Source organism: Bemisia tabaci, chromosome 2 (genome assembly GCF_918797505.1).
Source record: "Bemisia tabaci chromosome 2, PGI_BMITA_v3".
Classification (NCBI taxonomy): Eukaryota; Metazoa; Arthropoda; class Insecta; order Hemiptera; family Aleyrodidae; genus Bemisia; species Bemisia tabaci.
The window spans coordinates 57,387,646-57,531,824 of NC_092794.1; the positions used below are offsets into that span (position 1 = coordinate 57,387,646).

The 144,179-nt window shown below is 42.3% G+C and overlaps 2 protein-coding genes across 2 annotated transcripts in view; one reads left to right on the forward strand and one right to left on the reverse strand.

Moving 5' to 3' along the window:
• The first annotated feature begins 567 nt into the window (after positions 1-567).
• Positions 568-86,170, forward strand: LOC140223920 (uncharacterized). Its single transcript, XM_072296430.1, has 6 exons — positions 568-603; positions 3,801-3,980; positions 10,035-10,125; positions 32,317-32,368; positions 55,730-55,783; positions 84,267-86,170. Exons 1-5 carry the CDS (start codon positions 568-570, stop codon positions 55,734-55,736), a joined length of 366 nt encoding a protein of 121 aa, XP_072152531.1. The 3' UTR covers positions 55,737-55,783; positions 84,267-86,170.
• A 53,179-nt stretch (positions 86,171-139,349) lies between these two features.
• Drep4 (DNA fragmentation factor-related protein 4) overlaps positions 139,350-144,179 on the reverse strand; it is a 10,715-nt gene continuing 5,885 nt past the window's right edge. Inside the window, exon 6 of the mRNA XM_019040986.2 lies at positions 139,350-144,179. This exon is cut by the window's right edge and continues 85 nt beyond it. Coding sequence (XP_018896531.2) covers positions 144,036-144,179 — 144 coding nt within the window. The 3' untranslated portion in view covers positions 139,350-144,035.

Genomic DNA, 144,179 nt, shown 5'->3' on the forward strand with positions numbered 1-144,179 from the left:
GCAGAGATTTGTTGGTGTCAGGGAGTACGTGGAATAACGTCATGGAATTCGCGAAAAATGTATTGATCTTTCATTTTTCTGTTCAATTATCAAGTTTACATTTTGGATGACGTGGAAATTTTTTACTTTTGATTCCGGAAATCACGGTTGTCCCATGCACATTAAAAATTGAACTTTTGCATGTGTGGGGGATTTGCGATTGAAGTACTACTTCGTACGTAAAATTTCGCTAGAACACGATGGTGCCACTGGTTTTCTCTGAAATGAACTCTACAGCTCAAAAAAGCTCTCAAATTTGAGGCCGTAATGGAGGAGATATCCCATACCCTACCCTGAGAGTCCACAGTGTACATAAGTCAAAATCTCCATGCAAAGATACGGAGCAAATACATCAGCAGGATTGCCGTGTTTTCAGTTTGGAGTCCCCAAACAAAGTGGCAGCCTGTCAATGTATTTGCTCCTCTTCTTTGCATGGGAAGTTTTACTTGATAAATAGAGGGGGACTCTCAGAATAGCGTGAAATATCCCCTCCATTACAACCTCAACTTTGAAAGCTTTTTTGGGGTGATGGGGTTTGTTTCAGAGAAGACTAGTGGCACCATCGTACCTCTCGCGAAATTCGACACTGGAACTAGTATGTACTTAAATCCCAAATTCCTGACACATGCAAGAGCTCCATTGCCGATAATCAGGAATTTTCTTTTCTATTTTTGCGTTGTGGAAAGCATGGAATTATTATAAGAGATTATTTTTTCCTGAAAAGTGATGAATACCTTGGTATGCGGAGAAAATAAGTCCAGTTCGCATTGAACACCAAAGTTTCTCTGCTCAGCTACAGAAAGGTTCCGGTCGCCGAAACGAAACTTTACTTCCGCTAACCGAAATTCGGTTCCTACGATCGAAAACTATAAATATCTGAACTAAAAAACGTTGATGTTCTCTATGAAACAAAGTCCAATCCATCCAATTAAAGTTTTTCCCTTAGTGCAGGGCCGGATTAAGGGGGTAGCCACATGGGCCGCGGCCCATGGCGGCAAATCTAAGGGGCGGCAAAAATTTGCAATTTTTTAAAGTGTAGGTATAAAAAAAATCGGATTTATAAAAACAAAATTACAAACGAGAGAAGGCGACAAAATCTCTCATTTCCTGAGAGTATAGTAATTTCTAATTTTGTCGTCTCTTAGTGATACAAGAGACAGCACCTTCAATAAGTCGAGTTAAGAGAGGGACCAAACACGCAATTTGCCCTGGAACGGCGCGACTTAGAGGGAAATGATAACGAGGACTTGAGATGAAAAGGAGAAGCCCTCGACGCGGCGATCGCCATGTAACACATATTAGCGCCTTCATGACTGCACGAATACTTCAGGCATTACATCTAACACAGTGCGGTCATTCATTGCGGTCAGCGTAAAACGGATAGCGCCTACAAGACTGCGTGAGTACTTCACGCGTTGCGTCCAACACAGTGCGTTCAGCAGTGGTCGACGTGAACGTATAGCGCCTACACGACTGTTGGAATACTTCACGCATTGCGCCAAACACGGTGCGGTTTGCGCGACGCGGCGGCGGAAGTTAAAATCATCGAATCACATTTATGTTTGTTGTTTCATAAGTTTTTCGTTCATTTCTTATGAATGCAAGGCCTTGTCCACACAGAGATAGGTTTACGGAACTTAACTTTTGCGCAATGTTTCGTGAACTTTTGCGAGTAGTACTGACAGAGCTTTCCCAAAAAATGTGTTCAACACGCGTAAATGCGTCTTATGCACCCCTCCCCCGCTGACACGTTCATTTGATGGTTTTTATCGAGTTTCAAAACGAATATGTGAAGGGGGCGGTAAAATATAAGCGGCCCATGGGCGGCAAGTAGGTAAATCCGACCCTGCCTTAGTGTATTTTAGCCAAGAATTTGGAATAAAGAATCTGACCCGACTGAAGTCAGCAAAACGAAACCCGATTTTTTGGCACGGAATAGCGAAATCTCTCGGCGAAGAATGATCAGAGAAATGTCATATCAATCTAACATTGACTTTATTTTGCAATGAAGGAACCTCTGGTCATGGCTTATTTCAGAACATAAAATGTGTGCCCTTGGTATTCGTACGTGCGTTAGGTGATTTTATGGATAGGGCAGAAATTGCGGTTTAAAATCTCCGTTCTTTATTGCAAAATGAAGTCTAAATAATGTAACCTCTGATAATTTTCTTAAGAAGCATGTAGCTGAAGTCACGGGTCTACATGTTTCAACAAAAATGATGTGCCTAATTTAAATAAATAATTTCTTCACTAACTGACCAAATTTACCTTTTATAACCTAAATTAACCGACCAAGAGGCATACCCTATAAAAATTCAAATAAATTGACGCAACGATTCTAACAACATTTCTTGTGTCTGCAAAAAAATCCGGGTTAGAGACCGCGTGACTATTTCAAGGGGCATGATACGAATATTCGACCGCGTGGGAACTGATATTGCCTACTCTGCGTATTGAAGGCGAACTACAACGACGTCAAAATAACCTCTTCCGGTTTTGATAAAAAAAAAAAACCTATTTTTCAGTGTCTTCAGAGTGAGCGCACCACCCCACGACATATCACTATTTGACCACGTTGGAGCTCGTGTTGCATACGCTAAAATTGAAGGCGAACTGACATGGCATTAATGTAATCTTTTCTGGGTTTGTCAAGAGATGTTTTCTATCCGTGTTCCGTAGTCGTGCATTTTCGCGATGATACCACTTCTGGTTTTCTTTTTCCTCTTTCGTATCTCTTTCCTCTCTCCGAACTTAGGCTTTCTCTTTTCTTCTTTTTCTTTCCCTCATCTTATTCCTCCTCTGCAACTCAATTTAATCGTTTTAATCCTTTCTCTCAAGGAGAAATTACAATTAATACATTTTTTCAGAACCAGTGGAGTGATACTTAATTTGAATAGGCTTCAGTGCGGCATTGCATGTAAAACCTTAAAGAGAATCATAACAAACCGCGAGGAGAACGAGAAACTTCGTGACCTTATTTCTTTAATTTTCCCTGCTTATACATCATAAACAAGGGGATAGGAAATGCTGGATGTATCAAAAATGTCTTGGGAGAGAATTTAAATTCTGAAAACTTTTCGGGGGCCTTCTCCTAAACCTTCCCGCAGCCGAAAGCTATCCTTTCTGACGGGGCGCCTAAATTCATTAGACATCATTAAAAAGAAAGAAAAATAAATCATACATCGTATTTAAAAGGCCCAAATATGGATATGACTGGTTCGCGAACCGCACAACCAATTGACAATCCCAGGCACCTGTCCAAGTCCTTTTCTTTGATCGTCGCTATATTGCCGTGCTAAGGAAGAACGCCGTATGAACATTCAAGAGTTGCCAAATTTCCCCTGATAAAACATGTACTTTTGACAACATTCATGCATATTTTTCCTTGACATTTTCAGATATTTTAGATTAAATTTTTCACAAAACTTTCTGAAAATTTGAGAAAATAACATTCACAATTTTCCCAGTAATTTCGGTTTTTATCGGAGGAAACTTGGCAACGTCTGAAGGCTCATACGGCGTTCTTCCTTATCACGGCAGAATACCCAAGGGGTAGCAAGCCGCATTTTTAAATTTCCCGCCGAAATCACCGGCGCTATCTGGGTGAGTGGGCTCGGGGGTGACTCCACAACTACTGCGGTAGGGGGGTGGGGGGCTACGGCAGCGACGGTGTCGGCGGCTCGGCTGGGAGCGAAACGTCGACTGATCACGTGACTCGGAGCCGAGGCTGTGACGTCACTCATGGTTAATAATTTCAGTAGCCTGGCACCGAGGGCGTGTGGAGGGGGGGCCGGGGGGCCGGGGGAGGGTGGCCAGGTGAGGCACCCGGACGCCCCGCCACTCCGCCAGTCGACAGCCACCTGACGTGTTCGCCCGAAACGTGGAACCGTGCACACGCCGCCGGGAGACCTCGCCGTTTGGACTCGTCCATCTTCGAGCAGGTAAGCTCCACGCTTTTCTATTTTCCGCACCCGAAAGTACGCAGCTTTGTCGCGAATCCCGGGTCCCGAGCCCGGGTTTCAACGGTGTTCGCATGAGAACTGATTTCGGTCCGACGGCCGGGACACGCCGGGAGCCTGGCCTCGGCGAGGCCCCCCTCCAGCCCCCCCCCCCCCACTCGCGGCCCCCCCCGTTTAGGACCCACCTACACATAACCTGACAGGTTGTCGTCGCCCCGCTGACCCCTTCCACCGATGCTGGTCCTTGTCCAACACGCGGTCACTCGCACTCGCGTTGTAGGCCCGCATGACTTCTAGACTCCCGTGCTAAGGAAAAACGCCGTATGAACATTCCAGAGTTGCCGAATTTCCATCGATAAAATGTTTACTTTTGAGGGAAGCTATGAATATTTTTCCTTGAAATTTTTAGAAACTTTAGGTGAAATTTTGAACACAATTGGAAGCACAATATTGACAAATTCTCCTGAGAATTTCGTGATTTACCAAAGGAAATTTGGCAACGCCTGAAGGTTCATACGACATTCTTCCTTAGCACGGCAGCACCTCGTGTCGTTTTGAATTAGAAGTTAGGCAGTGCTAAACCACCTTTCCAGAAAGAAAAGAACTGAATCAAATAGGAAGCCACTCAAATTTGGGGGGAGGGGGTCTAGCCTAAAGCAGTTTTGAGTTTAACCGATCACACATTTTCTCCTGTCAAACATTTTTATTTGCGAATAAATGTATTTCGAAAGTGAAGATATGCGTCGATAACTTTATCTCTAAACCCCCCAAACGAAGGGCAAAACTTCGATGCCATGCTTCTTACTTTCTTGATGCCATCTTAATGTGACTTGATTCCTCTCCGTTTACCCGTGCAAGTAGAAGTGATCGCGATAAATAGCGATTCTATCGGTTGGCTATCGCGATTCTGTCGGTGGCAATATATTGAAATATCATCGCATTAAAAATTGCGATATATGGCGATTAAATCGCTACAAATCGCAATTTTTGATTCGATAAAATCGCAATCAATTTTCGTCGATAAAATCGAGATTAAATCGCCATTTATCACGATTTTTATTTCGAAAATATCGCGATAAATTGACGGGCGATTAAATCGCGCTTTTATCCCAATACGGTCGATGATAATCGCTTAGATGTTGATGATCCTAGCGATTTTATCGCCGATAAAATTGTAACATATAGCGATTTTTTCGTTGAGAAATGCTACTTGGGTACCTCTGCCCAAAAGAATACAATACCGACGCCAAAATTTCAATCTTATAGGAGTCGCTGATAGCGTATTCGCGTTTGCTAGAATTGTTGTTTCGGCGCTCAGGTGTGTCACATACGTTTATGAATACATTGATCAATAGAACTTAACGAAAAACATATTTTTGACTAAAAAAATTGGCGCTTGTGGTAGATACGCATGCGTTCCGTGGAGATTCTATGAGCACAGTGGTGAATGTAATAATTAGTATGCATTTTCCATGACTTTGATACTAGCGTTTGTCTCTGATAAATTCCTATTTAAATTTGAACATGACGAAAAAAGCAAAAACGCTTCTCACCATTGCCAGTCTTTGTGCTTGTGATTGACTTTCCCTCAAATACAACGTTTGCCATACGCAAACTCCTAGACTTTGGTAATTTTTTAAGGCATTTAATGATTCCAATTTCATTTCCGTATATGTAATGGTATCCGAGACTACTCATAACAAACTCAATTTATGTTAAAATGACCCTCGTGATACTTTACCTAGAGGGGGACGAAATTCGCTCGATGAAAGTGGTTAATGGAGGAATTCCAAATTCATTTGTAAAAAAGACACTTTTAAGTATAATGCCAGTGACTAGTTCGAAAGGTTCGATTTGGTAAATCAATAATTGTTTGAGTTTTGACTTGAGATTTGGTGAAGGTTGCTCCCTTATCTCCAGCGCCTCCTTGTTCTAGGAGAGGACCAATCTTCCAGGGGATGAAAATCGGTCTTTAGCACAATAGTAATTTATACCCTTTTTTTATCTTTCCGCATTATTCGTTGGTTGCGAGAATTTAGGTCTTTAGCAATAGTAATGGACCACTAGACAAGGTACGAATTTCAGCATTCTGATACATGTTTCTCAACCAAAATTTCACGTAGAACACGATACGCACAACGAAAATTACCAAAATCAACTCCTGACGAAGATATTTAATGATTCTTGATGCGTGAATTCAAACCACCCGCTCATGAAAACTCAATGCTCTACGTGATTCACATCGCGCGCTAAATGTTTATCATGACAGTCTCTGCGATGTAAAAATCTTCAACTTCAATCTTGACACTTTGGCTCAGCTATAGCAAATTACCAATAGTTTGAACAGCACATGGTGGAAAATGAACATTGCTCGATTGAGAGGCTTGCGTGGTAGTGCGCGATTTGACTCACGTAGAGCTTTGAGTTTCTTGTGAGCGGGCAGTTCAAATTCCTCGTAATCAGTGCGAAATAAAAACGTTAAAATCTTCGTTAGAAGTTGATTTCGGTAATTTTCGTAGTGTGAATCGTGTTCTACGTGAAATTCTGGCTAAGAAACATGTATCAGATTGCTTAAATTCGTACCTTGTCTAGTGGTCCATTTGTACCTTTTTTTTTATCTTGCCGCATCATTCGTTTGTTGCGAGGATTTTGTAGTTGATGAAACTATTCGTGTTTTGTTAGTTGGCTCCTTCCTATTTGCTGGAAAACGAACTTAATTAAATCTCAAATTAGCGGCTAATTGGTTCCATCGAGATCGCCCCAAAGTGAAACGTATTTCGTGTAAAGGAACCAAGAGCACTTGATTAATACAGTTTCTTATTGAGAGTTATGCCACGCAACTTACTAGCGGACTCCTTGTTTCCCAAAAACTCTTGGTTCTCGATTTCTGAACACCTCCCAGGTGATTCTGTTTTAATGATGAAAAATACTGCTATAGTATTCTTTTCAGGAATTGAAAATTTGATTAAATACATATATTTTGGTGTTCATCACCGCCCCTCAATTAACCTCTATTTAGAACTGTCAGAATTTGCGTTTTTAATCAATGACACCTCACTGCGAATTTCTCGCGGTGATTTGAAACTTTAGACCATTTTTTGCGGCGTAGGGGGAGGGGAGGGGGCGAGGAGAGCATTTTGTAATTTTGTTTTTAAAGGGTGCTGAAAGGATCAGGGGATCCTGTCACAAAAACGTTAAGAATGGGAGGAACGATGAAAAATCCAAAATGTAGATTTTCTTATTTTAAGAACGGTCCCTTAGGCGCATTTCACCACCAGGCGTGAATACGATTTGCTTATGTGCCTATTCACAATGGGTCCTTCGAATTGCGATGTAAGTACATTGAATGACGTAGCCACTAAATCCGGCTATCAGTGGTTCTAGGGTTGCACGGAGAGAACTGATAAACAGGAGCTCAAAAAAACAACCTTGCTTTTGTATTATTCAAAATAGCCATGCGCGCAACCGTGGCTCGGCCACGTGAGATGTGAATCCCGAAAAATTCCTATGGTTCCGTTCGGGAGGATGCGGAACGTGTCAGATGAGCTCAGCGTGTTTCCCTTTGTCAGTGTATTGTTTATGCTCGCACCTTTGTTCCCCTCGATCCAATACCTGTGGCATGACTTTTTCGACCCTCGCAAAAATCAGGAAAAAAGAAAAAAAGCGGCGTGAGAGGAGTCATTTCAATGGATTAGCTCGATTCCTACATCCACTGGTATTCGGTTTCGCACTGGAACCTAACCTATGAAGTCATCCTTCCAACGAGAGATAAATCGTCGCTCTCCGGACGAAAGAGCGTAACTCTATTCCATGGTTGCAAAATTAACTCAAACAATTCGATTTTTTACAAGAATATTACTAAGCAATTTTCGTCCAAAATTTGTCCAATTCTCGCATGAGATCGGATGAAAAATCAATGAAATTTTCAGTTTGAAATTCCTAAGAATCTACGGTTAAAATTGCTATTTGTATGGAGAAATTTGGCAACATTGAAATGTAGTTACGTTCTTTCGTGGGGGAACGACGAAATGGATCGACTTCGGTAGAAAAGGACCTAGTCTCAGGAGTCCAAAACACGCGAGATCTCACGTATTGTGGGGCAATTTTTGATTTTTGTTTTCAACGTGGCTCGACACCTCAAAAAAGAGAGGCAAATTGCACATGATTGGACATTTTCCCGTTAAGTCGGAGATTCTCAGTGAGGAAAAGCGGAAATTTAGCCGCGAGGAAGAAACACCGGATATCTGCATCAGGTTGTCGTTTTGGAACTTCATGCACCCCCCGTTTCAAAAATATAATTTGAATACTCCGTAGGAGTTTTGTTTGTTTGTTTTTTCTTTTATTTTTTGAGTTTTTTTTTTAGTTTTTTACCAAAAAAGTTTTATTTGCTGCAAAAATTATCATCATGCATATTTCTCTGCTTCTTTTTTATTTTTTATTTTGTTTGCATGAATATTTAAAAATAATTGATTCCTTTCTCACGAATTAAAAAAAAATAAATGAAACTAGAGAAAAGAAAGTTGGCAATTAGAAAATCCACGGGCGCTTGAAAGCCATTGATTAATCAAAGATCGGCTTCTTTTCTAGAAAAAAGACGACAACTCTCATAAACCTCTGAAGAGGTGGATAAAAGCGGGAGTGCCTTCAATTATTGAACAAACAACACGCGCATCCGAGGAAAACGAATAGTTGCATCAGGACGCAACAAGGATCTCAGTGAAGTATTCGTGCGTAGGTCGAGATACTAACCGCATTCTTAGCCTTAGATACCTACTCTAGCTCTGGCCTCGTGTCACTAACTAGTAATACTGTTCCTGCATAGGTACTCTCTAATTCGGGCGTTACAAGTTGTAACGTATTGCAACCGACAAGTCCCGTGCATTTCTTAAGAAGTCAAAAAAGTAGGAGCGCCTTCAATTTTTAAATAGGCACCACGCACATTCGTGGAACACGAATAGTTGCTTCACGACGCCGCAATCAACTCAGACTAGCTTTTATAAGGGACATTCATCGGTTGGTGTATAGATTGCATTTGACACTGACGACCCCTGGTGTCCTGGTGTACTTTTCAGACATTTAATCAGGCTGCCCATTTCACGTTTTGGGCTAGAATATCGGCCAGTTCGCGGACTGGCCGATTTTGCGAATGTGTGTAACTGTAACACTCACACTGAAATAAACCTGGCAATTTGTAGACATTTTTCTTAACAGAATTCTCGCTGATCGCCGTGTTTTACACAAATTTTACCGTTTTTACCGCAAGATTTTTTTCCATCTGAGATATTTGCTACTCATTTTATGCAGAGAGAAAACTTACTAAAACCACATTGGATCTTGAGTCCAGACTCTTGAAAACATTGACAAGAAAAAGTACTCTTCATTCGATCAGATTATTTGCTTACATCAAAACAAAATCCGCTTAAATTAAGATGCTTGGTTCTTGATTTAAGCTAGATTCTGATTGAATCAAGAGTACTTTTTGTTGTCGATGTTTTTAAGAGTCTGGACTCTAGATCCAATGTGTTCTTTTTTCCAGTGCACAATGCTGCTTACAAAGACGAATTCGCAAGGGACAACCCCTTTTTGCGCTAAATCGCTGACGGGACGAAGCCTCGAAGACGAATTTCCTCGTCTTGGAGCCAGAACCCCGCCGCCACCCCCATTCTTCGGCGCCCCCGGGGCAGAAGAAGGGGGGCGGGGGCGGCCATTTTGTATTCGGAGCGAGGGCGGTTGTGGGGGAGGCTATTCATTGGGATGGGACGCGTAAGTAAATGGAAATTTTAAAGGGAGTCTCGAATGAAAATCGGGGTCGCCTAGCGACAGGCCCAAACACCGGGGTAATCGGGCTGTGCAACCGCCGGGCGCCCTCCGCGGTATTGATTGGCGTCGCGACGCCGACACGGGCGCCGCGACGCCACGCTCAGTCCCTCGGCGAACCCGCCGACAACCCGACTCCGTCCCTGCAGTCTACGCCCTCCCCGGACTCCCCGCCCACTCCCAGGTCCCTGCTAATGCAGCGCGTTTTTCGATTTTCAGGCGTGCCCGCTTCCGGCAACCGGTCCTCCTTCGCCGCCTCCGTCTTGTCATCCGGTTCGCGGATTTCTCGCTCTTCTGCAGCCAACTTTAGGTGAGTTCAATATATGTTATTTTAATGAGGTTATGTGTGATCAAGTCCCGTAAAAAGCCGGGGATAATAACATGAGAGGGTTGCCTTAATCAGGGAACACCAGGAAATGTCAGGGGAGTTTAAAAAGTCAGGGGAAACCTGGCAATGTCAGGAAACATGACGATAATGTCAGGGAGCAATTATGTGTGGTCAAGTCCCGTAAAAAGCCGAGGAGAAGAATATGAGAGGGTTGCCACAGTCAGGGAATACCGGAAATGTCAGGGAAGTTTAAAAAGTCAGGGAAAACCTGGAAATGTCAGAGGAAAATTGTTGGGTCACCTTTATTTGCTGTCAAGAATGGGTTCGATGTTTCAAACAACACATTTTGCCTGAAAACTATTTCTAATAGTGTCTTATTTACTACCTGGCATATCTTCCATTGTCAACAAATTTCACCAAAATGTCTCAGGGAAATCAGGGACATGTCAGGGAATTGCACTATCTAAACTCTATGGCAACCCTGATATGAGATTAGTTGCCCGCAGCTTAGAGCAGTTGGGAGCAGTTTCACATAAATTACGTTATCAAGTTTTTTTTTTTCTTTTCCTGATCCTTGTCCTCTTTTTTATTTTTTTTATTTATTTATATTTTTTTTTTTTTGGAAAAAGCATATGACGTGTTTGTTATATCATTTGGAGTATTGAACGATCAAATTCCCAAAAGTTAGCTTTTACACACTTTTCAAATTCAGAGATCAAGAAATCGGGGATTTTAGTAAAACGCAGAGCTTTAGCTCGCAGGCACTATTGCTGCCTTTAGACACAAATCATCTCATACGTTTAAAACATCGTCATTAGTCCTATATATGACTCGAAATTTTGATAGGATATTTTTGGTGGTATTCCAAAGTGTAAGCATTTTTTTCCAAAATACAGCAGCGAGTGCAATTTTTTTGTTGGATAATGAGGACTTACTGCTGTTTTGTCGGAAACTACGTCAATCTCTGCGGTCTCAATTTCTATCTGCTCTCTGGCGACCCTCGGTTCACCATGTAGGTCGAATTTTGCCGCAGTGGTTCATTGAGTGGACTCATCTAGTTCATTTCTAGTAGATCGGTGCACCTATTTTTGAGGGAAACTCAAATAAATTTGGTCGTTATCGCTGTCTTAGGTATGACGACAGTTTTGTAACTGTAACATTCTTTTAATCCTCCTCCAAGAGTCGCTCATCTACCTTAGTTCTTCTGCAAATGCTGTACATCAGGATGACGTTCAGTGGACAAAAAAATCTCTTGGATCCCCAGTTTAGACTCCTAAAAATTTTGACAAGAAAAAATACTCTTGATTCAATTGGATTTTTGCTTGAATCCAAAGGAAAACGACTTAAATTAAGAATTTTCGCTCTCGATTCAAGAAAAAATCCGATATAATGAAGAGTATTTTTTCTTGTCAAATTTTGTTAGAGTCTAGACTCTGGATCCAAAAGACTTTTTTTCCATGTTTATATGAAAATTGGAACTTCCCCTCGGTGTATTTGACAAACGGGACCTCTTCTATTGATTGCTTCAAATAGATTGGTGTTTCTGTGGAAGCCTCCAGCCATTCGGTTTCCGCTTAGCGTTGTCCACTTTTTAAGCACAGATTTTCTGAAACGCTGAGCTATTGTCTTCGCCCGAAACTGTCGTAGGTGTGAGAGTATGAGCTCAAAACAATCGTTTGTGCTGAATTGGTCTATGACCTGGTTTACAACTAATTGCGAACGTCATTGTTTTCGGTCCACAGAAATACAATCTCGGCAGTGAAGTAGGAACCGGATTATAACTGCTGCTCTCAGCAGTCTCAGTTTTAAATTTTGAGGCAGGATTGAAAATTTGTTTTACGCCCGTCGAAGGTCGATCGCGGATATTTTTGTCAATCCGCCTAAGAGTCAATCCTAAGAGTCTCCACGAGGCATAGTGGCCATGCTTGGCATACTCCCCCTATAAAAGTACTCCACTCTAATCAAAGCTACTCATGGGTAGCTTCAAATTGCGCTTGATGTGCATCGAAAACATTGCTTGATTTCATCTGTAGAAATAGCATGGACCCTGTGCGCCGGCGCAATCCCTCTTAAATCCTCTGGTAAGAAAGAAGTGTGGGCAGGGAGAAAATGGGCCCGAGGGGGGGGGGGGGGGGGGGGGGCGGCTGGATTAGCGAGAGAAGATTGGAGCGCCGCGCCGTTGACTCTAATGATGAGCTCGATGAGGCGCGATGGAGACTCCATCGTGCCGACCGCCGTGAGTCATGAGTCATTTCTGTGCCTCACTCGCCAATATTCTTGTTGCCACGTCTCTCATCGGCCATTCACTGGACAAAACGATTGAAAAATTGTGTGAAAAATACCGCGCGAAATGTTAAAATCCTCTGTATTTTAATGAAATCATTTTTAGGACGCTCGATGGACGGGGTGAGGAAAGGGAGTAAGACGGTCCTTGGGCTGGGGTGAGGGAGGGGAGTTCAAAGTCTAACTTACGCAATTTCAATTTGGACTGCATTTTGAAATTTGGAACTATAAATTCTGGCCCGGTTTAAAATCAAGGTATGTGCCATTAGTTTCCCCATGCACATAAGTGTTTTTTCAGGTGAGCCAGAATTTATAGTTCCAAATTTCAAAATGCAGTCTATTTGATTGTCCGGGAGATTTCGGTTCGCTGGCCTCGAAGCAGCCTCTGGGGGCGCGTAGCAACCAGGGGGCGGACTCCCTAGTTGTTCAATATTCGTGATATTCTGCTACGATTTTGAAATTTTGGTGAAATACGTTGAAAATTTGAATTAATTCGGGGAGGATGGGAGGGGGGTCGAACTTAAAATCGACGTCTGTTTGAAGGAAAAGAAAAAAACCCGTAGGGCTATTAGAGTTGGGAAAAAACAACGAAAAAACTGAGAATGCAATTTGATAAGTAATGATCCTAAAAATCATGATCACTTCTGGAAAACCCCCAACAGGCACGTACAGAATTGCGCTTTCAAGAGCCACGCGGAAGTTGAAATGTTGAAAATTTTAGGCTTTGACCGCCGAAATGATTGTACAGCTCAATCTGCCCTCTTTTTTTATTTCCCATGCATATCTAAGGAAAACGCAGGGAGCACATAAGGAAGCGTAAACATTGGAGGTATTATAAATCCTGGGGCCGAATTTTGTCGATCCTTCCACCGTACTATACCTAGGAATATATACCGTAAATATACTTAGGACGGGTATCAACTGCACTCAAGTCCGGCTTAGCGCTTCTGATTGGCCGGTGGTGCGGTTTGAACTCATCGATGGATGTTGCACTCCGTGTGAAAAAGCCGACAAAATTCGGGCCCTGCTTTCAGTCACAAAGGAAAAAACCGATTTTTTAGGAGGAAAAACTTTTAAAGTGGCAATGGTGTGTTCGTCGTCGGAGGAAGGCTGGCAGCGTGGCGTGAGCCGCAGCGTAAAAATTTGATTGTATTGTTATAATTTTTTTCTTCTTTTTTTATCCACTGACTTTGTCGAAGCAGCAATTTCGATGCGTTCTACTTTCCGAGCCGAGTGTTTTGTGTAAATACGAGATTGTTTTACGTTGACTGCCGTGAAAAGCGGGAAACGATCCGCGAAGCGCGATCCGCTATAGCCTCAAATCAATCGGGTAACGCGACGCCTCTACCCAAGACTTAAATTGACCCGTTCGCTTAAAAAAACTCCAAAATGTTTATTGCGAAAATCTAAAATGACAGACTATCCCTTCAATTCTTCACTTATAATCGGGGGATGGGGGCGAAAATCCAGCCGGAAGTGCATTCGAAAATAACCGTATGCTCAGAACTTTGACTCATAACCTCTTGCAGTTTGACAGTTTAACGCTAGGACACCGTGTAGAGTCCATGATTGTAATGCCGCAGTGGAGGGTATTTGTGCTCGAACGATAACCATACCAACACGCTCGTCATGGGGTTGCATATTTAACGATTTGAAGGCGATATTTAAGCGCCAATACTCGACGTAATGAACGCGTCCATAATTTCGACAATCCTGACGGAACATGGCATATTTCCTGAGCATCGGCAGAGGGCTGATTGTTGAAATGGATAGACAAAGAAGACGAATGGAGTATCGAGCAATCTTATTGGTTGAAATGGGTGGTTTCTATAGACTGAAGGAGAAAATGATGGACTAACTGTACTGCCATGCTAAGGGAAAACACCGCATGAACCTTTAGGCGTTGCCAAATTTCTTCTGCTGAAATACGAATTTATTGGGAAAATAGTAAATATTGTTCTTCCAAGTTTTCAGACTATTTTATTCGCCATTTAATCTAAAATATCTGAAAATTTCAAGGAAAAATAATCATAAATTTCGTCAAAAATTCATGTTTTATCCGGGGAAATTTGGCAAATCTCGAATGTTCATACGGCGTTCCTTCTTAGCACGGCAGTATAGGGCCTCTCGTGGGTTGCCGTTAGTTAGTCTATCGACTACCCTCTTTTGTCCATTGCAACCACCTACTTCCACCACCCAAGTAGCAGGAGTTGCAACAACTTGCAACAAAATCGTTTGATTTTTGCAACTAATAGATTGATGTACAGATTGCCTACTCTATCCCCTGAAGGAGCTATCATTGTTGGAACTAGTTGCAATTAAGTTGAAACGTGTTTCAACTTCAAAGTATTGCCGGTTGCCTATCTTAAGATTTTAAACAACTTTGGTGCATCAATTTTGCAATGTCAGCAGGTTGCAACTTTGTCTTGAAGTCAGATCGCCGAGAATCGGCACTTATCGACCAAAAGTTGACCGAAAGTTGCAACTTTGTTGCGACCAATACCAACGTTGTTTCAACATTTTGCAACTTCTACATTGAAAAATGCTACTTGGGCAATAAGGATCCCTCCATATCTCTTTTATCGTCTTTGTCTATAGCTTTGTCTATCAATTCCACCAATCACCTCAGCCCGACGATGATAGGAAGCGCTGTCGGAGCCGCCGCGGCGCATGTCAGCGCGGTGCAACTAAGCGCGGTGAGATATGCAATTTAGATGCAGCCGGTCGATAAGTTCCCAGCTCCCACTAAAAAACAAGGAGACACGCAAGCACAATGCAATCAGTGATCGAATGATAATTGATGTTTACCTCCTCTCGTGTTAGCCTCTCTCTTCGCAACCGACCCGCTGCGTGGGCCGGCTCATCGTCGACGAGAGGACACATAATCTGCTGTCATAGTTTCCATATTTTTTACAACTTTTCCCCCCTCATTCTTCTCTGGGGCCTCTCCTCGCGTCCACATGTTATGCAACGCTGATTTTTTGCTTTTATACAGGGTGATCCAGAGTCAAACGGCCAGACTGCAGGAGCGTGTTGTATGGGTCAAAATAAGACGTTTTTTTAAATTAAGTTTTTTCCAAAAGTGCCCCGGTCGTAGCTGCGGCCCCCCTCCAAAATTTCGGAATGTAATAGTTTTTCCTGAAATTTGGCAACGGTCCTGAACCAAATCTCATGAAAATTTTTACTGTCCTGTACTTTTGTGCCCTAAATTCATGAATAATCTGAAAATAATCAAATTCTCAATTTAAAGAGGGGATTTCGGGGTGTTTCGGCTCGTATATTCTTTCCGTTCAATCCTGTATCACCCCGTATATTTCTGGGAGGTTTGGCATAATAATGTTTTTTTTTTTTTTTTTTTTTAAGAGTTGAGGGCTATCAAGGAACAGTCTTGTTAGGTCATGACTTCCACCAATTCAGATACGCCCCATTCCGTTGTTTCCCATACGAAAGAACGTAGTTCCATTCGAAGGTTGCAAGCTCGACTCAAACAATTCAATTTTTTTCAGTCAGAGTCAAAAGTTTAAGCTCTAATGAGTACCAGTGCAAGACTGAGGGAAGAAAGCATTTAGGAACACGTATGCACCACTAGTCTCCCCATGCACACAAGTGTTTTTACGGATGAGCTAGCAGTAATCGTAATTCCTAACAAAAAAATAAAGTCCATATGTACCTATCTAGTTTTGTTCTTTCGTCTGGAATCGAATAGGCGATTACAGTTTCGTTATTTCAATCCAAATTTAGGTCTTCCTCGAGATTTTTCGTCGATTTAGCTTTTTAAAGTACATTTCCGGATGACGGGTCCCACACCGTTGCACTGGAAAAAAATTCTCGGCGTTTTTACCACGGTCTGTTGGTACCTTTACCATCTAACTTTTTTTTTACCAATTATTGGTAATTTTACCAAGACAGACCGGTAAGCTTACCTAAAAACCTGTATTTTTACTGTTTTTCCAGGTATCAATTCCCGGTAACTTTGCCATTTTATCTCGGTGATTCTACCACAGTCGGTAAAAAATATTGGAGTTTTTACCAAGGTCCAGTAAAATTACCGAGAAAGTTCAATAATTTTACCGAGATTTCTCGGTAAAATTACCAATTCCATAAATGGTAATTTTACGAAGAAAAAACTGGGATCAAATAGAACCCTGGATTCTCGGTAATTTTACCCTTTTCTTAGTAAATACACCGAGAATTTTTTTTCAGTGTAGCAGTAATCGTAATTCTTAACTACAAAATATAGTCCATAAGTACCTAGTTTTGTTCTTTCGTCTGGAATCGAATAGACGATTAAATTTTCGTTATATCAATCCAAAGTTAGGTCTTCCTCGAGATTTTTCGTCGATTTAGCTCTTGAAAGTACATTTCCGGATGACGGGTCCCGCACCGGTGAGAGGATTTGAATGTGGATTCGGGTCCTATCGGGCGCTCGGCGTCGGGGGCCGGTGTCCCCCGCGGGGGGTGCCGACGCCGACGGTTGGCGTTCGGCGTTCAGCGTCGACGTCGACTCGGGTGGAAATGTGTGGCATGGATTTTCCGTATGACGCAATGCAGGCGGGCTGTCATGTGGCCATGTCGAGCACGTCTGCCGGTCCTTGCACTCCCGGCCCAGGCCCCGGCACCAGCTCAGTTGCGAAGTCGCCCACCGCGCCGCGTCGCGTCTCGCGCTCCGTCGGCCTCGCGCCTCGCGTTAACGCCGCCATTTTCCCGCGCAAGAGCAACGGTGAGTTTTCCCTCAGTTTTCCCCATATTCCCTTTAAATACGGTACCTTTGAGGACAGAGTGCGGACACTATGTCCGGAGACGGGAGAGACCCTCCACATGACGATATATTTCAAGACCCCGCACCGATATCCTCCCCATGGTGTAAAAGTTACTTTTGGACAACGAACTAAACGTCTAGAATGACTGACGTCTACTACGTAACATATTGAAATTGATTTAGGTTAGGTTCACTCGGGCTCATACTGCAAGCTGCCATCTAAACCCATGTTAAACGCTGCCCCCATTTTGCCGAATATTGTTGAATAAAGTGATAGCAATGAAAAGATGGCGTCATAAACGCATCTTTCAAGGTCCTCTTACTCAAAAAGTAGGAGCTTTGAAGGCACACCTCAAAATGAATGAAATTTACAAAGTTGGAAATTTTCACATGTGGGTAATCCTTATGGGCAAAACGCGGCGGAAATGAAGAGGTTATGTATACTTGAGCTCCCACCCCCTCCGGCCTTCAAAAACCGGCTCATGCGCGTTACGCAGGTTTCCTATCTGGCGGCCATTCTAGACGTTCAGCTCTTTGGTGCCCGGTGTCCACATTCTCTCCATGTAGGTTACCTAATTTTACCCACAATGTTTACGTCAGTTTTCGATCCAAACAGAGGCGAATCATTCAATGAAGTGACATGAAATGCCGAGTGAGGGTGGGGGGAGGATGCTGTGGCGTCTCCGGGCTGGAACTCTAAAAGAAGCAGGAGCAGATATTTCGCCTTCAATTTTCAAGGTATGCAAGAAAATACATTCGTGCATCATTGGAGGGAAGAGAAGAGCGAGAGGAAGAAAGAGGAGGTAGGTGCGGGGGAGCGAGATAGAGAGGGATTCTAGTTTTTTTTTGTTTTTTTTTTTTATGAAAAATGGACGCGATTTCGCTTTCGTGGCTGTTTGAGATTAGGCGTTACAGTCAAATGATTGGCAAGTAGACAGCATAAACGTTCGATAAAGTGCTACGAATTCGATTGTCTGATTTTTGGACGATTCTCATCGCTATTTAGATTCTTCCGCGAATCGTTTCAAAAAACAAGTTCACCCAACAATCCGAAAACCGCTTCACTGCTGTTTAGTGAGGTATCAGTATTTCTTCGGAGCACGCATATTTTTACTCGAGACGCTTCTCAGATGCGAAATACTCGCCAAATATGACATTAAAGAAAAGAGGGTTTCAAAAGAATTACAACGATGTTCGAGTGTAGAATATTCCTGTAAGTACCCAACCCTTACGCAAAATTCTCAGTGGTTAGCTACTAAGCTTGACCATTTCTATCATCGTTGGGAAATCAAAATCCCTGGTCAAAATATTCACAGAATTTTTAGCATTATTTGTTTTAATTTCATCAGGAAAAGGTTCGAATGTTCAACCAGAGTTTTCTTTTGATGCGGCGGAATTGTACCGAAGGCCGTGCTCAGGGGTTCATAATCAGCGGCGGATCCAGCAATTCGGCAATCCCGGATTTTCTCCATTTTAACCTATGTTAAATAATCGATTTTTAGAACACCTGATCCCTACAAGAATCGATACATTTTCATTGGTTTAAACAGGGGGAAACACAAGGTCGCCAATTGGTTGGGTCCGCTAACGTTCATAATATACGTGACGCTCTCGGAGGGTGGGCCAGCGTAACGGGGAAAGGAGGTGGAGTCGGGGGTGAGGGAGCGCTGCGTTATCAGTGGCGTGGCGTGAAAGATCGATTATCGATATATCGCCATTTGAAGCTATAGTAAAGAATCGATTACTAAGGTGTTCGCTGCGAACGCCCTGATAATCGATCTTTTTCCATAGGTTTAAATGGCATAACAATCGATATATCGCAATTCACGCCACGCCACTGTGCGTTATCATGAGTGGATCTAGATATTACGAAAGGGGAGGGGGTGGAAAGAGAGTCGGGGGTCTTCCCCCAAAAATTTGTGGAAATTTTAAATTCTTCGACATATCTCTGGTGAATACATATTGTATCCGCAGCAGTTGGACAACATCGGCGAATGCTCAGACGGTGCTCTTCCGAAAGACCGCACAGTGGGTCGCGTCAATCAGAGAGGACGAACCTGTATGTAACCTCGTATTTCCCATTAAGGACACTCCTAAAAATTTGGAATTTGACAAAATAAACATCAGGATTTTCAAACATGTTGTATCCGACGTCTCCCTGAGCTTCGTTGCACCGTTCGCCAGTTCGCCTCGCCGCACATAGTGTATCGAGTCAATTAGAAAGGTAGGACATGAAATTTTTGACTAAAACTGCACATTTTTGACGTTTAATTCGTCATATTTTAAAGTTTAAGGATTGCTTCTGGAAGAAAACACGAGGAAACCCATGGAACCACTTTTACAATCCCAAAGTTGTGTATGAACGAAGTTATAAGCGTAAAAATTTTCAAATTTTTGTAGACCTCTCTCATCGATTTGATCCACTGTAGACCGGGAGCTTTCGGAACGACCGGGCCGAGTATGGGCGAGTACCCCGCGCCTCTCGGGGCAGCGCTGTCGTGCTAAGGAAGAACGCCGTATGAACATTCGAGAGTTGCCAAATTTCCCCGGATAAAACATGTATTTTTAACAACATTCATGCATATTTTTCCTCGAAATTTTCAAATATTTCAGATTAAATTTCGCACAAAATTGTCTGAAAAATTTGGCAAATAATTTTCAGAATTTTCCCAGTAAATTCGGTTTTTATCGGAGGAAACTTGGCAACGTCTGAAGGCTCATACGGCGTTTTTCCTTAGCACGGGAGAGCGTGTCTCCGTCTCGTCTCTGGCGGTCCGTGTGCTGGCGCTCGTGTGCCGACGCCGAGGAGGAATCCGGCTCAGTTTTGCTGCTAGCCTTGCGGAAAGTGAAAGGACGCGCGGGGACCGGACCGGGTCTCGTTCGAATTTAATTTTTAGGTTAGGTCAGTGAGTGTGGAGAATCGGCCCGGGCGCGGGCACGCCGATTTCGGGAGGACAGTGTCGCGTTCGCTTCGCGCCGCCCGTTTCGTTCTGCTTTGATCGGTTCCGCGAATGTGCTCCATGCGATGTGCGCTATCTGGAATCGGAGATCGGAAATCGGCGAATCCGACGTGGAATTGGAGCGAGAGTGACGTCATCGCGGTTCCGACGTTGACGTGCTCATTCTGAGCGAGCTGCCGGGTGCTGCCGTACTAAGGAAGAACGCCGTATGCGCCTTCAGACGTTGCCAAGTTTCCTCCGACAAAAAAAGAGATTACTGGGAAAATTGTGAATATTATTTTCCAAAAATTTAAGAAAATTTTGTACGTAATTCAATCTAAAATATCTGAAAATCTCAAAGAAAAATAATAGTAGATTGCGTCAAAAATACATGTTTTATGAAGGAAAATTTGGCAACTCTCGAATGTTCATACGGCGTTCTTCCTTAGCACGGCAGAGCGGACCACCTATTCTGCCATGCTAGGGAAGAACGTCGCATGAACATTCGAGAGTTGCCAAATTTCCGCCAATAAAACGTTTATTTTTAAGGTAACGTATGAATATTTTTTTCGTGAAATTTTCAGGAACTGAAGGTGATCCACCAAGCTCAAGTGACGTGGTCGGACTGGCATGTGATATATCGCATTGAGTAGGTCAAAAATCTCTGCAGATTTTGAGTTTTTAGCAAAAAAAAAAGGACGACAGCCCCTGCGCACGCGCCGAGAGAATCACTCTAAACCCAAAAATTGGCAAAATTCAGAGAAATGAAAGCAGAATAGTGTTTGGAAAAAAACCTCGCTTTCGATACAGAAATCGACAGCTGAATCGAATGCGAAAATTTTTTTCCAAACGCTATTCTGCTTTTATTTCTCTGAATTTTGCCAATTTTTGGGTTTAGAATGATTATTTCGGCTCGTGCGCAGGGGATATCGTCCTTTTTTAAACTAAAAATTCAAATTCTACCGAGATTTTTGACCTAATCAATGCCATATATCACATGCCAGTTCGACCACGTCACTTGAGCTTGATGAATCACCTTAAGGTGAAAATTGTTTGAAAAATTAGAAGGAAATATTAATAAGTTTACTTATCGGGAACTTCGTGTTTTATTAAAGGAAATTTGGCAACGTCTGAAGGTCCAACTTCGTTTTTTCTCAGCATGGCACTATTTAAACCGAGTACGGCCATCTGTATCTTTTCATATAGACTTTTTCGTCGCCTCTCCGACGTAAGAGTCAGTAGCGATTTACAAGTTGACAACTCTGTTTTTCTTCCATTTAAATCCTTTAAAGATATCGATTTTAGGTGAAGAATCGATTGTTTAACATACATTTGAATGGAAGAAAAACAGTGTTGCCACCTTTCAAGAGTCGCCACTCGTAAGGGCGCATCTCTGTTTCCACGCGAGCCTTGAAAAGCTTAAAGTTATATGAAGAACAGGTCTCACGTAGAAATCAAGATACGCCCTTACGTCAGAGAAACGGCTCCTTGCCATTATGCCATGCCAAGGAAGAACGGTGTATCGTCGTTGTCCAGGAGGAGACAGATAACGTGACTGCTTGTAAACGTTGCAAAATTTCCTCCTGTAAATTGCATTTTTACTAGAGGACTGTTGTGAGCTCCGAACTGAAAAAGTTACTGATTTTGTCCCTTATCCCATGCAAAAATCAGCAAAATTTTGGACAGATATTTCTAATTTTCTTTATTTAAATTTTTTTTTGTCCTTCTAAAAGAGCAAATGGAGGAATAGCGTTAAAGGCAAAACAGTGTGCTATTTTATGCACGAATCGCCTCTGAATGTAGCGTCAATAACTTTTTCTTCGTGGATTAATGCTGTTAAGGTCTCGCTGAACGTTCGTTTTATGAGACAAGGCCTTTGTTTCTCGCCCAGAGGAAAATGCGATCAAAACTGCAAAACTTTGATTTACATGGCCCATCTTTTGCGGTCATAGGAACTAAATTTCGGCTCCGGCAAACTAAGTCCTGGTTAGGAAATTGAGGTCGTTGATAAGTCTCAGAAAATTTTGGTCACCTGAATTGGAACTATCAGGTTACTGTTTGAATCAAAATCCGATTAGTTTGGACAGAGCATCTTTTCTCTGTGATGAACACCTCAATGCTCTCTGCAAAAGTGAGTTTGCCATAAATAAGTACTGCTTGAAGCTTGAAGCTCGGAGCTTTGCCTGTGTCCAAGACTCTCCATGTCCGTCTAGCTCAGGCGGGGCGCACGTTCGCAGATGAGAGTGGAATCTTGAAGTTCTCACTCGCAATGAAACTGCCGTATAAACATTTTCTGAGTGGGGTAATAATTACCCGTCTTGACCTTGAGTTATATAATCCGAATTGCAAGCTATCGCAGCTCTGGTGGTACAACGTCGCTCTATTTTTCTGCTGCCCCCCCCCCCCCACCTCCGGGGCCAAGTCAACTTTCTCCGAAGAACCCACACGAGTATTAAAAACTTACTTTCGGTAGAACTTTCGTCAAGATGTGAATCATTTTAATGGTACACCTATGTGTAGTTTTAAATTTTCGGCGTCTGTACAATGTCCTACCAGCATCGGTCAGCCCGATGTGTTAGAAAGCCCTTTCGTCCTCACAAAAAGGAAAGGAAATAGGCGCACACGTTTTGAAATGATTGGTATGCGAACTGAAGGTGGAACTATTAAAACAGAAAGAATGCGCGGATTAATCGCAGTTTTTGGAGTTACACTCTCATTTTTTTGATAAAGAATGAACCAACTCTAAAACTTGAAATCTAAATTAGAAGGCCCACCAGACAGGCCCGCCATAAGGGGGGGGGGGGGATACTGGGTCCTTAGTACCGGGGCCCGTGACGCAGGTGACAAACCACTACGAATTCATGTGTAACCCTTGTCTCGTAAGGAAAAGTGAAAAAATTACTCTAAAAATTCCGCAAAAGGTGAATAAAGTTTCAAAAACACGCTAGGGCACTATAAAATTTTTCTTACTTTTTTAGAGATTTCTATCTATTTTCAAGATTTTGAGTATATGTAGAATGATATTTTTAGCAACTGCGTTTCATTTTCCTCCGTTGACGGACGCTAAGAGGCTCCTGTCTGGGCATCCTCAACTTCAATGGCTCAACTCCCTTGCCATAGACGTACGAAAGGGGAGTCCAGGGGGGCCCGGCTTAGCCTAGAATTGAAAATTATCATCTGCCCCCTCAAAAAAACATTTATAGATGTTTTGAATGCAACAAATCGAAAGTATTTGGTGCTGAAAGTAAAAAAAAAGGAGTAATTATTCTGCAGAAATTGATGGAAAATCTCCATCATAAGAGCTTCAAAATGCGTCCAAATAGATTTAAAATTTCAAAAATTTCCCAGGGGAGTCCCCTCGAACCCCCCTCTGTGCTAGGGGCCCGAGCCAGAAAACTGGTACCAGGGCCCGAGATGGGATGTGGCGGGCCTGCCATCAGATGGCGCTGAGGCCCGCATGACTCTAGTAACCCCTCTAGGCTAGTTTTAATTTGCATTAACTTAAAGTGAATTTTCCTCAGAGTATATTTATCGCAGGTAAATAACAATCGTCGGCAAAAGGCAATTAATTTGTGCTGAATAAAAAAATGTAAACATTTAGAGGTAAAGAAAAAAAATAGAAAGTATCGGTTATTATGATTGGCATTCTAATTCTTTCTTGAACAAGAGTTACCAGCTCGCAAAATCACGAGTGCGCGTAGTGAAGTCATTGACCTTAGTAGGGTTTGGTTCGGATAGGCAACTAAACTAACCGTCCGGCAAAGCGAAAAGTATCATAGGATTTGAAGGCGCTCCACGCCGAGGAAGTCCTTTTGATGTCTTTTGCTAATGGAAGCTTTATCATGTCGATGCGCATTTTTGCAATTTAACGAGTTGGGAATTGCACACATGTTTTCTCTATTTATGAAGACTTTAGTTTTGATTTCTTTCGGCAATAGTATTTTATAAACAAAACATTAAGGAGAAAAGGAGGTAGAAGATGAAAGCAGATTATACTCACATATTTCGAGAGCGCTCGGAGGGGAGGAAATGAGGCACAAATTTGTGTACGAATAATCCTGTGCTTTTAACTTTTTTTTTTTAGGTTCTGTGTCCATTTTCTGTTTGTATATGGGGGCTCTAAATTGTCCTCATGTTCCTCTGCTGAGATAAAATTAAGGGAAAATTAGAGAGGATGAAGAAAGGAGGTACTATGACTCGAGAGAGAGCTCTGGGTGAAGGAAAAGAGGAACATGCAGGTTTTCTCTCAGAATTCTCTCTCGTGAGAAAACGTTCCCTTTTGCTTTCAGCCGCATTTGAGAACATAAGATTTGAGTTTTAGTTTAAAGCTCAAGTTCTCCCTTTTAAAACTTTAAAGGAGAGAGATCAGCACTCAGCAGTGACAACAACAGTTGATTCTTCCCCGAAGTACCGCGGTAAATGACATCATACTCATATACTGAAACTCGTCATGGCAACAAAGAGCTGAAACGCTCTATGAATAATTCTATGGAAGATCCTTGTAAAAAGAACACGCGGATGCCATAAAGCAATAAATGGAAGCTCCAGCTTGCCTCTGTCCAATTCCCCTCTCGAAACCGTAAATCAACGTTGCCGTTTTTCATGAAATCCTCATTTTCTCATTAAAACGGTCTCGGAGATTACTCGTGCAGTTAAATCCGCTTACTTTACATCGATACTAATAGGGATCGAGACCCCTCCACCAATCCCCTGGCGACAGGTGGGAACTTATTTTCAGGGATTCACTTTTTCCTCGTGAACAGTCACACGATAGTGCAGCAGTCATACACTTTCATATTGGGTGTTGACGACCTTCTTGTTGGGTGATGACCTCTGGCTGGTGCAGTATGCAGTGTTCCCAACTAGTTAACCAGACATCGGCTTGTTTGCTAAACGAATCTGCGAGTTACTGTGCTCCTCTATACCTCGCGACAGGGAATTACAAAAGCTGATTAGTGCAGAGTCAAATTTTTGCTCAATTATCAACAAGAGGATAAGGCAACATTTTAATGATGGATCCTCTAAAAAGAAGCTCTTGTAATAATTACAAAAACACCAAAGGAGGATCTCTATTTGTCTCTGAAATGGGAGGTCAAATAGTACCCTAGGAACGACAACTCTGCCCACGGAGAAGTGGATTGCGTCTAATAGGAAAGGATCGCATATTTCGGAAAAAGGGATGCATACATTTCTGCTTGCTAAGGAATATTTCCCGCTCATTTTCCACAAGAGAAAATCGCGCATTTCAAAATCTTAGTTTTGATAAACTGCAGGAGCTTCGTTAGTTTATCGCAGTCAAATCGCAGTGAAAATACTCGGCCTATAGGTCCATTTTCTCAAAACTTTATTTCTGTGAGCTACTGCGCTCCTCTATACGTCTCGTTGCTACAGGGAATTACAAAACCTGCCGAGTGCGGAGTCAAATTTTAGCAACAGTGTAGGATAGTTGTTTTCGTCTTTTACGCTGAAAAAATGAACTATTTTAACCCCCCCCCCCAAAAAAAAAAAAAAACAAAAACAAAAAAACTAGTGATATGAGTAAGTCGTGAAATTCTCTAAAAGTTGATTCTGCTCTGTAAGAGCAGATTTCCGGAGTGAAATGCACTCCCATAAAGAGTAGATTTCCGCCCCGCTCTCGTAGCATCAAACACTGGAAAAAAACGCATTGGATGTAGAGTTCAGACTCTTAAAAACATCGTTAAGAAAAAATACTCTTGATTCAATCAGAACCTAGCTTAAATCAAGAACCAAACCTCTTAATTTAAGCGGATTTCGTTTTGATTCAAGCAAAAATCCGATTGAAGCAAGAGTACTTTTTCTTGTCAATGTTTTCAAGAGTCTGGACTCTAGATCAAATGTGTTTTTTTTCCAGTGCAAAGTGTTTTGGGCGCTCAGTAGGCGCCGGATTGAAATGCACTCCGAAATCGATCCCGATGTTCTTAACGTCGAAGATTCACCATAAATCTGGCGCCTGATCCGGATACCGTCTCGGAGTCGAGTCACGCGGCCCAATAAAATCAATCGTGCGAATTTTCGGGGAAATTTGCCTACACGAGAGAAAAATCGTAGTTTATTAGCGCTGTGAGAGGGGCTCGAGCGAGCAGCGCACCGGCACCGTATGTACATTCGAACAGGCGCTTTTTATTTGCTTTGATCCAGTGTTGTTAATTTTATAATCGATCCTTATCATTTTGTCTCTCTTTTCCGTGGGGAACGCATGTTGTCGACACGCATCGCTCAGCCCCCACGGTCCTCTCAAGGGCACGCTCGATGATGAGAGCCTCATCGAGCACCAAACCGACGTCCGACGTATACGCATCTCATTCGTTGATTGCTGCGAAGTCGTGACCTTTTCGACTTCAAAACATCCAATCGTGTTGTCCTGCTGGAGCATAGGCGAATTTTCGCGGGTGGATTTGGTCAACTCTCTCAACCACACGGAGAAAAAAACCTCGTGCGTGGGACCCGAAGTTTAGGTCATATGGATCTCTGAAGTTTTCAGATTGAGCATCTAAACACTTAAGCTGTCGAGGTTCGGATCACACATCTGAAACTTCAGTTCTTACATCTGAAGTACTTCGGTTTTCACATCCGAAAAATATCCGAAAAACTTCACACAGATGTAAGAACTGCAGTATTTCAGATGTAAGGACTGAAGTTTCAGATGTCTGACCTGAACTGCGGCAGCTGGACCTTAAGTGTTCAGATGCTCAATCCGAAAACTTCAGAGATCCATATGACCTAAACTTTGGGTCCCACGCACGAAGTTTTTTTCTCCGTGCAGATCGGTAGGGTTGCGAACCAAAGGAGAAAAACGCTCTTCATGATGACGTCCAGAACTTAACTCAGTTGCTCGATGAATTTTTGCAAACATTTGCATCCATCCTTTTTCAACACTCCTCGGATAGGCGAATTTTCGCGAGTGGATTTGGTCGAATTTTTCAACCGTATTGGCAGGGTTACAAACCAGTGGAAAAGAACGCTTTGTCGAAGTCAAGAACTAAACTCAGTTGCTTGATGAATTTTGTTCAATGTTTGCATCCATCCTCTTTTCAGCACACCTCGGGGGTTGGGTGGAAAATTTTGGATGTGGTCGTTATTGCTGCCGGCATGAAAATCAAATGTTATGGTTGTCGGTCATGTCGTCGCCTGGTGGTAATTTCGTTTTTTTGTGATGGAGGCTGTCAGCGTCAAAAACTTTGACCAAAACACTATCATATGCGTTCGCCAGAAAATTAGGACTTCAAATCTAGATCCACGTTTCCTTGCCACATGCCACACAATCCACAGTACCAGGGTCGGATTTACCTACTTGCCGCCCATGGGCCGCCTTTATTTTGCCGCCCCTTCTCATTCGTTTTGAAACATCGATACAAAATATCAAGTCAACGTGCCGGAGGAGGAGGGGTGCATAAGAGGCGTTTACTTGCGTTGGGCACATTTTTGGTGAAAGCCCTGTCAACACTAGTAAAAGTTCACGGAACTTTGCGCGAAAATTAAGTTCCGTAAACCTATCGCTGCGTGGACGAGACCTTTCGTTTATAAGAAAAGAACGAACAAATTGAAAGAATAAACATGAAAGTGCTTTAATATTTTTAATTTCCGCCACTGCGCCAACCGCACCGTGTTTGGCGCGATGCGTGAAGTATCTCTACAGTCTTGTAGGCGCTATGTGTTTCACGCGCCGATCGCTGCTGACCGCACTACGCTTGACGCAATGCGTGAAGTATTCATAAAGTCTCGTAGGCGCTAATATGTGTTTCATGCTGACCGGCGCGCCGAGGGCTTCTCCTTTCCATCTCAAGTCCTCGTCATCATTGCTCTCTGCGCCACGCCGCTCCGGGCCAAATTGTATGTTTGGATTCTCTCTCAACTTCTGTCTCTCGTATCACCGAAAGACGAACGAATTAGAAATTACTATACTTTAACTCTCGGGAAATGAGAGCTTCTTCCGCCTTTTCTCGTTTGTAATTTTTATTCTGAATCAGATTTTTTTCTTGATACCTACATTTGAAAGAATTACAACATTTGCCGCCCCCCTTTATTTGCCGCCATGGGCCGCGGCACTGGTAAAACAAACCTCTTGGACCAATGCCGCGGTGCCTTGACTTAAGAGTGCAGTTTCTTGTCGCCGGATTAAAGAGTCTTGATCTCTTGTTTCAAGCGGATTTTGCATTGAAACAAGAGTCCAGACTCTTAAATCCGGCGACAAGAAACTGCACTCTTGAACCAAGAGGTTTTTTTTTACCAGTGCCCACGTGGCCACCCCCTTAATCCGGCCCTGCACAGTACTGCGATTACTTCCTCGGTTGATATAAAAACTCGATGCAATTGGCGGCTCAGCTCGGCAACACGGGTGGTAAAAGCGCAGAGGAAAATGGTACTGTCGTTCAAATTGCATGGAAGTAGACCAGAGAGAACATGCAATGGGAAACCTAATTTGACCTTGTTGACAAATCGAGGAGCTCGCCGGGCGTATTGCCGCATGGAACCGGGAAACGGCTGGAACTGGAACCGACTGGGATATTCGTGTCGAAAATTCTCGGACTCACCTCAACGACACTCATTGATTTTGCGTTTGGGAGGCTCGGGCGACTGTTACCAATAAACGACGTCTTGAGTGGAAGTGAGGGAACGCCGGAACGGAACGGCCGGCCGCGGTCGAGGCTCGAGAATGACGCAGCGAGTTCAACCGCGGGATAATGGCAGGACTCAGACACGAAAACAGTTCATCCTACTGTTGCCGGCTCGCTCGGCTATAAAGCTTAGCGTCGCCCAGTAAAAGTATTTACATGGATGAAACCGTGGTCAAAGAGCCCACGGCCTTTCCTATGGAAATCCTAGAAATAAACGAAGAAATTTTAGGTCAGAAAAAGTAGAACTACACTGGGAAAAAAAAACACATTGGATCTAGAGTCCAGACTCTTGAAAACATTGACAAGAAAAAATACTCTTGATTCAATCGGATTTTTGCTTAAATCGAGAACCAAGCCTCTTAATTTAAGCGGATTTCCTTTTAATTCAAGCAAAAATCCGATTGAATCAAGAGTACTTTTTCTTGCCAATGTTTTTAAGAGTCTGGACTCTAGATCCAAGCAACTTTTCTTTCCAGTGCACCCCGGCCCAACACTGGAAGAAAAACACATTGGATCTATAGTCCAGACTCTTGGAAACATCGAAAAGAAAAAATACTCTTGATTCAATCAGATTTACCTAAGCTTAAATCAAAAGGAAATCCGCTCAAATTAAGAGGCTTGGTTCTTGATTCAAGCTTAAATCTGATTGAATCAAGAGTATTTTTTCTTGTCGATGTTTTTGAGATTCTGGACTCAAGATCCAATGTGTTTTTTTTCCAGTGCAAGAAAAAGCTATTTAAAATTTTTATCTCCAATGTTTAAGGCACGGAATTTTCGGGGTCCAGCACAACTTTACGCCCTCTTTTGGCACTTAAATCAATGCGGAAACTTATTTGACGTTAACTCGAAGCGATCATGTTTGAAGTGCGTGACGCTAAAAATCGGATTTTTTTTAAATCTCTTCCCCTAAGGCCTTGTCTCCACGGGATGTTTCACGGGATTTGTCCCTGGGAAAAATCCCACTTACGAAGTTGGGAAAAATATTGAGTTAATCAATATTTTTCCCAGTACCAAGTATGGTCCTTGTAGCCCTAAGACCCACTTAGAGAGGAAGAAGAAGTGAAAACGAATTGTGCGATATTTTATTCATTACTCCATTGTTAATGTTTGTTTGGTTAAAGTAATGTGTCTAATTGTCAATTGAGTGCAATTATTATTTTAATCCCGGTTAAATAATCGACTTTAACTGATTTATCTTTCTGCGCAAACTAGTCGCAGGACTGTATGAGCCCCGTCCCGTGGAGACGGTAACTGCATGGGAAAAATCCCAGAAGTTTCATTCCTGCGATTAAACTTGGGACAAATCCCATGAAAACGTCCCGTTGAGACAAGCTAGGCCTAACGTATCTGTATTGCAAGTCCATTCCGCTGCCCCCTCCCTCTTCCCGTTCCTCCAAAAAATTAATGTAGAAAAATTGCTCAATGGACAATAAACTCAGTTTCCTTACTTTTCCCCCTTTTTTTATGAAAAAAGGGAATGGACCTGCAAAAATGAAAGCAGAACAAGTGCGTCGAGCATTTTTTATCTATAAATTTCAAATAAATTAGAGTCCGTTTCCCTATTCCGCGCATACACCACCGTCCAAAAGAACAATTTTTCTGAAACGGCATCTAGAAGAATATTAAAACGGAAGAGAAAATTCAAATAAATTAAAACATTAGATTAAAATGAAACGGAAAAACGAAAAATGATCCAACGCACCCGTAACATAGGCTCCGACCTCCCTCCCCCTTTAGAAAGTTACCTAATTCACAAATGGTCCCCAATGAACCTGTAGACGTTAATGTTTATCCGAGGATACAACTATTCGTGCTTGAGGGATGACCGTATTGCATACGGACTGGAATGAAGGCGCGCTAACTTTCCTTACGCACTTGGCGATACGACGCAACGAAAGCGCCGAGTCGAATCGCGTAGCTTGATGAAGGAAGCGTGTGAAAAGACCTGTCCTCTCTGGCGCCGTGTTTAAACTAAGCTGAAAATTACTCGAATTATTACTTTTCACATTTCTCAACGATTCCCTTTTATGTTCTTTGTTGCGGCTTTCTTTCGCTCACCACTCAAATCCGTCGGCTAGCCTTCTCACAGTGATCATTACGGGTCGCCATCGCACGAACGGAACAGTTGCGTGTGTCACAGAACTGTATTTTAATAGCTGGAATTTATGGAGCAACAAAAAATAATGAAATCCGTGGAAACGCGAAGTTTTTACGCACTGAAGTATATATTTTTAAAATGGGTCCGTCGCACACATGAGAGACCGGGACACTTTGATATAACTGAGCAAACTCTTTACGTAGGTAATTGCTTGAAATACATCTTGAGCATATAAAAAACTATAGGGGTCTATGCCTTCCGGCCGCTACGCGGCCCAACCCCTGAAGGGCGCTTCGCGCTCTCTTAGATTCAGCATATCTTGTTTAGTTCAATTTTCTACCAAATTTGAAATTCCTGCCATTTTTCATCGGCAAGAATCTCAAATTATGCTTGTTGGCCCTCAAAGGAAGAATTCGCAACTTTACAACGCAATATAAAAAAACCTGTGCCACATTTTCAAAATCTAAATAAAGCGGGCTCATCCACAGACAATCGCCTGTCAGTAGATGCAACGATCATGAAAATCGGCCTGGCAGAACGCTAGAACTAAGCGTTACTAGAAATGAAAATTTAGGATGCTTGAGAGCTTATAGTATAAATACACTATCCGAAACACATACTTTTCGGAGGATCTTTTTTCCTGGTCATCAATGATCCGGTTTTCTCCAAAAAGATGATTGAAAACCTAACATAAATAAACGGTAATTCTCACGAACTGTTCTCACGATTGACACCAATGGAAATCACAATTTCAATTGTTTTACTGCACTTTACCCTGCATCTTGAGAGGAAAGCAATAACGAATGTTTTTAAACGAATCAAAGCAATACTGAGAACAGTCTGCGAGCTTGTTGAGGAATACTCATATTTCTGGAAAAATGGTGCGCTCTCTCTGTTACCTGGGAGGAGACAAGTAAATAGGAATAGTGAAACACAAACTGACTCAAATTTGTGTTGATTTTGGTACACAGTGTGCGGTGAATTTAGTGTAGAAAACGTTGGAAGGGCTGGGAAACCCCAGAGTCAACCGAGGGCTAGCGGGTTATTTTGTGTTTTATTTCTCGTATTAACAGGTTGTCTACTAAAATAGGCTGGCAAAAAATCAGTACTTTCACAGTACTTTTTCAGCACATTCCCAAGAAATGCAGTACCTCCTCGACAGAAAAATTCAGTATTTTTTCAGTACCTCCATTGGGCAAAATTCGAAAACTTTCAAAAATTTGAATTTATCGCTCTAATTGCGACAAAAATGACAAAAAAATGAAAAAAAATTCCAGACCTTCTCGCAGAATTTCCGCACTTGTTCAGTACTTCCTGACCGCCCTTAAAAATTCAGCACTATTTCCGGACTTTCCGGAAATTCCGGACTTGTAGACACCCTGATTAACCAAATTTTGGTGTTGAGTTTTCTCTCTGTGTTCAGCGACTAAAACTAATCCATTTTTCTATCGTTTCCAGATTTGAATGAGCGCACCACCGGAGTGCAGACGCAATGTGTCATTCAATCCAGGTAAGATTTTTAGCCCAGTTTTTTTTCTAGAGGTTCGCCTTCTTTATCGTTTGTCGTTTTACCTGCAACTGCGAGGTCCAGGTCTGCCGGACGGAATTTCGACATGGAAAGGTACCCCGTGGTCGGGCGATAGAGGCTCATGTTGGTCGTTAATAATATGAGCAATTAAAATAGCATGGTACATAAAATAGTGGGAGGAGCTAGGAAGGACGCTCGGTAATTGCGGATAGTTAACGCACTCGCGTCATGGATTTGGGTGAGGGAAGGGGGGGGGGGGAGGGGCTCGAACATGACCAACGCGGAACACGACCGGTGCCTCGAACACTGACTTTTCCAGGAACTAACTTTTCCATTCATAGTGCCATAGAGTTGTTACATATTTAATACAATACACCGAGCAAAAAGATTGGTAGAATTTACCATTCCTTCACGCTGAATTTCACACAGCGTCAATTGGACTTCATTTTGCAATTCGGAACTATAAATACTGACTCTTCTGGAAAAACACTCATGTGCATAGGGAAACTAATGGCACATACGATGTTTTTAAACCGGGCTAGAATTTATAGTTCCAAATTGTATAATGTAATCCAATTCAGAGTCAATTCTGCCAGAAGAAAGGTAAACGTTAGTATATGCTGGTACAGGTAACAAGGCCGGATTTACCTACTTGCCGCCCATGGGCCGCCTGTATTTTGCAGCCCCCTTCTCATTCGTTTTGAAACATCGATAAAAACCACCAAGTGAACGTGCCAGCGGGGGTGGGATGCATAAGACGCGTTTACTCGTGTTGGAAACATTTTTTGGGAAAGCCCTGTCAACACCACTAGCAAAAATTCATCCAACTTTGCGCGAACGTTAAGTTTCGTAAACCTATCTCTGCGTGGACAAGGCCTTCCATTCATAAGAAATGAACAAAAAAATTAAGAAAGAACAAACATGAATGTGGTTTAATGATTTTAACTTCCGCCGCCGCGCCGCGCAGACCGCACCGTGTGAAGTATTCCGACAGTTTTGTAGGCGCTATGAGTTTCACGCCGACGACCGCTGCTGAACGCACTGTGTTTGACGCACTGCGTGAAGTATTCACGCAGTCTAGTAGGCGCTATGCGTTTTACGCTGACCGCACTGTGGAGGAAATTCTCTGAAATTTGCACAAAAATCTGCACAATCGTTTTCATGTCAAAAATTAAATTGCCCAAATATATTTGGCAATAGCTGATGTTGTTTGGTTCCTTTCTATTTAACGCGGTCCAAATATAATTAGTCTGATTCTGGTTAATGCCATTCTGATATTCTACTGTTCAAAATCGCCAGGCACAGAATTTCAGAGTATAGGGTTTTATTGGGGCAGTAAGAAGGGACCGATTTTGGGTCATAACGACTTCCCTCTTTTACACAGAAATAACTAACTCAATCGAAATCCCCGCTGCATGAAGAACTTAATTATTGTGTGCAGAGTTTCCAGACAAACGAACATATGTGCGCCGAAGTCACTCCTCGCCGCACAACAGTGAGATGTTAGGTATCACAGCCCCAGGCTTAGCGCGCGCCGGAATGATTACTACGGCTCATAATCGCAACAGAGTTGTCGGCTGTCGACTGTAAAAAATGTACAAGAATTTATCCTCTCGCCGAAGTTAAATCTCCAACCGTACATAACCAAAGTGCCGATTACATCGTGTCGCTTGGCTGACAGAAGGGTGTAAGTACATTATTTTAAATGAGCCCGGGAAATCATTGAGTCATATGGACGATAGGGTTCATCGCGAAGTGTTACGCCCTTATGTCACACTGAAAAAAAAATCTCGGTGTGTTTACTAAGGAAAGGGTAAAATTACCACGAATTCAGGGTTCTATTTGATCCCAGTTTTTTCTTGGTAAAATTACCATTTATGGAATTGGTAATTTTACCGAGAAATCTCGGTAAAATTATTGAACTTTCTCGGTAATTTTACTGGACCTTGGTAAAAACGCTAATATTTTTCATCGACTGTGGTAGAATTACCGAGATAAAGTGGCAAAGTTACCGGGAATTGATTACCAATAAAAGTGGTATTTTTACCTGAAAAAAACAGTAAAAATACCAGTTTTTAGGTAAGCTTACCAGTCTGCCTTGGTAAAATTACCAATGATTGGTAAAAAAAATTGAGATGGTAAAGGTACCAACGGACCGTGGTAAAAACGCCGAGATTTTTTTTCAGTGTGCAGGAGGGCGACGACATGCTGCCGTGTTATCGAAAAGAGCAGTAACGACCATTTCTCCGAAATTCCACCTATCTAATGCAAATCAATTGAATGATTTCCCTAAAATAGCAAAATTTGCACCCCTTGCAGTATACGAGGGTTGCCGATACCTACTGGTATCATTTCCGACAGCATATAGCAGTAAGCCCTCAACATCCCTACAGAGAGCTATACAGCACCGGATTTAGGGAGGGGGCGACTTGGGCGAACGTCCCAGGGCAATGCAAGCCCCCCTACAGGAGGGGCCCCCACAAGATACTTTTTATCATGGTAGGAACTGCTAAAGAGTTGCCTTCTCAAATAATAACTTTTTCTCTCAGATTAATATAATGCAGACTTTGCACGAAACATTTTTATTGCTGCATCTAAGAGTGCTCAAGGAGCTGCATTCGGAGTGTTTTTCATAATTTTGTTCTGCTATTGGAAATTGTAGAATAATAGATTGTTAAGTGAGTAAATCTGCCGCCTTGTGACGTCATCAGGTGGCATTTCTCATTGAAACACAGGCATATTGGCAGATTAATTCATTTCGTCATATCTCCTCTCATAATTGTTCGTTTTAGATACACAAGGATATTCCATCAGTTCACACAGTAGTTTCATCTTCAACATGAAATTTACAAAATTAAAATTTCTAACACCTGCAAATTCTCCATAATGTCACTTCTGTGAATATTCTCTAATATTTGTGTCAGCACCTTCCCTATTCGTAAACTGCGAAGTCTTCAAAACACGATTTTGAGGCGGATTTTTGGGGATCTTCACCACCCGAAATACAGCTCCGGCTGCACTGGACCCTGCACTAGGTGAACATATTTCTTCCAAACAGAACTAAGTGCATCATTACATGAGTCTCTAGATCCATATGGATATATGAATAACAGGGCTCACGTCATAATACACATAGTTTTGTTTGGCAGAAATACCTCCAGTTGCAAGTACTCTCAATAGGTATCTTACCCAGTATTTTCGAGCAACATTTTGGGTTTTTTTTATAATATCAAAATATACTTTACACCAAATCGAATTGATACTTATTAACTGCTTTCCTGCGGCAGGAAGATCCTGTTTGTGTAACGGCCTCTCCTCGCTCACAGGTGCAAAACCTGGCAGCCATGAGTTAATCCACATGCCCAGGTTGCCAAGTAATCAGCGTGCTTCCTGGATTTTGAGGAAAAAATCCTCTCTTCCCCATTCGGAGCAGCTGGATAGTTCGATAGATCGATATCGAATGATGACCTTGATCGATTATGCGCATTGCCAAGATAGGGATCTATCGAACTCGATAAGGATTCGATAATCGAGGCGCAGCACCATCGGCGGGCGCATGAGACACGACACGTTGACTGTCGGTTGAACACGCGCTACGTGATGCCGAATGTTTCAAGTGAAAACACAATAAGCTAAATCTATTGTTTCCGAGGCAAAAAGGGATTATAAGGAAAATAGGAGGAAACAGGGACGATCCGCATGTATCCAACCAGAAGCAGCATAACTTCAGCAGATGTCGTCACTAGAGTCTCTTTATACTGAGAGTAAAGAAAATACGAATCCATTTCTGATTGGTTCCCGTATTTTAGGCCTTCACAGTGTCACGAACGGGAATAAAGAATATACACTGAGAGAAAAAACTCCGGCCGTGGAAGCCATATTTACGGGATATACAGACAAACCGTCTGCGTTCCGGGCTCAGAGGCCGGAAGCTCCGGGCGTAGCAACCGGAATAATCGAAGCTACGGCTCCAGCACCCGTAACTCTCGGCTCCAGCACCCATAACTTTCGGCTCCAGCACCCGGAACTCTCGGCTCCAGCACCCGGAACTCTCGGCTCCAGCACCCGTAACTTTCGACCTTTGAGCCCGGAACGGACGGTATCCCGTAACTTATTTTTCAGTGTATAAGTACCTGCTCTAATTCCGGTGGAAACCATGAATTTCATGGTTTGGCACGACTTACCATTGTGCGGCGCCCGGTGTAGACGGTTGGTGACGTTTTTCGGCGCGGCGGTGTCGGGTCGGGTCGGGGCCGCAGCCGGCGGGCGTATCCGCGTGCGCCGCGTCGCACACCTGTCACCGTCGCGGCGGCGCAGAAACCGCGCATCCGCACGTGCCGCCCCGCGGGCGTTACGTCCCTCCTGCTCGGCGCAGCTTCCCGGGCCGGGGCGGGCACCTGGCGCTCGCCAAGTGCACCTTTGTTCCTCCCCCAGGACGAAACCGCGCAACTCCCGCCGGGATCCCGCGAGGATGCACGCTTTTTGCCGGCCCGTCGCATCCGAGTCCGAGCCCCAACTTTAATTCCGCCGCACCCTCCCTCCGCCCAATTTTTATGAATTTTTCTCCTCCCCCCTCCCTCCCCATCCGCCCCGATTCCGATCGGATGCGATCCCGATTCCGGCGCACGATATGTTCAGTCTCTCCCTTCGCTCTCCTACGACGCGTCGTGTTTCGTCGTCAACGTGGCCGAGTGTGTTGTTACCGTGTGTGTTGAGTGCTTTTTCCCCCGTCGCCTCGTTCCCCGCGAAAAGTAGAATGTTACCGCGAATTTTCGCGTCGGATCACGTAGAGCGTGTTAATCCGATCCATTGAATCCGTATTTTCTTGTAAGCCCGATTCTCGTTTCGGGGCTCATCAAACCGATGGTTGGTGCTCACCAGGGACATCGTTTGAATGCAACCTGCGGCCGATTTTCGTCAGCTCTTTCTCGTAGAGGTACAACTAGAACACCTAAAAGCGGGAGAGTATTGCCGTCTCGATCCTTTTTTAATAGAGAGACTGTGCCGCTCTCTGATTGGTCGGCGAGTTTCAGGCTATCATGGAGCCCCAAAAGTTAGCCCAATGTAAGCAATGAATTGAGGTTAGGTTCTGGAGGTTAGGTTCATAAGGAACATTTTAGAACATGCAAGCCGCACGAGGAGAGGAAGATTAACCTACAATTCATCTCATGCGAGAGATTATGAGAAAGTTTGTTTACATAGGGCCATCTTTGGGGCCCATGAAGCCGAAAAGCGATGAACCAATCGGAGAGCAGAACAGAGATGGCAATAGCATCACCGGCCAATCAGAAGCGCTAAGTCAGACTTAAGTGCAGTCGAGTCGAGACTACGCACAGTAGGAGGACCAACAAAATTCGGCTCCTGTACTCCATGAAATATTTGGGGTCTGATGAATCTGGAGGGAAGCTCTGTGATTGGTCCAACCTGATGGATGGGTCTGTTGCCCTACTGATGGCACCGATGTCACCAACTTCATCGGAACTAGACGATCGGATCTAATTGCCGCCAAAATTCGCTTTTAGATCCTCTTCAAAATGAAGCAGAACGGACAGAGTTAAACTGTATAGAGAGAGTATTTCTATCTCTGAGCTGCTCCCTGATTGGTTCGTCAGTTTTAGGCCGCACAAGGGGCTCCTGAGGACGCAAAAGCGGCGCCTCGTGAAATGGACACAACACTATGTTGGTGTTCGGAAGTGAGATGCACGGTCCTCAAAATTGAGCAACATGAGTGAAAGTCGCCTTGACGCATTTGCAGTAATATAATTTAAAAAAAAAAAATATTTAAACCCAAAAAAAAAAAAAAAATAGAGAAACCTTTAAAAAAGTATATAAAAAACTCTCCATGCAAAGATAGGGAGCACATGCATTAGCAGTGGTGCCATGTTTTCAGTTGTGGAGTCCCCAAATAAAGTGGCAGCCCTGTCAATGTATGTGCTCCCTATCTTTGCATAGGAGTTTGTTTCGATGTAGAGGTGGGCTCTCAGGATAGCGTGGGATATCCCCTCAATTTGGGCCTCAACTTGAGAGCTTTTTTTGAGCTTGGGAGTTGATTTCAGAGAAAACCAGAGACACCATCGTATTTCTCGCGAACTTTTACATAAAAATCAGTAGTCAAATCGCAAATTCCTCACACATGCAACATCTCCATTTCCACATGAATCCTGTTTTACAAACAAATCCATGTTCTCTGGGGCTCTTGCGAAAATCGATGTACGCCCGTATGCCAGGAGCGACGTCATATCCGTTCGTGCTCACGCGGAAGGAAAACAAACGAAATGTGGGAAACACGGAAAAACTCGGATGAGATGAGTTATTTGCTCACCACTTTCCCCGTTCCATGGCGTCCCATCCTCCGATTGTCAGTGTGTGGAATACGGTCGGATTCGATGATCTATGAAATTCGTGAGCGTCACAGCACGGGTGGAGCTCAACTCAGATTAGCAAGTCGGGAGAATCTGAACCTGGAAAAAAAACCCGGACTTTTACCGAGCTTTAGCCCACATACGACTCAACTGGATGAACATCGATAGGCAGTAAGTTTACATTCTTGATGTATGCAATATTTACGAAAAAACAACTTAGCACTGAGCCCTAACACTTAAGATAAAATAGTGCCAACTAGCCCTAGGGCTGGACCCTAAAGCTGTTGGGCTTAACTCTACTGCCTGTAGTTGGCGCTGTTTTACCTAAAGAGTTGGTGCTCGGCGCTAAGTTGCTTTTTCCGTGTACGTTCGAGTTTTGCTCAAAAAGGTCATTCCTGCCGAAAATGACGAGAGGGAATGGGTTAAGTACTTTACTGATATACCTGTTGGATCTTCTTTGATATCAGTTGAATCTCTACTGCTTTCAGTTGACTCTATAGTGATGTTAGTCAAATTCGGACTGAAACAAGTAAAGAATCTACCGAGTGATATCAGTAGAATCTCCCCACTTGTTTTTGGGAAAAAATGTAAACATTGGAAGCGAGTAGCTCACTTATGAAGCGTTTTTGGGCATGTTTAAAGGGAAAAAGTTATATTTTAACCGAAAAATCGATACTGAAAGTTAAATACGTTGATTTCCAGACACCTTGCATACTAAGGTCCGTTTTTCCGTCACATTACCTCGCTGGAGCCGCCCTCCCCGAAAAACGAAAGAGGAACAATCAGACAAACAGTGAGATCGTTGAGATTTCCTCCCAGCAGTGAGCGTTTTAGAAAAGTTTATGTAAACTGTATCTGGATTTATCTGATCTCCCTCAGGAATTGTTTAACGCGGTCCATGTATCATTTTCAAATGTCAAGGCCCCTAGAGACGTTTATTGAAATGAGATTGACGGATGGAAATCGCTGTCCGATATTTTCATCGGTACGTTCAGAGCTCTGAATTCATGTTTCCTAATTTTCCTCCATGCTGCAGAAATGGGAAAGAACGCCGTAAAAGCATTTGAATGTTGTCAAATCGCTGAGGATAAAATGCTAACTTTCGGGAAAAGTTATGAAAATGTTTTCTTCAAATTTTTGGGTTAACTAAATTGAATTGGGGTGGAAATTTAAAGAATAAAATATGAAAAAATACCTTTGAATTTTGAAGAAAATTCGTGTTTTAAAGAACAGATTTGGCAATGTTCCAATGTTCATACGAGGTTTTTTCCTAGGCACGCCAGCACACCTACACGTGTCACGTCTCGCACGGTCGGAGGGACCACACTCAAGCTCAAGTCAAAATTTTGAAACAACTTTTTTAGATTATCTCCTTACTTGGTCAATATACATGGTCCCTTTAAGCTTTTTTTTTCATTAATATTAGGTTTTCCCTAGAAATTTTGAAACGCTGAGTATACTTTCCTCTGATTACACTAAAAAATCAACAAAACTTTGGACATAAATCGTATATGTTACAGGCAATCAGCAATCGCTGGCAATTTGCAAGCGACGTTCATGTTAACTCATCCTATTGAAATAATTCACATCGATATTAAAGAAGATTTCGTGGGGAAAGAACATAAAAACCCCATCTCGAAGCAGGACGCCTTCAGTTTTTCGTGATACTCTCCGCTTTTCATGAATTTGGTTTAGTTGCCAAGTCAAATCTAACCTAATGAAAGTCATTGATCGCGCAAATGCGATTTTGCTAGTTGGTACCAAACATTTAAGAAGGATAAAGCGTCCCTTTCAATGCCAAGAATTACGATCAGTATTCTCTTTTTTGTTTTTTTGTTCCTAACTTTTAGTATTTTTCTATACAACACAAATAGATTGCACTTTTTCGGCGATTGCTAATTCCCTGCGACATATTGTCACCTCCCGGCCAAAGTATCATAAGCGTCATGCGACGTTTCAAAATTTCCTCCGCCATTTTTTTTTAACAGAGAAATTGTTCAACGGAGCTGTCCGATTTTACTGAATTTTCTTTGAGCTGCCGATTGTCGGTGAAGTTTTCAAGCAGATTCAACCAACAATTTCACTGTAGAAAAAGAAAATTGCACCGGAAATTTTGAAACGTCGCATGGCGCTTGTGATACTTTGGCCGGAAGGTGATGACGTATGGTTAAGGTATACAGTTATTCTCCTGTGAGAAATTGAATTGTTTGGATTAATTTCGCTATCGTATAGAATGGAATGTTAAAGAAAAAATTGTAATCTCTGTACAGAAGATCAATAAATTAAACAATAAAATTCAAAAAAAAAAAAAAAAAAAAAAAAAAAAAAAAAAAAAAAAAAAAAAAAAAAAATGGAATAACGTTCCTCCGTCTGGGCTAGTGAGAGTGAATTTTCCAACGTTGGAATGTAGTCACGTCATACCTCGTCGGGGAACCGACGATTTATGGACGACCCTTTAAGACGTGACAAAGGCACACGACTCGAAGACATACCCTGTATCGGCGCGTCCCGTGTCCCGACAGAGGATGTGTGAAGTCACGGTTGAGCTTACACGGCTGACGGCGCAGGGCACGGCACTTATCAGCTGCGCTGCCGTGCTGAGGAAGAACGCCGTATGTACCTTCAGGCGTTGCCAAACTGCCTTCGGTAAAATTCGAATTTTCCGGGAAACTTGTCGATATTTTTCTCCGGATTTTTTCCAGGTTTTAATTCGTAATTTTACCTTACAAATCTGAAAATTTTAAGGAAAGCAATCTATAACTTTCCTCACAAATGCATATTTTATCACGAGAAATTTGGCAATGTTGGGATGTTCTTGCGGCGTTTTTCCTCGGGGGCTCGAGGCTCGTTGCAGGGGCAGACCCAGGTACGCGCACCGGCACATCCTGCCGCCGACCATCGCACCGGCCTCGGTACCGGAATCGCTCCTAGACGCAGACGCCCGCCAGTCAGCGCTCTCTACGCAGAACCTGATTCAACTCAAAATGTGTCCGGAGAATTAATTGAATCCAAACAGCAGCTGGTTATGCCGCCCCGCCAACCCGGGTTGAATTAGTCCCAAGGCCGTCTCGCGGCCGGCTAAATCGTCTCGCGACCCGAGGGCGTAATTCCATTTCCGCGTGAGCCCCGGAAAGCAGGGTATCATATGGGCGCCGGGGCTCGTGTCGGATGTAGTTACGCCCTCATGTCAGAATGTCAGGTAACGACGAAATGTCGCAGACTCGTCTGCCGACCAGGTTCGCGATCGACGATCATGTGCTCGGGCGAAACGTGTCGCGGCTCACTCGGGCAGTGGTGTCTCTGAACTCTGAACTGGACCGCATTTTTGAAGCAAGGAACCACGTTTTCTGGCTCGTCCATTAAAATACGCGTCCGATGGCACGTATGTCATTTCTAAAATGTTTCAGAAACAGAGCTTTATTCAAATGATGCGGTCGAATGAAACATTACACGGAGAAAAAAACTTCGTGCGTGAGACCCGAAGTTGAGGTCATATGGATCTCTGAAGTTTTCGGATCACGTATCTAAAAACTTGAGGTCCAGCTGCCGAAGTTTGGGTCAGACATCTGAAGTACTTTGATATATACCGCAGGGCTCGGGTCACACATCTGAAGTACTCCGGTACGTACCGAAGTGCCTCGATGTCTGATCCGAACTTCGGCAGCTCGACCTCAAGTTTTCGGATGCGTGATCAGAAAACTTCAGAGATCCATATGACGTCAACTTCGGATCCCATGCACGAAGTTTTTTTCCCTATGTAAAAACTTAATCGACTCTCTGACTTGAAACTGTGTAAGTGAGCTTTTTCTATAATGGGACTCATAGGAAACTCATAGGAAATTTGGACCGCATTAAGCAGAAGGAAACCAAGCCACATCAGCTTTTAATTAGGCAATATCACCTTTTATAAGATATCGGTTGTGCGGATTCTTGTGCAAATTCCAGTGAATTTTCTGCTTTGCACGAAGCAAATTCTTCAAAATTTTCGAAGGAATTTGCACAAACGTTCTCTTGTAAAAAATTAAATTGCCCAGTTAAATTTGGCATTAGCTGATGTGCCTTGGTTCTTTTCTGCTAAACGCGGTCCATTTCAAGGCGGCGTGGCGTTCTGTGTTGTTTCTCGTAAAAAAAAAAAAAAGGAATAAAGTATGCAAGGAGAAGGGGTTGAGTTGAGCTTGAAGATGAAATGATGATGATGCAAAACTTAGAGCGGACTCGAGCGGAAATAACGAATTGGAAAAGTATGCCATGCGGAGGAAAGATCTGCGCGACACTTTCCTCGATTTAACTACCGCGATGGTGCAGGGAGCCGCACGACGTAATTTACCCAGATAATCAGTGAGAGGACACCTCTCTTTGTGCTTCCCGTCACTCAGGGCCTCAATCGATTCTAATTACATGCAGAAACGATTAAAATGAAAAAAATAAATCAAGGAAGAATCTCCGACAGCTTCCCGTTGAACGACTCAGAATCGAAAGTCTCGATGAATCGCTGGAGAGAAAAGGGCATTTGGACTGCATTTTGCAATAAGGAACTACTATTCTGCCGTGCTAAAGAAAAATGTTGTATGCACCTTCAGGCATTGCCAAATTTCCTTTTATAAAATACAGATTTCCTGGTTTTATGAATATTTTCCTTTCCAATTTTTTTTAGATCATTTATGAATTCAGGGTATAAAAGTACAGGGGAGTACCAATTTTCAAGAGATCTGGTTCACAACTGTGCCAAAATTCAGGAAAAACGATTTACATCCCGAAAATTTGTTTTTCGGGAGGGGGGGGGTGGGGTGTAGCTCCGACTGAGGGCACATTTGGAAAAATGTTTGTACAACAAAAAAGTCTTATTTTGACACACAGAACACGCTCCTGCAGTCTGACCGTTTAACCCTGGATCACCCTGTATAGCCGGTGACTTTTTTCCAGTGTAGTAAACCTCGATCTCGAAAATTTGGTCGTGACTACTCCTTTTGGTAACACGGTAGTGTCGATCGCACATCGAAGTGGTGGCAATACACGGAACTATTCACCCTGGGTCCACAAAACAGGTTGCCATTCGAGTGGGGGAGTCGTGTCGCCTCGGCTTGCTCCGTCACGTCGCGTCGTTGGGGACGGTGCGCGGCGCACAGTAGATCGAGTCAATTAGATAGGTCGAACATGGAATTTTTAACGAAAATTACAACTTTTGATGTTTAATTCGTCATATTTTCAATGGAGATGTTGCATGTGTGAGGAATTTGCAATTTGACTATCAATACTTATGTAAAAGTTCGCGAGAAACACGATGGTGCCACTGGTTTTCTCTGAAATCAACTCCCAAGCTCAAAAAAAGCTCTCAAGTTGAGGCCAAAATGGAGGGGATATCCCACGCTATCCTGAGAGTCCACTTCTACATCAAGACGAACTCTCCATGCAGAGATAGGGAGCAAATACATTGACAGGATTACCGTGTTTTCAATGTTTGAGTACCCAAATAAAGTTGCAGCCTCGTCAATGTATTTACTCCCTATCTTTGCATGGAGAGTTTGTCTTCATATAGAGGTGGACTCTCAGGACAGCGTGGGATATTCCCTCCATTTTAGCCTCAACTTGAGAGCTTTTTTTGAGCTTGGGATTTGAATTCAGAGAAAACCAGTGGCACCATCGTGTCTCTCGCGAACTTTTACATGAGAATCAATGGTCAAATCGCAAATTCCTCACACATGAAACATCTCCATTAAGGTGTGTTTCCGAAAGAAAATTTCACAAGGAAACCAATGAAACCACTTCTAAGACTTCAAAGTTGTGTATGAACGGAATTATAAGCTTTTAAAGTTTCCAAGTTTTGTCCGGCCTCTCTCATGGACTCGGTCCACTGTGCGGCGCTGCGGGGCGATAGGGAGCTGCATGGGAAGCATGGGTTGACACGGTGATAACTGTATCGGGGGTCGGACTGGGGTCCCGGCGGACCGACAGGTGACACGATGTCTAATTGGGTAGCCCCCGAGTCGTAACGCTCCGCCGTGTGTGAGTGGCGTTACGAGCGCCGAGACGTGTGTGTGAGTGCCTCCTTGTCCTCTTGTTTTTTTTTTTTTGTTTTTTTTTTTTTTTAATGGCTCCTTGCGAAGTTGTTTTATGGAAAAAACTGCGGGCTCGAGTGGATAAACCGTCGCATGGCGGTAGCGAGTGCGGTGTTGTCACATTTCCCTATTTTCCCTTCCGGAATTTGGTTCCGGTAAGATAGAAAGCAAATATTTGGACGGAGTTAAACAGAAAGGAACCAAGCCATATCGGGATCGAACCGAGAAAAAGAGGCTTAAAGTTTAGCTCCTGCATAAGACTCAATGTAAAAGATAAACTTCAAGTTCAATTTCTGCAAAATTTGCTCCAACAAAAACTTTGAATTTTCGGCGATAGATAGTAGAGCAGTGGTTGAGTTCAAAACCACTCATAACTCCATTTTTTCCAAAATGTGGGTTAGTTCCTTTCTGCTTAACTCAGTCCATTTGAGAAACCCTGCACTGCTATCCTCGTGGTGTAAAAGTTACTTTCGGAGGTCAACGCTCAGATTTGCCTTTTGGTGACTGATGGCCGAAGAATAGTGAAAAGCAAACCTAACCTAATTTGCAAGCAAAAAATCGCCGTGCAGAGTGCTCTCCCCGACATCCGTAAGATAACTCCTCATAAATCATCATCAGGCGAAGAGTAGAGTTACTCCCGAATTAACTTTTTTCCTTGTCTGATGACACGGCTTGGATTATTAGTGCCTGGGGTCCCAAAAATATTTGTCGGCAACAGAATCAATCATGAACTAGATTCAAAAAATGGCATGGAGTTAAGCAGTGCTTCCGTGTTACCGAAGAAGAGAACAGTAACTTCTGAAATGAAGTTTTGAGAAAATGGACCAAAAAGTTTTTTTGAATGCAACTTCTATTGACAAGGTCGTAATTTTCCATATTATAATGCTGAAGATTAAGAATTTTTCGGGTGATTAAGAATAAATAAAATTTATATTTAATTGAGAACAAAGGACCTCTTTTTCCACCTCGGACAAACAACCGTATGTGCTATATCGTCTGCATACTCGCTTGATTATTTTTTTTAAAAATATCAACCAAATTTTACGATGGTAAAAAACTTGCTTATTCGCACACATCAGCAGGACATACTGCTTTCTCGCAATATAGTGCAAACTTACTGCTCTCTCGCAAAAAGGCCCTCACCTCAGCCACCTTTATATTTTGAGGAGTCAATTAACATTTTTCGCACAATGTATTTTCGCGGTTTGGTAATTTTTTTGATATTTCTGACGAAGTTGGAGTAGTTTTTTCGCTCATATCCGTAAAATAATAAATTGCATCTACTGAAAATATTCTAAGAGAATTGGCAACTGGGTCCCATTTCAGCCACTATTCGCGTCCAGGTTTAGATTGTTGATGGCAGGCAGGTGCTGCGGTGTGGGTCCCGTCCAACTAGTTGTAAGCTTAATAGTCACTGTGCGTCATTTAGCAGCCAAAATAGTAATCTGAACTGATAAGTCTTCATAAACGAATCCTATTTTTTATCAGTTTGAATTTTTCTGCATAAATAATGATCCCTGTTATAAAACCAAAAGCTCGGTGGATTCTCGCGTGATATGCTGAATGTTTCTGAACTGACACCTGCACCAAGAAAAACTACGGTCAAAATTATCCAATTAGTGGTGTTCCACGTGTAATTAATAGTTACCAATACCAATCTTTTTTGTACCATTGAGACATTGATCATTTTACTAAAGTTTAGTTCGAGTTTAGTTTTATTAATGTACCTATTAATATATCTTGCGTAATTGCCTCTCTGTTGCGATCTAATTTTCGGCGCGCCTTCAAATATGCGCATCTGCAACACGGACAGCAGTCGAGCGCGAATAGTTGCATCCCATGGGTTGATTTTTAAGCACTCCTTTGCCGATGAAATGCCGATCGACAAATTCCCACCGCACAATGGTATTTGCCGATGAAGGTCGTGTGATATAAGCTGTCAAATGAGTTTCTAATCGGCTGGAGCGCAGAGGATATAAATAACTCTGTTAAATGAAAAACCGTGATGTCGGAGAAAAAAGCCGGAACGTCGCATTGTCGACTGAGTTTTTCGTGGGCGCGCACCATGAACTTTTCATCTATTATTCCTGGCCGTCTCCCTGGAAATAAAGTGTCATTTTTTGCCCCGTCTGAGGAAACGCACCGGAAGGGAAACACAGCCCGTCAGTGGCGTGGCGTGAATTGCGATAAATCGATTGTTATGACATTTAAACCTATGTAAAAGGATCGATAAACAGGGTGTTCGCAGCGAACACCTTTATAATCGATTTTTTACCATAGGTTTAAATGGCATAACAATCGATATATCGCAATTCACGCCACGCCACTGCAGCCCGTCCTATTACGGATGTCTGATGAGAGTCGAGTTTTGGAAGGAGCATATTATTTTGAAACCGGGTGTCGCGCAGTACCGAGGCGTGATCAACTATCGATATTTTCTCATTTTAAGCCATGGTGAATGATCGATTATTAAGGTGTCCGTCGTGGAAACACTAAAAATCGATCCTTTTCCATGAGTTTAAATGGCGGGTACATCGATTCATCGCATGATGCGACACGACGCCGCGTCGGAACCTAGCCGAGTGGAACCTTGCGGCGTAGGAGGCTGGGCGAGCCTCGTTTCCTAGATAACTATGCCGAATTGCCCAGTGACAGTGTACAAATTAATTCGTCTTGATCCACCAGGATGAACGGAAATCCTCCAAACGGAAAACGAAATCTCTGAGAAAGTCACTCAACAGTCGTAGGGACAAAAAAGGGTAATAATGAAAATATGACGGCAGGGAGCGGAACATGGAGGAGACACGATGATAGGATGAGGAGGAACGAGATTCTGGAGATGGGGCTGGTGTACAGGGTGCTCCGAAAATCTGGATCCGCTGTCCCACCCGTATTAACGAAGTAACAAAGTGGTTAGTTCTGGGTCCACACTATTTTGCGGGCACAACATTCAAGGCCGAAAAGTTAAAAAATGTCATTGCTCAATTTCTGACTCTAATTCAAATTGTTGAACTTTTTGGTTTTGTTTTCCCCGCAAAATAGTGAAGATCAGCACTATTTTACCACCTTGTTCCATACAGTTCGGGCCTTGTTTCTCAGCATTTTTTTCTTGTCACCGAAGAGAGACTAGCATGCCCGAAAATGAGGTTTGAGAAAAGGCCTATTACTGGTTGAGTGAGAAATTCATTGAATATATCCGCTTCTCAATAATCGGATTTGAACATTGTACAATACAAAAATGACGATTTTTACCCTTGACTACAAAAAATAGATTTGTTTCTTTCATGACAGGTAAGAAGACCGCACGGGCGAATCTTCGCATCTTGCCTCGTTACGTTTTCAACAAATAACGAACAAATTTTAAGATCAGGATTGAACTTTAATTGCCAAAAAAAAAGGTTCCGTTTTCAGATGACAGTAGTGAGCACAGCTCTCCAGCTTGATGATGTGGACTTACTGCTTACGTCCAGGGCCGGATCAAGGGGGTAGCCACACGGGCCGCGGCCCACGGCGGCAAATCTAGGGGGCGGCAAATTTTGCAATTTTTTTTAAATGTAGGTATAAAAAAATCGGATTTAGAAAAAAGAATACTAACGAGAAAAGGCTACAAAATCTCTCATTTCCTGAGAGTATAGTAATTTCTAATTTTGTCGTCTTTCAGTGATACAATAGACAGCACATTTAATTAGTCGAGTTAAGAGAGAAACCAAACACACAATTTTGCCTGGAACGGCGCGACTTAGGGAGAAATGATGACGAGGACTTGAGATGAAAAGGAGAGGCCCTCGGCGCGGCAATCGGCATGTAACACATATGCGCGCCTACAAGACTGCACGAATACTTCACGCATTGCATCAAACACAGTGCGGTTATTGTGGTCAGCGGAAACGGATAGCGCCTACAAGAATGCATGAATACTTCACGCATTGCGCCCAACTCAGTGCGGTCAGCATGAAACGCATTGCGCCCTAACTCGGTGCGGTCAGCATGAAACGCATAGCGCCTACAAGACTGCGTGAATACTTCTCGCATTGCGCCAAACACGGTGCGGGCGGCGCGGTGCGGCGCGGCGCGGCGGCGGAAGTTAAAATCATTAAACCAAATTTTGTGTTACTTCTTTCATAATTTTTTCGTTCATTTCTTATGAATGGAAGGCCTTCTCCATTAAAGATAGGTTTACGACACTTGACTTTCGCGCAAAGTTCCGTGACCTTTTGCTAGTAGTGTTGACAGGGCTTTCCCAAAAAATGTGTTCAACACGAGTAAACGCGTCTTATGCACCCCTTCCCCTCCGGCACGTTCACTTGATGGTTTTTATTGATGTTTCAAAACGAATGAGAAGAGGGCGGCAAAATACAGGCGGGCCCATGGGCAGCAAGTAGGAAAATCCGGCCCTGCTTACGTCAATTATTTCTCTCCGCCCTGCTGTCCGACAACCCTCTTATTTTCCAAGTAGGACGAATTTTACCCTTTTGGTGAATTCATTCAGTATACATTTAAATTAAATTTATGGAATTTCGAGGAAAACTCGAGTGGTCGTTCCTGTTCTCGCTGGTAACACGGCAGTTCTGCTGTTTTGGTGGTAACGACCAAATGCAGAAAATCTAGTTTTCTCATTGTTCAAATTTCTACGCGACCCGCTATACGTCAAAGCAAAAAAAGGGGTGTGGAGGTTAAGACTTATGGATCACCCCGTGTGGGTTATAGAAAGCAAGCGGGCAGAGGAGGAATATTCGGAGAGGGATGGAGAACGGAGGAAAATGAGAAAATAAAAGTGTTTCCGTTTACGTGAAAGACCGTGTTCGGTCGATGAGTCAAATTACCTTTTCCTATGCTGCCGTGCTGAGATTTAACACCGCATATCTTTCGGAAGTTTCCGTGTCTTATCCTACAAAGTGCGGATTTTCCGGAAAACTTTTAGCCCTCTATTCAAACGTTCTTTACAAGAAAACCGAGCTACATTCTCAGACAGTGCCAGGCAGTATGTTGTTCAGTTTTCTGTAAAAAAATTGTAAATTCTGTAAAAAGTATGAGAGGAAATTTGGCAACGTCTGATAGAGTTAGGCTAATTCTAGTGAATGCCGCCCATATACCTATCAGCCTAACTGTGTTTCATGGGGTCCATATATAATTTCCTCCCGTGTTTCATTTTTATCTGTTTTTTTTCTCCTTTTCTTACAAAAAACAAGTACACGTAAATAGAGTCTCAAATTGTCTATGAATCTTTCTCTTTAACTCACAAAATTTCAAACCAGAATGGTGCAGTTTCCCTGTAAACGTGAAATATAACACGAGAGAAATATAAGCAGCGTGAGGCGCAGCCAGAATTCTGGTAAAAGCCGTTCCGGAGTTCTTTTAAAAGTCAACAATTTTCCAGATGATATTTAGCAACGTTGGAATGATCATACAGTGCAGTGCACGATCCGGCAGTATGTACACCTACGTTCCATGCGGAGTTAGAAACACTGCTGCTGTGTTAAAGAAGAATGCCCTATGAACATTCGGGCGTTGCCAAATCTCACCTGATTACATAAAAAAATTTTTAAAAAAAAACAACTTTTGAATTTTGTATAAAATTTCGTTCTCAATTTCATGTTACGTGTGAGAAATTTTTAAGAAAAAGTATTAGTAATACTGTTTTGAGGACAAATCGTCATCTTCCAGCCAAAGTATCACAAGCGCCGAGCGACGTTCAAAAATTTTCGCCGCAATTTTATTTTCTCAGAGAAATTTTTGGTTGAATCTGTTTGAAAATGTCACTGAATTTTCTTTGTGCTCCCGATAAAATTCAGTAAAACTTTCGTAGAGTTTCGTTGAACACTTCCTATGTAAAAAAAATGAAATGGCGACGGAAATTTTTAAACCTCGCATGGCGCTTATGATACTTTGGCCGGAGCTGACGAAATATTTTAAAAAGAGAAATTTGGCAACATTCGAATGCACATTCGGCGTTTTTTCCTCAGCACAGAACAAGGACCGTCATCACGCCGACCGCAGAGGGCTCCGCGATCTTGGTCCCGAGCAAACGTTTTCCATTCTGAAACGCTCAACAGCGAGAAAAGGACACAATTGTATTCGTATTACCGCTTTTCCCTCGCTCGCACTGGCCATTTCTTTCCCATTGTCAACGTTTTGGTGCATCACGTTTGGTTCGCTCGTCGGCGTAGTTGCGGTTTACAGTCAGTGTTCCCCTTAAAATTCCGCTCCAACGTTTTTAGAGTAAAAAATGATCATAATTCCGGAATCCCCTATCGTATTTTCCACAAGTTTTGAGGAAATCCGGTGAAAGCCGAAATTTTACCGGCGGCGTTTTCTGCGTACCCACACGGGGAAAAAAATGTTGCTTCACTCGGAAAACCAAAGTTTTTGGTTCAGGTAACCAAAGTTTTTGGTTCAGGAAACCAAAATTCTTGGTTCATGTACACTGGAAAAAAAACACATTGGATCTAGAGTCCAGACTCTTGAAAACATTGACAAGAAAAAGGACTCTTGATTCAATCAGATTTAAGCTTAAATCAAAAGGAAATCCGCTCAAATTAAGAGGCTGGGTTCTTGATTTAAGCTTAAATCTGATTGAATCAAGAGTATTTTATCTTGTCGATGTTTTTAAGAGCCTGGACTGTAGATCCAATGTGTTTTTTTTCCAGTGTAACGAAAGTTTTTGGTTCCAGGAACTGAACTTCAGTTCAAGTAACTGAAGTTTTTTTTAGCGCTAGCCAAGTCAGTATCCTTTATAGTGGTCTTCGAAAAACATCGATAGTTAATTACTCACGCTTCGCCGTTGCTATTAACGCCTGCCTCTTGTCCAGGGCTCCAGACAAGAGCCCGGAGGGCGATGGCGATGACCATCTTGACCCCCTCCGCCGCGCCCCGCTCTTCGTCCCGTGCCAACAACTAATTGGAGACTAATTAATAAATCGAATATTCGCTCCGACGCGCCGGTTGCCTATCGCATCAGTTGCAGGCGTTAATAGGTTTATTTAGTCCGCTGCTGAAAATTGAAACTACATCGAGTCATATGGAGAGAGGCGCCGCGCGCGCTGCGGGGGGACAACCGGACGTTGCCGAATTTCCTCTGATAGAGAAAGGATTTTCCAGAAAAGTGGACTACACTGCCGTGCTAAAGAAGAACACCGTATAAATATTCGAGAGTTGACAGATTTTCCCGGATAAAAACATGTATTTTTGACGAAATTCATGCATATTTTCCCTTGAAATTTTCAGATATTAGATTAAATTGCGAATAAAATAGTCTGAAAAATTGCAAGAAAAATATTTACTATTTCCGCAATGAATTCGTATTTTATCAGAGGAAATTTGGCAACGCCTAGAGGTTCATACAGCGTTTTTCCTTACCATGGCAGTTTACACCTCGTGTCAAACGGAAAAATATCGCGCCAAGATATTCCGCGACGTTATGAGAAGAATTAACCGTGGTACATGTATCTTTTCACTTGCGTTTGTCAATTTACTCTCAGGTCGCAATTTAAGTGAGGTCATGTATCTCGGCCAAGATCGCGATATTATCGCCGTTTGAAGTGAATATTTTTGTCGTTTTTTCAACTTTTTTTTCAATTTTCAGGAAAATATCGTGAATATTTTTCTTCTAATTTCTCTGATAATTTTGTTTGTAATTTGATCTAAACTGTCGGATAATTTCAAGGGAAAATATTCCTAAACATGTTATTGGAGGAAATTTGTCAACTATCGAATGTTCATAAGACGTTCTTCCTTAGCACGGTAGAACGAGAGACAATCTAATTGTTACTTCGACCGCAAGCCTCTTTTTTTAAGTCAAAAAGTGTATTTTTGAGCTTTCCAAAACTCAGAAGCGCGTTTTTTGCAAGGATTCACACCAGACACTTCTTTTCAAAGCAATTCCTGGACATTGCAGCAGCCCTAATGTGCGTTGAAGGGCAGACTTTTGAAATTGATGAAACAAATGTGATTTTATCACGATTATACCAATAGAAAGTCAATTCAGTTGCCAGTATTTCTTATTTGCAACAGACCCATTCTCCGCGCTCGAAGTGTGCACGGCCACGATTGTTTAGTCTGACGCACAGTGTATCGAGTCGATAGGAGAAGTCGGACAAAATTTGGAAACTTTAAAAGCACATAAATCCGTTTATACAAAACTTCGAGGTTCTAAAAGTAGTTCCATTGTTTTCTTCGTGAAATTTCCTTCTAGAGGCACCCCTTAAAATTTACAATGTGACGGAATAAACATCAAAATTTGCAGTTTTAATAACAATTTCATGTCCGACCTCCCTCGTTGACTCGATCCATTGTGCGGCCGATTTAAAATTTCACCTGGATAGGCACGCTGCGTGATGACGTAAGGTTAAGGCTCAAGGTCATGGGCTCGCTCGGACCCAGTCGCTCAACGTAAATATTCATGAATCTCAAATGATCTATTTTTCGTCTTTATCACTACACCGTTTGGAGCCATGGCCAATCTGACTTTTCATGCCTCGAACGCTTAAAACATTCATCATACCCTCTCATCAAACCGTAAGAAAATATTTCAAAGGCGCCATATGGGAACCTCATTTCCGGAAATGTTTTATCATGTCTTAATTTAAATGTATGAGCTCTCTGAGCCCCTAAATTTTGATTTTTTTGTCACAGTTCGTTCTACCGGTCTGCTTGGCTATAATTTGCATGATTTTTGAGGCAATCGACAGGTGGTATCTCTAGATTAGCTCACTCCAATCAGATTTGGAAATATGGCCCAGGTTTTTTTCCTGCCATGTGATAAAAATGTGATATCTCTCATTTAAGCAATGGGATTGTTCGTGTTTTGTTACAGTTCCCTTTAAAGATTTACCGCGCCAATTTTCATGGTTTTTATGGGTATTGATAAGAAATAGTCTTGTGAAGGTGCGTGGATGTTAAGAAGGAAAGGGGTCTCTTTTCCGTGTATGGTCTTCTCATAATATCGGTCACTGTTGTGCATCCTGAGAGACATAATAATTGAGAAAACACACTTTCAGCATCGGAATGCAAATAAAACCTTTTTATGCTAATTAAGCCCTCCATTTAATGGCACAAATTCTCACGGTAGAAATGGTCGAATTTCGACTCTCGGACCTTCTCACGGTCAAGTCAGCTGTGTTAAGGAGAAATAACACCGTAAGAACATTTGCATGTTGCCACATTTCCTTTGATAAAATATTCACTCTTGAAAAAAGCTTTGAATATCATCCGTCGAACTCATCAGATATTCCATGCAGATTAAATCGCGGTCGAAACTTCAGGATAAAAAATTCACAACATTTTCTGTAGTAAATTGTCATTTTCTCAGGAGAAATCTGGCAACCTCCGAGGGCTCATACGGTGTTTTTCAATTTCTGAATTTGGTTCTTTCTAATGTATTCCGCGGCAACATGGCCGTGTTTCAATTACTATTTCGAATAGTTAATTCGCGGAAATGGCTTTTAGCAATTTGCAATCGGTCTCGGGCGCCCGCAAAAACCGCTCATGTCCGCATCGAGAAGCGGCGGGAGATGCGCGGTTCCACGCGCTCGGTCCCAGACGGAAGTGCAACTAACAAACCAACTGAGGCCGGGGACCCGTCCGAAGGAAACGAAAAGAAATCGCTGTCCCGCGCCGGAAATTGAATTGATGCAATTCCGGCAGGAAAAAGGAAGAGAAGGGAACGCCGAGCTGTTGTTCCCCGCTGTGGAAGGAAATAAACGGGTCGGAGACCACAGCTGCGGAAAAAATCCAACGGCTCCATGTGCTGTTTTCGACACTGGAAAAAAAACTCCGGCCATGGAGGCCGTACTTACGGGCTATATAGACATACCATCCGCGTTCCGGGTGTAGCCATAGAGTATATAGAGTCGTAATGTAAGTGGGTGAGCTGGCGCCACTTTTAAGCATTTGTCAGGTCCCGAATTCCGAGACTCCTGTGTGCCGCCGGGTCATTTTTTCGATATATAAGCGATTGTTTGCAATACACGGGTACCCGGCCATCCGATGTAAACAAAGAAGATAGGAATCATCACGTATTCCACACCGCCATTTTGGATCGAACATGTATCGAAAAAGTGACCCAAACTCGGCGCACACCGGGCTCGGAACTCGTCGAGCAGAACATGGCGCGGCGCCAGCTCTCCCATTTACATTACGACTCTATGTACTCTATGGGTGTAGCACCTGGAACAGTCGAAGGTACGGCTCCAGAACCCGGAACTCTGAGCCTGGAACGGACGGCTCGTCTATTTATAGCCCGTAACTTTTTTTCAGTGGAAGAGAGCGGTGACTAAATTTTTGGAGATGTACTTTTCTTGATAATTCAACGAATCTTTTGCATAGCTGAAATGAACCAAATTATACTGTTGAGACAGAAAATTTTGGTTTTTTTTTTAAGAAAACTATCACTGAAAAACAAGTTACGGGCTGTATAGACATGCCATCCGTTCCAGGCTTTGAGGTCGAAAGATCTGGGCGTTGGAACCGTAGCTTTGACTGCTCCGAGTGCTATGCCCGGACGGTATGTCTACCTCTACATGGCCCATAAGTGCGGCTTCCACGGCCGGAGTTTCTTTTTCAGTGTGGAGGTGTCAGGAAGCGCAGACATTGATGTCATTCCCGACATATCTCAGGAAAACCCGAAAATACAAACTGCTGCTATAGCTACCAGTTTTTCAAAAATTGTGAATTTTCTCCAGAATATTCTATTTTGCCGTGAAAACTTCGGCTTCCTGGGTGATCATAACGTGATTTTGGTAAAGTGGTTTCGATTCGAGCGGTAAAAACCATCGCTCAAAAATCCGATATCAATCACCAACTAAAGGTCTCATTTTGCCCATGAGCCTTTGTATTGTATTTCCTTCATCCTTTAATGTGCTTCTGTTTAAAATATGAAAACTAACACAAGTGTCTTGTTTTTTTTTTTTTTTTTTTTTTTGTTTCAGAAACTGATGGATATCATTTTCTCGGTGAACAAAATCTCCGTCATTCATAGGAGGGTAAGTGTCATTTTTTCGCACCTCTCTCTCTCTCTCCCTTGATTGGTTATCCATCAAATACATTACGCTAAAATTATATTCGTTTTCTCTCCGAATTCTTACCTCGCCGTAAACTTGGCGCACTATACTATGCATTTTTTCCATGCGACTTACCGTTTTCGAGTTATGAGCGTCGCAAAGTAGGGCTTTCACGCTCAAAATCGGTCCAAAACGGTTTTTAGTTCATTTCTCTCCATTTTTTTGTGGACGTGTTTTCTCAACTGTAATTCGAAATTAATTTCCACTAAAAACTGAATACTTTGAGGCAACTGAGATTGCCTCTCTAGCAGGCTGTGAGCAATTTTCCCTGGAGTCTATAGTCCGAGTACCCCGAAAAAAGGAGGCGGATGGAGACGATGACACGATGAGACGGATAAACGGATCGGTTCATCGAAAATTCACGGGGAGCCATTAATGAGGAGGCACTACCCGAATCGAGCCGCAACGATGCCGTCGCCGCACAGTGGGACAAGTCTTCGGAGAAGTCGGACATGAAATTTTTCATAAAAATTGTAAAATTTTACGTTAATCTTGTCACAATTTCAATTTTAAGAGGTGATTTTTATAGAAAATTCTACGAGAAAACCGACGAAAATACTTTTGAAACGTAAAAATTTCATAATCATGAAGATATACGCTTTTAAAGTTGTTGAATCATGTCCGACCTCTGTCATCGACGCGATCCACTGTGCGCTGCCGTCGACCCAACGATGGGGACGACGCGACGCGGCGACGGCCCAGCGCGAGACAAACGGAGCTGGGAATCCTCCTTTTTTTGTTCTACGTTCAGATTGATTTGCTGTAGATAATTACAAGCTCGAGACCGATTAGACATGACGGAAAAAGAGCTAAATGACGGGAAACCAAAGAAATCTCCGCTCCGACGGCAACTAGCCATGCTCTGAAAGGCGCATCCAGGTGGAAAACACCGACAAATTGGGAGGGGCACTCTGGCAAATGAATGGGAATCTTACGACGTTTTTCCGAGCAACTAACTACTCTTAGAGGAAATTAGTGCATCTCCTCTGTGCAATATGAATTCTGTTTAGGAAACCCGTCGCATCCAAAGCAATAGGAGTAAAAAAAATCTTTATGTGCACTGAAAAAAAAAACTCCGGCCGTGGAAGCCGTACTTACGGGCTATATAGTCATACCACCCGCGTTCCAGGCTTAGAGGCCGAGAGTTCCGGGCGTAGCACCCGGAGCAATCGAAGCACCAGCACCCGAAATTTTCAGCCTCTGAGCCCAGATCGGACGGTATGTCTATACACGAAGCTCGTAACTTTTTTTAGTGTGCAGTAACTTGCGGGTCGGGTAATGATGTATACGTGTTTGATACCTAGGAAAAGATGAAAGAAAGGTCGTAGGGTTCGCCTCCAATTTCGCTAAATTGGCAGCAAACTCATCAGGGAGCGCAAATAGTTATCTATTCGATGTAAACACACAATGGAGAATTTGCACGCACATTTTTAATTACTTCATCTGAAAGTGCCGAAAGACCTGATTTTGCAGTATTTTTTATATTTTTTTTCAGTTATGGAAAAAAGTATAAAAATAGATTTAAAAGTGAGAAAATGCGCCGCCTAGTGACGTCATCTAGCGGCATTTCCCATTTAAACACATGTACTTTGGCTGATTAGATCATTTTGTCATAGGTCCTCCAATTATTGTTCAATTAATGAACCGAAGGTATCCTCGTGTTCAGCTCACTTGGTAGCATCCATTCAAACACGCAATGGAGATGTTGTATGCGTGAAGAATTTGCCGATTTGACTGATAATTCCTGTGTAAAAGTTCGCGAGAAACACGATGGTGCCACTGATTTTCCCTGAAATCAACTTCCAAGCCCAAAAAAAGCTCTCGAGTTGAGGCCAAAATGGAGGGGATATCCCACGCTATCCTGAGAGTCCACCTCGATCTACATCAAGACAAACTCTCCAAGTCCATGCAAAGATAGGGAGCAAATACATTGACAGGGCTGCCACTTCTTTTGGGGACTCTAAAACTGAAAATATGGCATCACCGCTAATGTATTTGCTCCCGATCTTTGCATGGAGAGTTTGTCTTGATGTAGAGGTGGACTCTCAGGATAGCGTGGGATATCCCCTCCATTTTGGCCCCAACTTGAGAGCTTTTTTTAAGCTTGGGAGTTTATTTCAGAGAAAACCAGTGGCACCATCGTGTTTCCCGAGAACTTTTACATTAGAATCAACAGTCAAATCGCAAATTCCTCACACATGCAACATCTCCATTCTCCATTATGCTGCTTCATGAGCTTTGTTCAAAACGATGAAATATGACATTGTGAACCTATCACTCACCAAGTGCCAAAATGCATACATCCAGCGCTGACTATTTCAATGTTTGTAAATAAGCATTGGATTCTGCGGAACTTTTGATAGGGTAGCATGTCTAATAAAGCCTCAGTTCTGGCGTCGTCTATTGGTCCATCGAGACGAGGAACGGGAGCTTTGGCGCGGGTCTCGGGTCCTGTTGGCTCGTGCGCGAGGAGGCGGGGGCTGGACTTGCGGTGTCGGGTGTCGGGTGGCTTGGCGGGCCTCCATTTCATCTGATAAATCAGCGGGGAGGCCGCCCATCTCGCATCTCGTGCCCTTGCGTGGGATGCGGGTTCCCATGACGACGGCCCTCGCCCCGTCGCCCGTCGCGATACGTGATACGCGATACGCGCTCTCGCCTCCCGCTTCTGCGCTTATCATCTCCTATGACGCCCCGAGCCGGCAGCATCCTCTATTGGTCCAGCCGCCCCCGGGACGCCCAGGACGACGCGACGTATCCCGACGCGCGCCTTGCTTATCATACGCGTCTGCCCCCCTTCCTACAACCTAATTCGCTTGTATTGTCCGCCATTTTCTTCTCCGCCCATTTCTAAGACTGCGGCCCGATTATTGAAAGTTTAAAGCAGCCCGAGCGACATCGAAATGCGACATTTTGCATGGTTGAGATAGGACTACGTCCTGTCTTGTCGTGCCGATATAGTTTCTATAATCGGGCCGTTGGAGACCTTTCGTGGAGAGAGTTGGCTTTAGCCTGGAAAAAAGAGGAGGAGGAGGAGAGGAAAAGAAAGAAGGGAACGGCACTAAAAGGAAGAAGAAGACTTCTTGCACCTCTTTTTTTTTCTTTTCCTCTTCTTTTTCCTGACCTCTTCCTGTACTCTTTCTCATCCTGTACTCTTTCTCATCCTGTAGTTCCCGAAAGTATTTATGTCGAAGGCAAATAGTTAAATCAGGCAATCTGTTAAATGTCTGTAGGCAAATAGTCAATTATTATCTTTCTTTCTGAATTCTTCCCTGCATCTTAAAGGTAGTGCCTCAAGATGTGTAAAATGCTTCCTGCGGTAACAATCAAGCAATGCTTCTTGCGCATGCATGAGCATTCCTTCGCAGTTCTTCATTGAATACATGTTGTGTACAATTTGGGGCGTTATCGTTATTAACAAACTGCAATTTGATCTGAAAAACTGCGCTAAGCAGCGTCCTAAATATCAACAAATCAAGAATTTAAGCATAAGCACGCAAAACTTTGTTAATCTGCGAAGTTCGGCCACCTACCCACACATTTGACAAAATTCCTCATTTGAACCGATGATTTTCCTAATCACATAAGCGCCAATCTCTATTTTGGTGGTAAAGTGGTTGTTTTTTCTTTCCTTTCTCTGGTATAATCGATCATGTCTGATTTCCAAATAGCCTTCCAAAAGAACATACATTTTTTTGGAATTCGAAGATCGTCATATAAGCGAACATAACTGTTTTTCTTGTTTTTCTCGCATTCGCAATTTTAGCGCTTGAGCGATATTTGGAAAATAATCGGTTCATTTTGACTATTGGCCTTCGTCGTGTACAACCCTCATTAGTCGACTGGTTAAAAACAGGAAGAGGAAAAATTATAATGAAAGATTCCCTGTTTCCCGGGGAATCCTGTCTGTTCTTCCACTCGGAAACAGCGATTTCTCGCCTGGGATGCAGTACGATTGCGCCCAGACTTGTGCGTTGTGCTTCGGGTTTCCGAAGAAAAACCGAGAAGAGAACGCAGTGGACCAAAACGGAGTTGCTGACCTCTCTCGGCTTCGGCGTCGCCGGTTGAGTAAATGCTTTACAGACTCGATTAATTCTGCTCTGCAACGTTGAAACCGTAAGTTCCCCCGCGTGCCTTCTTAAAACACAAACAGCACGCTTGAGGGGTGGAAGTCAAGAGGGTGAGAGAGGGATGTACGTTAAGGAAAATATTCTGTTGTATCGTGATGGTGCTTAATTTACCCTTCTTGAAGACCCTTTTCCCGATGAAAATGTCGGAAACTGTCGTAAGACCGCCAGGAAGCTGCTGCATAAGATTCCTCTAAAAATTAAGCATATATGTTTTTGAGAAAAGATATGAGTGTTTTTCCATGAAATTTTTGGACATCTTGGGTTTTTTTATGAAAAAAATTCCTAAAAGAATAAAAAGGGGAAAAAAGAAGAGAAAAATTAAAATCGCACTTCACTCAGAGAAAGCTATGACCTAAACCAAGTAACGATTCATATGGACCGCCACTAATAGTAGTAAAGGCATCATATCAACGGTGTAAGTCGGCAATCACAAAACTCAGTTTGCGACGTCGCAGGCTTCCTGTCATATTTTATTTTTTAAACGGAAAACTACTCAACGGCAACTGTTTAAAACTGCCGCGATTTTTCCTCTCTGTGCGAAGAAAATTCTGCGAAAACTTCAAAGGATGATGTCAGTTTGTTCTCTCTTAAAAAAATACCATAGAGGCAGAGATTTTCAGACATCGCAAACGAGATATGTGATTGCGGACTTACGCCGCGCCGTCGATATGCGTTTCATGCCGAGCAGCGACCGCACTGTGTTAGGCGCAATGCGTGAAGTATTCGTGCACTCTTGTAGGCGCTGCGCGAACCGGCGATCGCGTTGTACGTTAGGTGCAATGCGTGAAGTATTCCTGCAGTCTTGTAGGCGCTCGTATGCGTTTGGCTCCGACTGACGACCGCACTATATCTGGCGTAATGCTTCAAGTTTTTCTACAGTCTTGTAGGCGCTAATATGCGACAGACCGCCGCCTAGCTCTATATAATAATAGCAGTACATACCTTAGTGATGGTTTATATACCTTAGTATGGTATGAGATACCCTAGTATGGTTCACAGACCCAGAATCATTAGTTCATTTACGACTCCTAGTGGTATAAAGCCGTAGATTTTTCTACGTGTTAAATTGAATTATTAAGTTTGGAGCGGTCGGACTCCGAAATTTAAAGAATTAATTCATCGCAGACAAATAATCATCACGGCCACATCAGGTATATTCGAATATTGCATAGTCACATTTATTTTATTTAAGAACAAAAAATAGAATAATAAAACGGGAGAGGGGATTACCGCTTCTAAGGGTAACACTGGCGAATTTCGTTTAGTCTGAGAATGACCCATCTCTGGCATCACTATAGCAGTTTTCATTTTTAATTTTAAACTTTAAACAGATAAGCAAAAACCTAGAACCCTTGTCTGTTCCTGTTAGTCAATGGTAGTTTCACAACACGATTCAAAAATACATTTTCAAATCATTTTAAACAATCGGCTTTAATATGTTTCCTTCATTTTTTGCTCATTTTCCCCCTTGGAGTTGGATTGTCAACGATTTCGACCGATTCTTTTATCACGAAACCTCAGATTTTATCCGCAGAAATTTGGCAACATCTGGCCACCGATACGACGTTTTTCCAAAAAACCGCGGTTCCATCTACATTAACCCGAACCTCGACTAAAAACTATTGTCTTTCGGCCGATCGAGGGTTGAACCGTGGAAATCGGGAGATGATAGCTCCAACTCTGCCATGCTCTGCAAAACAACAGCAACTCCATCCCGGAGTGAGCCTCAAAGCGCACAAGAACCCGTCCTCACTGCGGCTCACGTTCGTGTGGAGTTACTGCCCTTTCCCGTAGCACGGTCCGGGTCGCGGCCCTGACACCTCATCGTGCTCCCGGTGCACAGAACAGCGTATCTGCACGCGGTTTACGTTGGATGTTACGCGCCTTTCGCCCAGCGAGGCAGGATGACGATTGCATCGCTCTCATAGTCAATTCGTTCCGTTACTCCCGCGCCTCCGCCCCCCCCCCCCCCCGGGAGCACCTGTCTCCACCCTCCCCCCCTAATCTGTAACCAATCTCCCCCGTGTTTGATTCACAGCCTCGAGTCACGTCGGTAGTCGAGCGGCGCGCTGGAGTTTTTTCTCCCCCGATGGCATCTCATTCGCATCTTCAAATTCCTTCATTTAAAAAAAGGGGGAAATTATAGATGGGACCGGGTAAATGGTTTGTAGTGCCGGGTAACTCCAGTACAGATGTTGATACTAGAGTTCCTCTATGGACAATGTTGGCTGAGCAATATCGAGCGCAATTAGGTTTCGATTTTCGAACCTAATAATGATCAAAGTAGACCAATTGATGACTGATGGTCCATGCAACAGTCCTCTTTGTTCAAAATTTGACGCGCGGCTCGTCAAATTTGATCAAAATGGAGTGTCTTCGTTCATCATTCCGTGACACACGAAACATCTCTGCCAGGTTCTCATTTGAAAATTAGGCGAAGTAATGATTTTAAGACTGATGACTCCCGACACGTTGATGATAATTGGTTCGAGAATTTGATTGTGTATCAAGACCTATATGACCGCCCGAGACTAAAAAAATGGCGGACTTTGCAAGCAGATCACTTGTATTCAGGGACAAGAGACCCTCCACTTGCCTCATGGCGACAGGTGGAAGCTTTTACTCTCGCGAATTCAACACTTCCTTATGGATAATTATAAGGGAGCAACAGTCATCACTCTTTTTTTGGCTGTTGACCTACCTACATGGTGGATGATGATCTTCGGATGACGTCATGAGCCAAACAAGTTTCCCAAACTCCGGTTTGTTTGCAAAACGAAACTGCCAACACGTTGTTAACCATCGACCGAGTAGGTAGGTAGGTAGGTCAACAGTTGAATGTTGACGTCCCGGAAGTAAATGCTTCCACGAGTGCCAAGATACTAGTGGAGGGTCTCTTGTCTCTGCTTTTATTGGTTAAAAATTTGGTTTTGCCAACTTGCGGCACTTTGAATGTCACTCAATTTACGGTAATTTACTTGTCTCAATTTTCAATGTAAGTTATGCGTATTTAACCGGAATCCGCCCGACTGCATTTCACCTTGCGTCGTTTTCCCCTTATTTTACCGTTTATAGAAAAAGTAAGCAACGTAACGCCGTGAAACCTTCTTTAAATTTTTTGCACAATTTCTAAGAATATACTCACGAAATTGTATGGCACAATGCTGCTTAATTTTTCCGTAAAACAAATAAAAAATGAGAAAATCAGGCAGCGGCTGATGTATATAGGTTGACTCTTGTTAATACCGTCCAGTTGGACCTGGACAAACGATGTCTTATTTTCTTCTTTTCTTTTTCGACTAGAAATATCCACCATCAATACACAATGCTATGATTTGACCTCGCCAACATTTTGAGTTCTTGAATCGGCCGTCTATTTTATGGGTGCTTTTTTTCATTTGAATCCCTTTCTATTAAACTTGTAGATACTAAAACTGAACTACTCGAGGGTAGACCGGGTACATTATTGTGGCGGCAACACTGCTCTCGTGTTTGACCCCATCAGAGTAAATGACTAATTACAGAGGTAGACTCCCCTATTATTTTGTCAGCGGTAGCCACTAACAATAAGACCTTAATCGCCTTCTGCAAGCTCGCCTGCTTGAGGGCGAGTTCTGGATTTGATGAGAGGTCATTGCAAATTTGTGTAGGATAAAATCACGAATTCAGGAACTTTCAGGGGATCCAATCGTGCAAATGGCGTCAAAGTTTACTCTTTGTAATGATGCTTGAGGGAGTGGGTTGGATTACAATCAAATATGTATGCTTGTGTACTACGAAAACAAGTTTCAAAGAAGATTGCTAATTCATAATGCTCATATCGTAACTCGGTGTGACAATTAATCTACATTTTGTAATACGTTGATCTCGAATGTACAAAAAAAAAAAAAAAAAAAAAAAACCCTGACATGATATGAGCTATAAATCGTTGCTTCATTTCCGCCTTTAAGTAGAAATCTCAAGCTGAAATGAGAACCCCAAATTAAGTACAAATGTATGAAACTTGCTGGATTAAAGTTGAAAAAATTATGGAATCTACTTACGAAATTGAAAGATATTTTTCTAAAATCCTCTAAAAATGAATTTTACAAGGTTTTCCTTTCCTAGAATCTTCCAAAAATAGATTTTACAATTTTTTCTGATTACCTCGCTAAAAATTCGAGAAGTAATGACAAGCAGTATGAGAAAGCAGTATATGCGCAAAAATTGACGTCATTGCAGACAGAACAGCAGTGGATCCAAAAGAGCTGTATTTCTTGCTGTCAAATGTGAATTGTCACCTTTTTTTTTTTCAATTTCTCACCTCAAAATTTGATTGTAGTTTTTTAAAAAACGCAACAATGCGGAGGAAGACAATTATCTTGCCCAATGAAATAAATAAGGCCCTTTATTGTACTGTCAAAGTTCTAAAATCCCTCGATTTCTAGACGTCCAAGCAATGTTTAACAGTCTTTTGGGTGCTCATTAAAAAGTTGGATTACATTTTGCAATAAGGAACCACTATCTCTGGCTCTTCCATAAAAGCGCCTTTCTGCGTAGGGAAACCAATGACATGCATGTTGTTTCTAAAATAAGCCAAAAACAGTGGTTCCTTATTGCAAAATCTAGTCCAGTTTATGAAGAAAAATTGAAAAAGATTCGTCCCGGGATTTTTCTGGTTGGACGCTTCAAAGTCCTCAACAATTTTGGAGAGTCACTGCTCTTTTCGGTACGACGGCAGCGTTAGTTAGCGGTAACCCAAGCTTGCGAGGTTGGAAGCGTGGGTCAAAGGCTGGCAAAGGTCACCGATTGAAGGGATGGTTGCGAGTCGCATTGCAGCATTTTCTCCGGGAGCCAGATTGGGAGTCGAGGGACTTTATTGATCCCTGCCATCCCTCCCAAGAGGCCAACAGCGGGAGCCACGGGGGCGGGCAAAAGGGATGGCGCTAGGCTGGCACTAACCTCTACCCTCTTCTCGCTCTACTATCGATCCCTCTCCGCGATTTCCTCCTTCTGCCAATCCATGTCCCACCTCTGAGGAGTCCCTAAAAGGGATTCAGGGATAGCCTCGCACTGAAAAAATGGAATTGCTACATTAACAATTTCGTAGTTTAAAAAAGTGTCCGACACGTTTCAAGGTAGATTTTACAATTAAAAAATGCTAATTTAAGCACCCCCGCGGTTAAATTAGCTTTCTACCGTTGTAAAATGTACACTTGAAACACGTCGGAAATATTTTTTCAACAATTTAATTGTTGAATTAGTAACCAATTTTTCAGTGCGGATGTATCTGAAGTTGTACTAAAAACAGTTTTTCAGTCGATCGAAGATCGACCACAGAGAACATATATTTTTAAAAAATTGAGTAAGGTAAAAGTTAAATTCGGAGGTCACCGATAATTTTCGAAAAATGATGACAATTGATGAGCAGATTGTTGAGCAAAAAATGAAAAAATAAAATTCACCTAAAGATGACTAGTGTGTGTCACGGTAAGCACTCTGCTAGGCGAGGTTTTTTTTTCAAATGTTGGAATTGCCCAAGAAATTTCCCTATTGTTTGTCAATAGTCGTCATCAGGCAGGAGCAATCAAAGCTACGGCTCCAGCACCCGGAACTTTCGGTCCTTGAGCCCGGAATGGACGGCATGTCTTCCATTTTTTGCTCGCAACACTTTTCCAATGCAGGCTCTTTACGAAAACCCCCTCGACCGAGTTGATAAGAGACCAGTTGCTGCCGTGCTAAGGAAGAACGCCGTATGATCATTCGAGAGTTGCCAAATTTTCTTCGATACAATGTTCATTTTTAAGGAAAGCTATAGATACTTTTTCTTAACATTTTCAGAGACTTTAGGTGAAATTGCGAACAAAATTATATGAAAAATTGAAAGAAAAATATTGTCAAATGGAGATGTTGCATGTGCGAGGAATTTGCGATTTGACTGTTGATTCTTACGTAAAAGTTTGCGAGAAACACGATGGTGCCACTGGTTTTCTCTGAAATCTACTCCCAAGCTCAAAAAAAGCTCTCAAGTTGAGGCCAAAATGGAGGAGATATCCCACGCTATCCTGAGAGTCCACCTCTACATCAAGACAAACTCACCATGCAAAGATAGGGAGCAAATACATTGACATAACAGGGCAGCCACTTTATTTGGGGACTCCAAAACTGAAAACACGGCATCACTGCTAATGTATTTGCTCCCTATCTTTTTGCATGGAGAGTTTGTCTTGCTCTTGATGTAGATGTGGACTCTCAGGATAGCGTGGGATATCCCCTCCATTTTGGCCTCAACTTGAGAGCTTTTTTTGAGCTTGGGAGTTGATTTCAGAGAAAACCAGTGGCACCATCGTGTTTCTCGCGAACTTTTACGTAAGAATCAACAGTCAAATCGCAAATTCCTCACACATGCAACATCTTCATTTTCCCCGAAATTCGTGATTTACCAAAGGAAATTTGGCAACGCCTGAAGGTTCATACAGCGTTCCTCCTTAGCACGGCAGAGTGAGAGTGAGGTGCGTGTGGCGAGGGGAGGAAGGGTTATCAGCGTACATACAGGGTGTCCCAAAAGTCCGTACCCCCCCTCGTAACTTTTGAACGGTTAAAGATAGAAAAACGAAACTTTGGGAATGTTTCTATCTTAAAGGAGTCCATCTTCTAGGGGGGTCAAAATTTGTGTCCCCCCCTCAGGGGGGGCGCGGGGGCCCCCAACTTTTTTTTTTCAAATAGTAACCCCTATCTTGTGATACATCATTAGAAAGAGCATAAAAAACTAAGAATTTTGGCGCAAACCGCAAATCAATATCTTAATTTTTGACCGAGTTATGATAGGTCAAAGGTCAAATTTGACCTATTTTCAAAAATTCATATCTCCGGTTCAAATTATCGTAAAGAAAAAAATAAAACGGGAAAATTTACCAAATTGTAAGCACTTTCAAGTAATAATCACAGAAATTACTTCAAACTAATTTTAAGGGGGGTTTCGGACCCCCAAAATACGTCATTTTAAAGGTCATACGATATTCTCGCGAAATGAGCCAATTTCTCCTTACTTTTCCTCAACATTATCTTAGTAAGTTCAAAATTAGTTCAAAATTGCGTTTTCAAGTCCCCAAATTTCGAGGAAAGTTCAAAAAACGAAATTTAAGGTAATTCAATTCAACCATTTAAATTTCATTTTTTTTAAAACTTTGTTCGAAATTTGGGGACTTGAAAACGCAATTTTAAACTAATTTTGAACTTACTAAGACAATGTTGAGGAAATGTAAGGAGAAATTGGCTCATTTCGCGAGAATATCGTATGACCTTTAAAATGACGTTTTTGGGGGTCCGAAACCCCCCTTAAAATTAGTTTGAAGTAATTTCTGTGATTATTACTTGAAAGTGCTTACAATTTGGTAAATTTTTCCGTTTTACTTTTTTCTTTACGATAATTTGAACCGGAGATATGAATTTTTGAAAATAGGTCAAATTTGACCTTTGACCTATCATAACTCGGTCAAAAATTAAGATATTGATTTGCGGTTTGCGCCAAAATTCTTAGTTTTTTATGCTCTTTCTAATGATGTATCACAAGATAGGGGTTACTATTTGAAAAAAAAAAGTTGGGGGCCCCCGCGCCCCCCCTGAGGGGGGGACAAAAATTTTGACCCCCCTTGAAGATGGACTCCTTTAAGATAGAAACATTCCCAAAGTTTCGTTTTTCTATCTCTAACCGTTCAAAAGTTACGAGGGGGGGTACGGACTTTTGGGACACCCTGTATATTTAAGTGAGCAAGCAAATGGACAGGTCGCCGCACTAGGAACACAAACCTGGAAGGTGGACGAGTGCTCAGGTGAGGGCTAGTGGGGTGGGCGGAGAGCAGGGGGTGACAGCGGGAAACGGGTCGAACATGGAGGACCGGAACTGAGCTTCGCCGCTCATTTCAGCCCCAGAAAATCAACCTCGAGTCCTTTCCGAAAGGGATCATGTCCGTTCCCACTCGTGAACTCCGGGGCGTGTAAGGACACTTGCGTTTCGAGGCTCATTTGAAAAATCGTTTTGGAAATAACTCCCTCCCGCGCTAAAAGCGAGTATTCACTTGTTATTTTCATCGGATGTTATGTGGTTTTGTTCGTGCGGTCACCCGCGCCCACGTTTTACTGATCGTGCCGCCACCTGAACTGAACCTGGCTCAGTGCTCTCGGACGTTTTCCAGCCACCGGCATGAGGAAAAATTCGGTGGTTCTTACCATTGCGGTTCGTGTGTTTCCATGTGTAAAATGTCAACGTGCCAATGATGAGCTTCCTAAAACACGTAGTTCCATCGCGGTGTTTCAAAATTCCCACCTTTTTTAAAGAATAATATTGGGCATCTTTAAATTCATCAATACGAAATTTTCTGTGCATGGCGATTCTACGAATGTGGTCGACCACAGAGAGGATTTTTAGTGGACTTATCACTAAAGTTGTTTATTCATTGCCAAACACTACCCAACCAATTAAAATACACAATTACTTTGTGGCTCATTGGCTCATGCTGAATGTCATAGAATTTTTGGAGCAATCGTATTTGTTAGCTTGTGGGTATTTTTAAAACTAGTGTATTTGGATATCCAATTTCACGTAAGTCTTCTGACCTATGCGCTGAAGGTAAAATTTGTCAAAATCAAAACAAGCTTCTAATGATGTGAGACAAATGATGTGATAATATCGCTAATCATCTTCAAATACTCGAAGCTGAGATTGCAGCGTTATTCTCCTAGCCCTCATTTCCTTCAAAAGAATATGAACAAAAAACTTAGTATTTTTTTTAACCACCAATACTTCCTATCCTAATGTCTTTGTTCAAACTACTCTCAGTGGCTCAAAAATAATAATTCGTTTTGAAAACAGAGACAAATTCAGTGAAACTTTGTCAAAACCATCCATGAGGCGAATGCGCTTACGTTCTTCTTGCGAAAAACACCATGCGCAATCTCAGCGACATGGCCGGTTTGAAAAATCCACTTTTCAAATCATACGAAAGCTCAGAGCTGGAAACATAGATTAACGGTAGATGACAAAAGAACTTATGTACTTTTTGAGATAAGCCCTGGTTGTGCGAACAACTCCCCGCTATGTCTTTTCAGTATGAAATTGAAGTTACGACATTATGTCAGAAGGGCGACAAAATCGTCTCCATTACCATGGCAACGTTCCCCGCGCTGTTTTTCCAATATTTTTGTCCCCGCCGTCTGCTGTCCCCGCCGAACAAAAACTCTCTCTAGCCACGAAATGGAAGAGTCAAACAGCTGTAAACCAGGGAGAAATATTTTTCCGGGCCGTCGCACATTGGATCGAGTCAATAGGAGAGGTCGGACAAAATGTGGAAACTTTAAAAGCTCATAACTCCGTTTATACAAAACTTTGAGATTCTAAGAGTGGTTCCCTTGTTTTTCTCGTGAAATTTTCTCTCAGGGGCACCCGTTAAAATTTAAAAGGTGACAAAGTAAACATCGAAATTCGCCGTTTTAGTTAAAAATATTATGTCCGACTTCTCTGATTGACTCGAACCACTGTGCGCCGGCAGCGCAGTTTTGCAAGGAGTCCGTGGATGAATTCGTAACCCTAGTAACGACAATAAGTTTAATCGGTATGTCTGTGCCTTTATCGGCCGGGCAGATGCACATTCGTTTTCGTCGTAAGTGAAACGAGTAACGTGTTGTAGTTCGGCTCCGCTAGTTTTCATCCGAAGTCAGAATGTTATTCCCTGCGGTATGATCGTGGCTCTTCAATCGGTCGGCCTTAGTGGTAATGTTCATCAGTCAACTATTCTCAGCATTTTGAGGCAGTTCGTGGTTTTTTACTTGCCAGGTCTCGTCGAAGGTAAGGATTATTTTCGTTCTCGCGGATTATCGTGATGAAATTCAGGAAAAATCGATCTTATGGAACCTTTTCGGCCATTATTTTATCTACCCAGCAGCGGGCCGATTATTGAAATTAATCGACGAGGCGATAGACAAAGAAGGCATAGGGAGTATATGGAGCGATCTATTGGTGGTAGCGGGTAGTGCCTATAGACTAAGGGAGAAAATGACGGGTTAACTATCGGGTCTCTCGTGGGTTGCTGTTAGTCTATTACCTACCTCGTTTGCCCAATGCAACCACCTGCTTCCATCAATAGGATCCCTCTATATCTCTTTGGTCTTCTTTGTCTATAACTTCGTCTATCAATTTCAATAATCGGCCCGCTGGTCTCATTTTGTGAAACATTTATCTATACCTTTTTCACGCGCTTCTTGCATGCAAAAGATCAATCTCAGTTTTTTGTATTATTTCCATTTTCATCTTGCAAATCCAGAGTCCTTATTTCAGTGAAATCTTAAGGGGGAGGAGGTGTGTTTGAAGGGGGGATAATCAGTTTGGGAGGGAGGAAGGATAGATATTCAAAGAATTATGACCCTCAAAAGAGCCCCCAAAAGTTGCTCGGAGGAGGAAAGATTTGCCTGGTGGAGGATAAGTGGGGTGGTAATTTTTATGTACTTGTAGTTTGCGAAAATTTCCAGAATTCGTCCAAATTTATCGAAATTGTCCCTACGCATATCAGATAGTGACTTTCGGTACATTGCAGCTGTTGAAAAACACCCGGGTTTGCGCTTTTTCATAATTTTCACACTTATTAATTGATTATTTTAAGGAAAAAGAAGGAAAAAAAGAACACAGCTTCTTCAACTTTAGTACTTAAGGAGGTGGGAAGACCGAGAGTCTTCAGGAGTAACGATGATTATCTTTCTCGTCTAGGAATCAGAGGAGAGGAATTTTGCAATGCTACAGTTGCTCTTACGTTTTGTTGTTGATTTTCTACACTTGTATATTTTTTTCTCGAGCCATCGTTATGTCCTTTTAACTCTGCGCTTGGTTCCCCTGAAGAGGGCAGAAGGCAAAGATTGCAAGCGCGATTCATTAAGAGATAATGAATCAAGACCCAACAACAGCGCGTGCGCGTATGCATTTAGCATTGTTGCCTAATTGTCAGTAGACATTGGTTGCTTGAACTCTTCTCTGACGGATTCTATCTCTTAGATACGCTGATTGCTACCAGTGTGTTTCTTTTTCATCCGTTTTTTTCTTGCTGTAAGGATCCTTTCAGAAAAATAAATTTTCGAAATTGATCTGTAGTGAAATAAACAAAAGAGAAAATAGATTTTAAAGAAAAGAGGAAGAAAACGTTTTAAAAATGAATTTCAGGCCGGGGAAAATAACGCAGACAATCAAAAGTTAGTACATCGCTCCAGTTTTGACTTCTCACCAAGGACTTAAAATGTTCGCCTTTTGTTACCAATTTTGAAATCATGAATTCTGCGGGTAATGGGCTTAACTGACACTTTTATACATGGTTAAGAAAGTTACGGACTTTGTAAACATACCGTCCGTTCCGGGCGCAGAGGGCGAAAGTTACGGGTGCAACAGTCGTAGCTTTGACTGCTCGGAGTACTACACCCGGAACTTTAAGCCTTTGAGTCCGGAACGCGGACAGTGTGTCAATGTAGCCCGTAAGTACGACTTCCACGGCCGGATTTTTTTTTTCAGTGTATCCAAAAAAAAAAAACCGTAAGCGACACCTCTGTCGTTAAAATGGTCGTAGGCAAGTCTTTACTAATTAACGAGAGGAAATTCATTACGCAGTCCCTACATGAAAATGATCTTTTTTTCTTGTATGCGCCCTGAACGGCAAAAGCGCTCGGCGCACCCACAACCGCGAAAGGCCCCGCGTAACAACCTCCCTACGGCCGGCCATGTTTGAAGTGGAAACCGTGCTCATTCGGTGTGACGTAAACACTAAGAACATCGGTGGTTTTTCTTTTTCTTTTTCCTTGCCTCTCCTCATCGAGATAGCGCTCTATTAGCGGGTGCTCACCGGGGCGGAAGACCTGGAAAGTCCGTGAAATGTCATGCCATTAAGCGTCCCGGAAGTGCAGAAGTGCCCGCGGAATTTTCGTTTCGACTCCCGAAATTTCTACTCGTCGAGTCGCCGAATCGCTCGACCCAAAACCCCGGTGGCGAGCCATGAATGATCGATTTTCGATATATCCCCATTAGAACCTCTGGTAAAGAATCGATTATTAAGGTATCGTTGCGAACACACTCTTATACACGGGAACACGCGAGATTTTTGTTCGTTCTATTTTCTTTTTATTAAACTAAAATTAATTTTACGCGAATCAAGTTTCAGAATTGCTACATGGTTTAAATATCGTCCGAGTTGCTGAATTGTTGCAATTAAGATACTTATTTACCCTTTAATTGTTGTAAAAACCGGGGAAGGGCCGTCAAAAGAAGTGACGCGTGGTCCTAGTTTTGCGGCGATTTATCACAAATAACTCGCATTGCGTTTGATGCAATGCGAGAAGTATTCATGCAGTCTTGTAGGCGCTAGTATGCGCTCGACGCCGACCGCACTGTTTGGCGAAATGCGTGAAGTATTCTAGCAGTCTTGCAGGCTCTGATATGAGTTTGACGCCTACCGCACCGTGCTCGGCTCGATTATTCGAACTCGCATCAGGATAATCGCGGCATCGAACAATCGGGCTTAAGAGGCTCATGTTGTGTTTCGACGCCGTATGTGCAGTCCAATGTTGCCTCGTTTCTCCCGATAAAACATTTTTTCGGAGAAAAGTTAGGAAAGTTTTCTATGCTCGCTTCTTTAGATTGAATGAAAAATTGAACAAGTTACGAATTTAAGCGCTCTGACACATGATTCTTCAACAAAATTTCACGCAAAACACGATTCGTGCAACGAAAACTACTGAAATCAACTTTTAGAGAAGATATTAGCGTTTTTATTGTCCATTGGTTACGGGAACAGAATTGCTCGGTCACACGAAAAACAGAACCCTACGCGAGTCAAATTGCGCACTATAAGCTTTAGCAAACTAATTGATAATTGTTATTTGGTCATTGTTGTGTGGACTGCATTTGTGTTGTTATGTGGATTGCATATGTGTTGTTATGTGGATTGCATATGTGTTGTTATGTGGATTGCATTTGTGGCACCTGAAAAATCGTTGAAATTTCATGGATGAAATTTGATTCCGGGGAAGTTTATTTCGCATCTCTGCCTCTGACTTGAGTCCCTTTATACTGAGAGTCAAGACAATGCGAATCCTTTTCTGATCAATTCCCGTATTTTAGACCTCCAAAGTACCACAAATGGGAATAAAGATTACATTTTCACCGATTGCAAAGATTATAATGTAGAATGGACCACGGAATAACGAGTTCTACAAGGAGCAAACGGAATGAGAGAAGGAACAGAGAAAGGGATTTGAGAATAAGCCGGCCATAGATAACCGACGAAAAACCGTCAATTTGTGTAATCTTTATTCTCGTTTGTGACTCCACGAGGAGGGTGTTGTCTTGACTCTCAGTCAGTGTTCGAAACTCACCTTTGAGTTTTAGGAGCCATGTGGCGCATCAAGCCCCATTTTTAGGCGCAATTGAAGATTTTTTAGGGGCCAAATTGACTTTTTGCCTATTTATTACGGCGCATTTAGTGAAAAGTTAGACGAAAGATGTTTTCGTAACAAAACTAGTAGCTGTAACTTGGGGCAGACAAATGCACTAAGAATGAAATCGTGAAGAATAGAAAAAGCAAGCTTTCACTTGCAGTGCTGAAAATTCCGAGTTTTTTCAATTCAAATACATTTGTTTTCCTTTCTTTATGTGACTTCCTGTGAAAATCCAGATTTGTAGGGGGCAATTTTTAGGGGCCACGTTGGCGCAGAGCTTTCATTTTTTAGGCGCCATGGCCGATTTTTTAGGCGCATTTGGCGCGTTGTCGCCTGTGAGTTTCGAACACTGCTCTCAGTATAAAGGGACTCTAGACGGAGGTAGGCGCGAAAGGGGACTTCACATTGACACGATGCGACGCGACGCGCGCCACGGGCGCATGGGCAGCGTGCTCACCCAGGGGGCGACCGGGGTAGAAAGGGGGGCGGGGTGGGGTGGGCGCAGCGCGGCGGAAATCTAATCTCATAATAATTACTCGTATTTTCGCGGAGGTGCATGAGATGCATCGGGTGTGCGAGTCGGGAGCCCCGCGAGGTGCATGAGCCTCGGGCGCATGCGGAGTATTGCGCACGCTAGGAAAAGTTCGCGCTCAATTTACCGCGCTGGCAATTGACACGAAAAAACAACGCCGACCGCCACGCTCTGTCCCCTCCCTCCGTTGCCGTGTCTCTATCAGTCTCTGGAACAATTCTACAGAGCTACTTCCCGAAAGTCCGAAAATCAGGAGAGTTTTTTCGGGCAACACGGGGGAAAAAAGCACGGGGTTGTTGGATGATATGGACATTTTCAATCAATTGTGCTAGAACCCCAATTAATTGTGGTGGTATCCCAATTAATTGTGGTGGTACCCTAATTAATTGTGGTGGTACCCCAACTAATTGTAGTCCTCAAATAATTGTGGTAGTACCTCAATAAATCGGGTTACTAATCCAAATGTTGAGGTACTACCCCAACTTGAGTTGAGGACGCACCACCACAAGAGAAGAAGAATTGTTTCTCCAAGTTTATTTTGGGCTCCCTTTAGCTTGGTGGTGCGAGCAAAAATTGAACATTCACTAAAAGTGTCCTTGAATTGACTAAAATTGCCCAATCAAAATCAAATTTTAACTGCGATAATAGCATAGGGATTATGAGGTTTTTTTTTTTTTTTTTTTTTTTTTTTTATTATTTATTTATTTATTTATTCATTCATTCATTCATTCATTCCTTAAACGGGCGTATTTTCCTCCAAAATGAATCCAATTAATCCAAGATTACCAGTTTCGTTAGGGTCAATGAACTTCAAGACTTTTCGTTCATGCGGGATGTAAAACATAAGTACAAACGTATCGGGTAGTAATTCTTACAAGGAGAAGCGCCTTTTCTTAATTTTTTTTTAACACATCTAATAAAGGCAGGCATGCTATCAGTGCTATCGCTCAGAGGAAATCGAAAAACCGCTAATGAACCTTCGAAGGTTGCCGTCCTTCCAATGAAATATATATATTTCTAAAATAATGCGACCATTTTCCTCGGAACATTCAGATGCCTCAGATCAAAGTGACCTTATACATCTTTCTGAAAAATGGGAGGCAAAACATTCTCGAGTCCCCCCAAGTATTTGAAATATATCAAGGGAAATTCGACAACTCTCGAATGTTCTTACGGTGTTTTTCCTGAACATGCAAAAGTAGTGTTACATACGAGCACGGGCACGAGTTCCCAGTTTCACGAGCGATGAATGGGAGGAACACAGGTGGCGCACTCTCCGTATCCCTAGAGCATCAAAAAAGAGACAAAGAAGGAAAACGCAATAATGAGAAATCACCCATTGTTTCTAAGTTTAGCATGATTATTGCATTCATTAATCCGGCAGCGCCATGAATTATGCATTGTAGCCTTACATGTTAGGTAGCGCGTGCTACTAACTTAATGACCAAGCTACCATCCTCCCGCGGAGCAAAGAGCAATCTGATGAAACGTCAGGAGAAAAATTTACTCTCCTGCCACTCGGGGAAGATGTGTTCTTGATTCTTGGGCAAAAAAAAAGTGCCTCCAACGCCTCCACCGCGCGCAGTGGGGTAAAGCATCTCGTCATTGACAGCAAATGCGTGCTTTGGGACCTCACCCATCCATCAGTACGGACCAATCACAGAGCTTTCTGCGGGATACATCAAGTTCCTTGTATTTCACGTCGTCAGTGCTCCCATTCCATGGCCCTCATAAGTTCCGGGATGTGGAACTGTTTTGTTCCGATTTCTTTAAGGTTCCGAAAAATGCGAAGATCAGAGACACTCGGGGAATTTTAAAAGTTTCAGGAAAAATTCCGGAAATTCTCAAAAGATCTGAATTTCGGAACTAGTTCCGGGAAATGGGAGCATCTCGTCATGGACAGCAAATGCGTGCTTTGGGACCCCATCCATCCATCAGTACATACCAATCACAGAACTTCCTGCGGGATATATCAAGTCCCTAGTATTTCACGTCGTCAGTGATCCCATTCCATGGCCCTCAAAAGTTCCGGGATGTGGAACTGTTTTGTTCCGATTTCTTTAAGGTTCCGAAAAATGCGAAGATCAGAGACACTCCGGAAATTTTAAAAGTAAATTTTGATGTTGCAGAAATATCAACGCCTTATAACTACCGGAAGTTGGCTGAGCTCAAATTCCAAAAATAGATCCAAAATTTAGTGTTTCAATTGCGCTTAATTGTTCTAAAGGGCTCAAAAGTTGCAGCCTAAAAACGAAATGGTAAGCCCCAAATCGCACTGGTAAAAAAAACCTCTTGGTTCAAGAGTGCAGTTATTTGTCGCCGGATTTAAGAGTCTGGACTCTTGTTTCAACGCAAAATCCGCTTGAAACAAAAGTTCAAGACTCTTAAATCCGACGACAAGAAACTGCACTCTTAAGTCAATGCACCGCGGCATTAGTCCAAGAGGTTTTTTTTACCAGTGCGGTTTTTCGATCATTTCCAGAAAACAACAACCGTGGAAACAATTGTGGACCTATTTTTGGACTTTGTGCTCCATGTTGCTCAGCCAACTTCACGGAGCCACGCCATACCGCACCGACCTACGTCACAAGATAAACGATCCTCAGGATGCGAGCACCTCCTTTTTTCTCTCTACGGCTTCATCGACCATGAGAAAACGTTGAATCCTGGAAAATGAAGATTTCCAGCTCTCAATTTGTCTCCGGAGGTGCCGCTGGGATGCGAACCGCAATGCAAATCACGGTTCCCGTCCTCTCTTTGTTTAGATTTCGACGAGAAAACTCGTTGTCGCGCTTGGATTCGCACTCGATCCGTCGGCCATTCATCCGACAATAAGTCTCGCTACGTTTGTATTAACGACGGTGACAGTTCCCACTCGTCCGGTCGCCGGTCGGCACTCGCCTCAGTCGCAGTCGCCCGGATCGCGAATCTCAATCGGCTGACAATGAGCGCGAATCGCTTCGGCCAAACATTGGTCGCTGCCGCGCGAACAAAGAACATCCTATGGACCATCGGGCGTTGCCTGATATCTGCAATAAAAGGCGAAATTTCATGAAAACCTGTGAATATCAACGAACAAGTTGAGTGAAGTTGGTTGCCCAAACAAGTTTCGGATTGGGTACCATCTAGGAAGAGAGGACGGGGACGTCCCGTGAAGGGAAGGCGGCAGGCAGGGCGTTGACGAAGAAATGTTGCGTTGTCAGTTGCCCTAATAACCTCTGGGAAGATAGGCATATCGACGGTGAAACTACCAAACCACGTATCTCGGTTTGCGATGTCGCAGATTCGTGTCATACTTCATTTTTTAGACGAGAAACTACTCAACGTCAATCCTCAAAAACTACCATGATTTTTCCTCTCTGTGTGAGGAAAAATTTGTGAAAACTTTAATGAATGATATCGATTATCGATTTATTCTCCTTCACAATAATAAAATGGGAGCGGAGATTTTTAAACACCGAAAACGAGACATACGTGGTCTGGTAGTTTCACCGTCGATATGTGGCGTTTGGGTGTTGCAGAATGCCTTACATCTCAGATAAATCATAGAGAGAAAAGAGGAGGTGTTTGCATCTTGAGGATTGTTTAACCCGTGACGTAGGTCGGTACAGATACTCAAGCAAAATCCGGAAGTCGAAGTATGAAAAATGCACCACAACGTCCGATTTCTTTGCTTAAATCAACTCATAATATGATTTCAAACACTTAACATAGAATGACATTTTTCCATAAATTACACCATTGCCAAGAAAATCGAAGTATCGTCCGCACTGACCTACGCACGGGGGAAAAAACTTCGTGCATGGGACCCGAAGTTGAGGTCATATGGATCTCTCAATTTTTCTGATCACGCATCCAAAAACTTGAAGTCGAGCTGCCGAAGTTCGAGTCAGACATCAAGGCACTTCAGTATGTACCGGAGTACTTCAGATGTGTGACCCGCACCCTTCGGTATAAATCGAAGTACTTCGGATATCTGACCCGAACTTCGGCAGCTGGACCTCAAGTTTTAAGATTCGTGATCCGAAAACTTCAGAGATCCATATGACCTCAGCTTCGGGTCCCACGCGTTTTTTTCTCCGTGCGTCAATTGCGTAGTCAAAAAAATCCAAGACGCCTGAAATGCAAAAACCTCCCCTTTTTTTCTCTCTATGTAGATGAATATTTCATGGCGAAAAATTTGGCGAGGTTTGAATGTGGATACGACGTTGTTGCTTCAGCGTGGTAGCGTTGGCCATTGTGACGTGTATACGGGCTGCGGGGCCGAGATCGTTACGTTGCGTTACGTCGGGCTGTTGCGGGGCGGCGGCGGCGGCGGCGGCGGCGGCGATTCGCTGGAAAATACACAGTAGCTATCGCGTTAGGCACGGTTGTTACCGGACGGTAATTTCCCATGAAAGGTGGAGCATCCGTAGATCCGCAGCCGCCGCGTAGTCACACTCCTCAACACCCGTGCATCATGAGCCTAGATCGGCATTCGGCATCGCATCGGGACGCACTATGGTCCCGAGCCGGGACCTCGCTCGGCCAAAGTCAATGCTCGTGAAAAACTAAATTTAAAAAAAAAATGAAAAAAATAAATAACTAAATGAACACAAGACAGTGGTCTCATTCCATGTCCGTCAAAAGTTCCAGGACTCGGAACTTTTTTGCTCCTATTCCTCCCAGTCCATGACCGTCAAAAGTTTCGGGATTCCTTTTAGATTTTTTCAAAAGTTCCATGAAAGTTCCGAAAAATCAAAAGATCCGGAACATTTTGAGAATTTCAAAAGTTCCGGGAAAATTCAAGAGAATTGCAAAAGTTCCGGGAAAAATTCAGGAGAATTTCAAAAGTTCCGGAATTCGAAACTAGTTCTGGGAAATGGGAGCACTGAAAAAGAAAAAGACCATGGACAACCGGACTAAAATGTGACAGTCACAATCTCAGCGCTTTGGCCTCGGCTGTTGCACTTTATGAACAGAGCATGCGGGGAATGAACATTATTTATTGAGAAGTCTACCAAAACTGCAACTCAAATTTGGGTAGTACCGCATCATTTGGGTTAGTACCCTAATTTATTGAAAATGCCCATATCATCCATCAAGCCCTACCCCTTTTTTTCTCTGTGCACACTTGCGTGAATTTTGCTGTTTTAAAATAATCACTCGATTTATTTAACCGAGGTCGGATTTTGAAGGAAACTCAGTGTTGAAATTGATCGTTACTGCGGACTGATTGAGTGATTTTTGAAATTTATTGTCAGATAAAGCAATAGACAGAGAAAACATAAAGAGTATAGAGTGGTCCTATTGGTTGAAATGTTTGGTTATCATAGACTAAGGGATAAACTGATGGACTATCAAATGGGTCTCTCGTGGGTTGCCGTTAGTTAATATCTACTTCTTCTGTCTATTTCATCATTTCAACCACCTGCTGTCACCAATAGGATGCCTTCATATCCCTTTTGTCTTCCTTGTCTATATATAAATTTCCTTTGTCAACAATCCGCCCACAGTTCACTGGAAAAAAAAAAAAACACATTGGATCTAGAGTCCAGACTCTTAAAAACATTGACAAGAAAAAATACTTTTGATTCAATCAGATTTTCGCTTAGATCAAAAGGAAATCCGCTCAAATTAAGAAGCTTGGTTCTTGATTTAAGCAAAAATCCGATTGAATCAAGAGTATTTTTTCTTGTCGATGTTTTTAAGAGTCTGGGTTCTAGATCCAATGTGTTTTTTTTCCAGTGCTTAGGGCAATTTTGTCGGGCTGATAGGGAGCTTTGAACCACAGTGCGTCGGCCTCGTCCAGCTTCCAGCGCGGATCTCTGATCTCGATGCCTCCCGACTTTCCCACAGCCACTGATGCGACGTCGACGGGCCCCCCTCTCCTCCCCCACCCCCTCCCCCTGACGCCCCCGCCCCCGATCCGTGCACAATGCAGACAACCCGGAGCCGGCCGACGAATATACCCATGCAGTCCGTCACCGATTAGTTCAGCCGACTCGGGCCGGACGACCTCTCGCATCGCCCGATTCCGTTACCTCGTGAGCCCTGGAACGCCTGGTGTGTTACCGGCGACAGGGCTCAGCCCGTGGTGTGGTTGCGTCCTTTAGTAGGCGTAGCGATGGTATCATCCGAATCGCCGCCGCGTCGCCCGCAAAACACAATCTCGTCGTCATGCGATATGCGACTTCCGGAAATTAGCGTATCTGTCAAAGGGGGAAGGACCCCTGGGAAATGGACGGTGGTGCCCCGGTGGGTAATCGGCAGGGCCGTTATTTCAGGCTAATCTTGGGGTGGGGCGGGAAAGCTTGTTAGGGGGTAAAATTTGCGTGAGTAGGCGGGAAAAACACTGTAGAATCCCCCTCCCCCCCATCAATCGATAATAATTGACCAAAATAGCCGTGTTAATAAAGGTCAGTTCTGGAATGTGGAGGAATTCTGCCGTGCACTGGAAAAAAGAACACATTGGATCTAGAGTCTAGACTCTTAAAAACATCGACAAGAAAAAACACTCTTGATTCAATCAGATTTAAGCTTGAATCAAGAACCAAGCCTCTTAATTTAAGCGGTTCCCTTTTGATTTAAGCTTAAATCTGATTGAATCAAGAGTCCTTTTTCTTGTCAATGTTTTCAAGAGTCTGGACTCTAGATCCAATGTGTTTTTTTTTCCAGTGTGCTTTAGCAAGAACGCCGTAAATTCATCAAGATTTTCCCACGATTTTGGAACTTAAAGTAAATACTGTTTTACCCATCCACCTCACATTTGCAGGCTAAGTTCTTTAAAGTATTTGGAAAAGAATTCTATAAAAACATCGTTTCTAGGTACACAAGTTTTCCGCTGTAATACATCGTTTCCAAAAAATTTAAAATGGCATTTACGGCGTTTTTGTGTATCACGGTAGAATTGTCCCTTAGTCTGTATGGTTTTCGGCCGTGAGTTGGCAATTGTAACTAATTTCGTCACTGAAGTATCAGTGAGAGAAAAATCATTTGCTTTTCACTCGTTCATCCGGGATTAATTTCGTTACTCAGTTTGGTAAAAATGCTGGGAATGCACCACAGTACGCCGACGTAAATTTGGCAACAGTGGCATTAATGGTGCATTTAAAAAAGTGTGAAGGTATAATTTCATGCCGACGACGCGACGGAGCTCTTGCCGACACAAGGCTTTTAATTATTTTGCACGCAACAGCTTGTGTGTAAAATCTGAGAACCGTTTTACTTACCGTTTTTAAATCCAATGCAATGACTCACATTATCGTCTCTGCACCTTACACTTGTGTTTCACTTAAAACCCTACAGCAGTCTCTTTAACGAGAAAAAACTGTTAATCTTGCGAGTAACAATTCAACTTAAAGCGACTAAGGAGTTTCTCGCACAACTGTAGACGTCCCCCATGAGCATTACATAGACCGCAAGCGCCTTCATTTTCTGTGATACTGTACGCCTTGCCGAGAAGTTAGTTTAGTTGCCTAGTCGACCGCAACCAAACTCAGGTCACCAAAATAAGATGCAATTTCGACTTGAAGTTGTATTCTCTTGTGAAACCACATGCTTATGGCTAGCTTGAAATGAATTTGAAGCATCACTAAGGACATTCAACTTTAAAGTAGTCTCAAATTTCGATTCAACCGACCATTTGACGATCTTCACGTGAAGCTCTCTATATATGCATGAAATGATCCTTTACTCGCTGTCGGAATTCATAGAATTTTGAACATTTTTGTTTTCAAACGAAAATGTTAGAAGGCGAAAAGAAAATAATGTAAGTCTCTGAAATAGATCGTCTCTGGATCTGTGTATGTTGCATCTAAGGTCTTGTCTCCACGGGACGTTTCATCCCAAGTTCGAATCGCGGGAGCGAAATTTCTGGGTCCCGGTTAACAATACAACAAAATGTATTTATCTCCTCTCCGAATCGCTCTCAGGACTTCACAAGGACTCTAATTGGTACTATGATTAGTATTGAATAACTCAATGTTTCTCTAAACTTCGCAAGTGAGATTTTTTCCTGGGACAAACCAACGAAACATCACGTGGAGACAAGGTCTTAAAGAATCCATGGGTCCACACCGGGCGCTTCGGTTTCCTAAATCGCAAAAGATGTTCGGGCCCTCGAATCGGATAACTCCTAGCGGGCTGATTGTTGAAATTGATAGACAAAGCTCTAGACAAAGAAGCCATGAGGAGTGTGGAGCGATGCTGCTGATTGGAGTGGGTGGTTCCTACACGGAGAAAAAAAACTCGTACGTGGGACTCGAAGTTTAGGTCGTATGGATCTCTGAAGTTTTCAGATTGAGCATCTGAACACTTTAGGTCTAGCTGCCGAAGTTCGGATCATACATCTGAAACTTCAGTTCTTACATCTGAAGTACTTCGGTTCTCACATCTGAAGTACTTCAGATGTAAGAACTGAAGTTTCAGATGTATGATCCGAACTTCGGTACCTAGATCTAACGTGTTCAGATGCTCAATCTGAAAACTTCAGAGATCCATATGACCTAAACTTCGGGTCCCATGCACGAGTTTTTTTTCTCCGTGTATGGACTAAGCGGGTAAACGATGAACTAACTATCGAGTCTGTCGTTGGTTGCCGTTAGTTAGTCCATTTTCTACCTCTTTCGTCCATTCCAACCACCCGCTTCCACCATTAAGATTGTTCACAGCTTTGTCTATCAATTTCAACAATCAGCCCGCAGGGTGGAGGGAGGGGGGTCGAGCCAATGCCCTGCGTCCTTGTTTCGGATCATTTCTGCCATCTCCACTCGAGCAATTTTACTCGGCCAACGCTATTTTTAGGCCGGAAGGGCGACGGGAGGGGGGCGGGAAACCACCCGCAACGCGAAGGCGGAGGCAACGTCACCAACGGAGATCGTAATTAATACGCTGTTTCGTTAACGAAGCCGTGATGCTGGGAAACCCGTCGGCGAAGAACCGCACATCTCCGCGATGAACGTAGGAGCGGTTACGCGGTTTCCGACGGCGGGCGGGCGCGAAAATCCGATCGGGAACCAAAAACCCATGACCGCCGCGATGACGGCCGGTAATCGATGACGGCGAAGCGAGAAAAGCGGTGAAATGGTCCGCCTCGGTTTTCTCTCGGCGTTTTTCCTCACTTCCCTTTTTTTCTTCCCGGGTTCATTTAGACAAAGCTCATTTAAGAGCAACAAATTAGATCGATCCGACACGCTCGCTCGAATAGCCCGCCTATAAATACGCCTTTTATCTCTCTCTCTCTCTCGCGAGCACCGACTTTTTGAATAAATAATACGCCGCCATTAGGCCTTCTTCTTCCTCGCGCTTCGGGTCGCCGCTCGCCGCTTCTTTTTCGGTGGAAAGCCATCGATAACCGTCCGGGAAACCGCGAGGAAATCTTTGATTGATTCGTCGGAATCCCGCTATTCCGGGCCCGATTAATTCCCCGCCGACCGCGGCCGATGACAGTAATGACCCCTTCGGGTCCCGCGGTCCCTTCTAATTGTGAGCGTGGCCCGTTTCCTCCCGGACGCCGGCAACGTTCCCTTCAACTTGACCTCCTTCCCTCTCGCTTTGCTCTCCATCGGATTCTCCGTTTTCCGATCAGAGATCTAGAAGTCTTTTTCAAGCAGAGATAAATATCATGGAGTCGGGTAAAATCAGAGACAAGAGACCTTCCACTGGCCTCTTGACGATGTGTGGAAACTTTTACTTCAGGGGCTTCAACATTTTCCAGGGTTGCGACAGTCAGGGAATACTTGGAAACCCGGGAAATGTCAGACAATTTTAAAAAGTCAGGGAAAACCTGGAAATGCCAGGGAAAAATTGTGAAGTCATCTTAATTTCCTTTCTAGAATGGGGTAAACGCTTCAAACAACAAATTTTGTCGGAAAACTAGCTCAACTCACTTCTTTTTAAGCATTGGGCATGTCATCAGTTTTCAGGGAATTTTACCAAAATGTGACAGAGAAATCGGAATAAGTTCGGAGATCAACGTAACTTCGCGCCGATTGATAATTGATGAGCAACGTGTTGGACTTAAAATGCGACACATGATGATTGATGAATGTCGGGCTGAGAACCTTGCTAGGCGAATTTTTGCTTATCAGGTTAGGATTGCTAAAACCAGTTGCCTCAACCCTTCATTCGGTCATCAGTCATCATAGACCATTTGTTTTCCGAAAGTAACTTTTACACTGCAGGAAAGGGAGCAATGTGGGATGTCTGAACTTTCTTGTTTCTGAAATTTCAAGTATACCGATGAGCCGCGTGAAATATAATACGCATGTAGTTAGTGATAAATCTTAATAAAGTTGCATGTCCTTTTTTTCTTTTTCAGATGTTGAGCTGTAATCCAGGCTCTACGAGAAATGAAAAATCATCGGTGAGTTTTCATGATCAATTATTACCCATCATATAATACTTTTGTCTGGGTTCGTCGATCCCAAATTTTTCATTTTGATTTCTCTCCGCGCAAAATTAGAATTCGATTAAATGACACATGTAAAATTTTGCTGATCTTAAATTTTATTTCCTACATTTCTGATTGAGTTCTTTTTCTTCTCACCTGCTTAGCATAGTACTTACCGAACTCACATATACTTAGAACTCCACCGTTTGTGGATCCATAGCATAGAACAAAAAAGTTATAAAATTTGATACAGGTGAATGCCCGCAATAAAGGTTCTGTTCTCCGGAGAAAAATTCAGTAGCTTTGAACTAAAAATGTATGGAATTGATTTTAGCATAAATTATCGGGCTTTTGTGTCAATGTTGCCACCCTTTCTTCTTCTTTTCCCTCTAAAAAACAAAAATGAATTTTACAAAAGTAACTGATGACATTCTTGTTGAGGCGCGTGTATTTATAGAAATCTCTCTTCATTTGAATTCCGCGTGAGTTCCCGAATATTAAATAACTCCACCGCAAGCGGTTTCAGCGCGGCTCATAGCTTCCAATGTTGCCAGATTACGCGATAAAATGCGTATTTTCCATTCATTTGTACGAGGAAAAGTGCCGATTGTCCTCAGCAGAATCAGATAATCATGCAGCATGTGCTATTGAACTCGTAAGCTTCTTCAGGTTTTTGTATTCTTCTTTTAATTCAAAGACACCTGCTTTGACAGGAAGGATCATATTTATAACCGCGACCTTCCGATTTTCCTTTTATGCCCTCGACCAGCTTTATTTTTACCGCCCTAGTGACTTGCTAATTAAGGGTGTTTCCACTCTACCTTTAAATGCAGGAAATTTTACTCTCTCTCTTACTGCCCTAATTCGAAGGCAACAATCTGGTCGACGGTGTTATATACAATCTGAGAGCTGTCCAGATGTTCGCAACTTTTCCTAATCGAACAAACGGGCACCTCTCGAGATTAAAATTAAATAGCTTGGCTGATAAATATATTAATTTCTCGATCACCCTCGTTCCGAGGTAAGAATTTGGTCTGTCATTGTCCAGTCATTCATAATAATTAGAGATATTGGTTACTTTTTGCTAAATATAGACTATATTCAGCAAAAAGTAACCTATATTCCTGGCTTATAAAATCTCCCACCTGCAGAAGTAAAGTATAACGGCACGAATTTGTGTCTAAAATGAGCGAGAAATAGTAGATCTTTAATGCAAAGTGTTGTCCAATCGCACTGCATCTCGCATGAAGGAACTGTCCTTTTAAGCTCGTCCGAATTAGTTGTTTTCAAAAGGGATCAAGTCCATTTTTGCACGAGCCTTAGCTTGCATAAAAGGACGCATACGAACTAACACTCATCGAAGAATGGACCTGTCCCTTTTTGAAAACAACTGATTCATCTATGAAAGCATCTATCCGTAGAAGGAAACTGATGGTACGTATGCTGTCTCTCACATGAGCCAAAGAAGGTAGTTCCATATATTCCAAGTTATGGTTTAGTTAGTCGTAACGCTCCCAACCATAACGTTCTAAGTTTAAGATACATGGCAAACACCGCGGATTTAAGGAAGGGTTGATCAATGAAACTGTGACATTGCTTTGATTATGCTACTTACAAAATTCAAAGCGGAGTAAGATTGATTCGTAGTTACTTCCTTCTGAGAACAACTGATTCATCTATGAAAGCTCCTATCTGTAGAAGGAAACTGATGGCACATATGCTGTCGATGCTGTCTCTCTAATGAGCCAAAAAAGGTAGTTAATTTTATTCCAAATTATGGTTTAGTTAGTCGTAACGCTCCAAACCGTAACGTTTTAAATGTAAGATACACGTAAAACACCTCGGAGACGAGGAGGGGTTGATCAATGAAACTGTAACATTTTATTTTATTTTGATTATGCTACTTTAACATTTGAAAGCGGAGTAATGTTTACTCGTAGTTAATTTTTATTACTTTAATAATTGGTTATTTTTTTTATCTATTTTCGTACTTCTTCCTTCATATTTATGTTTTTCTCCGAGAGGAATTATTTTATTATTTCTTTCAGTTTTTCTCACACGTAGTTGCATTTGCGTGTAGTGTCTTTAGCATCATTGATTATTATTTTGTAAACGTACCGTTTGTAAATTTGTATTTTGTTTTATTGAATTTTATTCCTTTCGAGGAAACCATTACTTTGGAAATTGCAACTCTTGTACCACCAACACAATCACTTGAATGAAATTGTTTCTTAAAATAACTCACAAAGGAACACTGTTGTGAATTTTTATTCTGATGTTCCACCATACTTTATCAGTGCTATAAAACCATATGATTTATTTTGATTTGACTAAATCAGAAAATATTTCCAATTTAAAGAGAGCCAGTTAGAGGGCTGCGAATCGATTCTTGAATCGTTATCTGATCTTCGTTAATAATTCCGCATCTTTGCAAATTTATCGATAGGCCTTTCAACAACAATTCATCAATTAGTGCTATTGTCGTACAAAAATTTGAATGTTGAGTCGTGCCCTGTTTACCAATTATCATTATACAATAAAACACTATTAAACATAGAGAAAACACGTTTAAAGTCAGGGAATATATATTAGTAAATCAGAGCACTTCAAGCTAAGCTAATACATTTTGTGCTCCCACTAAAAACCCAAGTAGATAGTTTGTGTGTGAGGAGTGAACATATAAGTATTATAGTATGTATTTGTATTCGTAGTTCTAGAGAAACACTTGAATTTTTCAATATTTTTTCTGTTCATTTTATTTTAGCGCCATTGACTACGTAATGTTTAATTTTAAGTCACCTACTCTAAATTCATGTTCCTTGAAATTTTCTTGGCTCGTACTTTTCCTGACTTCAAAACTTCAGGTATGGGGCAACTCTATAATCAGTGGCGTGGCGTGCTTTGCGATTATTATCAATTGATCTGTCATTTAAATATATGGAAAAAGATCGATAAACAGGGTGCTCGCAACGAACACCTTAATAATTGATTATTTACCATAGCTTCAAATTGGGAAATATCGATTGGTAATCGATCTTTCACGCTTCGCCACTGTCAGGGGCTTGGACCGCAAAGCGGTCAAAGACCCCCAGTAATTCCATAAATATTGAGACTAACCAGGAAACCTATATTACAATTTTTGAAGAGGATTTCAAGTCGAGGAAATTTCAAGTAACCTGAAAAAATTTCGTCGTGGATGTTTCAACTTATTGCACAGTCAATCATTTTTCAGTATGTTCACTATAATTTTGTATCCTCCCGCGGCAATTGTTAACACATAACATGACTTTATGATTGCACGATGTTGCCTTATTGTGGTCCGTTTCTTTAAAAAGAGTCTTTTAAAAGTTGAAAATTGAAAACACGTAAATGTCTCTGAAAAAAATCTTTTTTGCACAAGAGCGGAAAAGTACAGTGAAGATGCACTTTTGAATATGTATACTTGAACTTTTAGAAAAAAGTTCCGGAAAAAAATGTGGATCAATAATGGGCGATACTCTGCTGTACTTTTTTGTGCTTTATTCAGTGGCATGACGTGATTGGCGATTTATCGATTGTTATGCGTTTTAAACCTATGAAAAAGGATCGATAAACAGGGTGCTCACAGCAAACACCTTAATTATCGATTCTTTACCATAGGTTTAAATGTCGTAACAATTGATACATCGCAATTCACGCCACGCCACTGGCTTTCTTACGATGTCATTTTATCCACGCTGTGTGTGTTATGCATCAATATTTATATTAGTTTAGTGTATGAACACAGTGTGATACTTACCTGTAACATTGTAGCATCAGAAGCTGATCCAGCAATGTGGCAACACCGGGTTTCCTCCTTTTAAACCTATGTTAAATAATCGATTCTTGCCGGACCACTTGGCCCCTTCGAGAATCGATACATTTCCATGGGTTTAAATGGAGAAAAACAATATTGCCTATTTGCTGGATCCGCTAATGTGTAGCATATTCGTTTGTTTGAATGCTCAGATTCTTGGAAAAATGTGTGCACAGTTTAGTTTTAGTTGTATTATTTTAATTTTGCTTTGATACGTCGGGTGACCCTTTCAAAATCCCAGGTCCCCAGTCACCATTATCGGGGATTGGGGGTGCTTGGTTTCCCAGTAATTTCCTCTACTGTCCCGAAAAATATATTTTGAAAATGTTCGTTCATTCTGATGGCCATTCAAGGCGGAGAGATTCGTTGTACAAGCGGTTTCGTGCCCTATACATGGCAGATCAGAATCTGAAATCATTTCTCTTCGAAACTACTTCGTTCGAATGGCAGGAGACCCTTTTATCCTATCTTACTTACCGATTGGAGAAATTGCTCAGGTTGTTTTGTCCAAAATGATTTAAAAAATTCTCAAACCGAATTTCACGAGAGTTCTCCTCTTTTTTAAAGAAGAAATTCTGACAGTTTGAGAATTTTACGTTCCTAAACTCCAAAACGGGTAAAACAGGTCCAGGTTTTCTAAAAGCCAAGGAAACTTTTCCATCTGGAGGGATTATTGTTTTTGGCGCGCGTTCTAAAGCAATTGTGCCATTCCTGCAGGCTAATTGTTGAAATTGATAGACAAAGCTATAGCAAAGAAGACATAGGGAGTACGGAGCTATCATACTGGTTGAAATGGGCGGTTCCTGGCGAAGGGAGAAAATAATGGACTAACTATAGGATCTCTTGTGGATTGTCGTTAGTTAGCCTATTCCCTACCATCTTTGTTCATTGCAACCACCCACTTCAACCTATAAGTTCCCTCCATACCCCTTTGGTCTTTTTTGCCTAAAGCTTTGTCAATTTCAAGAATCAGCCTGCTGTTTGATACTCTTGACTTAAACTTTGGATTTTTGTGGACTGAGGGCCCTTTCCCGGTTGACGGTGATATTCGGTGAAATTTTACCACCCTGCTCGGTTGGCGTGCACAAGTCCCAAGTCCCAAGTCGGTGCCCGAGGTTGGAGTGGAGGAGCGTATAGTTAGTTGGGCTCCAGTTCGGTTTCGTTCTTTCGTTCGTTCCGTGCCGGTCCCGATCTTGTACAGTGGAACGATCGACTATCGATATTTTCCCATTTGAAACAATGGTAAAGAATCGATCATAAGGTAAAACCCTGTTTATCGATACTTTTCCATAGGTTTAAATGACAGACCAATCGATATATCGCAAAGTACCTGGTCCTGGATCCGCGGAGTGGATTTTGATGCCGACCCCAGCCCCGTCTGAGGGACCATCGCCGGTAAATACCCCCTCCGCCCCCCTTCGGCCCCCCGGTCGCCCCGTGTCGTGACGAATCCGACCGAAGGTCCGCCGGCTACGAGTCCGAGCGGAGCCCCCTCCGAGGCCGTCACGTCGCCCCCGAAAATCCCCACTTTCAACGGGGGGACCCGCCGGGAAAGAGGGGGGATTCCCCCGGCCTGGAAAATCATGAAATTCGCGAAGCGGAGGGATAGGGCGACAAGTTCTTGAGGAGTCAGGGAAAGCTGAGAAAAAAATCTCGGTGTATTTACTAATAAAAGGGTAAAATTACCAAGAATTCAGGGTTCTATTTGATCCCAGTTTTTTCTTGGTAAAATTAACATTTATGGAATGGTAATTTCGGAAATCTCGGTAATTTTGAACTTTCGAATTTACTAGACCTTGGTAAAAACGCCAATATTTTTTATCGACTGTGGTAGAATTACCGAGATAAAATGGCAAAGTTACCGGGAATTGATTACCAATAAAAGTGGTGTATTCTTACCTGAAAAAAACAGTAAAAATACCGGTTTTTAGGTAAGCCTACCAGTCTGTCTCAGTAAAATTACAAATAATTGGTAAAAAAAGTGAGATGGTAAAGGTACCAACGGACCTTGGTATAAACGCCGAGAATTTTTTTTCAGTGCACTTTCAACGGGGGAACCCGCCGGGAAAGAGGGGAGATTCCCCCGGCCTGGAAAATCATGGAGTTCGCGAAGCGGAGGGATAGGGCGACAAGTTCTTGAGGGGTCAGGGAAAGCTTAGAAAAGTCTGAGAACGGAACATTCCACCTTTCAAGAGACATCGCGCGCTTGACATTTTTCGTGAATTGAATTTTTATAAGAAATTATGCAAGGAAAAAAAACCCAGAAAAAACATTGGAAAGTGAGGGAATTTAATGTCATAAATCCCTCAAAAGTCGGGGAAAAGTCTGCAAAGAAAATGAAATGCAAGAAAATTTGTCATCTTGAGGGAGTTTTGATGATGATTGATACGGTCCCTCTTGCTCGTTTGATATTCACCGAGACATATACTCCAGGCGCCTGGTATAGCTAAAAATGAGGCTACCTGAAATTTCGGGTACACAGCTACTTTTTTTGCCTACTTTGTTTTTTGGGTCGCTGAATCCGAATCTGAAGTTTCATTTCACGTACCTGGTGTGCATTTGCCGCTATTCTGAAAAAAAAAATGGCCTAAAAAGGCCTTTTTTGCGTTTTTTTTTTTTTTTAAATAAATAGCGGCTACGCATGAGAAAAGATGCCCAGATTTAGTTTATGTTTTGAATAGCTGACGTAATATGGAAGAAAATGGTTTATACATTTGCTAGGTTTGCTCAAAGATTGAGGAACTTGGGAATTCGGAACTTTGGATTGCTTCGGGACTTGGCGGACCGCGGCAAACCGGACCGCGCTGACCGGTGCGCCGCGAAAGCGTGAATGGGTGCGATGCTCACGATGCTGTGTCTTCTTCAATTTTGGAGCAAACCTAGTATATATATACACCATTTTCTTCCAAATTAGGCCAGCTATTCAAAACAGTAACGAAATCCGGGATTTTCAACGTACACAACAGTATAATAATCCGTGGGCAAATTTCGCCGTGTTAGCTGAATCAACTTGAATTAGAGCGGTCGAATTTTGGCAGGAACTCCAAATCCAAAATTCGGGCGTTACTGCACTGAAAAAAAATTCTCGGCGTTTTTACCAAGGTCCGTTGGTACCTTTACCATCTCACTTTTTTTACCAATTATTGGTAATTTTACCAAGACAGACTGGTAAGCTTACCTGAAAACCGGTATTTTTACTGTTTTTTCCAGGTAAGAACACCACTTTTATTGGTAATCAATTCCCGGTAACTTTGCCATTTTACCTCGGTAATTCTACCACAGTCGATAAAAAATATTGGCGTTTTTACCAAGGTCCAGTAAAATTACCGAGAAAGTACAATAAATCTACCGAGATTTCTCGGTAAAATTACCAATACCATAAATGGTAATTTTACCAAGAAAAAACTGGGATCACATAGAACCCTGAATTCTTGGTAATTTTACCCTTTTCTTAGTAAATACACCGAGATTTTTTTTTTCAGTGCGAACCGACAACCGCGGCTCGCCTGCTGCTCCGTTCCGTTGTCATGCACATGAACTTGAACAAGTTGACTGACTTCATCATCATCATCAACAACAACATTATCATTATCATTGGACGAACCTCCCCCTCCCGCCCCTCCATCCTCCCGCGGTCCCCGGGTTAGTGCGGGATTTCATTTTCCGCTGCGATTACCAAGTGTGACTCAGCTTTGCCACCCCCCCCCCCTCCCCGGCTCACCACCGAAGGATAACCATCCCTTTAGGCGACGGTGTCCCTGAAATTGAGAGGAAACCTAGACCGCAGTGAAAACGATCCTGCTTTGAGAACGAAAACAAACAGACGCCACCGATTAGACCTCAGTTCGGATGAGTTTTAGATTTTTCAACCGCGATGCGGGCTGATTATTGACTTTGATAGACAAAGAGAACAAATGAAAAATGGAGCATCTCATTGGTTGAAACGAGTTGTTCTTGCAGACGAGAGAGAAAAGACTATAATGTTTAACTAAAGAGCCGTTAGTTGATCTATTACTTTACCTCCTTTGTCCATTCCAACCATCCGTTTTCATCCATAGAATCGCCGGGAACTGTGTGACTTTTGCGCATACTTCCTTACCCTTTCGTTGAAGTCTCCAATATCCTCCGCAATAATAATTCAAGATAGTTGATTTGAAAAGACCAAGTGGAAGTGCAAAACATCTCAAGCTCTAGCAGTAACACCTGCGGGCTAAGTATCCAAAGTAATAGACAAAGCCGTAGAGAAAAAAGACTCAGGGAAAATGGAGCGATCTTATTGGTTGAAACGAGTTGTTCTTATAGACGAGAGAGAAAAAACGATTATGTTTAACTAAAGAGTTGTTAGTTGGTCTATTGCTTACCTTCTTTGTCCATTTCGACCACCCGCTTTCACCCATAGAATCGCCGGGAACTGTATGACTTTCGCGTATACTTGCCTACCCTTTCGTTAAAGTCTCCAATATCGTCCGCATTAGTTGATATTGTAGTTGACTCGAAAAGACCAAGCGGAAGTGCAAAACATCTTAAGCTCTAGCATTAACACTTGCGGGCTAATTGTTGAAATAGATAGACAAAGCCATAGAGAAAAAAGACTTAGGAAAGATGGAGCGATCCTATTGGTTGAAATGGGTAGTTGTTACAAACTGAGGAGAAAAATAATGGACAAACGATAGAGTCTCTCGCTGGTTGCCGTTAGTTAGTCTATTACTTACCTCTTTAGTCTATTGCAACCACCCTCTTCCACCGAGCACCGACACACTGGGAAAAAAGTCTCTTGGATCCAGAACTGAGACTCTTAAAAAACTTGACAAGAAAAAATACTCTTGATTCAACCGGATTTTTCTTTGAATTATAAAGAAATCCGCTTAAATTAAGAGGCTTTGGCTCTCGATTCAAGAAAAAATCCAATTGAATCAAGAGTATTTTCTCTTGTCAAATCTTTTAAGAGACTCTGGATCCAAGAGACTTTTTTTCCAGTGCAGAATTCTCCAGTTTCCCTCCATTTTATTTGTCCATTACTGCGTCTATCAATTTCAATTATCAACCCGCTGTCAAATATCTCTGAAGGAAATTCGGAGTGCACTTCACCCCGCAGTGTATTTTACCCCCAGAAAATCCAGATGATATGAGTACGGAGCGGAAACTACTCTTTTTGAGGGGTGAACTTCCTCGAACGAAGCTATACTATCGAGAAGGGGGGAAACGAAAGCAAGAGGAAGAAACAGCCATCAGATCATAATTATACGTTAGTCAATTCATGAACGTAGTTATGTGTCTAAAGTGAATATAAACTGCAACTTAACTGTCGGAACCGACACATTGATTTATGTCTGTGTCTTACTCCTCTCCATTAACAAGGAGGTATACTGTGTCCGTCTAATAATACTTTTACATCTCTGTTTATGTGCATCTCATCATGAAAATAGAAACATCAAAATCAGGCATACGAGGCTTCGGTTCCGTGCGTAAATAAAGTGTCTTAATTTCTGATTTTTTGAAGCTTAAAGCTCGTAACCAAACGTTCAGAAAAGACACCCTCAACTTGTTCAATTGACCTCGCCGGTTGATAATTGAAAATGATAGAGAAAGCTTTCGATGCCGAGGACATAGGAAGTGTGGGGCGATCCAATTGGTTGAAACGGGTAGTTCTGATGGACTAAGGAGGAAATATCGTCCTAAATATGTAGGTCTCTTGTCGGTTGCCGTCAGTTAGCCTATTACTTACCCCCTGTGTCTATTGCAACCACCCGCTTCCACCAAAACCTAGATTATTAACCCTTCGACACTAGTTGGCAGTAGCGCGTGCATTGCATGGACTTTCGTGGGCGAGATACTATAGCTTTATCCGCCTCTCATTTTCCAATATTCCTGTCTCTCGTAGTGGGGGAGGTCGTTCAGGTGCCTTTTGCAACAAATCCATTTAACATGATAATGCGGACATTTTATGACGTTTCTTGAAACTTTCTCGACTTAAAGTGGAGTGGACTGAGTTTAGGCCCTGTCTCCATGGGACTTTTAATGGAATTGTCCCAAGTTCGAATCTCAGCAATGAAACTTCTGGGCTTTTCCTCCATTGAAACAAAACGACAAAATTTCTTCTTCTCTCTGCGTCACTCTTAGGACTTCGCAAAAACTTAACTTGGTGCTGTGATTAGTATTGACTGACTCAATATTTTTCCCAGCACTGGAAAAAAAAACACATTGGATCTAGAGTCCAGACTCATAAAAACATCGACAAGAACAAATACTCTTGATTCAATCGGATTTTTGCTTAAATCAAGAACCAAGCTTCCTAATTTGAGCGGATTTCCTTTCGATTTAAGCAAAACTCTGATCGAATCAAGAGTATTTTTTCTTGTCGATGTTTTCAAGAGTCTAGACTCTAGATCCAATGTGTCTTTTTCCAGTGTAACTTCGGAAGTGAGATTTTTCCCCGGGGCCAATCCCATGGAACCTCCCGTAGAGATAAGTCCTAAGGAGAAAGGAACCAATTCCCATTTCCCGTGGTCGAGCACAACAACTACACAAGACGAGACTCATGCCCTCACGTAAACGTGAGACCTACGATGAGGCCCGGTCCGGCGAGGACCCTAGCAAGTTCATTCATGGTTTTCTTCGGCCGATGGTCGTTGACACGGCCGCCGACGAGATCGGAAAAGCCGAGAAAGTGGCGGAGGGGGCGGCGGCTCCGGATTGGCTACCGACTCGGTTACGCTTGATTGTGTTGTCCCATTCATCGGCGACTCCACCACCACCGCGACCCGAGACCGCGGAGGCGCAGCCACCCTCCGACGCCGGCCCCGGTCGCCGACTCGGGCCAACAATCGGATCGGAGCCGCCGCGCCAACCCAGGCCGAACCACCGCCGTCATCATCATCATCATCATCTTTTCGTTACGTTTCGTTTCTTCCCAGTTCCTCCGGGTTTTTCAATAAAATAAAATTAACTCCGAAGCAAAGGTAAAGTATCTTTTATGAAGCGGCAAAGCGGGAATCATGCGCGACGAACCGCATCCCCGGCCGGGTCGCTCGAGCGTCAATTCTCGCCCCCCTCCCCACCGCCCCCCGCCCGGGCCGCCCCCCTCCTGGGAGCTCCTCGACATGGGCATCGCTGTTCGCCATCCGTCTGCCCGACGTCACCGGGGCCCCCCCTCTTCCCCCGCCAAGTGAAGTCGCAAGCCAAGCGTGTAGCTCCACGTTCCTTCTTGGGCTCATCCATCCTGGCTGCCACTCCAGTTCTTCCTCCGCGGCCTCGGTGAGTTCAGTCCATCTTCTGCCGGCTCGCCGATCGCTCCCGCTGTCTTCCTCCCGTCAGCGACTCCTCGTCTTCCCTCAGTGCTCCTCTGTGCTCCGATTGCCGACTCCTAGGAATGGCACTAGAAGAATTCACGGGTTTATTCGTCTCTCGTGGGTCTTCAGTGTCATCTGCAGGGCTCGGAATCTCTCCGTTCGTCGCAACCTCCAGCGTTCCCGCCGCCGCCGCCGCAGTGAAGTGTCCGTGTGCGCCCGGTCGTCGCCGCTCAAGTCGGCCATCTCCCCAGAGTCGCCGACTCTTCCAGGGAAGCGCTACGCGTTCTCACCGACCAGTGGAAAAGACATTTTTTTCAATGCAGGCCCCCAGTGTCCCCGTATATCCCAGCCTTTGAAAAAAAGTAGAAATCGAGAACTTAGGCGTCTTTTTCAATGCAGGCTCCAATGTCCCTGTATGTATCAGCCTTTGAGAAATTAGACAGAGAAAATCAGAAATCGGGAACTGCGTCTTTTTCAATGCAGGCCTCAATGTCCCCGTAGGTCCCAGCCTTTGTGAAAAAAGACAGAAAAAAATAAGAAATCGAGCACTTTGGCGTATTTTTCAATGCAGGCCCCAATGTCCCCGTAGGTCCCAGCCTTTGAAAAAAAAGACAGAAAAAAATTAGAAATCGAGAACCTCGGCGTCTTTTTCAATGCAGGCCCCAATGTCCCCGTAGGTCCGAGCCTTTGAGAAATAAGACAGAGAAAATGAGAAATCGGGATCTTCGGCGTCCTCGAACTATCAGAATCAGCCTAATTGCATGAGCCTTTGCCTAATTTTTTCTCGTGTATTACTTTTTTTTCTTCGAGGAAACTAAGCTCCGTCTTGACTTGAAATTGTGCCAACAAGTCGAAAGTAAGTACACAGAAGGGTTAAAGGCGGTATGTTGCTAAGATTAAAGAAAAAAAAATTCATGAGAGTTAATTAGGTGATGAGAAATGCAATTAAGTTGACTCTGGTGCCCTTATCCCCCCTCATTTTTACGGAGATCTACATTATTCTCCCAATTAGGTAATTTAAGTGTTGTTTTTTTTCTCCCCCCCCCCCCTTCCCCCTGAACAGGGCTGTTTTTTAGTACTACTTTTTTCCAGTGCTCCGCAATGTTACAGTTTGATTGGAATAGATTCTACTCAATCAAAATTGCGAAAAGATCCTTGCAAATACTTCCTAAATTGTGCGTGGGCCATGTTTTTTGAAAATGTTACAGTTTCATTGAGACCGACTCTTCAACTTCTCGCCGTGTGAAACGTATCGAAATTTTTCCGACGTATAACTCATTAGATATGCATTCAACATTTTATTCCATTGGTCATTGACCCTGTTTTTGCTGATTTAGTTACTTGAATTATGCACATATTTTTTAGAGCGAACTTTTTACCGGACGGACAACAGCTTTCATATCGTGTTCTGTTGCGCACTAAACTATATAATAGTGTTATCGTGTAATTAAGTGCTTCATATCTTTCCATAGAACTTGAGTGACAAATAGAGTTCTAAGTATGATCCTACAGTGCTGCTTTAAATTTCAAATGCAAGTGATTAAGATCATAAAAATTCATCAACTGTTTAATTTGCCAGGCTAATACGGAAGATTTAAAAAATTGATCAAGAATAAGGCTAAGTGTGCGATGTGTTTAAAATTTCATAAAAAAGACTCTTTGGATGCACATTGCATTTGAAACTCCGTCAATCTCCTGAGCCAAATAATGATAATTTTTTTTTTCTTTTTTTTTTCTCATTTTTCGTCGAAAGGGTGGGGGGTGAAAAAAGTTTTTGAAGAGGGTTTTTTCACGAGACGGAAAAACGCTGTGTAAATTAATGATTTTTTCAGTAAATTATTCTAAATTGTTGAGAATGGTAAGAAAAGGAAGGAGTTAACATGGAGGGGCATAAAAAGGATTTTTCATCTCTCCCCCTCTGAGAGCAAGAAAAATTCTTAATTCAATTTATTTTCTTAAATTATCGGAGTTACCAAGAGAAAAATCATGTATGTTTGGAATCCATTTTTTTTTTACGGCTTTGAATCTTGTGTGAGATTTCGAGTGAGACCCCGAATGTTTAATGGAGAAAAATAACGCAACCAGCGAGGCCAGTTGCGTGGCGTGATTTGCGATATATCGATTAATCTGTCATTTAAACCTATGGAAAAGTATCGATAAACAGGGTGTTCGCAGCGCACACCTAAATAATCGATGTTTTACCATAGATTTAAATGGCATAACAATCGATACATCGCAACGAGGCCACGATCCGCGGATGGGGAAGGGAAAAAAGTGAAATCCAACTTCACGACCACATGTCATTAAAATACATGCGTATAAATTTTGACTCATGCATTTAAGCCGGTTCAACTTTCTTTTCGGTCCAACCACTGAGTCCGAACATTTCGAGCGCAATCATTAGCAAGCTTTATCTTCTCTAGCCCTAAAAAGTTGACATTTGTCAAGTTTCATTTAAGCTCTTTTCAGTCATATCTCAACAGACACCTAATGTAAACGTCACTCAAACGCTGAAAATAAAAAACGGGTTTTAACTTTGATTTGATGAATGAAACCGTGATGTACAATGTACATGCATTGATCTGCAGAATGCGCATGGAAAAATAAGATGAAAAAAACTTAAATAAATATATCGGGGAGTAAATTGAAAATTAGAAGCACCCGAGAAAAAATTAAAAACCGGGAAATGAAAATTCCTTTAAAAACTCACCCTTTTAATTTGCATACGCTAATTTAAAGAGACTTTAAAGCGTTCACAATCCGTTCCTTCTACGAGCCCATGAAACTGTCGACAAAGAAGCCACATTTATGCAACTTTCAAAAAACAAATATTTTTTCTTTATCACCGCTTAAATCTCAGGTTCATTCACTGAAAATTTACCAAATCCATTGTCTTAAATTAGCTTTTTCTCTATTATTTGGCGGTATATTCCAAAAATAACATCACAGTCCAAATAATGGCAGCAGTTCAGAAGGAGAGGTATCCGAATAAAAACCTCGGATATTCTGTTCCCATAGGTTTTGTAGAAATTTTTAAGTATCGAAGGCCAAAAAGTAATTAAAAAGCCATCTGATACAGAAAAATTAGAAGAAATTCCTCGTCAACACGGGAAACAATTTTTTAGAGCATTTACAGGAACAAACTATTAAAATTTTTCTCACGGGATTGCTTCTTGAGACAGGCAAAATTCTCGGCGCCTTAAAGCGATTCCGTTCGTTGCAGCAAAAATCCTATTAAAACAGCAGGAATTCTGTTGACCTCCGAAGGAAATTTGGAATTGAAAATATCAGAAGATTGATATATATTCTGAGACATTTATTCTCCATGAAGTCACAAGAGACTGGTGGCGAGAAAAGTCTTAGAAATTCTTCATAATTAAACAGACTTTTTTCTCTCTGGGAAAATTAATTTATACTCTGCTTCTTTTCATATTAAAATTAGATCGCAACCTTTTTTAACGAGCACGATCAAACCAAACCGGTAAACCGGTCGAGGTGAAGGATCCGACTTGAATAATTAACCGTATCCTGCCGTGAAACCCCGGATTGAAACTTTTTTTCTTTTTTCTTTCACCTGGAGCCTCTGCCGTTTAATTCTGCAATTTAGCTCACATTTGGTGACTCGCCGATCGTCGTAAAATTCCAATGCTTCGAACATGATTAATTTTTTGCAGTCCGTATTTCATTTGAGTCCTGTGCAAAGTCTTCCCATCGGAACATACCCGATTTCTTGAGTGTAATTGATAAAATTACTAATGCATTCAATTTTCCGGGCGCCAAATGAACAGGGACGCGTTAAGGGAGGAATAGAGGAAAATATGAGGGTAAAAAAAGGGACGATTAATATTTAAATATCAACGTTAACTCAGAGAAAAATCGACCAATCTCGTGTATATAATCCTGGTGATGACAGCCACCAAATAAAAAAATATGGGAAGTTTTTTTTTGTAAATTTACCTTCATCAAAGTATTAAAGTTCAACTGTTGAAAATGAAGTGTTTACTATACTTTAATAGATAACATGCAAGATTAGGTATTGTAAATGATACGGGGACTTTGAATGCTGGAGCCTACCTCAGTCCAAAATTAGGACGTTTACTTTACTTTTTTCGCCGTAATGTTCCAACTGTGAATCAGTATTTCTGGTTTATTCATTTTTGAATATTTTGCATGAAGAAGGGACAAAATAGGACGATGGTACATTGCGGAAGGCTAAAACAGATTCATTTTATTTCACGCCAAAAAAAAAAAATGCACCAATCGGATTTTAATTTTAATTTTTTACTTTCTCGCTCCCTAGTTTTCATTCTCGCAATTATCTATTCATGTTTTTTTCTCCGTCTTTTCAATTACTTCCCTATATTCTTTTTTTCTCTTTTCTTCTTTTCTCATTAATATTTTCTTTTCTTTTACTTTTTTTTCTTTTCTTTTCTTTTTTCTTTTTGCTGAGAATGTGAGTGTGTATCTTTTTCAGTGTAAATAATTCAAGAGGTCGTATTCAAACCTCAGCCAGGGTAATGACGAGCGCTTGGCTAGGTTTTGAAATTTTCATCTTACCCTTTAATGAAAAATCAGCCAAACTGCCAAGAAACAGCCCGACTGCATTTCACGTTGCCTAGTTTCCTCTCTTTTTCACTACTTAAAAAAAAAAAAAAAAAAAAAAAAAAAAAAAAAAAACTGAGCAATATCATACCTTGACACGAATGCCTGCGTATTAAAATACGATTTGCGTGCAAGTTATGGAAAATATATTGCTTTGTTGACTTGTGAAAAAGATTAAACTTGAAAGGTGATTGGGCAACATGTGATGCATTTAAGTTGATTCTGCAATTAGGACAAAACAAAGATTACGAATCATCTGAAGATTCTATCCCTATTCTGCTAAGGAAAAACGTCATATGAACCTACAGGCGTTGCCAAATTTCCTTTGATAACACACGAATTTTAGGAAATTCGTGCAAACTTATATTTTCCTTTAATTTTTTTCGCAATATAACCTAAAGTCCCTGAAAATTTCAAGGAAAGATGATCATATCCTACCATCAAAATAAACATTTTATTGAAGGACATGTGGCAACTCTCGAATGTTCATAAGGCGTTTTTCCTTAGCACGGCAGTATTAGTTCCTTCCCTACATACGAACATTCGTGTCTTCCCTTTGGTTAATGCCACATTGGGCTCAAGAAGCAATGATGCATGCATCAATATCGCACCAACACTCTGGCTGGAGTCCCCGCAGATGGTTTTAGTATCAAGGAAATCGTTCGCTTTGAAAATATTTCAACGGGTTGGTATTAAAGCAGATGTGCATAAATTAAGTGGGCGCCGCAACCTGTTGATGAATGTGCAGAACAATTTATCTCAATTATGACATTTCAAAACTTCTTTGACTCCTCAGTTTTTCTCAGAACAGACTAACCGGTGGTATATTCCTTATTCTATCAAATTTCAAAAATTATCCGTCGCTAAAATGATGGCCCGGTGAATATTCCTCCTTAAATTTTGCCGGACTTTTCTCCGAATCAAAAATCCTTACTGCTTGTTTCAAAGTGTCTTCATTGAGATACGTTGTTTTGCAGTCCATGACGAATGATTGTGCTCAGGAAAAGTGAGTGTCTTCTCGACCTGATATAATCGCATTACTGAGGATTTAATCATTCAAAGAACGACTATCGGCAACTTTCCAGGAGTTCAAACAAAAGAACAAGTTTTTAACCTCCTTTTTGGCGGTGAAGTGATTAATGGAGGAAATATCCTAGGACTACTGCCGTGCTAAGGTAAAACGCCGTATGAACATTCGAGAGTTGTCAATTTCCTTCGATAAAATGTTTATTTTTGAGGAAAGATATGAATATTTTTCCTTAAAATTTTCAGGGACTTTAGATGCAATTGCGAACAAAATCATCTGAGAAATCAGAGGGAAAATTTTCATGAGTTTAACAGGAAATACGTGTTTTATCAAAGGAATTTTGGCAACGCCTGAAGGTTCATACGGCGTTTTTCCTTAGCATGGCAGACTAGCTCGGAAACCCTTGCCAGTGGAACATTGAAAAGTCAAACTTCTTACCTAAAAGACAATCTACGTCAATTGGACTACATTTTGCAAAGTGTTTTTTTTTTTTTTTTTCAGATGAGCCAGAATGTATAGGTTCAAATTGCAAAATGGTGCCCAATTCAAACAATGAATGTGAACATGTGAACAATCGTTTTCGTCTTTTCTAAAGTTGAACTTAGAATCACCAATAGAAATCCACACTGAGAAAAAGTTTTGATAAAAACTACCAAATTAGTGGGATTCTATATGAGCTCAAAACTAATTATAGCCATAACCAAATGACAGTGGTATTTTTACTGCTAAGAAATGATGAAATCACAGTGTTAGTTAAATGTAGGTATGGCCTAGTGGTAAAAAATACAACAATTATTTTTTATTTCCACAATTCTTGAAGAGTTACTGAAGAATGCCACTAATTTGGTAATTTTAATCATAGCTTATTCTCATTGCATCTAAAATAAGCATCATTAGCGTATAGTTACCATATGAAATGACAATTCTTAAGGGGCAAAGTGGCAACGTTGAGTTTTTGTTCATTAAAATCGAAGTGAAAGAATCATATCACTAACGAGACGTGTTGCTAAACATTGAATCAATCGTTTATCATAGATTTAAATGGATGAAAAACAGCTTTTCCGACTCGCGATAATTACCGCTGAATCCGGTAATATCGAATTGTTCTTTTAAAAAATAGTGAATAAGTAAACACATTAATACAAGTCAATTCACCCTAAAATTTTTGCTCGCTCAAAAAAGATGCTACCCAACATAATTTGAAAGTTCATTTTCCATCAGTTGCGATTTTTACAAATTGGCAACATTGCTTTTCCTCCATTCACTTTAAGGTCATCATGAATATCGATTGTAGGTAAGGCAAGACAGCGTGCCTTGCTTAGAATCGATATCGATTGTTTTACATATATTTAAATGTAGAAAAAACAGTGTTGCGAATTTGCAGGGATCGCCCCCGCTGTTACGGCCCTGGCCCCAGAACGTACTCTCAGACGGGGTAAAAGTTAACGGGTCACAAAATAGGTTCAGGTTGCTCTATCAAACTCGCATGCAAATCATGCAGGTCGGAAGAACTGAAACTTTCCACAACAAAACCCGAACTTTTCACTCTCGAAGAGGGGGGGGGGGGGGGGGGTACAAAACCAAAATCATCTTCGGTTAAATCGACCACAGAAAACCGCCACTTACGGTGTGAAATTGGAAATTTTCGATGTGTCCACAGAACTTTTCATGAAGATTTGGTGCATATTTATGTGTAGAGGATACATTTGGAAGTCGGAACCTCGTAAGCGTAATCAGGAATTGTATTGTGCATCTGTTTCTCTCATAGTGAGCAAGAATCCAGTGATTTAAAAATGAAAATTCATATCGTGAAAATAAGACAAATATGTAAACAATATGTATATTCATAATTTCATAAACATTCCACGAAACAAGGGTACCTATTCATATTCTTTAGAAGGGAGAGACATCATGCGCAATATTAGCTGTTCCTATCTAAGATCTTGCAAATGGGTTTCTCATTTAGTAACACTTTGTAATCAGGAACCACTTATCTCTGGCTCTTCTGTAAAATCACTTTTCTGCATACGGAAACCAATGAGCAGGAAACAGTGGTTCCTGATCGCAAAATGTGGTCCAATTAACGGAAATGAAGTGACCAAGTGAGTAGCAATTCTTCCCATCATGTGAATAATGGTACTAATGATACGGATGAACTTGGTAACCAAATAGTCATAATTCTTACCATCATGTAAATAAAAACAATATTGGTTGCAACTCTCAAGAGAGATCAATTTTTGAGTATGTTCTTTCCGAGCACCCAAAAATTTGTGGGCGTCGTTCCTCTGACGCAAGGGCCTATCTCAATTTCTAGATGTAAAAATATGTGATCGGGCTGAAATAAGGGGGAAAAAAATGTGAGATATCCTTGCTCGGCTGACACAATGGCATATCTCTACTATCTCGTGAGCCCTATTCTCCATAAAACTCAATACTATTTAGGGCGCAAGTGGAAATAGAGCTACGCCCTTACGTCAGAATGGCGATATCTCAAATGTTGTTGCTTTTTTCTTTCACTGAAGTCCCTTTTTTCCAGCCCGATTACATGTTTTGGAATCTCTCTTTTACTACTCTTCGTTGTGATACTTAGTTTTCAATGAAAAACTATGCACGAATGGATTTTATAAAAAATGATTGGAGCACACAAATTGTATGCATATACTGCCGTGCTGAGGAAGAACGCCGTATGAACATTCGAGAGTTGCCAAATTTCCCTCGGTAATATGTTTATTTTTTAGGAAAGTTATGAATATTTTTCCTTTAAATTTTTAGAATCTTTAGGTGAAATTGCGTACAAAATTACCTGAAAAATTAAGAGGAAAATTTGCATAAGTTAACCAGGAATTTTGTGTTTTATCTATGGAAATTTGGCAACACCTGAAGGTTCATAGGGTGTTTTTCCTTAGCACGGCAGTATGCACAATGCACATAGCTCCTTTTGGTTTGATTCTTTCATACATAGATACATCCATCTCGTGTAATGGTCCATTTATATTCCCCGGCGAAAAAAGAAAGAAAAAAGGAGTTTCCTCGTTCTCTTTCCTCATTCCTAGCTGTCTAATCCATCTTTTCGTGCTTCCGACGGGGACGGGACGGAGGAGTGAGCTGCGGCGATGATGGTTCATTTTTTTCTGGTTGTGCCGCGCAGTGCCAGTCCCAGTGCCCGTACTGTCCGTCCATTCATGTGCACGGTCATTCATTTTTTTCGCAGCCGAGCCGAGAGTTGTGGTGACATGAGTCGTCGAGTACGTGACAGAGGCGCGCGCCATCTTCCCCTCCACTCCGCGTCTTCCATCTCACTTTTTCCCAGTCTTGCGCTCGTTAATAGAATCGAGAAGAAGTAAAGTAAAGCAGAAAAAAATGCGAGTCTATCAGCGCAGAGGAGATTTGCCAAAGCACTTAATTTCAAAAGAGATTGGACGGAATATTTTGTGGGAGAAAAAACGACTTCGAGTGGTTGACAGAAAGGAACCAATGCCAGAGTTGACTGGGTAATTAAATTTTTCACAAGAAAACGTCTGCGCGAATTCCTTCGAAAATTTTAATTTGCTTCTTACGATGCAGAAAATTCACTGAAATTTGCACTAAAATCCGCACAACCGTTTTCATTCAAAAAATTAAATTGCCGAATTAAATTTGTCAATAGCTGATGTGGCTTGGTTCCTTTCTGCTGAACGCGGTCCAATTGGACAGATTTAATGCTACTGAAACTTTTAACACCTTAACCAAGTTCCGTTCCTACGATAACTGTGATCGTCTGAAAGATTCGGTTTATAGGTTCTAATAACATGTGGACTTTTGGGGGGAAATTTATAGGTGCAATAGCTTGGGAATCCTTAATCATGCCATACAGGGACGCTTTAGAAATTATAAGTAGGAGAAGAAAAGGATGAAGAGGGGGGAAGGGATGTAGAAGAAGGAAGAATGATATGACAAAGGAGGAATCAGAAAGTGACGGGAAGAAGATAAACATAGCAAGAAGAGGAAGAGGAACAAGAATGAGATGAAGGAGAAGAAGTACAGGAAGGAATAGAGGGTGGAGATAAAGAGTGAGAAGGGACAGAAAAAGAAGACAAGCAAGAAAAGGGAAGAAAAGACGAAGAAGAATGCTCTTCCTTTCTTTCCTTTTTTTCTTTTTCTATCTCTTTTTGTTCCTCTTCTCATTCATTTTCTTCATCTTCCTTCTTTTCCTCTATCTCATTCGCTTCTTGTTTCTTTCCGTGTTTTTCTTTTTACCTCTTCTTCCTCCTCTTATCCTTCTCCTACTTCTGATTTCTACTGCGTTCCCATCTGATGCAAGTTATACTGCCATGCTGAAGAAAAACGCCGCATGAACCTTCGTCAGTTGCCAAATTCCCTTTGATTAAATACGAATTCTCAGGAAAATTTGCAAATATATTTTATTCAATTTTTCAGAGAATTTCTTGGTAATCAGATCTATATCATCTGGAAATTTCAAGAGAAAATGTTCATAACTCTCCTCCAAAATACATTTTTTACCGGAGGAAATTAGGCAACTCTCGGATGTTCATACGCCGTTTTTCCTTGGCACGGCAGTAGAAGCCCTAAGCTTTGGCATTTTCTTTCAAAACTCTCAATGCACGGGTCTTAAAGACATGACCCTGTCATGCTAGAGTTAAAGAACTACCACAAACACGGCCCTTTCTTCCATTTTATGCCCACCAATCGAGAATCGCACAAGAACCCGCGTATGTCAACTGAAACGCCTAGTCCAGATTCCTGTCATGCGCTCCGTCCGCCGCAGTGACAGCCAACGAGTCGTGTCCCGAACGGAACATGTCCGCATATCTGACGAGCTCCAGAACACCAGTATTCATATGCAGCTCAGGGCTCATCCGAAAATGGACACGTTCTCTTTTTGAAATAACTCGAGTGCGCTCGCCCCCCGACGAACACGTGCGCGTGTGGCCGGCGAGCGACATGTCACAGCGACGACGACGGATCGCCGATGCAACAACGGCCGACTGCGCCGGCGCCGAGCCGGTGGGGGTGGAACCAGAACAGAGAGTCATAAAACAGGTGGAACTCAGGCTCCTGAACTGCCCGGGGGGGGGGGGGGGGGGGGGACGAGTTCGCGAACAACGCGCAAGCCGCGAGCCGCTGCGCGAATGACGATGGCGTGCGGTGTTTCAGCACCGTCGCAGAGGAAAACGACGCTGTCGCTTTTTTCGTTTTTTTTCTACGTACACTTTGCAATGTTGCCGAGCATTGCAATAACGCAAAATGCCATACACGATTAAAAAAAAAAAAAAAAAAAAGAAAGAAAAAAAAAATGAAATCGCTGATTTAACAATTTTGTAGTTAAAAAAGCGTCCGGCATGTACTTATGTAGATTTTACAATTGAAAAAAAACGCTTTCCAGCCACAGTGGAAACGAAAGGTAGATTTCGACTAATCGTTTCTATGAAAACAATTGCGCCTAATGAGCCTGACAAGTCGGAAAATCGTCCCCCTTGAACTTGAGATTTTCTGGATAAGGAGTGGTTTTAGAGGGTAGGTGAATATAGGTCCTTTTGAAGGCCACGACGAGACGAGTTTTTTGACGTATCACCGACTAAGATCGGACGAGTTTGAAAAATCCTCCCCCTTTGGACTTGAGATTTTCCGGATAAGGGGTGGTTTTAGAGGGTAGATGAATATAGGTTGTTTTGAAGGCCACGACGAGACGAGTTTTTTGACGTATCGCCGACTAAGATCGGACGAGTTTGAAAAATCCTCCCCCTTTGGACTTGAGATTTTCCGGATAAGGGGTGGTTTTAGAGGGTAGATGAATATAGGTTGTTTTGAAGGCCACGACGAGACGAGTTTTTTGACGTATCGCCGACTAAGATCGGACGAGTTTGAAAAATCCTCCCCCTTTGGACTTGAGATTTTCCGGATAAGGGGTGGACCGATTTTCACGAAAAAGGAAACTTGATCTAGACCTCATAGAAGTGAAGAACCATGCTTAGTTTCGTTTTGATCGTACGGATAGTTCCGGAAAAAAACGGTCGCAAAGGTTCGTTAGATCCCAGTTATATATATATATATATATATATCGTACTTTTTTTATGACCCACATTTTTCAACTCAGGGCTTCAGGATCGATGCTCTTTGAGCGAAAATTCCGGAAAATTACGAGGTCGTACCGTCTGCAATAGGTAGATATTTCTTCGAAATCTACCTAAAAATGCTAATTTAACCACCCCCGTGATCAAATTAGCTTTCCACTATTCTGCCGTGCTTAGGAAGTACGTCGCATGAACATTTGAGAGTTGCCAAATTTCCTTTGAAGAAATGTTTATTTTTGAGAAAAGTTTTGAATATTTCTCCATGAAATTTTCAGAATATTTCGGTCATATTCTGAACAAAATTATCTGAGAAATTCGTACACAAATATTCACAAACTCTCTAAAAAATTAGTGATTTGACACGGGAAGTTCGGCAACGTCTGTAGGCTCATACGGCGTTTTTACGTAGCACGGCAGTATTGTAAAATGTGCATTTGAAACATGTCAGACATATTGTTTAACAATTTAATTGTTAAATCAGCAATCCATTTTTTCCGTGATATTTTGCCGTATTTTCCGAAACGAAATGCCTCCATGACTAGGCCTCCCGGTTACCTTTGTGCCTCGTTATTTCAGTGTGAGTAATCAATGCACGAGAAAAAAAGAGAAAGAAGAATAATTATCGGTCGTGGGAATCGAATTCGACCAGCTGAACCGAAGTTTGATTTCTGTAACCGAAAACTTTGGTAATTGAACCAAGAAAGTCAGGTCTTTCATATGAACCCACTCTTTATTCTCAGTGAGGTATAACAGGCATTCTAAAAAAAAGGAGAACTACTCACTGGTCATCTTGTACTAGAAGGATTTATCAGGGAGGGGGGGGGGTTGAAAAATCTAGTACGAAGTTAGGGCGTTTTCCCGATAAGCAGGGAATGAGGACACACGCGTTGCCCTAACTGCACAAATCTTGGACGTATTTCTGCCGAACGGAACTACGTTCATTATGACGTGATCCCTGTTTTGCATATATTCTTATGGGACTCAGGGCTCATGTCTCAATGCTCATAGTTTCGTTTGATAGAAATACGTCCAATGCTGCAGCTGCATCCTTCATATATAATGAAATGCCTGTCGTTCCCCAGTATCAAAATCATTGTTTTTCCGCAGAAAAACGTCATTGGTATTTGGAGTGTAGCCGAGCGCTAGAAATAATGTAAAATTCTCTTTAAAAACTTACATTTTATTTTAGACCGAAGTGCTATAGAAATAATGACAAATTTTCTTTAAAAACTTACATTTTATTAACAAACTTAGACCGAAGTTTTTTAAAGGAAATTTTACATTATTTCTAGCACTCGGCTACACTCCAAATACCAATTTATTCAGTGCTACTACCTTTCAGACAGTGTATTACAATGTTCGCTGATTTTGAGAAAAACGTCAGTCAAGCTCTTTCAAATGAGGATTTGATCAGCCATTGAGCCATGCTCACTCATCTCTCAGAGGACTTTGATGTTGCTCTCTCTAGCAGTGTTATACGAACTGTTCGAAAAGGATACCTCGCGATTCTTCAAAACCAAAACAAATCCAAACATTTTGAATGAGAAACGGAGAGGACTCCGAGACGGAGCAGAGTGTATCTCAGATTAGGTAATACTGCTTTCAAACGGAGAGAAAGTATAATGTAGCGAGTAGGGATGACGACATACTCAGGAGAGGACCATCAGTCATTCATCATGAGACTGTGCGAAAAAGATGACGGCTCGCTCTCAACAGTTCCTTTGTTCTTAAGGGAAGAGAGCCGACCGAATTAGAGATTTTTTGTTTTTTATTAGTTTTTGGATGGCGCGCTTTTCTGCCGTGCTAAGGAAAAACGCCGTATGAACCTTCAGACGTTGCCAAATTCCCTCCAATAAAAATCGACTTTACTGAGAAAATTAAGAATATTTGTTTCCAAAATTTTCACACAATATTTTACGAAATTTAATCTAAAATGTCTGACGATTTCAAGGGAAAATATGCATGAATTTCTTCAAAAATACATGTTTTATCGAAGGAAATTTGGCAACTCTCGAATGTTCATACGGCGTTTTTCCTTAGCACGACAGTTTTGCGCTTGGCGCTTTTTTGGCTTCCATGCGCGGGTCATATAAAGGATTTATTAAACACCAATCAATGCACATGTACTGCCAAATTAAGATCCTAAGTATGTTACGAGTAACCCACCCACCCACATTGGCTGATCGCTGATCCGGACACTACAAACCGGGGAAGGGTCCAGAGGGGTCCGGGGGGCTACCGCACGGTGGATCGAGTCAATCAGAGGGGTCGGACATGAAATTTTTGACTTAAACTGCAAATTTTGATGTTTATTTCATCACATTTTATTCAAGAGGTGCTACTAGAAGAAAATTTCACGAGGAAACCGATAGCACCACCTTTAGAACCTCAAATTCTTTCATAAACGGAGTTATAAGCGTTTAAAGGTTCTAAATTTTGGCCGAGCTCTTCCATTGACTCGATCCAGTGTGTGGAATATCCTAACTTTTTATGGACCTTGGTCCTTCAAAGACAAAAAATGCAAACTATCAATAATCTGTTGCAAATGACCCAGTTTTTCCATGCTGTGCTAGCAACGAGCCGATTGTTGAAAGGTATACGACTTCGACCGCTTTTCATTTTTAGGTTGGGAGAGCTTTTGTAAAGTTTTGATGAGTGAATCAAAGTGGAGATGAAGATTGAAGATTGGAAAAGGGGGAGGGAGGGGGGCACTCGGCTCTCCGGTATCTGCCGGCAGTTGCACACGAAGCAGGTTCCACTTTCATTATTCATGCTTCAAATAGTTGCGGTTAACTTCAATTCGGCTATCGGCAGCTGTACAGGCATAGGGTGATCTGTAAGTACAATTTTTAGGAGCAGCCCAAGACAATGATAACAGAGGGAAAACAAGGATGAAAAACGGGAAACAAGGATAAAAATACACAATTATTATTGTTTTCGACTGGAAATGACTCAGCTTTGAGTCGAAACGTCTCGAGTTTCATTAATTGTGTATTTTTAGCCTTGTTTCCCGTTTTTCATCTTTGTTTTTCCACTGTGATCTGTAAGTAAGTTCGAATCTTCACGTCATAACAGCAGAAGCGGTACGGGGATCCGAATTCTTTGGAAAAGTCTTAATTAATGCGAGGGGTTGTCCATAAATGACGTCCGATACCCAGGAGGGATATAGGGTCGCCTCACAAATTTCTTTAAATGAGGATGAGAGGGGAAGGGGACTCGATGAGGGAGAAGAAAAGGGGGTTAAAAAGCGGGAGAAATGCAGTGGAGTTTCTCACGAAACACACGTCAGTCACATAGAGAAAAAAGGAGGTGTTTGCATCTTGAGGTTTCTTTACCCTGTGACGTATAGGTCGGTACAACCTGGCCAGGGAAATCCGGAATTCGAAGTATGAAAAACGGACCAAAATGTCCGATTTTTTTATTTAAATCAACTAATGATATAATGTCAAGCATTTTTTAGAGAATGACTTTTTTCCATAAATTACACAATTTCCAAGAAAATCGATGATTGAACTCGTCGTACCGACCTACGTCAACATGAAGTATTACAGGAAACATTATTTTGCGAAAGCCCTGTCAACACTACTAGCAAAAGTTCACGGAACTTTGCGCGGAAGTTAAGTTCCGTAAATCTCTGTGTGGGCAAGGACTTCCATTTATAAGAAATAAACCACAAAATTATGAAAGAACAAACATAAATGTGGTTTAATAAGTTTAACTTCTGCCGCCGCGCCACGCTGACCGCACTGTGTTTGATGCAATGCGTGAAGTATTCACGCAGTCTTGTAGGCGCTGTGCTGCGTTTCACGTCGACCGCTCCTGACCGCGTCGTGTTTGACGCATTGCATGAAGTATTCATGCAGTCTTGTAGGCGCTGTGCGTTTCACGTCGACCACTGCTGACGCACTAAGTTTGACGCAATGCGTGAAGTATTCATGGAGCCTTGTAGGCGCTAATATGTCTTACATGCCGACCGCTACGCCGAGGGCTTCTCCTTTTCATCTCAAGTCCTCGTCATCATTGCCTTCTGCGCCGCACCGTTCCAGGCCAAATTGCGTGTTTGGTTTCTATCTTAACTCGACTAATTAAAGGTGCTGTCTCTTGAGTCACCGAAAGACGACAAAATTAGAACTTACTATACCCTCTGGAAATGAGAGATTTTAACGCCTTTTCCCGTTTGTAATTTTTTTTTTCTGAATCCAATTTTTTTCATACCTAATTTTAAAAAAATGCAAAATTTGCCGCCTTGTGCCGCGGCCCATGTGGCCACAGCCACCCCCTAAATCCGGCCCTGAACTGAACTAAATATACCGTACAAGACCCATTTTCTCAAAACTTTATTTTTGGACCTGCCTCTCACTCCGATGACAAGACGGTATAGGCGGTCCTTTTGGCTCAGAATATTTTTTTCTTCTCCACAATCATACCTCTTTTGTCTGCTCTGCTGGACAAAATACTCTTCCTGTAAAAAAGGGCTCTGTCCAAAATGTTGACTTCACACGATCAAATCGAGCCATCAAATTTTTCGAATTCAGGTAGTGTGATTGACTCACTTGGCAAACCAATCACAGCACTCGACCTTGATGTATTGATGGCACGCGGTTTGATCGTGTGACGTAAGGGGATATGACTCAGATAGTATAGTAACAACAAAGCCATTGGCACAACGGGAATTCTGGTTATTAAAGATAGGAAACCGATGAGGATACTACGTATAGAAAACATTTTCTCCCTGCACTTCAATTTTAAAATTTCGTAAGCTCAAACAATTATCGATGGGAGAATTAACTTTCGGATCATCCTGTGCTGCTGCGGTAGTGCGGTTTGATGTTTTAGTGAACAGCCTCCAGGAAATCCTGTGCCCCATTTCGACGTCGATGCTTCATTCGCTCGGCTGATGATATTCGGAGTCGCTCACCGCATATTTGATGGATTTTCCGTTTTCTTGTTTTTATCGCCTCTCTCCGTTTTGGGAGATCGCATTTCATCTCAGCCCCACGAACAATGATGTAGCCAGGGGGCGGAGGATGTAGACCAGGAGTTCTGCTCCTCTCCATTGGCGGATCCAGCAAATTGGCAACATTGCCTTTTCTCTATTTAAACTATGGAAATGTATCGATTCTTGGAGGGGCCGGGTGCTCCGACAAGAATCGATTATTTAGCATAGATTTTAATGGAGAAAATCCGTAGTTCCCATATTGCTGGATCCGCCTCTGCTCCTCTCTAGCAGGACTGGAAAAGTTTCCAAAAAAACTTCATTTGTCAACGTCATTCCAAGGAATGTTTTCTATCTTTAGACATTCCATAAGAAATTTTTGATCTTGGACACTCCCCTCCTGATGAAATTTTTTGACTGTGCCGCTGCACGCGAGAAACTGCGGTACGAGAAATAAATTGAACCACTAATATTACAAAAAATGAATCAAAGTGGAGTCAAGAGAACTGGTGACTACCTCTGATTAGTGCGTGAACTGGTAAGATTGCACGAAAATGAAAAGTGAAAAGAGCTCAGATGCATGCACGCGGCTCCGCAGCACCAGGGTACCGATACCTTCAATTAAAGAACGGACTAGATTTCTCTTCATTTTGGCCAATTAGATCAAAGCCACTTGCGTCTTGTAGAAAAAAAGGTGAGCCTCTCCACGGCCTAGCGTACTCTTGGAATAACGAACGTACAAATGGTTTATTGGCATAGAGAAAAAAAAGAGGTGTTTGCATCTTGAGGTTTGTTTACCCTGTGACGTAGGTCGTCACAACCTAGCCAGCGAAATCCGGAATTCGAAGTATGAAAAACGGACCATAATAGCCCATTTTTTTTTTGCTTAAATCAACTCATGATATAATTTCAAGCACTTTTTATAGAATGACTTTTTTCCATAAATTACACCATTTCCAAGAAAATCGATGATAAAAGTCGCTGTACCGACCTACGTCATCAAAAAAATCCAAGATGCCCGAAATGCAAACACCTCCTTTTTTTTCTCTATGGTTTATTGGGTTGTATCTTGCAATGTACTGCAAATGCTCAAACCTACCTAAAAAAGTTCATAAAACCACTTATCTATTTAGAGTAGTCTAAATTGGATGACTTGTCATTGAAATGAGGGGGAAAAAGTTGGTGCATGTTTGATTAATGCTTGACTGAAAAACCCAGCGTATTTGGATGCTCGGAGACTTAAACGCGGGTACAAGAAAAAAGGCGGATCACATCTATGTCTATTCTTTCCTTCCTTTCACTGCACCTACTTTGGAAATGAGCAGTGCACCTATTAAAGGTAAAAGGGAATAATAAATTTTGGATAAATAATAAAAGAGAAGAAGAGGAAGAAGGAGAGAAAGGAGAGTAATGAGAAAAGAGAAAGAGAGAAGGAATAGGGGAGTAATAGGAATAATTTAGACTGAAGGAAGAAGAGGAACAGAAGGAAGAAAAGATGAAAAGAATGAGGACAAGACGAAGGATCATAAGAAGAATAAGAAGTGGGGGATAAGAAAGAAGAAGGAAAAATAAGAAGAAAACTCGGAAAAGATAGGATAGCCGTCAAAACCAGCTGCTGATGGTGTTGTGTCGATTATACTATTTTTTTCCATGAAGATAAAGTTCTCTATCCCTCCTTTTTTCGTTTTTTTAATTCGTATCTTTCCTATCTTTCCTTCTTCTTTCTTTTTTTCTTCCTCTCCATTTCCTTCCCTTCTCTTTCGTCCTGCACTTATCCTTTTCCTTCCACCTCATTATATGTTTCTCACTTTTCCAATTTTGAATTATTTCCTATCGAGCAAATATATTTTCCTGAAGACTATTGACGTATTGCACGTGTCTCTTTGCAAAGCACTCAATGTAGATATAGCAAGTTTGCTTAGTGCCATCCAATTGTCTCGGCTCCGTCTCGAACGAAATTCTCTCGACGGAAAACCGGCCGGAGAGAAATTCCTGAAAAATTAATACCCAGAAACGGCCTAAGACTGGCAACCGGGGTCAGAATTCGTTATTTTAAATTACTACCCAAGCAGAGAGCGCGATGGTTCTATTTGTACAAACTTCCTACCGGCGAGGACTCAGCTGGATAATTATGATTAAGATTTCGACTTAGCTCTCTCGCTCCCCCCCCCCCCCCCCGGTAGCTCCCTCTCTCTTTCTCTCTCCCGCTCCCTGTGCGTTTCGCGGAGTGTGTCTCCATCTAGCGTGCTCTCTGCTTCACTTTTCCTTTCCCCTTCGTTTCTCCCTTTTCTCCGCTAAGCAAAAACCGCGGGTGGACGCAACGGTTCTCGTTAGACTTGCGTGGTTTCTGCTCAGCATGACAGCTTTCTACTCCGCTGTGCCGAAGAGAACCCCATAACTTCAACAGAAGAGTGCTGGAGATCTGCGGTTTTCGCTCGTTGCGGCGGCGCGGTGCTCGACTGCAAGTCCGTTTCCACGCCCCCCCCCCCCTCCTCCCCCTTCCCTTAGATGTTCCGATTGCCTCTGTCAATGTTTTTATTATGACCTGACCGTCACGCATTCGGCTCCGATTAAGCCGTCTTTCTTTCCTGTTTCTTGTCGCGATGGGTCCGTTGCGCCGTTTGTGGAATCGTGTTTTGATCGCTGAACGCTGTGCATTAGCGGATAATAACGAGATCCGTCCGAAAGTCGAGTTTCCGAGTTCGGTACTCGCCGAGGAATCGCCTGTCATCGGGTGACGTCATCCATCGAGCTGCCGTGTCACCAAAAAGAGTTGTAACGACCGACATTTGAAAATTGAGTTTCCCTCGTGACTCGACTGGTCTCATTCAGATCGGCTGATTCAGCTAAAACGGGAAAACTCTTAAACTTACCGCTTTTCTCAGTGACACAGAAATGTAGTCTAAAGTAGATAGAGTATCTAGATTGCGAGAGTATGGACAGATCGTTTTATGGAAAGCTTTAAGCCTCGAGAGCCAAGGCCAAGGGTAGCCAGCCTTCCCTCACGAAGTATCTAATCAGAGTCGTTGCCAACCTTGACGTTCAGAGAAGAACATTGACATTCAGCTAGGCTTGCAGCGATTAGATGACTTCATCTCTAATCGCTGCAAGCCTCAATATGTCTCAAAAATTGACCTGGAGCATGATCAAAAATTGACCTGGAGCATAATCATTGATGACTTCCTATCCTAAGTCGAAATTAAAGTGGAAAATAACGTATTAATTCGTATCCAAGCGAATCTCGATCGTGATAAAAATATGCATTTACCGATATTAACCACGGATTATTGTCGGCTACCCTTTCGGGCCTTAATTATTTTATTTGCAGAGGCGTCGACAAAGGTCTGATGAATTTTTAGGATCACAGAGTTGACCATTCTCGCCCAATCTTGGCACTTAGTATAGTCGAGACGGTCGGTTCTAGTCGCTACAACGGAGTAGAAATAGTCCGGTGTATTTTGTGTGCGTGCAGTTTTCCTCAGTTTGAAAGCCGCGGCCAACTGGCAACGTCGCTGCGAGCCGAAGACGAGGATTCCAAGTTGCGTAGCTCGCAAGTGGAGCGCGCGGCTCGACTCGGTGCGATACGGCTCCGAGTGCGCATGCGCTCTGCCACGAGCTGCATTGTCACGTCTCGGAAAATCATTCAGTTTCCGCGGAAAATCCCGTGGAGCCGCGGCCGTTAGCCACCTAGGGCTTAATCCTAGGGTACCTAGACAGCGGACTGATTGTTGACATTGATAGGTCAAGCGATAGACAAAGAAGACTTATGAGTATGGAGCGATCCTATTGGTTGAAATTGTGGTTCGTATAGACTAAGAGGGTAAATGATGAACTAACTATGGGGTGCCTCGTGGGTTAATGTTAGTTAGTCCATCCCTACCTCCTTTATCCACTGTAACCATCCGCTTCCACCAATAGGATCTCACCGTATCCCTTTTGTCTACTTTGTCTATCAATTTCAACAATCAGCCCGCTGGCAGAGTTTGAACCAAGGACAGTTAAACTACGATATACATCTGCCATAGACCACCCAAAATCGACAAAACGTTCAGTTGCGTTGGCACCGTTTCAGTCGTGGCGGGAAGTTTGAAACAAGTTGCTGATTCTTTCATATTCGACTCTTATTGGTCTGCCTATCTCCCTGCCTCCCTGAGCATGCCAGAATGCTAATAACCTAGGGGTCTTCACTAGGCTGAGATGACTGGCAATTGGCAACAAGTGCGGCAGATGATAATATTCGGAGGTTGGCCAACACTTCCTCCCATTCAGGACCATTTGTTGGTTTCCATTAGGGGTCCCATGGAACCCAATGTCTATAACCTCTCTTTAAGGGTACTTAAAAGGAGGGGTCCATAGATCGATAGGGAGAGAACCAAACCACGTACCTGTTTTACGATATTACGAATCCCCTGCGTTAGTTTTCCTTCCCAAGAAAGGTCTGATTATCATCGTTTTTGCACAGCACTTTTTCTGGTTCTCCGTCGTTCTGTCAACAATCTTTTCTGAACCAACAACCCCAACCCCTTCCCATCCAGAGTCGCCACAATTTTTGGTCCGCAAAATTCCCCATGAAACTCAATGTCCACTACTGTCCATGCTGTTTCTGCATGCGAGACTACAATAACTAATTTTAAGAGCCTCTATATCGGTTCTGAAAGTACTGAGCCAAGTATCTTGGTTTTCGATGTTGCGAAGCTCCTGCCATAGTTATCTCTTCTAAAGAGGACCTGACCGTCATCGTTTTGGCACAACATTTTTTGATTAATCTTCAGTCATTTAACGGTGTTCTCTGCAAATTTCGTCTTTTCAGCTGATACCTAGGAGACACAATAAACAGAGTTTAGAGGAGACAGCAGCCCAGGGTCTCTGAAAGAGGCAATATTTAGTTTATAGACCAAGAGCGGGTGAAGCAAAAATCAAGATCAGAGGTCAACGCTATTGTGCGCCTACTGATAATCGATACGCAACTTGTCACGCATGAAATTCGCCATGTGATAACGTGAGGGGGCGAGCACTTCCCCAAGCGAGTTTTTGCAAATTAGGTTCGGTTTATGAGACCAATCGCTCAACTCTTTAAGTCATCAGTCATCATTTGGCGAATCTGAGCGTTGGCTGGGCCTCTCAAATCTATTGCCTTTGCGGGCTGATTGTTGAGATTGATAGACAACGCTATAGACAAAGAAGACATAAGGAGTATGTAGCGATTCCATTGGTTGAAATGGGTAGTTCTTATAGAGCAAGGGGATAAATGATGGACTAACTATTGGGTCTCTCGTGGATTGCCGTTAGTTAGTCTATTCCTACGTCCTTTGTCCATTGAACTTCCACCAATAGGATCCATCCGTATCCTTTTTTCCTCTTTGTCTATAGCTTTGTCTATCGATTTCAACAAGCAGTCCGCTGATCGGCAACAACCCTCTCCCACACGAAGTCACCTTTTGGTGTCTAAGGGTCCTCTTCGGACCCAGTGTCTCTATTCTCTGCACAGGGTACTGTACATACTTCCACCAATAGGATCCCTCCGTATCCTTTTTTTCTTCTTTGTCTATAGTTATGTCTATCGATTTCAACAATCAGCCCGCTGATCGGCAACAACCCCCTCCCACACGAAGTCACCTTTTGGTGCCTAAGGGTCCCCTCGGGACCCAGTGTCCGTATTCTCTGCACAGGGTACTGTACATACTTCCACCAATAGGATCCCTCCGTATCCTTTTTTTCTTCTTTGTCTATAGTTATGTCTATCGATTTCAACAATCAGCCCGCTGATCGGCAACGACCCCCTCCCACACGAAGTCACCTTTTGGTGCCTAAGGGTCCCCTCGGGACCCAGTGTCCGTATTCTCTGCACAGGGTACTGTACATACTTCCACCAATAGGATCCCTCCGTATCCTTTTTTTCTTCTTTGTCTATAGCTTTGTCTATCGATTTCAACAATCAGCCCGCTGATCGGCAACAACCCCCTCCCACACGAAGTCACCTTTCGGTGCCTAAGGGTCCCCTCGGGTCCCGAGTCTCTGTGCAGGGGTACTGCACATCCAAGGGCTCCGTTCCTAGAATTTCTCGGAGTAGCTCCTCGATAAACGTGATGAAATTTTACATCCACACGGGGGGGGGGGGCCTGCGGTTGGGCTTGCGGTCGGGAAAGCGGCAACGTCGCCGCGGTCGGAGCCAGACGTTGATGACTCCGGCGGAGAGCTCTTCCTCGGTGGTTCGGTGTTGGTCGTCGGGCGAACGGCTCATGCTTGATGGTCTCCGGTCTCGGCGTTGTCATTTCTGGGGCTCCGTCTTCCCGTCCCCGCCCCCCCGGATCCCCCCGGACGTCCCGACTCCCGAAGCGAGTCCGAAATTACTCGGCCTCTCGCACGCCACGCCGCGCCGCGCCGCGCACCAGTCAACGGTCACCACCGCACCGAGCCATGAGAAACCAGCTTTCGCACCCAGCACCGGCTCCCGACGCTGCCGCCTCACCGAAGGGAGCCGTGAGTGCGAAAATCGAGTTTCCAGGAAATGGACCCGGTAGCGTCTCTGCGGAAAATTTTATCAAACAAATTTCACTCTATGGCCTGGTCAAATTCCCGTCAAATTCCGATCTATGGCCTGGTCAAATTCCCGTCAAATTCCGATCAAAAGGCCTGCATAGACGATCAAATTCCCGAACCAATTCCGATCAAAGTAGCATCAAAGTGTCGGGAGTCATCAGTCTGAAATTCATTAATTTGCTTCATTTTAAAATGAAAACTTGGCAGAAATGTTTCCTGTGGCAGGAAATGATGAATGATGGTACTCCGGTCTGATCTTACTTTGATCAAAATAGTGCGGCCCGTCAAAATTTGATGGTAGATAGTGACCACCAGTCATCCTTTGATCGGAGTTGGTTCGGAATTTGATCGTCTATCGAGGCCTTATGGCCTGGTCAAATTCCCGTCAAATTCCGATCAAAAGGCCTGCACAGACGATCGAATTCCCGAACCAATTCCGATCAAAGTAGCATCAAAGTGTCGGGAGTCATCAGTCTGAAATTCATTGATTTGCTTCATTTTAAAATGAAAACTTGGCAGAAATGTTTCCTGTGGCAGGAAATGATGAATGATGGTACTCCGGTCTGATCTTACTTTGAACAAAAAAGTGCGGCCCGTCAAAATTTGATAGTAGATGGTGACCACCAGTCATCAGCATGTCTACTTTGATCGGAATTTGATCGTCTATGCCGGGCTAAAACGATGACCAAGATGGCGGTCGAGAGTTATCTAGATTGATGAGTAAAATTAATTAAAACAGCGTGTTGATTGAAATAAGCATGGAATAAGCACGGTTGTGTGGAAATCAGATGAAGGATGAGCCCCACAGTTCCATCATCTACCATCAAATTTTTGCAGGCCGCAGGAATTTGATGGTAGATGGTGCGCACCAGTCACCATTTGATCGGAATTTGACGGGAATTTGATCGTGTAACCAGGCGACTACATAAATAGAGCGCAAGAGAACGTAGCCTGGATACAAGAACAAGTACGGAGGGAATTAAAACACGGGAAACCAGGCTAAAACATCGAAAACCATTAAAAGGCAGGACCACTTACAGTGGTTACGTGATAACAGCGGGGGCCAGGTCGCCACTCAATTTTTTATTTAATTTTCGTGTTTTTGCAAATGAAAATGAGCTGGTAACAGCTCGAAATGTCTGCCCTTTAGTGTTTCTTGATGGGTTAACCTTGTTTATTCATGTTTTAATTCCCTCCCTATTTATTCTACATAAATAATTTGTCGATAATCATCCGAAAGACTCTTCCTGGGGAGAAGTTCACGTGATTGACCGCCAGTCTCAGTACTCTGGCTGAATTATATAGTCAGTTCATTTAAACTAGAGCCGAATTTTGAAGGAAACCAATTCGATTTCAACAATTTTGGGCGTTTATGCTCTTTCCAAGTAGAACGGCAGAACGGAAGACTCATAGGTATTCCCATGATTTTATGTTCTAAACTGTCTTTTACGTTCTGATACTATGTTCTTGAGATCTGACGCTAATTTTTACGATTGCACAGGCAGATTTCCGAGATCGAGTATAGTGCGTAAACACGATACCTACGCAAGTCAGAAAATTCACATGCACTTATATTTTTCTAACCGTTACCGCGTCCTAAAACTCAACGAAAGTCTTAAACATCTAGGAACTTCATACGTACTTAATTGAACAGCACCAGTGTCAAATTTTTGAGGTTTGAAATGGACAAAGCTTACTGCAAGGTAAGACATTTTATTCGACACGAAACACAAATCCTCGAGTAGAATACGATTGCTGAATGGGGGATGCTTTCTGGCCTATCTCGAAAATTGAAGGAAAATAGCAATGAACGTACGCTTACTCCTTCGTGTCAATTCTTTCTCCTCTCTAAATTGTCTCACAGAAACGGCGCATTATCAACGGCGTTTCAAAATTCGGTTTTGGGTGAACTGCGCACACATTTCTTTTTCGTTGGGTTAGTATTTCCTCTCTAAGGACACTTGCCGGAAACGGCATGGCTTCGACGCACCTTTCCGTTGGTGTGAAGTTACCCAGAGGGCGATGGCCTTTGAGCGGGCCGCAGGCCGCAGCCACAGCCGTACTACCGTGCTAAAGAAGAACGCCGTATGAACATTTGAGAGTTGCCAAATTTCCTTTGATAAAATGTTCATTTATGAGGAAAATTATTAATATTTTTCCTCGAAAGTTTCAGGGACTTTAGATCAAAATACAAAGAATATTCTCTGAAAAATTGGAAGAAAAATATTCATAAGTTTACCAGGGAATTCGTGTTTTATTGAAGAAAATTTGGCAACGCCGAAAGGTTCATACGGCGTTTTTCCTTAGCACGGCTGCGCAGCACACTTATTTTCATCTGCCGGACGCGGTAACATCGGACAAGCTTTGACTCGGCGCAGTCGCAGGTCGCAGGTGTCCCAAGTTCGTTTTCCAAACCTCATCCGTCAGGTAAACGTGACAATGTCATTTGGACAGCGTCAAGCAAAAGTATGGCGTCTACATTTTGGCATGAGCCGCGATAATGAGTTCAACAGGTCAGAGCCAGAGACGCTTAATTGCATCGCCGCGTTGCAAAGTTTCTCCTGCAAGTCGTGCTTGTTCATCGACAAGTACATATTCCATAATGAAAAGTTTAGCAGGATGTCTAGCATCATGAAAAACCGGTGAAACCGCAAAATATCAGGAATTTTGGCCGATCAGGAAAATATCAGGAAAATCGGAAAAATCGGACGTTTTATCAGGAATTTTTCTTACGGGAATCTCCTCAGTGGAGAAAGTCTTCCTGCTTTTTGCCTACCGTGCCAGGAATCGAGAAAAATCAGGAAAATGCAAGGAATTTTCAAAATGAAAAAATCAGGAATTTTATATAAAATATCAGGAAGAATCAGGAAAATATCAGGATTTTTCAAAATTAAAAAATACTAGACACCCTGTTTAGGGATTTTTCATCAAATTATCTATAAAATTCGCAGACAAATTTGAATTACGATTTTCAGCTATACTTGAGTAAAGAAGCATACTATCAAACGAGACCTATCAAAAAAGTTGCGATGCGATTAATCCACCATGCCCTCATAAATAGCCATGTTCGACGACCGCCAGGGTCCCTAGTCTGGACTGGGGACGTGAGACCTGGCTTTTAGCCGAATCGCAACTGGTATATGGGTTCCAAGAGTACAAGAATGGAAATCCTCCCTGGAGCACGCCATATTTGAGAGTACCGTCCCCCCCCCCTTCTCGTAATCTAGGCGCAAGTAAGCAGATTCCACTTCCGTTAGAAAAAAAATTAAAAGGAAGCCACCATGACTTTGACCCCTTCATTTCCATCAGACGGTCCATTTTCCGAGAGCGACCTATTTCCCTGTCCATGTACCATTTGGGGGAGCCTCCCGCCGCATAAACCTAACCTTAATGTGTTCCAAACTGTCACGAAGTTCCAGCGCAGGGTAAGACATAAAGTTTGTCGATCCCCATGGGGTCCTGTCTCCGCACAGCTTCCCCTCAAAAGTGCGTGGAAGCTCCATTTTCTGGAAGCGACTTTTCTGCAGTACCCCCATTTCCCGGAACTGGTTCCGAATTCCGGAACTTTTGAGATTTTCCCCGGAACTTTTGAAATTCCCGAGATGTTCCGGATCTTTTGCATTTTCCCGAACTTTCTTTGAACTTCTGAAAAAATCTACACGGAGAAAACAAACTCGCGCGTGGAGCCCGAAGTTTAGGTCATATGGATCTCTGAAGTTTTCAGATCGAGCATCTGAACACTTCAGGTCTAGCTGTCGAGGTTCGGATCACACATCTGAAACTTCAGTTCCTACATCTGAGGTACTTCAGATGTGAGAATAGAAGTTTTTCGGATGTGAGAACCGAAGTTTTTCGGATGTGATAACCGAATTACTTAAGATGTAAGAACTGAAGTTTCAGATGTGTGATCCAAACCTCAGCAGCTGGACCTAAAGTGCTCAGATGCTCAATCCGAAAACTTCAGAGATTCATATATATGACCTAAACTTTGGGTCCCACGCACGGAGTTTTTTTCTCCGTGCGGAGCTTTTGACGGTTATGGGGTGAGAGAAATTGGAACAAGAAAGTTCCGAATTCCGGAACTTCTAACGGACATGGAATGGGAGCATTTTTCTCTCCCTGCCTCGCACCGTTTGGGGGAGGAAGCTTTGGCTGCCTCCCGCGGGGCCCTGGGAGGTGGGCGGGCTGGAGGCCGGATGGAGACGTCAGGCGTAAGTCCCGGGTCCCGGGGGTGGAGGGAAGCTTGCCGGCTCGGAACTGTAAGCGCGGTGTGGCGTTGCGTTGCCGGCGGGCGGGCGGCGTGGCGAAGCGGCGTTTCTGGCGTTCCGGCGCCGTGCGTCGTTGGTCGTCGACGTCTGCGTCGCGATTTAATCGCTCCAGACCCAATTTAATGGCCTCTTCCCTCTAATGACGCCGTGTCCGTGGCTCGGGCCCGGAGTCAGCACGCAGGCCCAGCTTTGCAGCTTTGTAGCTTTGCCTCGCTTTGTGGCTCGCCAGCTTTGTTCGGCGAACCTTGAACCCGACGCCACGGCGCATCGCCCCGCGCCGCAGAGCAAAGAAACGCCGAGCCTCCAGCCGCAGGGCCACCGGGATTCGATCGCCTACCTTCCCGGCTCCCAATTTTCTCTCCCGCCATCGACTCAACTAGCGAGAGGACCTTCATGGGGCGTGTATGGCCACCGGGGGAAGGAAAAACTCCGTATGAACCTTCAGGCGTTGCCAAATTCCCTCTGATAAAACACGGACTCCCTGGTAAACATATGAATATTTTCCTTCCAATTTTTTAGATAGTTATGCTCGAAATTTCACCCAAATTTTCTGAAAATTTCAAAGGATAATATTTGTAACTGTCCTCAATAATGGATTTTTTATTAATGGAAATTTGGCAGCTCTCGAATGTTCATACGGCGTTCTTCCTTAGCACGGCAGTATAGTAGACTCGCCCATCTTGGACTTCGTGGAGCTATTAGGAATAAAAAAAAATGGCGGACGTTGCATACAGATCATTGCAAAAATAGCCGATATTGCGGCTTTATTTGCTTGTACCACCTTGAACTTTACTCGAATCACATATTTATGTAAACTTATGAATTAGCGCACATACTGCCGATCGTTTAGGTAAACCAAAAGAACAGTAACGCCTATTTTTTTAAATAGTTTCCTTCAATACTCGACTGAACTATTAATTTAAACGAAACCCATGGGAGTAACGCATAACGCCTATACTGTCGTGTTGACGGAAAACGCCGTGTGAACATTTGAGAGTTGCCAGATTTCCTTCGATAAAATGTCTGTTTTTGAGGGAAGTTATTGATATTTGTCCTTGAAATTGTCCAGAAATTTAGGAGAAATTGTGAACAATATTTACTGTAAAATTGGGAGAAAAATATTTAAAAGTTCATGGAAATTCGTGTTTTATCTAAATAAATGCGGCAACGCGGTTATCAGAAATATTTTAGCGTAGGGAACTGAAAATCTATGTATTTTCTGGGAACCTGAAAATTTCATGCACTTAACATTTTGAATTTCCTTTTTAAGGTAAATTTTGCCCGACTTCATCACATCTCCCGGATTTCAATGACATGTTTTCGCTTCGTGCCTTTGTAGTCTATGAGAATAGGGTCCCTCGGTTTTAGAAGAAATTTAACTTATTTTAGAATCAAAACTAGCAAAGGTATAAAATTAATGAAGATTTTACCATGGTTTGGACTTGAGATCATAGATTCGTTGCAATAAACTTGAGAAGTAGGCTGCGAGCAAGATTATTTGAAGTCCGTCGGGCGCTGGGAGAACGATCCTGTTATCGCATCCATAACCGGTCCCACATTAAGAAATTCAATGGCGAGGCGTGAATGGTCGATTATCGATATTTCCCCATGTGAAACTATGTTGAAGAATCGATTATTAAGGTGTTCGTTGCGAACACCCTGTTGATCGATCCTTTGCCATGGGTTTAAATGACAGATCAATCGATATCTCGCACTCACGCCACGGCACTGAAAACATTCCGAATGACCCATCGAGGTGCCATTAAATTTCGGGTATGCTTCACGCGCATGAGTCACACTCATTACTGTTGCCAAATAATGCCAATTTCAGCGCTTTGCTTTTGCTCAGTTTTCGTGGCACGGTAACAGCATTTGCAAGAATGGAAAGTTTTGGCATTTTTTTCTCTCCTCTTTTCTCTCTCTGTTCGAAGTGTCTACTGTCCATTACTCCCTCTCCTTCTTTTTCCTATCTAGTCTTCAGAGTTTCTTCGTTCTCAGTTTTGATATTATTTTACTTTACTGGAGTTTTAATGTACAAGTGAAGTTAGGGCACTTAGAGTACCTTTATAGACAGAGTATGGCCATTTCTGTTCCAGTTTTTCATTGGTCGCGAGCGAATAGGCTGACACGATGCTCTTAGGGCCGTAAATAAACAAACAAGATGGCCGTTATCAGCAAGCAAGATTGAGGTTATGCACATCTTACATCCTCCTGTGATAAAGGTGAAAGGCAATTTCACAATGTTTTCATGTGTTTTTCGTGTGCTATTCGTAGATATGCTAGTTTAAATTGTTACTGCCGCATAATTGAAATTTTTGTCAAATTTAGCTTCTCATCGATGTTACGGTGAGCCGCCATCTTGTTTGTTTATTTACGGCCCTAAGAGCATCATGAAGCCTAAAAACTCGTTGACCAATCAAAAAGCGGAACAGTTTTCCTGTAGTAAAAAGATACGAATGGCCATACTCTGTCTATAAAGGTACTCTAAGGGCACTTAGCAAAATTATATTCTTTTACTCACCGCAATTTCCTTTCTCTCTTCAGAATCTCTCCCATAACAGAGGTGTGAATAATGGCCGACGTTGTTAAGGCACCTCTCAAAAATAGATATGTACTTTAATTATCCTACACCTAGCTTTGTTTATACGAATGATAGGGGTGCCTTAATTGTTGGCGAAGAAAGCCATAACTGCAAGATTAAGTTTTGACAAAATGGGCTCGGACCCATTTGAGCGGAATATTTTATTGAAAAAAACCTTCTTTCCTTGTCAAATTGCCACCAACTGTCTGAAAGACTCGAAAAGCGTTTGTATGATTGAACATTGACGAATACTAATGCCATAAAGTAAAAAGTGTCTTTTTTTATTTTAATGTCAGGCTAATGTTAGGCACGACAACAGTAACTTCTATTCTCTGCATGCTTTCGTGGTTGCGTTTTGTTCCTACAACAGCCAAATTTTAAGGTTAGAAATTGGCAGAAAAAAGCGCCATTTTACTCAAAGATGCAGATCTCATTGACTCTCGGCGGAATAATGCTCTTTAACCATAGGCGGTTCTACAGGGGTGCCAGTGGGTGCCGGGCACCCCCAAGCAAAAATTAAGTACGGTTATCGGAACTGTGAAATTACTACTTTTAAAGATTCTGTATTCGCTCACACTGAGAAAAAATCCCAGCAATTAATTGAAAATGTTTCGTTTTAAACAGAATTAATATTGATAGCCGTGTTTTACAAATATTCTACTGTTTTTTTGTGGTAAGATTGTAGTTTTGCTAAAAATGTTCTAAATTGAATTTATTGGTATTTAAGTAGAAAGGAAGGATAGAAAAAGAGAAAGGAGGGTAGGAAAGGGATGAAACTTGAGGGCCGAAACTTAGGCCTCCCCTAAGCGACCGTCCCCTTCGGAGCTGGTCTCCCGACGTTTTCCACCTCTGGGCACCCCCAAGCACGAAGGTCTAGAACCGCCTATGTCTTTAACGGTTGTATTGTCTGAGACAACGTAACAGTCCTATTGATTTTTCCTAGTTGTTTTTCTTAGCCGAGCGTTCAAGTCTCTCAGTCATTATAACGTGAAAAAATAGGAATGCAGTCTTTCACGCACAGACAGTGGTCGATCTGGAAAGGGAGACGATGTGTAACAAGAATCCAACTCCACATTTTAAGTATCCCCCCCCCCCAAAAAAAAAAAAAAAATACGATTAGAACTAAGATCTGGATGGGAGACTCTCCATACTTTTCTTAAAAATAAGTTTGAATAAGTTTCTCAGAAGCAATATGAATATGTAATTGGTAAACGGCCATTAGTTCCAAAAAATTGCCAGCTCTCTTACACTTTCAAAGCCAATGCACCTTAAGTCGAAAACAACAGACAAACAACATAATAATACTAGCATCATGTTTTACAAGTTGGCAGCGCTCGGTTTCTAAATAAGTTCACAAATAACATAGATTCTGGGCGAGGTTGACTACCTCAAGTGCATCACCTAGAATTGATTCTTTTACGCACATTTAAATGGACGGTAAAGGCAAGAAAGAAGAAAAAATCTCGCAAGAATTGCCACCAAATCTATGTTATTGAAATCGTACTTTTCGACGCCCCACAGAAAAAACTACCTTGTTACCTTTACGAGGATCCTTATCTTTTATGATGAACGAGACTTTCTTAGTATCTATATTACACTGTCTTAGAAGGACCTGCAGCCCGATCATTGAAATTGATAGACAAAGCTATAGACAAAGAGAACAAAAAGGATATGGAGCGATCCTGTTGGTGGAAGCGGGTGGTTTGCTATGGACAAAGGAGGTAAGTAATAGACTAACTAACTGCAACCCACGAGAGAACCGATCACTGGTAAAAAAAAAAACCTCTTGTTGGACCAATGCCGCGGTGCATTGACTTAAGAGTGCAGTTTCTTGTCGCCGGATTCAAGAGTCTTGAACTCTTGTTTCAAGCGGATTTTGCATTGATTCAATTCAAAATCCGCTTGAAACAAGAGTCCAGACTCTTAAATCCGGCGACAAGAAACTGCACTCTTGAACCAAGAGGGTTTTTTTTACCAGTGGATAGTTAGTCCATCGTTTATCCCTTATTCTATAAGAACCACCCATTTTAACCAATAGGATCGCCACATATTCCCTATGTCCTCTTTTTCTATCCCTTTGTCTATCAATTTTAATAATCAGCCCGCTGGTCTCTGTGACGAGGCATCTCGTCATGGGAACGAGGTATTTTCTCAGTGCCCCGAAGGTTGGGTCTCGTAGGGACCAGAGGGACCCTCGTGTTTTTTTTCTCATCCAGTCGGTGGTCTGAGCAGCCGACCGAAGGCGCTCTGCTTTCCCCGGTGTCGGCAGCGCGGGTCTTAGAGAAAAACCTCACATGCGCAAGGGATTCCCACAGGACTTGCGTGGTTCTCACTCGGCGGTTGAAGATACGAGGGTCGAGTCGGAGGATGCGGTTATTCCAGCGCGTGAGGATTGCTGCACGTACCTACGCCGCCGTGATGAAGCAAAACGACGTACGAGCCAGGGGTCTTACAATCCGAGCGTTCCATCCGGCAATATCGGGGGTGGATACGGCGTTCCTGCTTCACGAGTCGGTGCCTCTATTTTAGAAGTTCCTTTCCCCCGGGCCTGGACCTGAGCCCCGGGCCCGGCGTGGCCTTCGAGTACCCACTGCACGCACTGAGGATAATTTTTGTTGAATGAGCTCCGCGGCCTCGGAGTGGGGAGAGGTCCCCGAATTGTAGTGTGGGTGGGGAAGGGGAGCGGGGAGGGGGAGGGGGAGTCACCTGCTAACCGGCGAGTAGCGGAGCGGGTTCGGTGACCCCCCGGGCCGCGGCCGTGGGCTCGGAAGCTATGATATTGCAACACCCTGTAGTTGAGCCCATTCATGAAAAGTGCCTACCGAGACTGCGTGTCCGTTTCTTCGTCGGTTGGGGTGACCCTAGAGTATCCATCTTAGCTGTTCAGGGGGAGTTTTACCATCTTAGTCGTTTTTATAGCGTCCCTCGGGGAGCTTTGCAACACCTAACCGCAGTTGGAATCTCTCCAGCGGGCTGATAATTGAAATTAATAGACAAAGCTATGGACAAAGAAGACAAAAAGGATAATCCAGCGGAAATCCAAATCCAACCAGCGGAAGATTGGAGACACCGCAACCAAGAAGTGCCCTTTCTACCCCCAGCACTTCAATTGGACCGCGTCAAGCAGAGAGGAACCTAGCCACATCAGTTATTGCCAAAAATCCGGCAATTTAATTTTTTATGAAAGAACGTTTTATCAGATTCTTTGGACATTTTAAGGATTTGCCTCCTACCATGCTGAAAATTCACTGAAAGCACACAAATCCGCATACGTTTTCATGTAAAAAATTAAATTGCCAAATTAAAGACAATAGGTAGCTGATGTGGCTTGGTTTTTTTCTGCTTCACGCGCGGTCCAATTGCCTCTATAACGCCCTTGATCTCTCAAACGCGTTTGATACAAGTCTTACCACCCCAATCCTTAAATACCTCGGTCTTGCCATCTTACCTTACCATCTCAATCCTTCAATACAGAGTAAGGAGTCTACGCGCTGTGATATGTCAGTGAGTGAAAAGTTTTCCTGGTAGGCAATCTGTTCCCAGTGTTAGACCTGCATAAACGAACTAGATGGCGGCAGAATACTAAATGTGGTAGGGATTTTCTATTTATTATTCTACTCTAGGTACTGTGATTGCGGCTCAAAATTATCCGATGTAAATACAACTTGGGGTCTCCATCGACGTAAAAATAATGTAACTCGCTCGTAACTTACTCTAAAGACATTGGCGGATCCAGCAAAGAGGCAACATTGTCTTTTCTCCATTTCTACAGAAATTTATCGATTCTTGGAGGGGCCAGGTGCTCCTACAGGAATCGATTATTCAGCTAGGTTTAAGTGAAGGAAATCCGGTGTTGCCAAATTGCTGGATCCGCCTCTGTCTAGAGATCCTAAACTGATCGTGAGTTTTCCATCGGAAAAAAACAAAAATTGAAAACCGAAGTTTTGACCCGACTTGACGAAAACCGCCTCTTGAAAACTTTAACCAAGGTCCCTTCGCTTGTGCAAGGTCACATAATAATACGACAACTGAGGAAAATCTCGTTAAACCTTTGCCCCTAATCTTTCGTTTTGGAATGAGATACGAGCGCCAAGAACGGTCTGAACTTGAAATGTCTGTCAGCGAAGAGCGGAGATGGAGCATATGAGATCATGACCTGGGGGTCTGAAGGCCTCAGCTTGTGGCCGTAACAAGACCAACAACTTTCCATCTTGGCAGGGGACAAGCGGGGAAGAGAGGGGGAGGGGGACGCAGAGGGGGCCTTATTTACATGATTCATTCATAAATACCTTAGTCGTCTCTTACTACTCATTTTACTACTGAAATTCGCCATCAGCCCGGTTGTAAAGTGACACTGAAGGATGGGCATGAAAATTTGTAAGTGTCCAACAATGGTGCTTTAAGAGGAGATAAAATAATGTTGTCGTCGCCCTCGCCGGATCCAGTGTTGCCATGTTGTCCGCTTAATTTCCACGCAGGCTTCTCACCTACCTCTGCGCGATGCTTAGCAACTGCCCGACGACGCATTTTTAAAATGTCCATTTATCGTTACTGCTCATGCTCAATCAAATGATACTCATTTAACTACTCTCGCAATTTCCGAAAAGTCAAAAAATTAATCGCAGCGATGAATTTGTTTCTGTTTCAGACGTGGCGCACGGAAACGCCGAGGAGCCATGCATCAGTCCCCTCGCTCGCTACCTGTTGCACATTTATGATCGAAGATTTTGAAACGCTGTAATTGAGGTATGAGGTCCTCAGAATTCCGACATCGAACTACACCGGTGGCGCTGTCTCCAACAGAAATTTTGACAGGTACAAGTGTGGAGACCAGGCACATTGCTCGACCGCCTTCAATTCCTAGATAGGCCATGAAACATCTTCCATGCAGCAATAGTCATCTATCAATTCCGTTTCGTTTCGACCACAAATCCTGTCCTGTGGTAGGTTTATGCCAAACTACAAACCTGAGGATTGGACGGTAACGCTGCGGTTTTCGTCTATCAAGTTAGGATCATGAGATTTGCATTCCTCGGGGTAAATTCTCGTCGTCCACGCAGTTCTCAACTTCGTCCGACTTAAAATTATCGAAGAAAAAGCCTGGAACGGGTGGTCTGGGACACCCTTGTATAACTGTCTGAAATAACAATCAGAGAAAACTTCCAGAGGTGGATCTAGAGAGAGGTTGAGGAGAAAACCACCGCGGACAACTCCTTCCTTCGGAGCAGTGGAATGGTTTAGAGGGTACCCTACCTCCCCATATAAAAAACAAGTCTCGAAGAATGTACCCTTGTTTGATTAAAAGTTGTTAGAAATTTTCGTCATAAATTTAAAATTTCATGGGTAAAAATCGATGTACTACTCGCCGCCATATGGCATGTTTCCCGACATACCGGAACCTGGAGGGGGGGGGGTGGGGAGCGTCACTGAAAGTTACATTTTTTTTTGTTGAAAACCCGTGTTAATGTGAGAAAAGATTTGACACAGTCCGCATTTCGATGCGGCGCTATTCCTCAGCATGGGAGGCCACGAACGCCACGGCACGGTCTATGGCGGGAAAAATGGTTGGGGGGAGGGAGGGGGGCGCAAGGTGCATACTGCACATGATCGACGGCTGCTCGCCGAACCGGAGCCCGGTGCCACCCCCATTGTTGCCAGATAGTGCTGACGAATTGGCGCTTTTCCCCACTTTTACCAGATTTAACAGACCCTTCTTGAGTTGCCACAATCTGACAACCTCGGCCACCCCCCTGGACATGGCGGGAATGGGGGTCGGGAAGGGAGAGGGGGGACTGTGTGATACGACAATTAAAATATCGCGGCGCGGTACCGAGACCCCTCGCGACTCGCTTCTCTCGCCGCACAGTGGATCGAGTCAATCAGAGAGGTCGAACATGAAATTTTGGACTAAAACTGTAAATTTTGATGTTTATTTCGTCCTATTTTAAAATTCAAGGGGGTGCTCTACAAAGGAAATTTTACGAGGAAACCATTGGGACCACTCTTAGAACCTCAAAGTTTTGTATAAACGGAGTTATAAGCGTTTAAAGTCTTCAAATTTTACCCGACCTCTCCTATTGACTCGATCCACCGTGCGCCGCGAACATAATTTGTCGACTGCGACTGTGACTGTGTGAGTGTGAGTGTGATTGTGACTGTGACTGTGGAGGCATTACATGGCGTTTGATAATTATTATGTATCATTATGACGACTAACCGCCGAGCCGGGACGATGCGCCGCTGAGACGCCAAGCCGACCGCAGACGTTGCCGCGTCCCAAGCCTCGAGCCGCCATGCCGGTGCGCGTCCTTTTCAGGGATGCGGATTTTTAACCGAGTCAAAAAAGAAAAAAGAAAAAAGAAAAAACGAAAAAAAGAAAACACTTTCGAGCTAGACCTCTGCTATGGCTCAATGGGCCTGTTGCAAACTTTTGCTAGAGCAAAACTAAGAGTTGTTTCCTACAGATAATGCCTCAAAAATCACCATGAGCGCATCGGCAAAGTCTGAAATGCACTCATAACTTCACAATCTGCGTGAGAAATTTGCGGTTTTTTGAGCTTCCCGCTTCGAAAACGATACTACGGTACAGGTGAACATTTTGTTAGAGGAGTCGTTCCATTGGCGACAATACTCATCATGGCGACGCCAGTCCGCCAAAACACGTGTGATGGGACGAGATAACACTTGAACAGGATTAAACCATATAACAATCGGCGTGTTTACGTTCATATTTTCCTCGCCCGCCTTAATTGACCTTGAACTCTCCTCGAATTACGCGAGGAACTGCGCAAGCGTCGGCCATGATGAATATTGCCGACGATGGAGCGACTCCTCTAACAAAATGTTCACCTGTGCAGTAGTATCGTTTTTAAAGCGGGAAGCTCAAAATAACGCAAATTTCTTACGCAGATTGTGAAGTTATGAGTGCATTTCAGACTTTGCCGATGCGCTCATCGTGATTTTTGAGGCATTATCTATAGGAAACAACTCTTCATTCTGCTCTAGCAAAAGTTTGCAACAGGCCCATTGGTAACAAGTGCAGCACGGTTGGGGGCCATCCCTATTAATGTAACGCACTTTTTCGGAGTTCTTCCCCCCTTTTAACGCTTTTTTGACGTAGGTCCCTATCCTTTAACACGCAAAAAAAAGCGTAACTCTCCCCTCGACCCCCTCCCCCGTATAACGTTACGTAATTTGGGAACGGCCTCTTGGTAACAATTCTCTCCTGCCCAGAGTTCCGGTCATTTCTTCGGCTTCTCAGGGTCCATATGGAACCTGGCTTTCATACTCCCTCGAAAAAGCTACTTATCATTCATAGAGTTAGAACAGATACTGGGTCCCATGGGCACCCCTAAAAACCACAAAAAGGTCGGCGACTCCAAATAGGAGGGGGTTGCCACCAACCTTTGACGGTTGTCATCTGCTATCCCTAGTAAAAATTGGCAGTAGAATCTGTGTTCCAAAATACCATAGACCTACAGCCGGCTGTAAGATTTCCAATAGCTTCTATGGCCGGCTACACAATTTCTTATAGCCTTTTATAGCCGATGGCGATTAAGCAACAGCTAGGCGATAAAGTGTACGCTAAACGTTACTAATTACGGATGCTAGGACTTAGTGAGTTTTTGGACTACTGCTCTCTTTTTGGGCCGTAGTATCTTGATTTATTTTGCGAGGAAAGCTCCGTTCTTTTGATGGATGCCTGTCATTACTAATATATTAGAGCGCCATCAGTTTCGTATGATACTGTGCAATACCTCTGGTGTGAAATAGAGTCCCTTTATTCTGAGAGTCAAGACAATTGGAATCCATTTCTGATTGGTTCCCGTATTTTAGGCCTCCACAGTGTCACAAACGGGAATAAAGATTACATTTTCACCAATTGCAAAGATTATAATCTGGAATGGACCAGGGAATTACGGGTTCGGCAAGGAACAAACGGAATGAGAGGAGGAACGGAGAAAGGCATTTGAGAATGGGCCGATCAAAGATTACGAAAAACGTTCAATTTCTGTAATCTTTATTCCCGTTTGTGACATCCATGAGCCGAATTGTCTTGACTCTCAGTATATAAAGGGACTCTAGTGTGAAATAGTTGCTTCAAGCGCCGTGGCGTGGCACGCTGCGGCGCGGCAGGCGGGCAGCCAGCGCGAAACGCGCATTGGCGCCTACAAACCTAACAGGGATACTTCACGCGTTGCGCAATGCGTGTAGTATCCCTGTTAGGTTTGTAGGCGCCAGTGCGTCGCCGCTCCGCTTTGTGTTAGGCTCTAATATTTAATATGACGGAGTCAGCGTCATTCAACTCATGATTTTGAAATGTTTGTACATCCTGTATGGGTTATTCTCATTTTAATTGATGAAAAAAAAAATATGTATCAAAGGAAAATATAATGTGTGTTTTGTAAATATTAAGGTGGTTCCGTATCAAACTTAATGATTTCCAAAGCACACGAATTTATAGCACACATAATTTTTTATCGCTTCGTATAGCCCGGCCGTATGACTTTCTCCGCATTCTACAGCCAGCTGTATGATTTTCCGTAACCTTCTTTAGCCGGCTATAAGAATTCCTATGGTATTTTGAAACGCAGCTCTTGTCGCCAATTTTTACCAGGGATTATTATTACCATCCTTATCACGATAGAGTTTATAATCACCTAAATACGTATCGGAAGGGGTGCGCGACTTAGTCAAGAAGAGAGCCACGCCATGACTGAAGCGACCATCGCCGGATGCAGAGGGGTGCCAAATGCCCAAGACGCCCTCTCGTTGGCCAGCGATCTAAGTTTAGGTACTTGATGAGCTCCCTAGAACCCTTCCGTCCGAACGTGAAGAAGAGCCTTCGCGCTTTTTGCTCATCGGAGCAACGTTACCCCAAGAATATGAACAGTAAAACGCTGTGCCTTTCGCCGCAAGAACGGTTAAAAGGTAGAACTCCTGCATTTTTGTGTAGATGCAACACGCATATCCCCAGAGTTATAATTGTTGCGTCGAAACGCTGCCATCAAAGTCACATCATCTAACGAGTAGGACTCCATCCTAGAACTTTACTGTGAAGGTAATTCAGACGAGAGCTCCTTCAGTTTCCAGCGTATGCAGCTTGAGAGTCTTTAGAGTAGGAATAGTTTTGTCAAGGCGTTATCATCGAAAACTCATTTGAGGCTATCTAATACAAACATCCATAGAGCAGGATTAAATTATCAAGACGTTATTACCAGAGTAACCCGTAAGGGTCAAGTAATAGCAAGGTAGAGAGTCAGAGAATTTTTGCGATTGAATATGGTTTACATTTACCTTCCTATAAAAATCCAAAACGAAATTCTGTGAAATGGATATTTTGACCATCCCTTATTTGTGTGCAGCTAGTGTCAAATAGGAGACGGAGAAGAGATAAGAATGGAAAGAAGAAGGAAAAAGAGGGAGGAAGTGGAAGAGAAAAAAGAAGAGAGAGAAAATACAGTTTTTTCGGGGTCTTTTTCACCTTCCTCTCTCTCTCTTTTTCTTCTTCCGCTTCTTTCTCTTCTGCCTCTTCCTGTTCTACCTCGTCATCGTTCCGCGATTCCGAAGAGGAAGACCCAAGTGTGTCCGACTGTAGGGTTGTTTGAATTTTGAATTTTTGTGCACTGAAAAATCACTCCGGCCGAAGAAGCCGTACTTACGGCTATGTAGACATACTGTCCGCGTTCCGGGATCAGTGGCCGAAAGTTCCGGGCGTAGCACCCTTAGCAATCTAAGCTGCGGCTCCAGCACCCGGAACTTCCAGTCTCTGAGCCCGTGCGGACGGTATGTCTATACAGCCCCTAACCCTTTTTTTTTCAGTGTAGAATACGGCCCCCTTGCCTGCGGATCGACAGTCGGACATGTCTCTGCCTTCAGCTCCACGTATATCAATGACACGAAGAGTGATGCCGATGTGGCACTCCAGTGTCGGTGGGGCATCTGGGCTGTCAAGGACGTGCCGATGGCTGCAGAGCGTGGAATACTGCCGTGCTAAGGAAAAACGCCGTATGAACCTTTAGGCGTTGCCAAATTTTCTTCGATGAAACACGAATTCCCTGGTAAACTTATGAATATTTTTCTTCCAATTTTTCAGAGAGTATTCTTTGTATTTTGATCTAAAGTCCCTGAAACTTTCAAGGCAAAATATTAATAATTTTCCTCATAAATGAACATATTATCTAAGGAAATTTGGCAATTCTCGAATGTTAATACGGCGTTCTTCCTTAGCACGGCAGAATACCCGCGTGAACCAGGGTCCGTGGTTCGACGGTGCCCGAGGTGGCAACCGCGACTGCAAGAGCAACAATGCACAATATTCATACTCTCGTGTGCAACTTGCCCATCGCTAATGATCACCTGCCGGCTTCTGCGGGTCGCGCCGCGGTCGTCCGTCTTTCACTTCTCATCACTCCTGGCCGCCGACCCCCGGCAGACATCGCCCCGCCTAAAAGCCCTAACCTCACGTCCGGATAAGCCCTGTCGCCCCTTTGATTCTGGTCTCCCTACGGTTTGCCCTCCAAATGAAGTTACGCCTTTTTGTCTGTGCCTCTGCGCGGCACGGCGGCGCGAAGGATCTCCATGGTGCCGAGATGACACATCTTGGATGGATTCGTTCGGCGATGACGTAATGGTAACCATGCTGCCGTGGTAAATTTTAAGAAGAGCCTGGAGCAATTTCGAAGTATTTGCACCTCTAGATCTGTTGAAATGAAAGCGCAAGTGTCATCCAGGTCGTTTGTAAAATCCGAGAGGAAAAGCAAAAGAAATAGAGAAAAAAAGAGAAAACAGACAGAAAAAAAATCGCAAAATTTCCCGAAATGCAAATTCTTTGCAGTTGATCTTTCCCATTGTCTCTGTAAGTTATGGTTTCAATCTCATATTTTTCATACTTTTACTTTCTCGCTCCCCTAGGGTAGAGGAAGTATTGTCATCCTCCAAGAAAACAAAAGTTGAAATTTCATCATTTCTAGACGGATTAAGGTCCCTGGAGTCAAAATAACCATACTTACTTGAAAAAATTTGTGTCTGTCCGTCCAGCGTCAAGGGCCGCGGCCCATGGCGGCAAATTTTGCAATTTTTTTTAAATGTAGGTATAAAAAAATCGGATTTAGAAAAAAAATTACAAACGAAAAAAGGCTACAAAATCTCTTATTTCTTGAGAGTATAGTAATTTCTAATTTTGTCGTCTTTCAGTGATACAAGAAACAGCACCTTTAATTAGTCAAGTTAAGAGAGAAACCAAACACACAATTTGGCCTGAACTTAGGGAGAAATGATGACGAGGACTTGAGATGAAAATGAGAAGCCCTCGGCGCGGCAATCGGCATGTAACACATATTAGCGCCTACAAGACTGCACGAATGCTTCACGCATTGCATCAAACACAGTGCGGTTCTTGTGGCCAGCGTGAAACGGATAGCGCCGACAAGAATGCACGAATGCTTCACGCATTGCGCCAAACACAGTGCGATCAGCGTGAAACACATAGCGCCTACAAGACTGCGTGAATACTTCACGCATTGCGCCAAACACGGTGCGGTCGGCGCGGCGCGGCGGCGGAAGTTAAAATCATTAAACCAAAGTGTTTGTTCTTTCATAATTTTTTCGTTCATTTCTTATGAATGGAAGGCCTTGTCCATTAGAGATAGGTTTACGAAACTTGACTTTCGAGTTCCGTGACTTTTTGCTGGTAGTGTTGACAGAGCTTTCCCAAAAAATGTGTCCAACACGAGTAAACGCGTCTTATGCACCCCTCCCCCGCTGGCACGTTCACTTGATGGTTTTTATTGATATTTCAAAACGAATGAGAAGGGGGCGGCAAAATACAGGCGGCCCATGGGCGGCAAGTAGGAAAATCCGGCCCTGCCGGCGTCCCCCAAATCTGTCCACAGCCATATCTCAGAATCTATCTGTTCGCAATTTCATTCAAAATGTGCAGCGAAGACCATAGCTGTGGTCTCATTATGCACGCCAAACGATTTTGGGGTATGCTAGAATTGGGGGGGGGGGGGCTAGGGGCCAAGGTCGATTCTTAGCAAAATCACGCGGATAGCTCATTTTGAAGGACTGTAAATTTTGATAGATGCCTTCAATTTTTTATTTTGTCCTATTTGAGATAAATGTTCCTACGCGAATTCCAGGCACTCTCAGTGAAAAAAGAACGAAAATTTTATACATCGTGTTATCAATTTTTAAATTGTTTTAATTTTTTTAAGTTACTAATTCAATTTTCTTTTCACAGTGGGCCATGTATCAAAAAACTATCTGTATCACATTTTGGACGTGCTGAACTCGAAAGGATCCCGTCGCCGCAGCTGTGATACTGGTCATGAGGTCAAATTCATGTCAAATGTAGTATCACGGGTATGTGAGTATGCTGAAAATTGCGGGATATTTAAGAATAAGGACCTGGGGCGTGCACTTCAACCCCAATTATTGTGCCAGCACCTCTCGGTTCCCCCCCCTCCTAAGTAGTTTTGGACGTTCCCGCCAAAACTTCCCGCGCGAACTTTCGTCCATGCGCGCGCATGTTATTATGATCCTGGTCCATGTGATGCAACATTAGCATGTGATGTGATGTGTGAGAGTTTCCGGGTGTGGAGAAATTATAAAAATTAGGAAGGAAGATACGAGGGGCGGAAATTACCCTCTCTATCCGTGAGTATAAGCTTCGACTTATTATTAGCAGCTAAAAATAAATCCGTCTGCCAAATCTTTTCTTGCCCAAGACGGTCGGTAACGAAAGTGCATCCAAGTGTTCTTGATCTAACCTACAAACATGCGGCTTTGCTCTACTTAATTAATTATTGCACAACATCCATTCAGGCGGGAAAAATATCATTTGATTGCTCTTCATTTTTTCCCAAACATGCCTTCTACAACTTGAATCAATCCTCACACGTAGAACATGCAGGCGGGTTAAATGTTTCCTCGCTATCTCTCATCAAGTACCCAAGTACTTGATCTCAGAGTGTTGGTCGAACCTTTTTATCAAGAGGTTCATTCACCGCTTATTCCTGTTTCCATCCTTACAGACCTCCTCAGCTCTTAACATGCCCGTGAAATAGAACATCCAACTAGACGTTCCCTCATTCTTGTACAGTATCCTGTATGCTTTTAAGTTTTTTTGCTATCTAGTGTGCTCGCCCAGTTAACTTTTTCATGTTGTGATGATGTGGCATTAACGCTGTCAGCATTCTTTCCACTTTCAGGTAATAAGTCTACTGATCAGAGTTCTACCGAGGCCAAGTTACCAGATTCGCCAACTTTTGTTCAAGCCCCGCAACCCATCTGGATGAACCATCTAAAACTGCAGTCTTCGTCTAGCGAGCTTTGACTCTTGGCACTGGAAGAATTCACAGACTGTTATTAAAGATCGTGGATCTTTTGGTGCCAAACTCCACAGCTCACCCATCTGCAATTCTTCACCATTAGGTCCTACTGTGGACGTGTTTTCCAACTATTTGAAGTAGAGTAGTATTTAAAGTAGAGTAAATTTTTTGACTTGTCCGTAAGAGAAACCTTGTGTGCAGGATAGCTAATGCATATATGTCATCGAATCTAGATGATCTTTGAGGTTCCTGGACGGAAACTTTCCTACTTGCGTTCCCTCGCTGCTGCTCAGGAACAGGAATACCACATCATTTGAAAATAGAGCACAGGCTCTACAGTCATTAAAGTGCCTCCTGATAGTATGTAATGCATTATTGCATTAATACTTAATTTTTTATTTAAAAAATTTAGAGGAGTAAATTTTTCATAGTAAATGAGGTCTTGAGAAGCTCGCGATAAGTATATATTACCCCTCCCCGGAAAAAAATTATGGGTGGGGAAGTAAAAAAGAAGAGGGGCACCAAAACTCTCAATGATATAGAATTGAACATTTATTTTTGGTAATTAAGTCACATTCACAGCTTTGTATGTATAATATTTTTAAGATTTATATACTAAGATCTAAAAGACGCGCTGGAAGGCGTTTAGTACTTAATATCACTTACACTAATAACAGCAATAACTACATTGTACGTAAACACAAATGCTATTCAAGCAGTAGTAAACAAAATAATAACAGCAAATGTAATAAAATATTGTAGAAAATCATTATTTGGGGTCGGATTCTTCCATACATTATGTCCCTCTTTGCGATTAAAACAACTGCAGTTCAAGCAGCATCACTTCAAGAACTGATTAAATAAATGATCATTTTATGAAAAATTCAACCTCAACTTTAGCACTAAATATTCATGTGTTCAATTGAAATAGAAAATGTAACCAAGAGTTGATAGTTATGTTAACTTTTTCGAAACTTTAACAGTGAATTTTTAATAAGTGCATTAAGCTTAAGTTTTTAAATATTGCGAGCCAATGTCTCAACATCAGTTATAAATTGGAAGAATTTCACTGTTTATCAGTCTCATTTTATTTATTAATGTAATATAATGACTGAAGATAACAAATGCATACCTGCGTTTGTATTTATTCCTCGGTAAAATTTTATTACTACCTCTCTATATGAATGTTCATCTAAATCTATCGTTTGTAACCGTTCACAGGAAAAAGGATCTCTTACTACAGAGGAAAATTTTTGATTAGTTGAAACAGACAATTGAATAACTGGTGATAAACACTCCATTGCATGCAGAACAGTTCAGTTCAATTATATGCTGCGAACAAAGACTGTAAAGTTGCCTTCAAGCCTTACTCAGGACAGATTAAAACTTCAAATCACTTTGTTTGAGCTGCAAACTTTAAAGCTTAAAAACTCTAATTAAGTTTCACATTTTTGTGCCTTTTAAGTGCACAATTTTTGGAACATTCTCTTGGAAGCTGTGGTACCAGAATCTCACGTAAAAGTTTCTCCATGCTATGATCAATTTTCCTCTGAACAGTCACATTTTTGTGAATATCTGATCATTCACTTATGTGTAAACCATAATGCTTGAAACACATCTGTAAGGAGATCATCAAAATACTGGAATGTCTTAGTTCCACTTTACAGGCTGCTCAACGAACTGAAGGATGTTTCACCTCAAAATTATAAAATATTATTGGAAACCATGTACAAGAAGATTGAGATAAAAAAATAAGTCTTTTGATTAAAAAGCTCTAACATGTAATCAATATTAGCTGACTAAGATAGTTATGTAAGAAATGCCATAACAACTACCTATTTTGTTATTTTATTTAGGTACTAGGTATTATTTAGGTATTGTAACTACTTAGGCCAAAATAAGGGGGTTATCTGGGGATCTACACTGTGTTTTCCTTCCTAAATAAGGGACACGTAGATGAGGGGCTGAAGGGCTTTAGATCCTCACCTCTCTCAGGAGTGTGACCCTTCCAAAACCTCTCCATACTACTGGCTCACTTTTATCTTGATATATCTGTGGCTAAAGTCAAAATTTTAAAAATAAAATACGAAGAGCCAAAACGCTGTAGGAATACGTCATTTTACTCACATTAGTTGGTTTCATTGCCGAGGCCTTGCAGGCCTTTTTTTGCTTGTCTGCTTATACGTAGTGTCCTTGAAGATAGTTGTGTACAACCGAAAGGCCTCAGCAATGTAACCCACTAGTGTGAGTAAAATGACATACTTCCACAGCGTGTTGGCTCTTCTTCTTTTATTTTTAACATTATCTAATACTGTTCATCTCAGCATGTTCCCAAGTCAAAATAAGCAAGGCTCCAATTGTTCAACTGCACGTTTCTACTTACTTTAAAGAATCAACTATTATGAATTTTGATTAGTTTTCTTACAGGAAAAAACATCAAGATCATGGAGCCTTAGACATAACAATAGAGTTATGAATTTTTCAACCTTAGCCATCGATATGCTGCAATAGTGATTACTTATTGGCACATCTAATGACGTAACTATTTCCTGAGTGCAGTTTTACGTTTCCCATAATCTGTAACAAAATTGCTTGATCTTCAAATCAACACAACAATAATTATCAAGATAGATGATGTGAGGTTATCGATTCATTCAAATTTGTTCACTTGTTATTTCTTTCGCTAACCTAAATGCTACAAGAGTGAAGAAGGAACCCCTACACATTTTTTGCACCCCTCAGAATTGCAAGGGAAAAACCACTAATTCATTGTAGGCCTTAAATTACGACAATTATTGCCTTGTCTTTGTCAAAGAAAAAAATTAATAAAAATAATATCGACAGATATTTGAGAAACAAAAAAAAAAAAAACCTGAACATTAAACAAACGTGTGCGCCTTATACAATGCCTCCAGAGTTTACTGCTTCTTAAAAAATTAAATCAACACATTCGCAATGGCACAAGCCGTTATTGGAGTGATAGGTGCACTATCAGGCGCCTGCACCTGATAAGTGTCCTCAGACTCATTTTGGAACTGGGATCAGAAATTATGCGACTAGTTTGAGCTAGAGAGGAAAACTTCCGGAGAGTTTTCAGAGAGGTACAAGATCATAACTTGTCGACAAATAAATTGATCACTCTACTGTCTGATATCCATTTGTCAGTTTCGCCTAGGGCCGACCGTCCAAAATTAAAAGTGCTGTTAGGCTAACACTGCTGCTAAATTGTTTGACAAATACTTTGAAATTACAAAAAAGATCAGATTATTGCTTATTCGAGTCCATAAAAAATTAACATTCACAAAAATGAAGAATTTTTCAGTAATTTTATCCCTAATACAAAGGTGGATAAAAGAACTGCTAAACATTAGAGGTTATTAGGTACAAATAGACCAAGGAACATTAAATCATCTCATAAAACTGACTCTTTGAATTCAAAATCAATGATTGGGATTTCTAAAAACTGAAGTCAAACTTTGGAAAACATGATTTTAGTGAGATATTTCAATGAAAAATTTGAATTTTTCACTATTTTCAATATCCTTCACTCAGAGTTGGAAAATTGAAAGAGTCCTTATTTAAGGAGGAAAAATTAAAGGTCAATTTGATTGTAAAAAACACTTCGGAATGTGCTGTGTGTTTTATGCATAAGTTATGCGATGGGAACACATTAGGAATTTGGTTGACTGAAAGAGGTTGGGGAACCAGTCGTTTAGATGACCGACGAACAAGGGTTTAAAATAATCAGATAAAATCATCAAAAGATGTCAAAAATTTACAATGCCTTTGTCAGTTGACAAAAATTAATTTCACGTTCATCCCAAAAAGAACTTTTCCCTATGGAATGTACTAATTTCAGAGGGATTATAACTTTGTTACTTCAGTGAAAATTAGGAGTCAGTCTCAGCAGAATGAAACTGACTGCCTAGTAAATGTCCTGCTTTGTTCTGGGGTATTATTGACTCTCAGAAACAGAGGGAAGTTCATTACCTAAGAGTATAAAGAAATCAACTTATCAAGAGTAAGTTACTCCCTCATAAGAAACCAATTTATAAAAACAAGTATATATCAGACCTATCAACGTAATATTTGAGTAGAATGTTCTTCAATAACACAGAGATCGATAAAAAAAAGTTATCTTTTTAGGAGGAAAAAGAGATCAGTGAGAATTGTACTTCTTTTCAAGAGAGATCATGGGCCTTTAAAGAAAGATACATCATAATATTTTTCCTTAAAATGAAAGATCTAGGGATCTTTTTCTACAAACTTAAGATGAACAAAGATGGTTCAATGAAAGTATTTGATTCGAAAGCATTAAATCAAAGTACGTAACTTGATATAGTCACTTAGCACATAAACTTGACAAAAGTTAATCAAATTTTGACTTTTTTCATGTAAACGTATGTTACGTATTGTAAAAACTTTAAACAGCCCCTAATCATCACACCAAACTTAGCGAAAATTATTGATTCGGTGATTGATTCTTAAAAGTTTGAAATCAATGATAATTTTTAAAAGAAAAATCATATAAAACATACTTGCATAATTGTCATTCAGATATTTTTACAAAATATCACCCTTGATAAGGACATCACTAATCAGACAACACTTTTATTTCTAGCTAAATCCTTTTATGTTAAAAAATTCAATCACAATATGAAAATAGTCTTGAAGGGGGCTAAGAAGCTACCATTAAAACAACACAAGTACAGACAAAGAGGTTTGTGCAAAAGCGCCTCAAAGTCGAATATCCTTTTTATTTCTAAATGCTCCCATTGAGCTTCACAAGCAGAATTGATTGATAAAAATTCAAGTGCAGAAAAAACCAATTGCAGAAGCTACAGTAGTCTTGGACATTAAATTTTTAGGATATTTTATTAAAGAAGATACATTTGCTGATGAAGAGCAAAATTCAGTACTGGTAAGAGTGTTTTCAGGTGTACTACAGTACATACAATATCCAGCATATCTTTGACTTGTGAATTAACGATCCTTGTCAAGACAAATGAAAATATGAAATCCTCTGAGACGAGCTCACAGCAGTTTTTGCACAAACCGCTGTTGTTATAAGGGGAACACTACTTTGACTAGATTGGCTACACTAATAATGATTAGCATATTGATTAGTCAAATCGATTGAGCACCATTTGATAATGCTTCATGCACTAATTACTCATCATGGATGAGCAGAAAAAATTTCAAATTAAATATATTTTAGGACTTTGACTTGCTTTTTTTATCCAACTTACAGATGGTCAAAAGTGGATCACACTTCGCTGTTTTGTGCTCTCCTTTGTCATGGCAAACGATGTGGACCAATTTTAGATTTTTTGATGTGAAAAGAAGGGAGTAAAAATA

Coding starts and splice junctions, on each gene's coding strand:
- LOC140223920 (XM_072296430.1), top strand. CDS start 568: ATGGGGTTTGTTTCAGAGAAGACTAGTGGCACCATC. Junction 3,981..10,034: donor ACTCGTCCATCTTCGAGCAG/GTAAGCTCCACG, acceptor TTCGATTTTCAG/GCGTGCCCGCTTCCGGCAAC. Junction 10,126..32,316: donor TCTTCTGCAGCCAACTTTAG/GTGAGTTCAATA, acceptor TATCGTTTCCAG/ATTTGAATGAGCGCACCACC.